Genomic DNA, 144,179 nt, shown 5'->3' on the forward strand with positions numbered 1-144,179 from the left:
TGTAAATTGATCAGATCTAGTATTTTACATCTTGATAAATGAAGTACTCTCTGCAGAGCTCAAAGGATATGTATGATCTAGATCAGGGGTGTCAAACTTGTATGATCTAGATCATTCCTTGTATTATCTAGATCAGGGGTGTCAAACTCATTTGTTATGAGGGCCGGATCTGACCTAAATGAGAGCTGGCTGGGCCAGGCCATGCGTGTCATAAAATGTAATGCCGGAATAAACTTTGTAAAGGACGCACACAAGCACAATTGAAGTTGGTTTTTTAAAAATAAATAAATAAATGAAATATGCTCAAAAGATTGGCACTCTTGCACTATTTTGTTTATTTAACACTTTCTGATAACTGAAAATGGTGGCTTGCTGTACAGGTGCAGCCACACATTAAAACAGGCAACAATAAATGCATTTTTTAAAAAAAATAGCCTATTCTTTGGCACTTGTTTAAACAGTTCTGCTTGGATTGGCAGCACTTTGCTCATGCTTGTGAGGGTTTTTTGGGGGGTGGGCGGAATGGAAACCGACACAGCAGGTATGTGAGTTGTTCCATGCCAGCTGATCAGACCAGGTGATCAGCTCACATCTGGCTATCGAAAAATTTGACTGTCAATTTCATCTAACAGGAAATTTGCAGCATCTCTCATTTTGATGACATATATCCAACCAACCAACCAACCAACATGGACTTTGTGGAGTGGCAGTTTCCGTTGGGTTAAATGTAAAAATAATTTTAAAAATCACTTGCCTTGGAAGCACAGATGCTTCACACAGTACCCCCAATCCTCCACGGTTCAGGGAAAAATGGGGTTCAAACAAATTACAAAAATGATCTGACTCCAATGGTAACAAGTGGGGTGGAATTCTAGCAGGAGCTCCTTTGCCTATTAGGCCACACACCTCTGATGTAGCCAATCCTCCACGAGCTTACAAGGCTAGCTCTTGGAGGATTGGCTGCATCAGGTGTGTGTGATCTAATAGGCAAAGCAGCTCCTGCTAGAATTCCACCCCTAACAAGAGAAATACATTTTACAAAAATAGAAACACATCTGACATGACGTATTCCTGTAGGCACTTACTGTGAACAGATTTACTTCATAAAGATTAACTTGCTACAGCTCCAAGCCCAGGTAAGAGAGAGAAGAAGAGAGGTTCTATATAAGAAGAAACTGAAGGCAAGCAAGGGTCAAAGAGGCTCAACATCTAACCCATTGTGTGTGTGTGTGTGTGGGGGGGAACTGCCAAGTGTACCGGAGCAAGAGAATTCTCCTAACACTTGCCCTACCAGATCTTCTTGCATGCAGAATTTCCTGCTTCCCTTCCTGTTGCAACCAGTGTTCCCTTTAAGCTGAGTTAGTGTGAGCTAGCTCACAGATTTTTGGCTTCTGGCTCACACATTTTTGTCTTAGCTCAGGGAAAATGGCTCCAAAGCAAACTAATTTATGCAGTAGCTCACAACGTTAAGGCCAGTAGCTCCAAACTTTAAAGCCAGTAGCTCACAAAGTAGAATTTTTGCTCACAAGACTCCATGGCTTAGAGAGAACATTGGAAGCCTCCATAAATGTTGTTCCTCAGGGTCAGCAGCCCATAAGGGACAGTATAGAGCAGGGGTGGCTGCAGTGGAAATGACATGAGGAGATGTGGTGAGCCATACAGCCCTTCTCCATATGAATGGAAGCCCCAGGGCAGCAGGGGGTTAAACCCTACACAGCATTGTAAATGAAGAACACCTGGGATGGGAGAGCTGTGTAGATAAGAAGCAGGCAACTTTGGAGAGAGGGCGGTGGCTTCAAGGACAGCTTTGGAAGACGGTAACCGTTTTCCCACACAGCTTACCTCGGGGCGACGTCCCTCTTCACCGCGCAGCGTCTGCTCGGATTTCCCACCATCTGCTCCGCAGAAGCAGGAAGAGCCGCGGCTTTTGCGTCGCTAACGTAAACTGGGTTTTAGCGATTTACATTTGCGACGCAAAAGGCCCGGCACTTCCTGCTTCTGCGGAGCAGACGGTGAGAAATCCGAGCAGACGCTGCGCGGTGAAGAGGGATGTCACTCCGAGGTAAGCTGTGTGGGGAAAAGGTTGGTGGCTTTGGACGCAGAGGGAGAACAGTTTCAAGCACAGAAGACAGCTTGGGAGTGAAGAGGCCTCAGCAAGGGAGGACAAACTTCTAAGCTGTGTGCAAGCCGTAGAGAAACCTTCCACTCCAGCCTGGTTTCCTGGGCAGACTGCTAGCCTTGTGAAGTAGACTTTCCTTTCTCCTTATAAAGCTCACTGGGTGGGTGAGGGATATTTTCATTTGTGAAAGCTGAATAAAGCTGCATTTCTTTGGCCACAATTTATTGCTTGTAGGAATCTCTAGGACCATGGGTAATACAGTGGCCAAACTTGCTTAATGTAAGAGCCACAAAGAATAAACTTCAGGTGTTTGAGAGCCACAAGACATGAACAAATACTCCATGAACCTTATATACTCACTTTTCTCCCTTGGTTCTTGCACTCTCTTTCCGTGCACTAGGTGTCTGGATGACCTCTGTGGTGGAGGAAAAGAGCTTGCAAGTCTGTCTATTTCCCCCTTTCCCCCTGCTTCACTCATGGTGGAAATAGTTGCCTACCTATGGGTCGGCATTCAGAGGCTGACTGAGGTCCCAACGCTATGCACTCTTACTCAAGAGCAATACTCCCTCTAAGCTGTGGAATCTTGTAGGCAAAAAATTCTACTTTGTGAGCTACTAGCGTTAAAGTTGTGAGCTGCTGCATCAATTACTTTGTTCCGCGGCCATTTTTCCTGAGCTAAGACAAAGATGGGTGAGCCAGAGGCTAAAAAAACTGGGAGCAAGCTCCCACTAACTCAGCTGAAAGGGAACACTGCTCAAGAGTAAGCCTCAGCCTCCAGGAGCTGCACAATAAGTGTGAAAGAGCCACATGTGGTTCCCGGGCCACAGTTTGGCCACCCCTGGTATAGAGGCTGAGGGGAAGTGGGTGCTCTGGACTGGAAATGGCCTGCAAACTCTGTGCATTTTGGCTGCTTTTTGTGTGTTCACACTTTCATTTACTAGAATTGCAGCTACTGGGGGATGAGGAAATGATGACTATTCAGGTGAACTGCACTGCTGTTATTTTTATGCATTTATTTTGGAAATGGGAAAGTCTGGCTCCGCCCCAAAGTCTCCTGGCTCCACCCCCGAAGTCTCCTGGCTCCATCCGTAAAGTCCCCAGATATTTTCTGAATTAGACTTGGCAACCCTAAATGTAAACGGCATTCCATCAGAGGGACCATGAGTTTGGCTACATGTCAATACCTTCCATCTTCAAAACAGAGAAACCACAAGTACCTTTCAAGGATTATCATTTCACTGGTTATCTAAGCCTAACGCATCCCCAGCTCACAAGTAGTACTGAAACTCATGAATTAAAGAATTGTTCTACATGTATGACAAAGAAATGTATGTAGTAAAATATTCTCCCCAGGTCTAATTTTTGTCACTCTCTGGTATTTTATTTTGAATCCCAGTTTCAAAAGTTTCCATCATGATTTTTCATTTGTTCGTTTACAATGTATATTCAGGATTCCGGGAGAGAAAATCTTAATAACCTTCTTGTGACTTGGGAAAGAATTTCCCCCCCTGTGCTTTTAATAATTCTTTTCTATGGCAAGTGGTTAAAGAGCATTTTTTGAATTAAAATGCTGAAGTGTCTGCAACGAAAAATGAGTGAAACTTTTCAGGTGATGAAAGATGTTCCATAGCATTCATATTCTCATTCATACTGATTTTTCCAAATCTATCAAAGTGCAAATAGCAAAAATGGAAATAATGGTGTCCCCGTACAAGTCAAGATCAAATCTAGAGTGACTCAAGCAAATGAATAAGCGCTTTCCCCAGCAGACATGTATTGAAAAACACGGAGTTAAAGCTGCATTTGCCTTTTCTAAAAAATAGGGATACATAAAATACGACCGATTAAATATTCAAGGAAGGAATCAAGAGCGCTTGAACTAACTGCTGTACTTGTGAATATCTTTGTTTTATCCAACTGCAAATAGATGGGTTTGTGTTAGCGACTTTTTGATGATAATCTCAACTGCAAGTCAATAAAGCCATATCATCCCCCAACTCTTCCCATCCATCTCTTTTGTTGAACCGATTTTGTTGTTGTTCAGTCGCACAGTTGAGTCCGACTCTTTGTGACCCCATGGACAAAGTCACGCCAGGCCCTCCTGTCTTCCACCATCCTCTGAAGCCTGCTCAAATTCGTGTTAGTTGCATCAGTAACGCTGTCCAGCCATCTCCTCTTTTGCCGTCCCCTTCTTCTTTTGCCTTCTGTCTTTCCCAGCATCAGAGTCTTCTCCAGGGAGTGCTCCCTTCTCATTGGGTGGCCAAAGTATTTGAGCTTCAGTTGAACCGAATTACATGCATCAAAATGGATGCTACCTCTCCCTATTGTGAATATTAGAATGTTCCATGTCTGCTGAAATGGATCTACACCAGGGGTGGCCAACGGTAGCTCTCCAGATGTTTTTTGCCTACAACTCCCATCAGTCCCAGCCATTTGGCCATGCTTGCTGGGGCTGATGGGAGTTGTAGGCAAAAAAAATCTGGAGAGTTGCTATTGGCCACCCCTGATCTACATCTTTAGAGCAGGACGCTGGAAAGCATTCAATGAAGGGTTCCTGACCAATTCCCCCTGTACCTACTGTGCTGTCCAATGAATACAAGAGGTTGAATCCAAACCACTTTTCCACCCTGTCTCCCCCAATTCTCCACCATACTACTGTTGCGTTCCACACAGCTGGCCCCATCCTGTGCACCCCGGCCCCATGACTTTCTGCATACTTTTAGTCAGCAGAAGAGGACCCTAGGGTTGCCAACTTTGGGTTTGGTTATAACTGGAGATTTGAGGTGGAGCATGGGAGGGCGGGCTTTAGAGAGGGGAGGGACCTCAGTAGGGTAGGATGCCATGCAGACCACCTTCCAAGGCAGCCATTTGCTCCCAGAGAAGTGGAATAAATGTTTTTAATAAATAAATGATAATTTTTATTTATTTATTTGATTTCTGATCCGCCCTCCCCACAAGCAGGCTCAGAGCAGGTAAGAAGAAGAAAGAAGCAGAAGACTGCAGATTTATACCCCGCCCTTCTCTCTGAATCAGAGTCTCAGAACGGCTTACAATCTCCTATATCTCCTTCCCCAACAACAGACACCCTGTGAGGTGGGTGGGGCTGAGAGGGCAAGGCACTTCACAATAAGCCCATGGCAATAGCATCAACAATCCCAACATCAGTCAGAGAACAGCAACCATGCAGCGGAGCATTGTCAGGGACTGGTTTCTGACACCTACCTCACAAGGTGTCTGTTCTGGGGAGGGGAAGCGAAAGGAAGAAGAAGAAGAAGACCATAGATTTATACCCCTCCCTTCTCTCTGAATCAGAGTCTCAGAACGGCTTACAATCTCCTTTATCTCCTTCCCCCACAACAGACACCCTGTGAGGTAGGTGGGGCTGAGAGGGCTCTCCCAGAAGCCGCCCTTTCAAGGACAACTCTTGCAAGAGCTATGGCTGACCCAAGACCATTCCAGCAGCTGCAAGGGAAGGAGTGGGGAATCAAACCCGGTTCTCCCAGATAAGAGTCCGTGCACTTAACCACTACACCAAACTGGCTCCCTCCCTCAAGTAGCATAAAAACAATTAGGAAATCACAAGCCTTTTAACAATAAAATTATTTATCAATTAGAATAGATATTAAAATATCTATTAAAATATCAAGATATCAAGAACCTAAACTATTGTATCGCACATAAGACCCTATAGCTGGAAAAGGCAGATCAGATTAGAGTTGCCAAGTCCAATTCAAGAAATATCTGGGGACTTTGAGGGTGGAGATAGGAGACTTTGGGGGTGGAGCTAGGAGACATTAGGGTTGGAACCAGGAGCAAAGTTCTGATATGCATAACTGAACTCCAAAGGGAGTTCTGGCCATTACATTTAAAGGGACTGCCTTCCCTCCATTGGAAATAATGAAGGATGGGGGCACCTTCTTTTGGTGCTCATAGAATTGGACCCCCTGGTCCAATCTTTTTGAAACTGGGAGGGTATTTTGGGGAGAGGCATTGGATGCTATGCTGAAAATTTACTGCCTCTACCTCAAAAGACAGCCTCCCCAGAGCCCCAGATACCTGCAGATCAATTCTCCATTAAACCCTATGAGAATCGGTTTCCATAGGGAATAATAGAGTTTGCAGCAGGCATTTCCCTCTCCTCCCTCCATTTCCTTATGACCCTGAAGCAGGGGGAGGGTCTCCAAAGCGGGGGATCCCCTGCCCCCACCTGGGGATTGGCAACCCTAGATCAGATGTTGACAGTCCTGTGGACAGAGAGTAGAGCCATATTGAGCAGGGAAGTCAGATGGTGTAGTGTCCTCAACCAAAAACCTGGTGGAACAGCTCCGTTTTGAAGGCCCTAGACTCTTGCTCTGTCTTTTGTTAAGGAAGCACATTATAACATGTTTGTTTTGAACTATCCTTGGCTTTTATGTTAATAAACTTTGTTTAGGATCTTGTTGGATTCCTACTTGGGTGGGTGGAGGAGAAACATGAAAAGCCAGGCTACATAGACAAGGATAAAATCTGCAACACAGGCATTCCTGCAAGTATTCTAATGCGGTCGTGAAAACATAAGAGAAGCCATGTTGGATCAGGCCAGTGGCCCATCCAGTCCAACACTCTGTGTCACACAGTGACCAGAACCCAGGTGCCATCAGGAGGTCTACCAACAAGGCCAGAATTCCAGCAGCCCTCCCATTATTGACCTCCAAACACCAAGAATACAGAGTCTCACTGTCCCAGACATCAGAGAAGCCATGTTGGATCAAGCCAGTGGCCCATCCAGTCCAACACTCTGTGTCACACAGTGGCCAGAACCCAGGTGCCATCAGGCGGTCCACCAAAAGGGCCAGAATTCCAAAAGCCCTCCCACTGCAGCCCCTCAAGCATCAAGAATACAGAGCCTCACTCTTCCTGACATAGTGTTCATTGTGGCTAATAGCCACTGATGGACCTCTGCTCGGTCTGTTTATTCATTCCACTCTTGAAGCGTTCTGTGCCTGTAGCTGCCAACACTACATGCAGCAGTGAATTCCATATTTGGGTGAGAAAGCAAATCCTTTTGGAGAAAGTAGAGAAAGAAGTACTTTTCTCCCTTTCTCACAATACAAGAACTCGTGGGCATTCAATGAAATTGCTGAGCAGTCGGGTTAGAACGGATAAAAGGAAGTACTTCTTCACCCAAAGGGTGATTAACATGTGGAATTCACTGCCACAGGAAGTGGTGGTGGCTACAAGCATAGCCAGCTTCAAGAGGGGATTGGATAAAAATATGGAGCAGAGGTCCAGCAGTGGCTATTAGCCAAAGCAAATTATTGGAACTGTCTGGGGCAGTGATGCTCTGTATTCCTGGTGCTTGGGGGGGGGGCAAAGTGGAAGGGCTTCTAGCCCCACTTGTGAACCTCCTGATGGCATTTGGGTTTTATTTGGCCACTGTGGGACACAGAGTGTTGGACTGGATGGGCATGACCCAACATGGCTTCTCTTATGTTCTTTTATCTGTTCCACTGAGAAAGTCCCAAGGAATTCAGTTTACATCTGAGAGCGATTAGTTGCGTTTAAAAAAATGTGTTTCAAAAGGGGTCTGGAGACCAAGTCCTATGAGGAAAGGTTGAAGGAGCTGGGCATGTTTAGCCTGGCGAGGAGGCGGCTGAGAAGTGATATGATCACCATCTTCAAGTACTTGAAGGGCTGTCATCTAGAGGATGGTGTGGAATTGTTTTCTATGGCCCCAGAAGGTGGGACCAGAACCAATGGGTTGAAATTAAATCAAAAGAGCTTCCAGCTCAACATTAGGAAGAACTTCCTGACCGTTAGAGCGATTCCTCAGTGAGACAGGCTTCCTCGGGAGGTGGTGGGCTCTCCTTCCTTGGAGGTTTTTAAACAGAGGCTAGATGGCCATCTGACAGCGATGAAGATCCTGTGAATTTGGGGGGAGGTATTTGTGGGTTTCCTGCATTGTGCAAGGTTTGGACTAGATGACCCTGGAGGTCCCTTCCAGCTTTATGATTCTATGAAAAGTCCTTGCTTATTCTGATAAGTTTTTGTTACATAGAATGGGAAAGTTGGGATGGCTCTGGATGCTGGGAAATCTTATCAATGGCATCCTCATTCCTTACGGCGATCCTCCCTTACAGAAGAAAACCGGGGATTGAAAGGACACTATTGTTGCGAGGGCCAGATATGATTATTGAAAGCTGCCTCGGCCAGCTACTGCTGGGGAGGCCTCGCTTGGTATTTACCCGGGTGCTGTGAAGAGAGAGGTCCTGGTGCTTCGTCCCTGCATTATAGCCGACAGACTGTGTTCGAAACAGAGAGGAAGCTGTAAGCAATCTCAGCATGGGCGTGAGCCAAACTGGCTGAATTATTCATTTGCGAATAAATTAACAGATAAATTTAGCCTCCCCCTTCTCAACACAAAGCATCCAGAAATGGATCCGCGTTCCTAAGAATGGATTGATTTTTCTAAGTATTCACCAGCGACTTGGGTTGCACTGCCGTTGGGATGGGTGGAGAAACGGCTCGTGTGATTCTGCCAGATGTGATGTCTTCATTTGTTAGAACAAAGCAGGAGTCCAGTAGTACCTTTAAGATCAGCAAAGTTTATTCACAATGGAAGCCTTCATACTTCTTCAGACAATGGGATGGGGCACAGTGAGCAGAGCTACGTATAGCTGGTAGGCAGTGGTTTAGAATGGAAAGTGGTACAATGTTAGGATCCAATGGCAAAATTATCCTTTGTACCACTTTGGTGTAGACAGCCAGTTTGGTGTAGTGGTGAAGTGTGCAGACTCTTATCTGGGAGAACCGGGTTTGATTCCGCACTCCTCCACTTGCAGTTGCTGGAATGGCCTCGGGTCAGCCATAGCTCTCGTAGGAGTTGTCCTTGAGAGGACAGCTGCTGTGAGAGCCCTCTCAGCCCCGCCTACCTCACAGGGTGTGTGTTGTAGGGGAGGAAGACAAAGGAGATTGTGAGACTCTGAGATTCGGAGTGGAACCGGGATATAAATCCAATACGTCGTCGTCGTGGTCATCATCATCATCTGTAAAAAAAACAAGCACTCTACAAGAGGTTATATCGACAAAAATACCATGTGCAATATATAATAGTCCATAAAAAGCTGGAAGGAAAAGTTCCCCTTTTGCTGTAAGCCCTATACATCAGTTACCAAAAAAGCTTTCTTCTTAAAGAATTATATAAATACTGATCCAAAGGATGAAAAGGTCGGCAAACAAGCCTTCTTCTTAAAGTCACATTGCAAATAGCAATCCAAAGAAGGAAAAAGTTGGGACCGGTTTAGGTTTTTTTAACCTTCACCAGCCAAAGATTAATTTAGAATCCAATGGCAACATTATCCTTTGTACCACTTTGGATTCTAACTTTGTACCACTTTGCATTCTTAACCACTCATTAGGGTTTGTAGAATCTTTCGGGCTCAAGTGCCGTGTTCTACTGGAGAAAGTTTTTCTTCCAGACGTTTCGTTCTCAGCTGCGGAGAACATCCTCAGTGGCGTTGCAGTCGGAGCAGGCATTCTGACCTTCTTGGCTGCTGTCAGAACGCCTGCTCCGGCTGCAACGCCACTGAGGATGTTCTCCGCAGCTGAGAACGAAACGTCTGGAAGAAAAACTTTCTCCAGTAGAACACGGCACTTGAGCCCGAGAGATTCTACAAACCCTAATGATGATGCCAGCCGTGAAAACCTGAAATCTTTGATTCTTAACCACTGCTTACTGGCTATACGTAGCTCTGCTCACTGTACCCCGTTCCATTGTCTGATGAAGTGTGCATGCATATGAAAACTTACATTCTGAATCAAACTTTGTTGGTCTTAAAGGTGCTACTGGACTCCTACTTTGTTCTGTTGCTTCAGATCAACATGGCTACCTACCTGGACCTATCTTCATTTGTTAGCTTGTGTTGGGATTTATAAGTGACTTAAAGGCCATACCTCACAGGTTTTCTGACACATGAGAGGACCTCAAAGGGCTAGCTGCTGAGATCAGTCAGATCTGGGGATACCACAAGAGTTTGGACCTCCAAATCCAAATCTGCCCTCGCTGCTTCTGGGCACTGAAAGGATGTCATGCATCATTTTTCATTTGCTGTACTGTAGGCCATTTTGAAAGTTCCCCTACATTTCGGGATCAGCTTGTTGGCTGTTACTGGAGGACGTTTTGAGTGGCGGGAGATCTTTGACGTTCCATGACATTTTATTACATGACAGCCAGTGTGATGTAAAGGTTTCTCTATCCAGGAGATCCAGGTTCAAACCCTAACACCAGGGAAACTCACTGAGTGACCTTCAGCCAGTTACTCCTCCCCTTGCACCTGCTGGAATGGCCTTGGGTCAGCCATAGCTCTCGCAGGAGTTGTCCTTGAAAGGGCGGCTGCTGTGAGAGTCCTCTCAGCCCTACCCACCTCACAGGTATATTATCAGCCCCACCCACCTCACAGGTATATTATAGTATACAAGGGCTTAAGAAGGACGTATTTAAGGGGAGGGGGACCTTATAGCATTCTTGACGGCGGGGTGGGGGGAGAAAATAAAAGGACGAATGCAAAGCCTAAGGGACATTTTTATCACTCCTTTGTGTAGTCTTTGCGAATTCCAAAGGCTGCAGCTAACAATGCGGAGCAAGCAAGTGTAACTTGGGAGTTAGAATCCGCCGGAAGTATATTCCTTAATTCAGAGTCCGGAAGACTCATAAATTTCACCGGTGAAGGTTGGATAAATTTGGTTCGTATTTCTTTATAGAGACGACATACAAGCAGAGTATGTTCATTAGCTTCTACTTTACCTGTGCCACACAAACAATGGGCCATGGTCTCTTATCTTCTTTTGAGGATGGAAACCCTATTTTTTTTTTTTGGCAAGTTTAATGCCATTGGTCTGCTCTGAAGTGTTCAGTTCTTGTGAGCCGCTGTTCAGAGGTAACGTTAACATGCCGTGCATCCGTTGCTAACAGCAAGGTCAAACAATCTGAGAGACCAACCCAGGCAGGGGCTGGCATTTTGTTTAATGACTGAGCTTTGTTCTCTTCTTCGTCTTCACTTTTGGAGGCCGCAGCCTCTGCTTGTTTTATGAGCTTTGTACGTTTGGGGCTGAAGCCAAGAATTCCAGGGTGCGCAAGAGCTGTGGCACAAAGAGTCTGGCTTCCCTGTTCTGTTTCAGGAGCTGCGTGTCCGGTAGGCAGGCAGAGAAAGCCTGGAGACAAGAGGAAGCTGAAGTACGACGCTGGCTGAGAGGTAGCTGGAGAGCAGCAGGGAGCACATGGCCGCACCCTTCTGGCATTTGGAGTATTTCAGATATTGGATTTGGATTTATATCCTGCCCTCTACTCTGAATCTCAGTGTCTCAGAGCGGTCACAATCTCCTATACCTCCCCCCCACCCTATTTGCTGTTAGCGACGGATGCACGGCATGTCAACGTTACCTCTGCACAGCGGCTCAAAAGAACTGAACACTTCAGAGCAAACCAATGGCATTAAACTTGCCAAAAAAAAAAAATAGGGTTTTAGCTTGGAGCTTCCCCCCCTCTTTAGCTTGGAGAAACGTCGACTGCGGGGTGACATGATAGAGGTTTACAAGATAATGCATGGGATGGAGAAAGTAGAGAAAGAAGTACTTTTCTCCCTTTCTCACAATACAAGAACTCGTGGGCATTCGATGAAATTGCTGAGCAGACAGGTTAAAACGGATAAAAGGAAGTACTTCTTCACCCAAAGGGTGATTAACATGTGGAATTCACTGCCACAGGAGGTGGTGGCGGCCACAAGTATAGCCACCTTCAAGAGGGGTTTAGATAAAAATATGGAGCACAGGTCCATCAGTGGCTATTAGCCACAGTGTATGTGTGTATATAAAATTTTTTGCCACTGTGTGACACAGAGTGTTGGACTTGATGGGCCGTTGGCCTGATCCAACATGGCTTCTCTTATGTTCTTATGTTCACCCCACAACAGACACCCTGTAAGGTAGGTAGGGCTGAGAGAGCTCTTACAGCAGCTGCCTTTTCAAGGATAACTCCTACAAGAGCTATGGCTGACCCAAGGCCATTCCAGCAGCTGCAAGTGGGGGCGTGAGGAATCAAACCCAGATAAGAGTCCGCGCACTTAACCTCGACACCAAACTGGCTCTTGGAGGATTGACTACATCAGGGGTGTGTGGCCTAATATGCAAAGGAATTCCTGCTACAAAAAAAAAAAAAGCCCTGTACTTCATCTGAGGAAGAAGAAGAAAAAGAAGAAGATGTTGGATTTATATCCTGCCCTATACTCTGAATCTCAGAGGGGTCACAATCTCCTTTACCTCCCCCCCCCCCGCACAACATGTGAGGTAGTTGGGACTGAGAGGGCTCTCACAGCAGCTGCCCTTTCAAGGACAACTCCTGCGAGAGCTATGGCTGACCCAAGGCCATTCCAGCAGCTGCAAGTGGAGGAGTGGGGAATCAAACCCGGTTCTCCCAGACAAGAGAGCTCTGGCTGACCCAAGGCCATTCCAGCAGCTGCAAGCAGAGGAGTGGGGAATCAAACCCGGTTCTCCCAGACAAGAGAGCTCTGGCTGACCCAAGGCCATTCCAGCAGCTGCAAGCAGAGGAGAGGGGAATCAAACCCGGTTCTCCCAGACAAGAGAGCTCTGGCTGACCCAAGGCCATTCCAGCAGCTGCAAGCAGAGGAGTGGGGAATCAAACCCGGTTCTCCCAGACAAGAGAGCTCTGGCTGACCCAAGGCCATTCCAGCAGCTGCAGGCAGAGGAGTGGGGAATCAAACCCAGTTCTCCCAGACAAGAGAGCTCTGGCTGACCCAAGGCCATTCCAGCAGCTGCAAGCAGAGGAGTGGGGAATCAAACCCGGTTCTCCCAGACAAGAGAGCTATGGCTGACCCAAGGCCATTCCAGCAGCTGTAAGTGGAGGAGTGGGGAATCAAAACCAGTTCTCCCAGATAAAAGTCTGCAAACTGAACCACTGTACTGGGTGGGGGGAAGATGGACAAATCAGATGGGGCTGGATCAGATGCACCGTTGGGATCAAATGCTTTGAGGATATTCTCGGGATCGGGTAAACCCAACCTTGAGCCATGCCATTCTTCCCAAAGCAGTGTTTGTGGTTTCATTGGCCGTCGCCGTGAAAGTTGACCTGGCACCGCAAATTCAACACTCTCTTCCCTCCACAGCGTCAAACAGGGAAAAGGCTGTAACGGCACCAATCCTTAGTCAAGCACTAATAAGTTGTTAGGTAAGTAAGTAAGTAAGTAAGCAGAACAGATAACGAAGACATTGGAAAAGGAAACAAACATGTTGCATGTTGAAAGCATGCAGAAGTTTTTATAGGCACCAGTTCTCAGCTTGGTATAAGGCATTTGTTATGAGGGCCGGATCTAGGGTTGCCAAGTCCAATTCAAGAAATATCTGGGGACTTTGGGGGGTGGAGCCAGGACACTTTGGGGGTGGAGCCAGGAGACATTAGGGGTGGAGCCGAGATCAAGGCTGTGACAAGCATAACTGAACTCCAAAGGGAGTTCTGGCCATCACATTTAAAGCGACGGCACACCTTTTCAATGCCTTCCTTCCATAGGAAATAACGAAGGATAGGGGCACCTTCTTTTGGGGCTCATAGAATTGGACCCCCTGGTCCAATCGTTATGAAATTTGGGGGTTATTTTGGGGAGAGGCACTAGATGCAGTACTGAAAATTTGGTGCCTCTACCTCAAAAAAACAGCCCCCCCCCAGAGCCCCAGATATCCGCAAATCAATTCTCCATGATTTTCTATGGGAATAAATCTCCCTAGGGAATAACAGAGTTCCCAGCAGACATTCCCCTCCCCTCCCCCCGCTTTCGTCAGACCCTGAAGCAGGGGGTGGGCCTCCAAACCGGGGGATCCCCTGCCCCCACCTGGGGATTGGCAACCCTAGCCAGCTCTGACATAAATGAGACCTTGTTGGGCTAGGCCAGGTCGGGTTGGGCCAAGCCATGCTAGGCTGGGCCATGTTTGTACCTAGTTAAGATTAGGTAGCAGAGATATAAATTTTATAAAGAACATAGACAAGCCCAAATATACATTTTTAAAAACTTAAATCGTGCTTAAAATGTTAGCACTCATTGGTTTTAAAGATGCTTCCTTTGTACTTCTCCCATGGGATCCAGGGAACGGGGGAAAGGAAACTCTGGCTCCTTCCTTCCTTCCTTCCTTCCTTCCTTCCTTCCTTCCTTCCTTCCTTCCTTCCTTCCTTCCTTCCTTCCTTCCTTCCTTCCTTCCTTCCTTCCTTCCTTCCTTCCTTCCTTCCTTCCTTCCTTCCTTCCTTCCCCAGGGAACCAGGAAGGCAAGGAGCCTCTGCCATTAGAAGGAAGAGAGGCTTGGCTCAGTAGCTCTGCTGTGCAATTGAGAGAGCCTGGTAAAGCAAGCTATTCGTTCACCCTTCCTCCCCAAGGGGGGGAGCTTCAGCCAATGGAGAAAATAGAGGTTTTGCTCTGTAGCTCCTGTGTGATTGAGCAAGCCTTGCAAAGCAGGCTGTTATGCAGAAGGAAGCAAGAGAGAGGGAAAAGGAAGCAGATAGCCAGTTGCTCAGGGGCCTGATAGGAGCCCTCCAGGGGGCCTGATTCAGCCCCCGAACTGCATGTTTGACACCCCTGGTATAAGGCATACAGCACTCTAGCTACCTCAGGCAAACATACATAGTTCTTCAAGACTTGCAAACTCTGGGTTAGGAGATATCTAGAGATTTTGTAGGTGGAGTCCGGGTAGGGCAGGTTTTGGGGAGAGGAAGGACCTCGGTAGGGTATAATACCATAGAGGCCACCTTCCAAATCAGCCATTTGCTCCAAAGGAATTGATCTCTCTAGTGTGGAGAACAGGGGTACTTCTGGGAGATCTCCCAGGCCCACTTGGAGGTTGGCAACCCTTGACCTTCTCTCTGCTAGTTTGCCCCTACAACGACCCTACAAGGCCTGAAGTCACTAAATGAGCCTTATAACTGAGTGGAGATTAGAGCCTGGGACTCCCAGGTCTTGGGCCAGCAGTCTAGCACTAAACGATACCAACTATTCTTGATTTGCTTTCTTCTCCTCCATCTCTGCTTTGTTTTCTCTCTGCTTGCCTTGATTTGCCTTGAAGCCATTGGCTAATCTGCTGTGATCTCACAATGGGCTCTGATGTCACAAAGAAGTCAGTCTTGCAGGTGAGACCTTGGTCTCACTTGCAAGGCTTCTAGGACAAGGTAGGACATGACGTCTCTAAGGATGCTGACTTCTGGCTTAATAGCACTGGAGTGTATTTATGCTATGGACATTCCAGTGGGTTGATGGGTTGAGTGGTTAGTTCTGGAGTTATTACAAGAACCAAGTCCATCCCGTGATGTGATGGTATCGCTTTACTCTGCTCTGGTAAGACCTCACCTGGAGTATCGTGTTCAGTTTTGGGTACCACATTTTTAGAAGGATATAGACAAGCTGGAAGGGGTCCAGAGGAGGATGACGAAGATGGTGAGGGGTCTGGAGACCAAGTTCTATGAGGAAAGGTTGAAGGAGCTGGGCATGTTTAGCCTGGAGAGGAGGTGGCTGGAGGTGATATGATCACCATCTTCAAGTACTTGAAGGGCTGTCATCTAGAGGAGGTAGGACAAGAACCAACAGGTTGAAATTAAATCAAAAGCGTTTCCGGCTCAACATTAGGAAGAACTTTCTGACCGTTAGAGCGGTGCCGCAGTCGAACAGGCTTCCTCGGGAGGTGGTGGGCTCTCCTCCCTTGGAGGTTATTCAACAGAGGCTAGATGGCCATCTGACAGCAATGAAGATCCTGTGAATTTAGGGGGAGGTATTTGTGAGTTTCCTGCATTGTGCAGGGGGTTGGACTAGATTACCCTGGAGGTCCCTTCCAACTCTTTGATTTTATGATTCTAACCAGCACATACCACTTGCTATTTGTCAGATTGAATTAAGCAGGTTTTTTTTGTTCCTGGGGGAATGCAGCAGAATGGAGTTCTGAAACCTCTTCCTAGAAATAAAATTCTCAAAAGATGTTTACAAGTTCATGAGGGTCACCTGGGTGTTTCTCCTTTGTTCCCCCCTTGAGAGTTCCAGTACCTCTTTTTAATTAAAAAAAAAAAGTCCTGGAATTAAGTCATTATTTTAAAAAGTTAATCCTCAGAACCTGATCGCTTCTTGATTAAATTAATTGTTTTTTAAAAAAGAAAAGGTAAAGCACCAGTTGTTTCCGACTCTAGGGTGATGTCGCATCACGATGTTTTCATGGCAGACTTTTTTACGGGGTTGTTTCCCATTGCCTTCCCCAGTCATCTACACTTTCCCCCCCAGCAAGCTGGGGACTCATTTGACTGACCTTGGAAGGATGGAAGGCTGAGTCAACCTCGAGCCGGCTACCTGAACCCAGCTTCCACCGGGGATCGAACTCAGGTCATGAGCAGAGAGTTCAGACTGCAGTACTGCAGCTTTACCACTCTGTGCCATGGGGCTCCTTAAATTAATTGTAATCAGGCCCCAACACGAAGCAAAGGCTTTTGAGGGAAGGAACTAACTCAAGGAAGATGAAGATATTGGATTTATATCCCGCCCTCCACTCCGAAGAGTCTCAGAGCGGCTCACAATCTCCTTTACCTCCCTCCCCCACAACAGACACCTTGTGAGGTAGATGAAGATATTGGATTTATATCCCACCCTCCACTCCGAAGAGTCTCAGAGCGGCTCACAATCTCCTTTACCTTCCTCCCCCCACAACAGACACCCTGTGAGGTAGATGAAGATATTGGATTTATATCCCACCCTCCACTCCGAAGAGTCTCAGAGGGGCTCACAATCTCCTTTCCCTTCCTCCCCCACAACAGACACCCTGTGAGGTAGATGAAGATATTGGATTTATATCCCACCCTCCACTCTGAAGAGTCTCAGAGGGGCTCACAATCTCCTTTCCCTTCCTCCCCCACAACAGACACCCTGTGAGGTGGGTGGGGCTGGAGAGGGCTCTGACAGCAGCTGCCCTTTCAAGGACAACCTCTGCCAGAGCTATGGCTGACCCAAGGCCATTCCAGCAGGTGCAAGTGGAGGAGTGGGGAATCAAACCCGGTTCTCCCAGATAAGAGTCTGCACACTTAACCACTACTCCAAACTGGCTCTCCAGTTTGGTAGACTTGGGTTCTGCTGTTGTAGGCCTGAACATCTGCTCTGATATCTAATTGTAAACTAGGGATCATGTGCCATGTCCCTGGTCTGAATAAGGACACTGCACATTTGAGAACTAGTGGTCCCAAGTCATACGGAATGCATAATTTGCTCCTTTGGTATAGAATTTAAAACAAAGTTGCAGTTACTTGTAACTATGATTCATTGAGCATCTTCTGTGGAGGCACACATGGGGACTGACAGAGTGTGCTGGAAGATGTCCCCGAGGGCCACTCTGGTCAGCCCAGCCTCAGCTAAAGTTCTAATGAAGACAGACTCACAGACAGACAGTTCAACAGTTGTATTAGGGTTAGGCAACAGCAAAGTCAAGTACAGTCCAATAGTCAGTCCACTTACAGTTAGTCCAGCCAGTTCAAAGGTACAGTCATCACAGTCCAAAAGAATAGTCAGTAATACACTCCCTCAATCCGTACATCCATCAATCCATCAGTACTCCACTCCACTCCTCTCATTCTCTCCACTCCACCACAATAGGTAGCAGTGTGGCTACTGCAGTTATACCCCCACCAGCCAATCACATCACTTATTGGTTAATAGGTTGCACATGCTTCTCACATGCTTCCACTTATTACCTGTGTAGCAAGTGCTACATAATCTCACTACAGGCCATGAAGCCTTAAAGCGATGGGTCCTGCCTGCCATCGGAAACGTCTTTACAGTTGAAAGCCTCCAGAGGGCTCTGCGTGCCTGAGGCAAAAACTTGTTCCCACCCAGGGATCACATGCTCCCATGCAGCAATGCCCCCACCCTCAGCACCTCCGGTACCGCCCAAGCCAGAGCTGGCAGTGGGGTAGGAGGGAGGATATGTGTGCCTGCACAGAAGATACTCAATGAGCATTTTGGGGGGAGGATTTGAAGAGAGGCACCAGATGCTATGCTGAAAATGTGGCGCCTCTACTTCAAAAAACAGCTCTCTCCTGAGGCCCAGATACCCATGGATCAATTCTCCATTCTACCCTATGGGGACTAGGGACCCCTAGGGGACAGTGGACATTCAACCCCCCGCCCCCCTTCAGATAACTCTGGAGCAGATGGAGGTCCTCCAAACCAGGGAATTCCCTGTCCCCAACTGGGGATCGGCAACCCTAATATCAATCTTGTTAGATCTTGGAAGTTAAGCAGGGTTGGCTCTGGGCGGTATTTGGATGGGAGACTACCGAGGAAGTCCAGGGCTGGGAAGAGGAGGTAGGTAACAACAACCATCTCTGAACATCTCTTGTCTTGAAAACCCCGAAGGGTCGCCTAAGTCAGCTGTGACTTGACAGCAAAAAACACAATAGAATGATGAAACCAGAATTCAGCTCACAATCCCTCCAATCCCTATATGCCTTGACAAATTCTGGGAAGGGCAGTGGCTCAGTGGAAGAACCTCTGCTTGGTTATGCAGAAGGTCCCTGGAGAGCCAGTTTGTGTAGTGGTTAAGTGCGCGGACTCTTATCTGGGAGAACCAGGTTTGATTCCCCACTCCTCCACTTGCACCTGCTGGAATGGCCTTGGGTCAGCCATAGCTCTCGCAGGAGTTGTCCTTGAAAGGGCAGCTGCTGTGAGAGCTCTCTCAGCCGCACCCACCTCACAGGATGTCTGTTGTGAGGGGAGAAGATATAGATTGCAAGCCGCTCTGAGACTCTGAGTTCAGAGAGAAGGGCAGAGTATAAATCTGCAGTTGTCGTCGTCGTCGTCGTCTTCTTCTTCTTCTTCTTCTTCTTCTTCTTCTTCTTCTTCTTCTTCTTCTTCTTCTTCTTCTTCTTCTTCTTCTTCTTCTTCTTCTTCTTCTTCTTCTTCTTCTTCTTCTTCTTCTTCTTCTTCTTCTTCTATCTTTGGCTAAAAGACCTCAGCTTGAGACCCTGAAGAGCCGCTGCCAGCCTGAGTAGACAAGACTGACCTTGGCCGACCAATGGTCTGGTTCAGTAAAAGGCAATTTCATGTGTGTTTTATTTATTTCTCTCTGTAGCCGGGGTGGGCAGCACCAGGATTGAGCTACGGATCCTGTCTGTGAGCAGGGAGTCATTATCTCATTAAGCAGATTGGCTGTTCATGAGCAGTCGGAGTCCTTTTTGTGTATTCTTACATTCCAGTTTGGTGCAACTGGCCAGATTCTATGCATGATGGTCTCAAAGAGCCCAAAGAGTGTTCTCCCTTCACCCCCAATAGATCCATTCAGGGCTTTTTTGTAGAAGCCCAGCAGGGGCTTCTCCGAGCCTTCCCCAGCCCACCTGCTGCTGCAAGCACACTGGGGAAAGCTGAAGTCATTGGGGAAGAAGTCTGCAGATTTATACCCCGCCCTTTCTGAATCAGAGACTCAAAGCGGCTTACAATCTCCTATACCTTCTCCCCTCACAACAGACACCCTGTGAGGTGGGTGGGGCTAAGAGGACTCTCACAGCAGCTGCCCTTGCAAGGACAAGCTCTGCGAGAGCTATGACTGACCCAAGGCCATTCCAGCAGGTGCCAGTGGAGGAGTGGGGAATCAAACCCGGTTCTCCCAGATAAGAGTCTGCGCACTTAACCACTACACCAAACTGGTGTTTAAAGTTGCCTTCCTCAGCATGCCAGCTGGAGCCCTGACCAGCCCAGGCGGAGCTCTGCTCCTGTGCGTTCCTGCCCCCCAAAAGCCTTGGATTCATTGTCTCTGCATGCTGCTCGACAGCCAGTCAGATGAATAAATTGTGATCTAAGCATTCAGCTAGGGATTATGATTAGTTTTTTGGATTTAAACACCCCCGCCCCCCCCCCACCCCGTTATCAAGACACACACGTACGTTTTTCCACAGCCTTATGGGAAGTGTTATCCCCCAACAATCCACGACCCTTTGGGAGAACAGATTTTTGCCTACTCTGCAGATGGGAAAGAGGCCACAAGACGAAGAAATGGACCTGCTCAAGGAAAAAAACCCTCTCATGGCTACCGCCGCCTAGCTGCAGTTGTTCGGAAGCTGTTCCACTAAGCTGGTAGTGCAGCAAACATTGCAGAGTCTTGACTCATGAGTCATTAAGGTATGCTTGTCTACCAAACATGATCACCGTGAACTTTGCTGTTTCAGAGAGTATAGGTATTGGTTTTGCAGTACAAGAGCTCGATTGGAGTCTAGAAGTCCCTTTCAAAAATCACAGCTCCCTTAGGCAGAAATTTGCAGCATCCCGTGATTAACCCAAGCGTCTGCTTTCAGGCAGCACATGAAACCTTGGTAGAGTTCGCCATAGCCTGGTGTTAGATCCTGTCTTGAAAGACCGTAACCGTAGTTAGCAAAAAAACCCTGTGTTCAGACAATCGCTCTAACCCTAGTTAGTTTAAATAAACTATGGTTTTACATTATGCTTGAACTAAGCCATTGCATGTATGGAGAGCAAGAGTCATGAAATGTGTAGAATGTCAGGCTTGGTTCTAGGACTGCTTTCCCACTAGGCTTACTTTGCTCTCACTCTTCTCTTCACAGTGGGGCTTCGGTCGGATTTCACATAAGCTGCCCTGAGGCTGCAACCCTCTCCGCCTCTTTCGCGCAGCAAACAAGATCCTCTAAAAACCAATTTCTGTTTGCCGCGCGAAAAAGGCGAAGCTCGTTGCAGCCCTGGGCCGGATAGTGTGAAATCCGATGGAAGCCCCACGGAGAACCAAGTGAGAGCGGCATAAGGCGAGTGGGAAATCGGTCTAGATCAAGATGGGACGCCGTGTTAGTCTGCCTGTAGCATCAGAAAAGAGCGGGAGTTCAGCAGCACCTTCAAGATTAACAAAAATTTGTGGCAAGGGATGAGCGTCTGTGAGTCACAGCTCACTTCTTCAGATACTTGGTAGTCTTTTGGGTGCTACTAGACTAAGATCTGGGAGATCCACGTTCATATCTCCACTCATGCCATGGAAGCTCATCGAGTGGGTGACCTTTGGGCCCCCACACTCTCTTGGACTTTAGCTCACAAGGTTGTGGTGAGGATAAAATGGAGGAGAGGAGAATGATAGAAGTAAATATATAAATGTATACTTATTATGTTGTCAAAGGCTTTCACGGCTGGAGTCCATTGGCTGTTGTAGATTCTCCGAGCTATCTTACTCACTTAGAGGATCACAAAATGAGGAAAGCTTTCTCCCTGGCAAGATGCTCGACCCTTCCTTCTGCCGTTGTTGAAGGAAAGTACAAGAAAATTCCATTTGCTCAGAGACTACGACAGAGTGAGTTGCAAGAAATAGAAACAATCAAACATGTGTTTCTAAGATGTCCCTGGTATAGTTTAGCCCATGCTAAATATATTCTCCCTTGAGTTAAGGCTAAGCCAGGGCTGACAGAATCTGCTCAGGGAATCTATCTCCTCTCAGATGCCAATCAGAATATAAAAAAACCAGGTAGCTAAGTTTTGCATTGCTTTGTATTAGAAAGGCATATATTTCTTGATTTTATTGATACTTTTATTAATTTTACTATCCTGTTTCAACCACTGATAGCTTTGCCATTGGATGTTTAAATTTGTCTAATTATTAGGCTTTTTGTTGGCTTGGTGCTGTATAAACTGACTGACTTCTGGGCTGTGTGGCCGTGGTTTTGGCATTGTGAGACCTGACGTTTCGCCAGCAACTGTGACTGGCATCCTCAGAGGTGTAACCCAGAAAGCTGGACTTCTCTCTGTGTCAAATTGAGAAGAAGTCGGTAGGCAGGTAATTCATATCTACTCATGCCAGTCACAGTTGCTGGCGAAATGTCAGGTCTCACAATGCCAAGACCATGGCCACACAGCCTGGAAAATCTACAACAGCCAATGTATTTATTTTGTAGAATTTAGCGGTGACCGCTGTCAGCGGGTATAGGCCAGCAGGCACTGCAGTTATCTCTGATTTTATTTTTTAAGACGTGCCATACAAATTCCTGTCTTCATTTTTTTTTAGTGTTCCTAAGCATGCCACCATTTTAAAAATATATATAAATATTGGAGCAGAGATATTATTAATGCTCTCAAAGAGATTAAAAAATTTCACACCAGACATTAACGGAATTAAGCATACTTATTCAACACACATGGGGCCTTCAGGGGGGAAAATCGTTATTTGATTTAATCATTTTAATTTACATTGGATATGTACAAGAACATTTCGTTCAACCCCACAGATTAGCACGCATGCGCACGCACACAGACGCACACATGAACGAAAGCACAGAGGAGCAGAGGAACTTCCAAAGCACTCTGTGACCAGAAACCAAGGCAAGGCACTCTCCTGTACACCTGGGATATTCCTGAATTGAGCCTACGAAACAAGGCATATATGTACTGCACACAGAGTGAGCACTAAGGAAAAAGACCAGAGTAATCTGCTTTACATTATTTTTTTTTGCTTTTGAGATTTGTCAGTGATCATGCAGCATGAATAAATTTGAGGAATTCAAATAAATATGGGGGGAAATTCCATAGGTTACAAGCAAGAAGATTACATTAACGGATATCTTTGGAAGACTGAAGAATAATGTTGACACGAAATCTAACATGGGTCCAGGAATCTTGCACACGTAAGAAAAGCCATGTTGGATTAGGCCAAAGGCCCATCCAGTCCAATACCTCTGTGTCACAGTGGCTGAAACTCAGGTGCACAAAGCATATTCTTTCAGAGGTATCTTTTTTTGTCGAAGAAAAATGTTTCCACAGAATGACTGATTGATGCCTGAGGAGCCTACCTCATGAACAGCTGGAGAACTCCATTCTCTCATGAAAATTGTCCTCCCCCCGCCTTCCAGGTTTGTGTGCAAGCACACAAAAGCTTATACCCAGAATAAAACTTTTGTTAGTCTTAAAGGTACCACTGGACTCGAAACTTGTTCTGCATTTTAATAGACTGAGAATATGCCATGAAGCCCCATAGAACTTTTAACTCAAATGGGTTAATGGTGGTGCCTTTTGCCGATATGGTCTTTAAATCCTATTGTGTGTGTAGATATAATAATTACAACAATTTCAAATTTAAAAAAAAAATCAAAATATTTTTCCTTGCAGTTCAGGCACAGTTTGCACTTTCTTCTGATATTTAATTACAGTATTATGTTTGCACATGAAGTCAATACTCTGAAAAAGAGCAATATTTTCTTCTCAAATATTATCTGCGAGTAAACTGAAAATATTAACTATAATGATGAGAAGAAGATATTGGATTTATATCCCACCCTCCACTCCGAAGAGTCTCAGAGCGGCTCACAATCTCCCTTTCCTTCCTCCCCCACAACAGACACCCTATGAGGTGGGTGGGGCTGGAGAGGGCTCTCACAGCAGCTGCCCTTTCAAGGACAACCTCTGCCAGAGCTATGGCTGACCCAAGGCCATTTCAGCAGTCTCAGAGCGGCTCACAATCTCCTTTCCCTTCCTCCCCCACAACAGACACCCTGTGAGGTGGGTGGGGCTGGAGAGGGCTCTCACAGCAGCTGCCCTTTCAAGGACAACCTCTGCAAGACCTATGGCTGACCCAAGGCCATTCCAGCAGGTGCAAGTGGAGGAGTGGGGAATCAAACCCGGTTCTCCCAGATAAGAGTCTGCACACTTAACCACTACACCAAACTGGCTCTCAGAACCTTCTTTCCCTGACACTATTAGGAATCTTGATATTTTTTTAAAAAAGCATAGCCTAACAGGACAAATGATAAAATACCATGCATGAGAACCAGATAATTGCTTGAAACTGGGCTCATTCTTTTGTAGCTATTAGGGAGTTCCTTCGGCATCCGTTTGATTGTATAATTTCCATATAAACGGCATGGTGGTTTGTTTCTTGTTCAAGGAAAGATAAAACTTTAGATTCTTGAAAGCTAACAAAAGATACCGGGACTTCAAGGTTGACATTCAAAAAGTTTTTTTTTTCTTAGCAAAATGACCAATGAAATCTTGACTTAATACAGTGCATATAAATTTTTTTTTGTAAAGAACGAAAATATTTAAATATTATTTTAAGTTAGCAAAACATGAGCAAGTTATACTTTTTTTCTTTAATATCAAAGTGCTAGATTGTACTGCCTTAAAAGTCACTGCAAAAGAAACAGTAAAGATAAAAGTTTGCTTGTGAAAGGGCAGGGTTTTTTTTTTTATATACAACTGGTTAATAAAAACACACACATAACCTGTGCGTGCGACAGAGAGAGAGAGACTATCCACACCCACACACCCATTATATAACTGAGTCAAGTGTGAACACGCTATTTCGTCACTCGGTGTAACATGGCTCCAGGAGCTGGCAGTCATTTGCAATAAATACAGGCCAAGCTTTACAATAGATCATGCATACAAATATTTATACAAATTAAGGACACTATGCAACAAATTGTTTCATATTAATATGGCATCAACAGTATAAACATACAAAAAGGGGAGTAACATACACGGAATGTTTAAAATTCAACCCACAAAACCCCCTTTCCTAACATTTACATTCAGACTATTTCCTTTTTTTTTTTTTACAAGCCTGTTCTTCCACATGGTCTTGAATCGGTTTAGTAACCGATTGGCTAAATTCTAAAACCTGACGCTTACCCTGTCCGCTCCAGTCACTTATGCTCTGTTCTTTCCTCCGTCAGCCCACAAGGGGCTCACGGGTGACCCCCCCCCTGCCCACCCCGTTGCAAATCGCTCCTGCCTCTCGCTTTCCACAAATGCTTGTCAGTATGTCATGCTACATTGATCCAAAGTTTGGGAAAAAAAACTTTGTCCTGGAAGTTAGTGCATGTAAAAACCCCCACGTTATTTCCCCTCCCCTCCTCCTCACTTTTATTTCTTTTTGTTTTCATTTTCATATTAAAATAAATTATAGTTAATAAACAAGACTTAGTAAGACAGCACTTTTAAAAAAATTGCACTTGACCACGGGGGGGGGAGGGGCTAACAGCCATTGTCGTTTTGCTATAATCTGATTTTGTACGAAATCATGAACCGACGTTAGAATTTTTTAAAATTTTTTTAAAAAAAGGAGAAACAAGAGAGCGAGAGGACATTTTTAACTTGTGCCAGCATAGAAGTGCCCTTTGTCCGGGAAGTATGCTAAAAGGTATAAACTGTAAAACAGACTACCCTGATGAACAATTTGCAGTTGTTCCTGGTTTCAAAACACACAGCATCTACAATTGTCTATTCACCGCAGAGGATGCAATAGATTTTCAACAGTCCTATTAACATCTTTATTTTTATTTTATTTTTTCCCTGCTGGGGTAGCATCGTTCCAAAGTGCCATATCAGCCGTTAAAAAAACAAACAAACCCAGACTCCAAACAGCACTGGGCTCCCCCCTCCCCCAATGCCCTTCCTCCGGAACTATAAGTCATGTTTTAGGCCTCAATTTGCAAGGAAATGCATTAGAAAAAGTCCACCAATTAGGGCAGGAAATCCTTGGGGGTTTCTTTTCTCCTGTTAAATGGGAGCAGCGCTGTTAGCAAGCCAGTCCCGATCCTTCTGCCTGCTCCAGGAGACAGTCCCCTTCCCCTATGGCCCCCCGAAATCCTCAGAACGGCAGGGTGTCCAGGAACAGCTTGTCGATGATGGAGGGGGGCGGCACCAGATCCTCCAGCTTCAGGTAAAAGATCCGCTGCAGTCCTAACGTGCAGAGCGAGCGCAAGTCAGCCAGCACCCCCAGCACCTTCGACTCGTCGGCAGGTTCAAAAGGTGGCCCTTTGCTCCGGCAGCTGAAGGCTAAGTGGTCTTTCAAGCCACTCATGACCTTGTTGCATAGCTCATGCACTTTCTTTGGTTCTTTTAATCCGTGTCGTTCTGCAAGGCAACAGAGCGGAGGGGGAGAGAGAGACACACACAGTGAGCCACCATATTGTATTATTATTATTATTATTTTATTCATATTCCGCCCATTCCCCTATGGGGGCTCAGGGAGGAGTAGATCAATATAGATAATAATAAAATCACAATAAATTACCATAAAATCACAATACAGTCAGATTACAATAACTAGTTAGTAGTACAGCAGGATGGTACACACGTTTGCAAACGATTTAAGAGTAACTTCCTCTCTGAATATGGAGAGTGCCGGTTTGGTGTAGTGGTTAAGTGTGCGGACTCTTATCTGGGAGAACCGGGTTTGATTCCCCACTCCTCCACTTGCACCTGCTGGAATGGCCTTGGGTCAGCCATAGCTCTGGCAGAGGTTGTCCTTGAAAGGGCAGCTGCTGTGAGAGCCCTCTCCAGCCCCACCCACCTCACAGGGTGTCTGTTGTGGGGGAGGAAGGGAAAGGAGATTGTAAGCCGCTCTGAGACTCTTCGGAGTGGAGGGCGGGATATAAATCCAATATCTTCTTCTTCAATATCTTTGTAGAAAAATAGGTGGTGGAGCTCATCCAGGGATTGTTATGCAGCTGCACCATCTATTCAATGTACGAGGTCGGTGGAGAGGAGGAGGGGGAACCCTCAGAAAGGTTCAGGAGCTGCGCTTCTGTGAGCTCCTGCTGAGTTCAAGGCCTGGTGCTAACAGTGCAATCTTAAGGACACTTTCCACGGAATGAGCCCTTTTGAACAGGCCCGAGTAGGATTTGGAGAAGACCTAATAAGCATCACTCTCTAAAATACTGATCAGCCGTGTAAGACTGGAGTCCAGCAGCGCCCTAAAGACATACGAGATTCCCAGGGTATAAGCTTTTGAGACAAAACTTCCTCTGTTATCAAGCTTATACTCTGGAAATCTTGTTGGTCTTTTTTTTTGGGGGGGGGGGGGTCTGTATTTTATTCAGGGGTCATTTTGTAGAAAAAGAGCCAGCACCCCCACGACCTTCGACTTGTTGGCAGGTTCAAAATGGTGGAGCTCATTAGTGCAACTTACTTACGTAACTCATTTGCACTGGAAGGTGGACTAAATTACATCAGCTCAGCAGCTACCTTAAAATGCTTCTTGAATTATAACTGTCATAATAAAACCTTGACTCCCATCATACTTTTAAAATTGCTTTCTCCTCGGTGGCCACAGTGACATGAGGAAGATTTCCATCTGTCTGCTTTGTACGTTTTGGTAATTTCCCTATTTTTTTGTGGGGAAAAGTATTAGAAAGTTTGTTAAATCTTAAGATTTAAATCAGCAAAATTCACACAGGGGATTTGAACAATGGAGCCCAGAAGCTAGTATTTTTTTTGGGGGGGGGGGGTGGGGGTTGTAAGAAAGAAAGAACACGATAAAATTTAGAGGTTCTGAAGCTCTGCTCCTGTAAACTTCTGTCCAAAATGAGGCCTGATTATTATTTTATTAAGACAAGCTACAATAATGGTTCCAATTGAACAACAATTCTCTTCCATATTATATCCAACAAAGACATTTTTTTTGGTAATGCAGATAACATGTAAATAAAAAGATTTAATTTTATCTACAAAACAGTCCATATGCATTTTGAGTCTTCTTTTTGTCAGACCTTGGCTAGTTCTGTTCTTAGGGAGGGGTTCAGCATAATTCAACAAAAGCAACTCCAGAGAAGGTACAACCATGTGCTCAAAGCCCCCTTTTAACATGTCAGTCACCACCGATCACACACTCTCTCTAAGCTGTGGAGTCTTGTGAGCAAAAATTCTACTTTGTGAGCTACTGGCATTAAAGTTGTGCGCTACTGTATAAATTAGCTTGCTTTAGGGCCGTTTTTCCTGAGCTAAGACAAAAATGCGTGAGCCGGAAGCTAAAAAACTGTGAGCTAGCTCACACGAATTCAGCTTAGAGGAAACACTGGCTGCCACATGCCAATGACTTCCTGTTGGTCTTTAAGGTGCTATTGGGCTCGCATCTTGACTATCCACCTGATAAATTATGTGTGTGTGTGTGTGTGTGTCTTTGTGTGTCTCTGAGAGCTACACAGGCAGGCAGGAGATGTTCAAGGCCAGCTGACCGGGGTCCTTACAGAGCCATTGATGTTCAAGAATCGCTTTTTTCCAAGCAGGGTCCAAAATGGTTATATAACTCCAGGTGAACAGAAAGGAACGCAAGACTATGCAAACGGCATTTATGCAGTTATTCCTGCGCCATTCTTTCATTGGACGATTTGATGACAGAACGGTCACAGAAGGTGTTTTGGAGATTTCCCAGCTTCCCTACCAGTTGTGAATGCTCAATAACTATGGCAACCATTATTTATTCAGTGAATTCAAGTGGAGATCAATATCCACAGCTAGCTCCATCAGCGCTAGGCCTGGAATTCCACTAGGAATTCATAGACACTCTTCGAAGAAACCAAAAGCACCTCAACCGACCTTTGCTATTTTCATTATCTTCTACTTTTTGCGGCTTATTTACCTCTAAGGGGTTGGAGATAAAACTAATCTCAAAGTCAGGCTATTTCGGGCCTGGAAGAACTGATGTGTTAAACAAAGTACCGAAGACTGATATGACGCTGCTCTAATTTTTTTTTCTTCTTTCCGTTTTTAAAGAATCTTTAAATCCCTAAAATAAAGTCTTTATCACATTCCACTTTTACCAACGTTGCAGTCAAAGGGGGAGAGCTTAGCTCCGGGGTATATTACAAACCCCTTCAGGGCAAGTTGGTTGCAAAGACCCAACATACTCCGTCCCCTATGATATATATTCTCACACGTGGAAAGGGCTCCGGTTTGCAAGAACACAAAGGAATCTAGATTTGTTGGTGTGGTGAGTGAAAAGAAGTTTTGCGATAATGAGACGTGTGATCCTAGAGGTGTATTTACAATGCGGACTTAAACCCGTCGTTACTGCTCCCCAGGCAGCCTGTCGTTCTATGAAAAGGAGGAAGGATTAACAGAGAATCTCCTGTCCTATTAACTGAACTACGATCCCCAGGGTTCTTTTGGGAAGCCCATTTAAACTGCCATAAAATTGAGATAATGAGGATGTATCCCTAGGGAAAGAGCCCTGTGGCGCAGAGTGGTAAAGCTGCAGTACTGCAGTTGGTGCCCTCTGCTCACGACCTGAGTTCGATCCCAGCGGAAGCTGGTTCAGGTAGCCAGCTCGAGGTTGACTCAGCCTTCCATCGTTCCGAGGTCGATAAAATGAGTACCCAGCTTGCTGGGGGGGGGGGGGAGCGTAGATGACTAGGGAAGGCAATAGCAAACCACCCTGTAAGAAGTCTGCCGTGAAAACGTTGTGAAAGCAACATCACCCCAGAGTCAAAAACGACTGGTGCTTGCTTGCACAGGGGACTGCCTTTTTTTTATCCCTAGGGAGCAAAACAGTGCAATACAAGTGTCTAAAAAAATCTCTCCCCTTGTGGTTTCTGGAGGATGGATATTATGAATTAAACTGCATGAATGCCTTCTGTCTGTCTGCTGCTACCAGCCTATGACAATCGCTCGGTTTTAGGAAGGGATTTCTGCTAGGTCAGTAGGATGCTGTAAGGTTGCATGCAGAGGAGGGAAGGGGCTTTCTCTGGGAGCTTTTCAAGGGCCCTGACAGGTTTGCAATCATGCCAGGCAAACAGCATGGATTGTTCTTTCTTTTGCAAATTCTGTTGTGTTTTTCAGCCCAAGGAACATTAACATCCAAACTGAGAAGTCAATAAGCCCTCGAAGAATGGGATACACAAAGGTAAATGCAAATGATACACCCCTAGCATTTCCCATAATGCTGCTCTTCCTCCTGTGTCAAAACTTTATCCCTGGTGGGGCTCAATGCCAAAAAAGTACTGTGTATGCCAGAAATTTCGAGAAGACGATATAACAAAGAAAACTTAGGTTGGCATGAAGGTGGTGGAGACCAGATTACGTAACAACATCAGAAGAGCCCTTCTGGATCACATCAGTGGTCCATCTAGTCCAGCATCTAGTCTCACAAAGTGGCCAACCAGTTGGCCTACTGAGGTCCAACAAGAGGGCATAGAGGCCGAAGCCTTCCCCTAATGTTGCCTCCTGGCTCTGGGATTCAGAAGATTAGTACTTCTGAATATGGAGGTTCCCCTCAGTCACCACGTCTAGTAGCCACTGATAGACCTCTCCTTCATGAATCTATCTAAACCATGAAAACCATCTACCTTGAAAACCATCTATGCTGATGGCTATCACTACATCCTAGGCCAGTGAATCCCAAATTTAATCACTTGCTGTGTAAAGAAGTTCTTCATTTTGTCTGTCCTGAATCTCCTCCCCGTCGGCTTCACTGGATGCCCTCAACTTCTCAGATTTTGGGAAAGGGGAGAGAAATTCTGCTTCATCAACTGTCTCCACCATATGCATAATTTTATAAACCTCTATTATGTTGGGTTCTTTTCTGTAGCTACCCTAGATACAGCTAACCTCCGGCAGACATCTTCCTACCGCCAGATAGCAGCTTGGGGTATGTCAAATGGTAGTCCCACCGCCCACTGTTGGTTATCATCTCTAATCCTGATACTCTTTCATCAGGTAAGTTTATTTTCCAAAGGACGTTGATTAAATTTATGGGACCAATGGTCAAAGAGAGAGGAAGTGTTTCTATCCCACGGGAAGCTGGGTACTTCAGCCTCCTGATTTTATGGGCACCAGAGCGTCTAATGAATCAAGTACCAATGAGGCCTGCTACCTATTGCCAATAGCTAGCATAAGTAGCAAGATTCAGCCCAAGTCCAAGAATACTTAAATCCAATGAAATTAAACATGCAGGGTTAAGTAACAGTTTAGCCCAGGCAGTAACAGCAAAGTAGAAGCTTGTTGGGTGTAAATTTTGAATGATTTTTTTTTTAAAAGCAATGACAGTATTATATTTTTGGATCTGGGAGTATTCAGTATTGCAGCTCTTGTTCTCAATTGGGCTGTTACAAGCATTAAAGAATGACATATATTCTATCTGGAATTCAATAAATGTGGTTGGAAACTTTTTTACTCAAATGTCTAATCACAAAATGTATTTTGTAAATGAATTATTTACATGCACCCAGGGCTTTTTTTGTAGCAGGAACTTCTTTGCATATTAGGCCACACACCCCTGATGTAGCCAGTCCTCCTGGAGCTTACAGTAGGCCCCGTACTAAGAGCCCTGTAAGCTCTTGGAGGATTGGCTACATTAGGGGTGTGTGGCCTTCAGTGTTCCCTCTAAGCTGAGTTAGCGTGAGCTAGCTCACGGATTTTTAGCCTCCAGCTCACACATTTTTGTCTTAGCTCAGGAAGGGTGACCCCAGAGCACCATAATTTATGCAGCAGCTCACAACTTTAATGTCAGTAGCTCACAAAGCAGAATTTTTGCTCACAAGACTCTACAGCTTAGAGGGAACATCCTACTATGCAAAGGAGTTCCTGCTACACAAAAAGCCCTGCATACACCATAACTTTGTAAATGAATCATTTATAAAATTATGTGTGAGACAGAAAAGGTAGAGAGAAAGAAGTACTTTTTTCCTTTTCTCACAATTGTGGGTGACTCCATGAAATTAAGGAGCAGTAGGCTTAGAACAGACAAAAGGAAAAAAGGAAGTACTACTACATCCAAAGAGTAATTAACACACGGAATTCTCTGCCACAGTAAGTGGTGGCAGCTACAAGCATAGACAGCTTCAAGAGGGGATTGGATAAACATATGGAGCAGAGGTCCATCAGTGGCTATTAGCCACAAGGTATACTATGTCTGGGTCATGATACTCTGTATCCTTGGTGCTTGGGAGGCCACAATGGGAAATCTTCTAGAGTTCTGGTCCTACCAGTGGACCTCCTGATGACACCTGTTTTTTTGGCCACTGCGTGACATGGAGTGTTGGACTTGGATGGGCACTGGAGTGATCCAATATGGCTTCTCTTAGGTTCTTATACCCAGTATACTATGTCTGGGTCATGTTACTCTGTATCCTTGGTGCTTGGGAGGCCACAATGGGAAAGCTTCTAGAGTTCTGGTCCTACCAGTGGACCTCCTGATGACACCTGTTTTTTTGGCCACTGCGTGACATGGAGTGTTGGACTTGGATGGGCACTGGAGTGATCCAATATGGCTTCTCTTAGGTTCTTATTTTGTAAAATCACAAGCAAGGAAAATTTCCCACCAAATAGGGCTTACCTGTGATCATACTTAGAGCTGATAAGCATGCTAAGGCTGGGATATCAAGGTTGAGGCTCTGTAAATTTAAGGAAAAGTCTTTAATGGAGTCGAGCCACTCCCCAAATCCGCGAAGGCACTGAAGTCTATGAAGCACGAGTCCATTGCAGAAAACAAACTTATCTTCAGCGGTGTCAGACCTTAATTTTTTTTTTTAAAAGAAAGGATGCATGTCATGGATACATATTCAAGTTCATGCACATTGTCTGGTGTTCAATACATAAAAGGTAAGATAGTTCCCTGTGCAAGCACCAGTCGTTTCCGACTCTGGGGTGACGTCGCATCATGACGTTTTCTTGGAAGACTTTTTTATGTGGTGGTTTGCCATTGCCTTCCCCAGTCATCTACACTCCCCCCCTCCAGCAAGCTGGGTACTCATTTTACCGACCTCGGAAGGATGGAAGGCTGAGTCAATCTGGAGCCTGAACCCAGCTTCCACCGGGATCAAACTCAGGTCGTGAGCAGAGAGCTCGGACTGCAGGACTGCAGCTTTACCACTCTACGCCACGAGGCTGCTCGTATGTATGTTCAATATGTTCAGTATGTATGTATGTTGTGTGTATGTTCAATACATACAACAATCTAAATTCAAGGACACTCCATGTGCATGCAACTAAGCTCTTTCATGGGACAACAATCAAGTGAGTGTCTTTATGACTATGGCGTTTGCACAGTTCAAGGTCAGAGAAGACATTTTGTATTTAGGCAAGAGTTTCTTTTGGCGCTCAAAGACACCAACAGAACAATCCTAAATAGAGTTATACCCCTCTATGTACACTAACTAACGTTAATAGAGTTAGAAGGGTACAAGTCTGCTTAACATTGCAGTGGAGAATTAGGACATTTGGTTATAAACACAACACAGGTATAGATAGGCTTGCCAATCCCCAGGTCCCAGCGGGGGTTCTTCCGCTTTCCCAGTCTCCTTCCCGCCCCCAGTCAGCTGGCCGGTGGGGGGAAGCCCCGCCTCCAAAGCCACCATGTGATTTTTTTCCCCCTCCAGAGGCTCCAGTCTCCGATTGGAAAGGCTTCCTCTTGGGATGGGGTGTCTGTGTTACTTGGAAGAAGTTGGCTGCGTAAGTAGAGAGGCCAATCCCTCACTTCAGAGTCGCCAGAAAATCGCTTCACTTCAGAGTCGCCAGATCTCCCTATGTGGAGATCGATTCTCGTAGGGTATAATGGGGAATTGATCTGGAGGTTTCGGGGGCTCTGGGGGAGCTGTTTTTTGAGGTAGAGGCACCAAATTTTCAGTATAGTATCTAGTGCCTCTCCCCAAAGTATCTCCCAAGTTTCAAAATGATTGGACCAGGGGGTCCAATTCTATGAGCCCCAAAAGAAGGTGCCCCTATCCTTCATTATTTCCTATGGAAGGAAGACATTTTAAAAGGTGTGCTGTGATAGCCAGAACTCCCTTGGAGTTCAATTATGCTTGTCACGCCCTTGTTCCTGGCTCCACCTCCAATGTCTCCTGGCTCCACCCCCAAAGTCTCCTGGCTCCACTCCCAAAGTCCCCAGATATTTCTTGAATTGGACTTGGCAACCCTAGGTATAGATCATGGACCTCCACAGGGGATGCAGACCACATATTCGGTTGTGGAAAGTGCCATCAAGTCTCAGCCGACTAATGGAGACCCTGTCGGGTTTTCAAGGCGAGAGACAAACAGAGGTGGTTCACCATTGCCTGCCCCTGTGTAGCAATCCTGAACTTCCCTGGTGGTCTCCCATCTAAGGGCCAACCAGCACCAACCTTGCCTGGCTTTTGAGATCTAATGAGATCAGGCTAACCTGGATAAGGGCCTAGACATATTTAGGGGTACCCAGGGGTAGAATTCTAGCAGGAGCTCCTTTGCATATTACCCCCCTGATGTAGCCAATCCTCCAAGAGCTTACAAAAAAGAGCCTGGTAAGCTCTTGGAGGATTGGCTACATCAGGGGTGTGTGGCCTAATATGCAAAGGAGCTCCTGCTAGAATCGTACCCCTGGGGGTACCCAAAGTTGAGGTTTGCTGACTGAAGGTGGTGATATCCAATGAGATAAAATATTCTGATTTTATACGAACCAGGAATCCAAGGATGTCTAGCAACCTCATTCGACATGTTTATTTGGAAATAAATCCTATTGACATCAGTGGGTTTTCAGCTGGCCTGATCTCATCAGATCTTGGCAGCTACACAGGGTCAGCCCTGGTTATGACTTGGATGGGAGACCACCAAGGAAGTCCACGATTGCTACGCAGAGGCAGCCAATGGCAAACCACCTCCAGACATCTCTTGCCTTGAAAACCCTGAGGAGTTTCCATAGTTTCACTGTGACTTGATGGCTTTTTCCATCCCCAAGCAAGGGGCTGCTGTATACAAACCACAGCAGAATGGGTTATAGACAGACTCATTTCAGAGTGTTCACTCTAAGCTGGGTTATTGTGAGTTAAGTTTTTTAACTTCCAGCTCACACATTTTTTGTCGTAGCTCAGGAAGGATGGCCCCGGAGCAAACTAATTCATGTGGTAGCCAAATCGCTTGCTTGCAACTTTAACGCCAGTAACTCACAAAGTAGAATTTTTGCTCATGAGACTCCACAGCTTAGAGGGAGTACTGGATGGTGGATGACGGGTTCTCAAGAGACAGTGCTCCTTCATGGAAGCAAATCGTTGTCTTCAGAATAGGGTTGCCAAGTCTGACTCAAGAAATATCGGGGGACTTTGGGGTTGGAGCCAGGAGACTCTGAGGGTAGAGCCAGGAACAAGGTTCTGACAAGCACAATTGAATTCCAAAGGGAGTTCTGGCCATCACATTTAAAGGGACCACACACCTTTTAAATGCCTTCCCTCCATTTGGAAATAATGAAGGATAGGGGCACCTTCTTTTGGGGGCTCATAGAATTGGACCACCTGGTCCAGTCTTTCTGAGATTGGGGGGGTGGGTTTGAGGAGAGGCACTGGATGCCATGCTGAAAATCTGTGTCTCTACCTCAAAAAACAGCCATTCTAGAGCCCCAGATACCCATGGATCAATTCTCCATTATACCCTATGGGAACAGATCTCCATAGAGTATAATGGAGTGCCCAGCAGACAGTTCCCTCCCCCCCTACTTTCTGATAACCCTGAAGCGGGGGGAGGTCCTCCAAACCGTGGCATCCCCTGCTCCCACCTGGGGATTGGCAAACCTACTTCAGAAAGCTTAATACGCCATTCTCCTGACAAATAAATTTCAAACTGTTGAGAACTTGGTTATGGTATAGATCCAGGTGGGCAGCCGTGTTGGTCTGAAGCAGCAGAACAAAGTAGGAGTCAAGTTGCACCTTTAAGGCCAACAAAGTTTTATTCAGAATGTAAGCTTTCGTGTGTGCATGCATTCCAGTCCTGCTGATGGACATGGAACAGACAAGGACCATTTTGCGCTTCTGGCCCAGGTCACTTACCCTAACCCACCTCTGAACACTTGAGTGAAAAACTGAAGCACACTGAAAACATGCACACACACACACACACACAAAAGTCATCCTCCAGAAGAAACAGAAGAGAATCATGGCTTTTCGTTTTCCAGGATGATACAGGCTAGCCTGATCTCGTTAGATCTCAGAAGCCAAGCAGGGGTGCTCTGATTACATTAGGATCTTAGGCCTAGTGAGGCCTATGGGCTCCAGAGAAGCCTGTGTGGGAGTAGCTACGGGGCCCGCATTCCCCAGGATCCCTCCTGTCCCTCTGATTGGGTGGGCAGCGGTTTTGGAGGGAAAACTTGCCCAGAGGGGTGGGACCTGGGAAGACAGAACAATTAGGCCTAACTGGAGAGAGAGGCCGTTCTCTCTGGAAAGGCTGAGCTGGAGGCAGGTGGCAGCCAGAGAGGGATTCCTCATCCAAGAAGGGTGAGTTGGTTTGAAATTAGAAGACGGGAACGTCTGGTTAGTCATGTCAGGACTTTGGTTTCTTTACTTTTCCCATATTCACTGTCACACTAAAAGTTTTTACAAACCACTTATTGTTTTGACCACATAATAAACCTGTTTTTCTTATATTCCTTGGACATCTCTTTGGTCCCAGACAGAAGGAGTTTGCAAAGGAGGAAGACGGTTTGGGCGGGTGCTCTGCGCCTTCCCAGACAGATCCTTCCCAGAGTGGTGGCAGCCAGTAGAAGGTCCTCCCTGGTGCCCCTGCTGTGTAACAAATTATTACTAGGATGAGGGACCACCAAGGAAGCCCAGGGTTGCTGCACAGAGGCAGGCAATGTTAGTCTCATGCCTTGGAAAACCTACAGTGTTGCCATAAACTGGCTTCCACTCGATAGCACTGGGTAACCACCTAGGCTTCCCAATCCCTAAGTCCCAGCAGGGGAGTCCTCCATTTTACAGCCTCCGCCCCCAGCCAGCTGGCCGGTGGGGGGAAGCCCTGCCCCTACAGCCACCATGAACCTCTAGATCTCCAGCAGGTTTAGAAACCTGCAAACAGGTCCTGTTTTAAAATGTGTGTGTGCCTTTAAATTTGAGCAGGAAGCCCTTCATGGGGAAGGGTCAGCAGCAGACCCTCATGAGAGCACAGTCCCTCTGTTTTGCTTTCATTTCAGAGCAAGTAAGAGTGTGTGTGTGAGAGTCTGTGAGAGAGAGTGCGAGCAAGTGAGCAGCATAGCCTTTGTAGTTTTCAGAGGAACCAGAGCCAGTAAGAGTGTGTGTGTGTGTCTCTGTTTTGCATTGTTTTCAGAGTCTTTGCATAGCAGCCTGTTTATGGGATGGAGGAAAACTCCACCCCTCTCTCTTTTTATTTGCCAGTGTTAGCCTGAAGAACAGCAGTTCCTGTGAGTAAAGCCCCAGTGAGATCACAAAAATGTGAGCTTGCAAACTGCATTTTGGCGGCTTTTTGCGTGTTCACACTTTCATTTACTAGAATTGCAGCTCTTGGGGGATGAGGAGATGATGACTATTCAGGTGAACTGCACTGCTGTATTTTTATGTATTTATTCGGAAATGGGAAAGTCTGGCTCCGTCCAAAGTCTCCTTGCTCCACCCCCAAGTCTCCTGGCTCCAACTCCAAAGTCCCCAGATATTTTCTGAATTAGACATGGCAACCCTATAACCACTACTAGTTATCTAGGGGAATTTTCCCTTGACTTTTAATTTATTTTAGATCCTAATTAGGCCCCCTTATGATAAGGCCGCCAGTTTCTGGGCCAGAGATTCTGCCTGTCGCCATAGCAAGAAACCAAAGAGACCTGGATCTCCCTAGCTCCTTGGCAACTCTTGTTTTATGGTTGTGTGTGGCCCCCTCTGGTTGATTTCTGAACACTATGAAGTCAGGTTCTCTTATGCAAATGGAACTGTTTCTGAGACTTACCTGATGGACAGTCTCAGTACAAAAAGCTCCAAAAAAGCTGATTCAATGAGTAATGTTTGATCTTCCTTTGGGAGGTCCGTAAATCCTGGGATCTTCTCCGCCCAACTTCTGGAGATGTCAAGGGAGGCCGTGAGAAGATTGTAGAACTGTTGGACATGTTCGGCATCGGTACCTGCAGCAGCCTGCTCCGTAGAACAGTACTGGGAGGGAAGCCATTCCAAAGAGAGGGGGGAAGAATACATTTTAGGGTGGATCAACTTTTTTTTTTTACCCTTGTCTTTGAACCAAGATAGAAATTTCATATAGACTGTAATTGTGAATTGTTTGATCTCCTTTTTAATGTAACTTTTAAAATAATTTTGAACATGTGATTGTTTGCAACTGTTATACTACATTTCCAATGCCATGATAATTATATTTTTATACCACTCTCCCCACTGGGCAGGCTCATAAGAACATAAGAGATGCCATGTTGGATCAGGCCAATGGCCCGTCCAGCCCAACACTCTGTGTCACATAAGAACATAAGAGAAGCCATGTTGGATCAGGCCAATGGCCCATCGAGTCCAACACTCTGTGTCACATAAGAACATAAGAGAAGCCCTGTTGGATCAGGCCAATGGTCCGTCCAGCCCAACACTTTGTGTCACATAAGAACATAAGAGATGCCATGTTTGATCAGGCCAATGGCCCGTCCAGCCCAACACTCTGTGTCACATAAGAACATAAGAGAAGCCATGTTGGATCAGGCCAATGGCCCATCCAGCCCAACACTCTGTGTCACATAAGAACATAAGAGAAGCCATGTTGGATCAAGCCAATGCCCCATCCAGTCCAGCACTCTGTGTCACACAGGGGCCCCTCCCAAGCACCAAGAATACAGAGCATCACTTGCCCCAGACTGAGAGTTCCAACGATAAGCTATGGCTAATAACCACTGATGGACCTCTGCTCCATACGTTTATCCAATCCCCTCTTGAAGCTGACTATGCTTGTAGCCGCCGCCACCCCCTGTGGCAGTGAATCAGGCTCAGAGCAGCATGCAACATTTACAGCAAGAAACATTAAAAACAAACCATCCATTTATGTATACAGATAATATAAAATGTAAAGTTAGTCCCCTGGGCAAGCAGCAGTCATTTCCGACTCTGGGGTGACGTTGCTTTCACAACATTTTCACGGCAGACTTTTTTACGGGGTGGTTTATCACTGCCTTCCCCAGTCATCTACACTTTCCCCCCAGCAAGCTGGGGACTCATTTAACTGACCTCGGAAGGATGGAAGGCTGAGTCAACCTCGAGCCGGCTACCTGAACCCAGCTTCTGCTGGGATCAAACTCAGGTCATGAGCAGAGCTTAGGACTGCAGTACTGCAGCTTTACCACTCTGCGCCACGGGGCTCTTGTGCAAATGATGTACAAGGAAGCACAAAACCTATGAGGCGTCACAGGACAAATCTGACCCCTGATAGTGGGGGTGGGGGGGGGGAAGAGTGAGAAGGCAACTAATTGGCCAAATTACTAATAAAAACTTGCTGTCCTCAACCAACCATATGCTTGGCGGAACATCTCTGCCTTGCAGGCCTGGCGGAACTGCAAGTCCCGCAGAACCCTGATGTCATTCAGCAGAGAGTTCCACCAAGTAGGATCTAGAAAAACATCTTATAAATAAACAGCAGTATAAAGACATACCTTCCCCACACCAAAAATGACATAACTATCTTTGACTGGTGCCCTGCCATCTTTCTGGGGCGTAAGTCCTGCCTCCCTTTGCCCCGGAACCTCTACCCCACATGGAAGGAAGCAACCCTTGGACCTATGTGACCCCAAGACGCCTTTAAGGAGTCATGTGACCCCCTCAGGTGGGACACCAGTAGCCCTCCAGGACTGCAGCCCATTAGAAAGTTGCTCAGTTACCTGCCCTTTTACCTTCATTATTTACTATTGGATTAACATGATTAGGAGCCAGTGTGGCACAGCAGAAAGACACTGATTTCCCACTCACCTTACACCTCTCTCACGTTCCTCTTCTCAGCGGGGCTTCCTTCTGATTTCACACTATCTGCCCCGGGGCTGCAAGTAACGTCAGCGTTTTCGCACAGCAAGCAGAAACCTCTAAAAACCAGTTTCTGTCCGCTGCGCAAAAGCGTCGACAAGACTTGCACCCCCGGGGCAGATAGTGTGAAATCGGACGGAAGCCCCACTAAGAGGAACGTGAGAGCAGCGTAAGGTGAGTGGGAAATCCATCAGAGTGTTTAAATTTGGACTGGCTGCAGCGGAGTTCAAATCCCTGTCCTGCTGCAACGCTTACTGGTTGATCTTGGCTCAGTCACTCTCTTTCATCCTAACCCACCCCACAGATGCTGCTTTGAGCTCTTTGAAAGGAGGGCAGGATATGAAGAACATATGAAGCTGCCTTATACTGAATCAGACCCTTGGTCCATCAAAGTCAGTATTGTCTTCTCAGACTGGCAGCGGATCTCCAGGGTCTCAAGCTGAGGTTCTTCACGCATATTTGCCTGGACCCTTTTTAGTTGGAGATGCTGGGGATTGAACCTGGGACCTTCTGCTTCCCAAGCAGGTGCTCTGCCACTGAGCCACAGCCCCATTCATGGCTCTCCAGGGCCTCAAGCTGAGGTTTTTCACACCTATTTGCCTGGACCCTTTTTTGGAGATGCCGGGGATTGAACCTGGGACCTTCTGCTTACCAAGCAGATGCTCTACCACTGAGCCACCGTCCCTCCCCCTAGAAACGTGGTGACTTTTTCAAAACAAAGCATTTTCTCCATCTTTATAAATCTAACATTTGCGAAAACCAAATATGCGTTTTAGGTCAAAGGTTATGCATACATGCTGCTCACAAGAACAGTGAAGTGAAGTTTAGGCTAACACGCTGCCACAGATGTCAAAGGTCAGGGTGCAAGGATGGATGCGCGACACGGAGCTCTTGCCACAAACACTATTCCTAGTCCAAGTTCTCCCCACTCCCCACTAATACACAGGCTTGGTACAAACAATAACACGAAATCATGGCTTATTTGAACTACAGGGTAGCTTATGAAAGCAGGATTCTGTAGCCTACGGCTGCAGACAACCACCAACCCTGACTTTCCTTTAAAACTTTCCTCCTGCCTGTAGCCTAGAAGGAGAAGAAGAAGATATTGGATTTATATCCCGCCCTCCACTTCGAAGAGTCTCAGAGCGGCTCACAATCTCCTTGACCTTCCTCCCCCACAACAGACACCCTGTGAGGTAGATGAAGATATTGGATTTATATCCCGCCCTCCACTCCGAAGAGTCTCAGAGCGGCTCACAATCTCCTTTCCCTTCCTCCCCCACAACAGACACCCTGTGAGGTAGATGAAGATATTGGATTTATATCCCGCCCTCCACTCTGAAGAGTCTCAGAGCGGCTCACAATCTCCTTTCCCTTCCTCCCCCACAACAGACTCCCTGTGAGGTAGATGAAGATATTGGATTTATATCCCGCCCTCCACTCCGAAGAGTCTCAGAGCGGCTCACAATCTCCTTTCCCTTCCTCCCCCACAACAGACACCCTGTGAGGTAGATGAAGATATTGGATTTATATCCCGCCCTCCACTCCGAAGAGTCTCAGAGCGGCTCACAATCTCCTTTCCCCCCCCCCCCCCCCACAACAGACACCCTGTGAGGTAGATGAAGATATTGTATTTATATCCCGCCCTCCACTCCGAAGAGTCTCAGAGCGGCTCACAATCTCCTTTCCCTTCCTCCCCCACAACAGACACCCTGTGAGGTGGGTGGGGCTGGAGAGGGCTCTCACAGCAGCTGCCCTTTCAAGGACAACCTCTGCCAGGGCTATGGCTGACCCAAGGCCATTCCAGCAGGTGCAAGTGGAGGAGTGGGGAATCAAACCCGGTTCTCCCAGATAAGAGTCCGCGCACTTAGCCACTACACCAAACTGGCTCTCCACCAAAGAGAAAAGCCAGGATTAAACCCGGATTCAGCCAGGACGTCTCCATTCAGACATCGCACGAAGCTGTGATACAATCTAGGGCTGCAATCAGATGGGCATTTTGGCCTGACATAGTCACTGTTCCCTAACATAGGCCTGACATAATCACTGTTCAGACAGGCACAGGTCGCACTCACCCTGCTCTACGATAAGTCCGAGAGAAGAGTAAATAGGCAGCAGGTGATATCCGGTGCTGACAGTTCCCCGCACATGCACCTCATGCTCCCGGGCACCTGAACGCAGGGAAGCACGCACGCGCTCGATTGGCAGTGCGAGCCCACCAATCCATTCCAGGCTCCCCCACCACTCTGCTGTCTGCGATGTGCATATGCGCAGGAGCAAAAGGTATTTAAAAAACACAACCTTAGCCACACTAAGAGGTTGGTACACTGCAATGATGCGAATGCTCCACCTTGGCCCCTGCATGATATACAGGCACCTTGCCTACAGAAGAGCCAGTTTGGTGTAGTGGTTAAGTGCGTGGACTCTTATCTGGGAGAACCGGGTTTGATTCCCCACTCCTCCACTTGCAGCTGCTGGAATGGCCTTGGGTCAGCCATAGCTCTGGCAGAGGTTGTCCTTGAAAGGGCAGCTGCTGTGAGAGCCCTCTCCAGCCCCACCCACCTCACAGGGTGTCTGTTGTGGGGGAGGAAGGTAAAGGAGATTGTAGGCCGCTCTGAGACTCTGTCCTTGAAAGGGCAGCTGTTGTGAGAGTCCTCTCCAGCCCCACCCACCTCACAGGGTGTTTGTTGTGGGGGAGGAAGGTAAAGGAGATTGTGAGCCGCTCTGAGACTCTTCGGAGTGGAGGGCGGGATATAAATCCAATATCTTCTTCTTCTTCTTGCTTTGTGGTGATTGATTGTGCTTCTCTGCTCCAGTTTGAACTGGAGAGTTTCGCCCTGCCTCTGACGTGCCTGGAACTGCCAGACTGACTGCAGACTTGGTTGAACTAACTGTATACTATGAACTTTAAACTAACTTCAAACCGCAGCATCAGACCCTGGGTTGACAAACCCTAATGGACTAATGAAATTGAAGAAGTGTGTGAGCACGTGAATGCTTATACTCTGAATAAAACTTTGCTGGTCGTAAAGGTACCCCTGGACTCAAACTTTGTCCTAATGGACCCTGGTGGGAGGAGCGGCCTGCATTCTGATATAATCACACTGACCACAGTTAGTTTAATGAAACTGCGGTTCTGTGTGATGGCTGAACCAAACTACCAAGTCCCTAGCCCTGTGTTGCGACAATGAGCCGTCATGCCTTTTCCTACCTGACCCAGGAGCAGCTCATGATGCAGAGTGGGGAGGGGGCAATGCACAGAATGTGGTAGAATCACAGGGTTGGAAGGGACCTCTAGGGTCATCTAGTCCAACCCCCTGCACAATGCAGAAAACTCACAAACACCTCCCCCTAAATTCACAGGATCTTCACTGCTGTCAGATGGCCATCTAGCCTCTGTTTAAAAACCTCCAAGGAAGGAGAGCCCACCACCTCCCAAGGAAGCCTGTTCCGCTGAGGAATCGCACTAACGGTCAGGAAGTTCTTCCTAATGTTGAGCCAGAAACTCTTTTAATTTCAACCCACTGGTTCTGGTCCTACCTTCCGGGGCTACAGAAAACAATTCCACACTCTCCTCTATATGACAGCCCTTCAAGTACTTGCAGATGGTGATCCTATCACCTCTCAGCTGCCTCCTCTCCAGGCTAAACAGGCCCAGCTCCTTCTACCTTTCCTCATAGGACTTGGTCTCCAGACCCCTCATCATCTTCGTCACCGTCCTTTGGACCCGTTCCAGCTTGTCTATATCCTTCTTAAAATCTGGTGCCCAAAACTGAACACAAGACTCCAGGTGAGGTCTTACCAGAGCAGAGTAAAGTGGTACCATCACATCATGTGATCGGGACACTATACTACTGTTGTTACAGCCCAAAATTGCATTTGCCTTTTTAAAAAGTCTGTGATCCTACATCAGTGGTCCCCAATCTTTTTGGCACCAGGGACCAGTTTTGTGGAAGACATTTTTTCCAAGGACTGGGAGGAGGCGGGGGGGATGATGGTTTCAGAATAATACACTTGTGCACTTTATTTCTATAAGTTTGCTGTAGAGGTAAAGTGTGCAGACTCTTATTTGGGAGAACCAGGTTTGATTTCCTACTCCTCCACTTGCAGCTGTTGGAACGGGCTTGGGTCAGTCAGAGCTCTCACAGAGCTGTCCTTGAAAGGGCACGTTCTGGGGAGAGCTCTCTCAGCCCCATCCACCTCACAGGGTGTCTGTTGTGGGAGAGGAAGGTTAAGGAGATTATGAGCCACTCTTAGGCTCTGAAATTCAAAGTAGAGGGCAGGATATAAATCCAATGTTTCCTTATTATTATTACATTGTAATATATAATGAAATAATTATACAACTCACAGCGTGGTTGCTAAAAGGCCGCGGACGGGTACCGATCCACGGCCCAGGGGTTGGGGACCCCTGTCCTACATGTTCAGGAGAGAGCAAATTACGGGGACCCCCAGTTTAACAGAAGCTTCCTTTGTGGAACACTCCGCATTCTGCAGTGCTGTCCTGTGCAGAACAAAGCTTGAGCTGGTGGCACCTTTAAAACCAACAGCATTTTTTTCAAGGTATAACCTTACATGTGCATCCACGCGTCTTCATTGATTTCAAGAGGCTTAAAAGGATGTAACTGCACAGGATCTCTCTCTTTTTTTTAAAAAAAGGTAAAGGTGGAAGCACCAGTCGTTTCCGACTCTGGAGTGACGTTGCTTTCACAACGTTTTCACGGCAGACTTTTTACGGGGTGCTTTGCCATTGCCTTCCCCAGTCATCTACACTTTCCCCCCAGCAAGCTGGGTACTCATTTTACCGACCTCGGAAGGATGGAAGGCTGAGTCGACCTCAAGCTGGCTACCTGAACCAGCTTTCGCTGGGATTGAGCAGAGAGCTCTGACTGCACTGTTGCAGCTTTACCACTCTCTTTGTGAGGCATAAATCACAGCTGGCCTGCCCAGAGCAGTGGCAGGAGACAATAATTGGGAGGGGGAGGAGGGCGGAAACCCAGCAATGTCATCTGCACTACTATGTCACTTCCCGGGGAAAATCTGGAAGTGACGTAGGGTAGCTCTAGGAATGGTTGGAAACTCTATGGCAGGGGTGGCCGAACTTGCTTAATGTAAGAGCCACGTAGAATAAACATCAGATGTTTGAGAGCCACAAGACATGAATGCCAGATATTTGAGAGCCGCGAGACCGGGACGGAGGGAGGGAATAGATGCGGGAGGGAGAGGTGGAAAGAAAACCGCTTTAACTTTAAATGCATTCTCCAAGCTCCACACCAGCCAGTGGGGCGGTGGGAGCTTCGAGAGCCACACAATATGTGTGAAAGAGCCACGTGTGGCTCCCGAGCCATAGTTTGGCCACCCCTGCTCTATGATTTTGCCGTATCTTTGCCAGCAATCCCTAGAGCTGCTCTGTGCTACTTTGGGGGTTTCCATGCTGATTATTCCGTTTTCTCAGAGCTTGCTTCAGATGATGAAGAAGAATTGCAGATTTAAACCCCACCCTTCTCTCTGAATCAGAGACTCAGAGCGGCTCACAATCTCCTATATCTTCTCCCCCCACAACAGACACCCTCTGAGGTGGGTGGGGCTGAGAGGGCTCTCCCAGCAGCTGCCCTTTCAAGGACAACTCCTACAAGAGCTATGGCTGCCCCAAGGCCATTCCAGCAGGTGCAAGTGGAGGGGGGGGGGGAATCAAACCCGGTTCTCCCAAAGAAGAGTCCGCGCACTTAACCACTACACCAAACTGGCTCTCCTAAATGGATGCTTATCAGTTTATTTATTTATTTATTCTATAACTTATATCCCGCCCTTCCCACAAAACGGCTCAGGGCGGCTCACAGCAAACAATAAAACAGTAAAACAGAGTTCAGAATTATTACATTTAAAAGTCAAAACATTTAAAAAACCTAAAAAACCTTAAAATGTTAACATTAAATCTATACCGTATGAGTCACAGAAATCTAATAAGCTACATTTATTTCCCAGTCAGGCGTAGGCTAACCGGAAGAGTTCCTCTCCCACAACAGACACCCTGTGGGGTGGATGGGGCTGAGAGAGCTCTCCCCAGAACCTGCCCTTTCAAGGACAACCTTATTTCTCCCTTATTTCTAAACCTTATTTCAAACTCTGCATCAAGCCAAGTCACTGGCTACCCTGCCCCCCCCCCCCCATAGTTTGGGGGGAGGGGTGTTCCTGGGGAAGGGGGCAGTTGATCTGAGCCATGCTGTGGCCACGCTTCAGACAAGATGTGATTATTTCACAAAACATTTACTTTTTAGCTAACGGTCTCGGTTGTAGTCCCACAAACCTCTTTCGCTAGCAGCGATGCTTTCCTTTGTGGCCTCTTGTGGAAGGCTGCTGGCCACTGCTAGCCAAATGGGCCTGCAGGATCTGACCCGCTGGCTCCAGCTTTTGGTATAGGATGGTCTGTCATCCTGGACGGTCTCAGCGTGTTCCCAGCACGGTGTAGTCATTAGCGTGTCAGACTAGGACCTGGGAGACCCGGGTTCGAATTCCCACTCTGCCATGGAAACTTGTTCAGTGACCTTGGGCCAGTCGTGCACTCTCAGCCTATCCTACCTCACAGAGTTGTTGTTCTCAGGATACAGTGGAGGAGAGGCTAATTACGTAAACCCCCTTGGGGAGAAAGCCACTTGGGGGGGGGGGGGGTTGGTGGGATATAATCAAGTCAATTAAAAAGAATAACATTTGGCTTGTGTGTGTTGCCACGCTCATTAACAGAAGTGACTTAGCCTCTCGTGCAGCCTTCATGGCAAAGGCTTATGCAAGTTCCTCGCACCTTTTTTCGCCCCAACTGCTTTTACCCGCACTGGGGAGGAAATTACTGCTAAGCTTTCTGTGGCAGGAGAAAAAGCAACTTGCGAATGCAAATTTTCTGCAAGCAAAAAGCGAGCCTGCCATCTTTAAATTACGTCATGCTAGTTTGAGGAGGTCCTCTTGAATTAGGTATACTCACCCCTCAGCTGTCCCAAACACAATTAAAAAGAGGCAATTTAAAACATAAGGCATCAGAAGAGCCTTGCTGGATCGGGCCCATGGTTCAGCTAGTCCAGCATTTTGTCTCGCGCAGCAGCCAACCAATACCTCTGAAGCAGGGGTCCCAAACCCCCAGGCCATGGACCGGTACCAGTCCGTGGCCTGTTAGCAACTGGGCCATGAGTTGTATCATTATTTCATTATATATTACAATGTAGAAGTTGTAGTAATAATAATAATAATAATAATAATATGACATTGGATTTATATCCTGCCCTCCAATTTGAATTTCAGAGTCTCAAGCGGCTCACAATCTCCTTGACCCTCCTCCCCACAACAGACACCCTGTGAGGTGGGTGGGGCTGAGAGAGCTCTCCCAGAAGTTCCCCTTTCAAGGACAACTCTGCCAGAGCTATGGCTGACCCAAGACCATTCCAGCAGGTACAAGTGGAGGAGTGGGGAATCAAACCCGGCTCTCCCAGATAAGAGTCCACACACTTAACCACTACACCAAACTGGCTCTCCAACACCAAACTGGCTCTCCAGAAAGAAAGAAGAAGAAGATATTGGATTTATATCCTGCCCTCCACTCCGAAGAGTCTCAGAGTGGCTCACAATCTCCTTTACCTTCCTCCCCCACAACAGACAACCTGTGAGGTAGATGAAGATATTGGATTTATATCCCGCCCTCCACTCCGAATCTCAGAGCGGCTCACAATCTCCTTTACCTTCCTCCTTCACAACAGACACCCTGTGAGGTGGGTGGGGCTGGAGAGGGCTCTCACAGCAGCTGCCCTTTCAAGGACAACCTCTGCCAGAGCTATGGCTGACCCAAGGCCATTCCAGCAGCTGCATGTGGAAGAGTGGGGAATCAAACCCGGTTCTACCAGATAAGAGTCCACACACTTAACCACCACCCCAAACTAATAGAAATAAAGCGCACGTATCATCCCGAAACCATCGCACCTGACCCCCCTCCCCGGTCCGTGGAAAAACTGTCTTCCACAAAACCGGTCTCTGGTGCCGAAAAGGTTGGGGACCACGGCCGTGGAGGGCCAACAAAAGAGCATAGAGGCCGAGGCCTTCCCCTGATGTTGCCTCTTGGCTTTGTGATTCAGAGGATTAGTACCTCTGAATGTGGAGGTCTCCCTCAGTCACCACAGCTAGTCATCCTAGCCATTGACAGACTTCTCCTCCATGCATCTTTCCAATTTCCTTATAAGAACATAAGAAGAAAATTCCTTGGGTTGTGTTAATGTTCAGCCCTAGATCTAACTAGCCACTTCACTGGAAAGCGGAGGGGAATGAATTAGCTTTGAACTACCAAACCTGGGACTCAAATTAATAAATAACAATACAATTTTAGTGCAATGGCTGCCAACACCATCAGTCACCGTGAACTGAAATAGGGTCGTTCTTAGCCAGCGGGCAATTAGGGCAGCAGCCTTGGATCCTGTGATGGGGAAGCAGTAATCCTCACCGATGGAAGAACAGGCCCCTCCTGTTGCTATCACTGTTACTTCAGGGTGTGAGCTGCCACCAATGACAAAGATCCGGGCAGCTGGTTCCCAAAAGCAGTGCTTTTGCCCAATCAGAAGGAGATGAAGACTGGGAAGAGCAGCCATGAAGGAGCTAGAAAAGATTCTCAAGTATAAGGATGTGTTGCTAAAGACCAAGATCAAGGTGTAGTGGTTAAGTGTGCGGACTCTTATCTGGGAGAACCGGGTTTGATTCCCCACTCCTCCACTTGCAGCTGCTGGAATGGCCTTGGGTCAGCCATAGCTCTGGCAGAGGTTGTCCTTGAAAGGGCAGCTGCTGTGAGAGCCCTCTCGGCCCCACCCACCTCACAGGGTGTCTGTTGTGGGGGAGGAAGGGAAAGGAGATTGTGAGCCGCTCTGAGACTCTTCGGAGTGGAGGGCGGGATATAAATCCAATATCTTCTTCTTCTTCTATTGCATTCTACCATTACTACATGTGGGTGTGAAAACTGGACAACAAAGAAACTGGATTCATTATGAATGTGGTGTTGGAGGATTGTTACGGACACCATGGACGGCCAAACAGACAAATGAGCTGGTTCTACATCAAAACAACCTGAACTCTCCCTAGAAGCTAAAATGCTCAAACTGGAGCTACTGTACTTTGGTTATATTACGAGAAGATAAAGAGTTACTAGAAAAGACAACAATACTGGGAAAAGTTGGAGGCAGGAGGAAAAGAGGGAGACCCAGCGACAGGTGGATCGACTCAGTAAAGGAAGCCACAAGGGCCCTTAGTTGGCAAGACCCCAACAAGGCTGTGAATGAAAGAATGTTTTGGAGGAGACTGATCTATAGCAGGGGTGGCCAATATGGTTCAGGAGCCACATTTCACACATATTGTGCAGCTCTCGAAACGCCCACCGCCCCACCCACTGACTTGCAAAAGGCATTTTCTCTCTTTCAGTCTCTTCTCCAAGTCAAGCTAGCTGGTGCCTTGGAGAATGCATATATTGTTAAAGTTGCTTTCTTTCCACCTCTCCCTCCCCCATCTATTTTCCTTCCTTCCTTCCTTCGATGTTAAGTCTTGTGGCTCTCGAACATTTGGCGTTTATTCCGTGTGGCTCTTACATTAAGCAAGTTTGGCCACCCCAGTCTATAGGGTCGCCGTAAGTAGGAAGAGACTTGATGACACTTATCACACATACACATGCACTTCACGCACATCTTTTGCCACCCACACTCCTGCCTTCCTCGGGCAAAATGAGAACCATGTAAATGACAGCAAAGGCAGCCACAGAAAAGAAGGACGGAAAGGACAGGCGACATGGCAACTGTGTTGCCTCTCATTGCCTTGAAGCATTTTCAAGTACATGCAGAGTCCCCGAGTGGACACTTGGTCAATGAGACTACCACCCAATCAAGGCAGATAGATCCAGGTGGGCAGCCATGTGGGTCTGAAGAAGCAGAAACAGCAGAACAAACAACGTTTGATTCAGAATGTCAGTTTTCGTGTGCTAGAAGTTTCTTGGATCTTGGGGTCGTGGTAGATAACTCACTGAAAAAGTCAAGACGGTGTGCGATTGCAATAAAAAAGGCCAACGCCATGCTGGGAATTATTAGGAAGGGAACTGAAAACGAATCAGCCAGTATCATAATGCCCCTGTATAAATTGATGGTGCGGTCTCATTTGGAATACAGTGTGCAATTCTGGTCACCGCACCTCAAAAAGGATATTATAGCATTGGAAAAAGTCCAGAAAAGGGCAACTAGAATGATTAAAGGGTTGGAACACTTTCCCTATGAAGAAAGGTTAAAACGCTTCGGGCTTTTTAGCTTGGCGAAGCGTTGACTGCGGGGTGATATGATAGAGGTTTACAAGATTATGCATAGGATGGAGAAAGTAGAGAAATAAGTACTTTTCTCCCTTTCTCACAATACAAGAACTCGTGAGCATTCAATGAAATTGCTTAGCAGTCAGGTTAAAACAGATAGAAGGAAGTACTTCTTCAGCCAAAGGGTGATTAACATGTGGAATTCACTGCCACAGGAGGTGGCAGCGGCTACAAGCATAGCCAGCTTCAAGAGGGGGTTAGATAAAAATATGGAGCAGAGGTCCATCAGTGGCTATTAGCCACAGTGTGTGTGTGTGTGTATATATATATATATACATATATATATTTGGCCACTGTGTGACACAGAGTGTTGGACTGGATGGGCCACTGGCCTGATCCAACATGGCTTCTCTTATGTTCTTATCAAACTTTGTTGGTCTTAAAGGTGTTACGGGACTCCTACTTTGTTCTGCCCAATCAAAGTGTTAGCGGATCAGTCATACTTTGTGGTCATTCATCCGACACTGAAATCTGCATGCATTTGCATATGAATTTCAGCAACTGTTCTGAAGGAGGAAAGGAAGCATGTGCTCTAGCAAAGAACCTCTCTTCTTGTGCGAGAGCCAAGGAGGCATCCATCTTCTAAGATGATCTCCACAAATCAGAATTTTGTAAATACTTGCAAAAAACAAGTACTTATGTAAGCAAACCCCTGCTGCTGATAGCTGAACAAACTGATGCCCAGTCTTCCATGGAGTCTTAATAAAGGAGCAAAATATTTTAACCCGTTACTCTGGGCGATTAATTCAACACTGCCCCCATGCTGACATACCTAACTCAGTTCCCTTTCCTCTGGGGGAATCTTTGACAAAAGCCTTTTTGTCACTCACTGTTAGGAGAGGTGTTTTTCCCCCTGGCTCCTGTTCTCTTGGCAGGTTTTGGCCCTTGCTCTCCCTGCTGATGCAGAGGAAGTGGAGGAAGAAGAAAACGGTGCCATGGAAATAGGACGTGCGGCCATTCTTCCTCTGAAGCAAGCCTTCTGTGTGTGATGCCAGCTAACTTCCAAATACCTTAATATATCTTAAGTTAGAAATATCTCATGATCTACGCAGCCCTCCTTTTGTAGAAAAACAGGTGATGGAACTCATTAGCATATGCCGCCCCCTCCACCAGCCAAAAGCAACTTGACGCAAGAAAGGAGAGCCCCAGGCAAGTGAGGCCTGCTTGGTGGGCTAGAGATCCAGCCAGCCCAAGCAGGCCTCGCTCACCTGGGACTCTCCTTGGCCAGCTGCCCCGAGTCAAAAGGTCAGCAAGCCACCCGCTGCCCAAAATCACATAAGAAGAGGAGAAAGGGTGGCATGGGCTTCTCTAGGGGTTAATGAGGGCTTCTGGGAGCGTGGCAAAGCCCCTGTGGCTGGCTGCCCGGCTGCCCGCTCTCCTAATCCAGGGATTGTTATGCAGCTGCACCTACTATTCAATGGACAAGGCAGGTGGGGAGGAGGAGGGGGGCCTTCAGAAAGGCTCAGGAGCTGTGCTCCGGTGAGCTCCTGCTGAATTAAGGGCCAGGATCTATGCAGGCCTCATTTTCGGCAGGAGCTCTGGAATCTCTAAATTTCAAAGGCAAACCACCCTGTAAAAAGTTTTCTGTGAAAACGTTGTGAGAGCCAGTTTGGTGTAGTGGTTAAGTGTGCAGACTCTTATCTGGGAGAATCGAGTTTGATTCCCCACTCCTCCACTTGCACCTGCTGGAATGGCCTTGGGTCAGCCATAGGTCTGGCAGAGGTTGTCCTTGAAAGGGCAGCTGCTGTGAGAGCCCTCTCCAGCCCCACCCACCTCACAGGGTGCCTGTTGTGGGGGGGCAAGGTAAAGGAGATTGTGAGCCGCTCTGAGACTCTTTGGAGTGGAGGGCAGGATATAAATCCAATATCTTCTTCTTCTTCTTCATCACCCCAGAGTCGGAAACAACTGGTGCTTGCACAGGGGACCTTTCCTTTCCTTTCTTTCTTAACCCCGCCTCAAAAAACTTACTTCCGTAACCATTGTTCAAATCCCCTGTGAGAATTTTGCTGAACTCTTAAGATTTGACAAACTTGTTAATATTTTTCCCCAGAAAAGAAAAAAGGGAAAATAACCAAAACATACACAGCAGACAGGCAGCATTCTTCATCAGGCCATTGTGGCTGCATAGGAGAATGTAATTTAAAAAGTATGATGGGAGTAAGGTTTTACTATGACAATCTAAGAAGCATTTTAGGGTAGATGCTGAGCTGCTATAATTTAGTCCACCTTCCGGTGATGTCGGGGTGCATGTGGCATATGCAAATGAGTTGTGCTAATGAGCTCCGGCACCTCTTTTTCTACAAACTGACCCCTGGATCTACGTATCTGTCTGTGTGCCAGAGTAGCGGCAGAATACGTAAAAGGGTGAGAGTAAAGGCTCAGAATTTGGTCAGAAGAAATGTTTTGATGCGGAACAGTCAATATTCCTGGAGGAAAATGTCCCGTCCCTTGGATGGTGGGATGTGCCATCAAGTCACAGCTGACTTAGGCGACCCTGAAGGTTTTTAAAAGCAAGAGACACTCAGAGGTGGTTCATCATTGCCTACCTCTGCGCAGTGACTCTGGACTTCCCTGGAGATCTTCAATGAAACTGCTGAGCAGTCGGGTTAGAACCAGTGTTCCCTCTAAGCTGAGTTAGCATGAGCTAGCTCACAGAATTTTAGCCTCCAGCTCACGCATTTTCCCCTTAGCTCAGGAAGGAGGACCCCAGAGCACAATAATTTATGCAGCAGCTCACAACTTTAATACCAGTAGCTCACAAGACTCTGCAGCTTAGAGGGAACATTGGTTAGAACTGATAAAAGGAAGTACTTCTTCATCCAAAGGGTGATGAACACATGGAATTCACTGCCACAGGAGGCGCTGGTGGCAACAAGCATAGCCAGCTTCAAGAGGGGATTAGGACCAGACCGAACTGATTAAATTATTGCAACTTTAGCCATCTTATGTATAATTGAAACTGATGTATGATACGATGTAACTGGGATTGATAGAATTTATAGCACCTATTTTTATTTATTTTAATTAATTTATGTAACTGTACCATATTTAAAGTATTGTTTATCTGTTTTAACTAAATCATGGCGCGCCATGTCTGTGAGCCGCCCTGAGCCCGCCTTTTGGCGGGGGAGGGCGGGATATAAGAATAAAATTTGATTTGATTGATTTGATTGGATAAACATGGAGCAGAGGTCCATCAGTGGCTATTAGCCACAGGGTATAGATGGAACTCTCTGTCTGGGGCAAGTGATGCTCTGTATTCTTGGTGCCTGGAGGGGAGGGCAACAGTGGGAGGGCTTCTAGTGTCCTGGCCCCACTGGTGGACCTCCTGATGACACCTGTTCTTTTGGCCACTGTGTGACACAGAGTGTTGGACTGGATGGGCCATTGGCCTTATGTTCTTAAGTTCCCATCCAAGTACCAAACAGGGTCAATCCTGCTCAGCTACCGAGATCTGACGAGACCAGGCTAGGCTGGGATTTCCAGGTCAGGGATCTGTCCCTTTAAGAGAAGCTTAATGTGTGGAAATGGGCAGATCTGCATGGCCGGAAGGTACATAACATCACCTAGCAAATAACATCCCGTTAAGCCTCTATTAAAGAGACAGGGTGCTTTTCTTCTCCAGGCAGTTAGCAACCCTTCCCGACGCCAGTTGGATAGTATTATTGCCTTGGGATAAGACACTGAAAATAAGCAAACTGAAAGTTGATATTACATCATGAACACAGAGATACGTCCCAGAGGGATCGCCAAGTTGCCTCCCGGAAGCCCCGTCTTTACACTAATCCAGGGGTGTCAAACTCATTTGTTATGAGGGATGGATCTGACATAGATGAGACCTTGTCGGGCCAGGCCGGGCCATGTGTGTTCCTACTTAATATTAGGTAGCAGAGATACAAACTTTATAAAGGACCCAGAGAAACACAAAGTTTAAAAAAACAAACAAACTTAAAACATTAGCACTCGTTGGTCTTAAAGATGCTTTCTTTGTATCTCTCCCGTGGGATCCAGAGAACTGGGCAAAGGAAGCTCTGGATCCTTCCTTTCTTTCCCAGGGCATGAGGAGGAGCCTCAGCCAATGGAGAAAACAGAGGCTTTGCTCTGTAGCTCCTGTGCAATTGAGCAAGCCTTGTGAAGCAAGCTGTGATGCAGAAGGAAGCAAGAGAGAGGGAAAAGGGAGCAGACGACAGCCAGTTGCTCGTAGTCTTATAGGAACCCTCCGGGGGCCTCATTCGGCCCCCGGGCTGCATGTTTGACACCCCTGCACTAAAGCTAGAAGGGGTCCTTGCTCCTGGAAGAGGCTAGCACCTTCCGGCCAAGACCTGTCCGGAAGGCAAGTGGAACTTCAGGTTTGCCACAGTACAGGCAATGGAGAAGTGGGAGGGAAGGGAAGCAGAAAGGAATGGAAAGGAAGCATCCACTCTTCTCAGCAGCAGCTTCAGCGGCTTCTCTTGCTCCACGGATACTTTTGCAGGAAAGATGGAACATCTGGATGACAACCTGCCAATGCTGCTTGGATGGGGACTGGGCTTTCTTGGCAGCAGGAACTCCTTTGCATGTTAGGCTACCCCCCACCATGTAGCCAATCCTCCTAGAGCTTAAGCAGGGGTGTCAAACTCATTTGTTTTGAGGGCCGGATCGGACATAAATGAGACCTCGTTGGGCCCGGCCATGTCTAGTTGGCTGAGCCATGTGTGTACCTATTTAAGATTAATTAGCAGAAATATAAACTTTTTAAAGGACACAGACAAACACAACTAATTAAAAAAAATTAAAATAAAACATGCTTAAAACATTCGCACTTGTTGGTCTTAAAGGTGCTTTCTTTGCATTTCTCCCATGAGATCCAGGGAACTGGGCGAAGGAAACTCTGGCTCTTTCCCTCCCTCCCCAGGGAACCAGGAGAGGGAGGAGCCTCAACCAATGGAGCAAATTGAGATTTTGCTCTGCAGCTCCTGTGTGATTGAGCAAGCCTTTCAAAGCAAGCTGAGATGCAGAAGGAAGCAGACAAGAACCAATTGCTTGGGGGTCTGATAGGAGCCCTCGGGGGGCTTCATTTGGCCCCCAGGCTGCATGTTTGACACCCCTGGCTTATAGGCTACTGTAAGCTCTTGGAGGATTGGCTACATCGGAGGGGGGGGGTGTAGTCTAATATGCAAAGGAGTTCCTGCTACAAAAGAAAGCCCTGGATCAGGACCACTAAATAATTCAGCAACCCTTGTAGAAATGGGGGGCAGGGCTTTTTTTGCAGCAGGAGCTCCTTTGCATATTAGGCCACACACCCCTGGTGTAGCCAATCCTCCAAGAGCTTACAGTAGGCCCTGTAAGAAGACCTCTGTAAACTCCAGGAGGATTGGCTCCATCAGGGGTATGTGGCCTAATATGCAAAGGAGTTCCTGCTACAAAAATAGTCCTGGGGGGGGGGAGAAAACCTGCTAAAAATCCTCTGAAATTGATGGTATTAAAGTTGTGAGCTACTGGCCTTAAAGTTGTGAGCTGCTGCATCAATTAGTGTGCTCTGGGGACCTCCTTCCTGAGGTAAGACAAAAAGGTGTGAGCTGGAGGCTAAAAATCTGTGAGCTAGCTCACGCGAACTCAGCTTAGAGGGAACACTGGCTCTGACCTGGATGGCTCACCGCAACATAAGCTGTTAAACAAATTTAGTCCCTACCTCAGAAACGCTGGGGATGGGCTGTGCTCACCCCATCATGCTAACAAGGAAACAAGAGGACCAAACACCACAAGAAGAGACAAGAACTCTAACAGTGAAAGCCCAGGCAAAGGGACTCCACAGGGACTCATTTTGACGGTCTTCCACTGGAGTGACCCTCTACAGGGGTGCAGTACTCATGTGCAACTTGGGCCTAGAAAGAAGCTTGGGGTGCCCTCCTCTGAACACCATATGAACATATGAAGCTGCCTTATACTGAATTGGACCCTCGGTCCATCAAAGTCAGTATTGTCTACTCAGACTGGCAGTGGCTCTCCAGGGTCTCAAGCTGAGGTTTTTCACACCTATTGGCCTGGACCTTTTTTTGGAGATGCCAGGGATTGAACCTGGGACCTTCTGCTTACCAAGCAGATGCTCTACCACTGAGCCACCATCCCTCCCCCCTCTGGATTGGGATCATGGTACAGTCAAGAGTGGGGGGGTTAACTCCTCCCCCTGTTAGGCTTTTTAAAGACCCAGCAGAGAAAAGGATCCAAGCAGATGCTATGCCATCTTCTTTCCCTATCAGGGACTTAAAGCAATCCAAAAGGGCCCTTTTCATGGCACACAGGGTTAACATCTCTCTCCCCACCCCCACCCCCTTACGGCCATGATCTCAAGCCCTAGGTTGCGGACCTCAACAACCTTCGTGTCAGGAGAGCTTTGCCTCTGACATATGATACCACCCATGCCCCTCTGTTTGGGAGTTTATTTCGTAATTTTTTTTTTAAGTACTGATTGTTTTAAAATGAAAATAGGAGTGGCCAGCTTAGTCCTCAAGCAGCTGTGTTAACCACGTTTGATAATCATTCTTAATGAGGCACAAACCTTCTCTTTAGAGCCAGGGATATTTTTGTCCGGGCTAAAGAGAAGAAGGGCGTCCGGTCTAACCATCGCACACAAGAGTTAGAAGACGTTATCTTTGCAAATGTATCGTGTCGTCCTCAAATTAACCAAATCAGCCCGAATTACAAGTGTAGAACAGAGCTGCAGAGGAGAATCCATGAACGAAAGAGAATGCGTCACCTTTCTTCTACCTGCTAAATCTTCCCTGAATACGCCACCCCCCCTAGATACCCCATGGGAGGGGGAAGCAGAGGTTATTAAGAAAGAATCAGCCAGCAAAGGGAAGCTTAAACGCCCCTCACCTCCTGATTCTACATGCAAACATCCCTCTTGCTGCACTGTGTCCCCCACCTAACACCTTATTTGGTCCTAAAGACAGCATTTTTTGCTCCATCCGACAACCCACCTCGCTGAACAAGGTAGAATTCTCCCTGATATCAATCTGGGTTTTGTCCGAATGGAGAATTTTAATGTTTCAGGATCTACTCACATGTCCCTTGCGTGGCTCGCGTCTGTAGAGGAACTGCACCAGCGCAAAAACAGGTGGGAGACCCGAATTAGGCCTGTGCCCTTTAGAAAGTCTCCTCCTAGCGACTGCTTTTTTGAAAGCAGGTGTCTAAATATACAGTTACTATGGGCTCGTAAATTAACACCGGCTCTAAAACACTGAGTATCAAGAGGTCGAAATAACCCAAGCAGGACTTCATGCTCCCTACATGTTGTGTCGCCCCTGGAGAAGATTCTGGGTCAGAATTCTGGTTAGTATGTTTTGACTATGCTAGACTAGGTGTGTAGGAGATTTAGGAAGCCATGGTTCTTCAGAGCAGTTGCTATGGGAGTGGCACACTTGCCTGTAAAACACAAGGAAAGACTTGGCTCTGACTCAGGAAACCTGTATTCATCTAGCACAGCCACAGAATTAGGAAATACCCTGATATAGAAAGCCACTAAGAAACCATTTTTTTTATAGCTGTAGAGTTAATACATTTAATTTCAACGTAACGTTCTATCAAAAGCGCGTGTATATAATCACAGGATCAACCTTTTTTATCTTATAACCCTCCAAAAAATTAGGGTCCATAACACAGTCGATTCATGTGCAAAAATCTTGGCAAAGGAAGTTTCCTGATCCCTCCTTTGGATGTAAAGATCTCCTGATCCCTCCTTTTGGATGTAAAGATCTCCTGATCCCTCCTTTGGACAAGGTTTTGGCACATGAATTGACTGTGTTACGGACCTTAATTTTTTGGAGGGTTGTAAGAGAAAGAGATCGATCCTGTGATCGTATACACTGGCAGGTGATAGAACGTTATGTTGAAATTTAATGTATGAACTCTCTAACTATAAAATGTTGTTTCTTAGCGGTTTTCCATATCAGACTGTTTTCGACATTAAGACCTCCAGTTTGCGCTTCTTTACAGAATTAGGAAAAGCACACCCTATCTCATGCAAGTAAAACGACTGCATTCCTTCCTTGGTTATCTACAACGTCTGCAGATCAGACTGCAACACACCTAAAGCAGTGCTTCTTACCAAAGTTCATAAACTAAGCAAACCTCAAGCGCTGGTCCGCAACATCCAGCAAGCAAACTCGGAACTGTGCCCTATTGCTTCGAATCCAAAATAACTTTTTACCAACCACCTCACTTTTTTGTAGCTTCTCTCTACCCTTTTGCCATTAATATCCTCCATTTTTTGGCAGGACAACGATAACCCAAGAAAGACTTACATTGCCAAGTTACAGTACAGTCTCTTTTTAACAACGTCAGAACCCATTACAATTTTTTTTTTTTAAATCCGGAACACTCTCCATAAAATCTATAGATTTTCATGTTACTATTAAAAGCCTGAGCGCATATGGTATCCTTACTCATTTCCCTGGATACACCACCGTGCAAACCAGTTATTTCCCTTGGCAACATATGTAGGCAGAATTAGGCAGAAATCAACAAACTCCACTCACTGGGACAACAAAACTCCTAACCCAGTGAAATCTAAAATGCTTAATCCTGAATTACGCTGCTCTAAGAACAGTATTCACCAAGAACATTTGCGCACGTTGCATTGGAATGAACAGAACAGGAACGAACAACAACAGGTGAAATAAGTCACGGTAAGTTTATAGATGAAAAAGTGTATCTGATACATTTGCCTGTCCTGAGTTTACTGAGAAATAGCTCCGACTGAGTTTACTTCCACTTAGGGAATATTATTAAGAGAACACCCCCTCTCCTCCGTTTTAATAAATGATATTGTATATTTTGGAATGCAATGCTCCAGAATACAAAACACTTCACCTGCATGTTAAATAAAATGAACATACAAAAAATAGCCCAAACATCGTTCCGATAAAAATGTAAAATATGAGTGGTTTGCAAAGTAAGTAAATAGTTTTTGGAGGGAAGGACATTGGCATCTCTAGCAACATCTCAGCTTCTGTGGACAAATCTGGGCTCCCAAAAGTGCTTAGTGGTTTCAAGAAAGACTGAAAGTCAAACTCCATACACTTCAACATTAACTAACTGGCTTTAATGGGGTTTATTTCTACTTGAGAAAAGCAGAGGACTGCAACCTGATTTGCATGTCTACTCAGAAGTAATTCCCAGTAAAGAAAATTGCAGCATGCAACTGAAATTGCAAAACGCATTTTAAAAAGATGGTGGGATCTGAAAGGGGTTGCCTTCCCGCTGCCACGTTCTCTCCATTACAAAACTCTCCTCGCTGCACTGGCCAACTTCTGGAACGAAATGGAACTGCTGGGCTACAAAAGATGACAGAGCTCCACACCACATCTGGCATGGGCCAACGCAATCTTGGAGCATGAGGGCTAGGCTGACATCACAAGAGAGAAAAATGGACCATTTTCTCCAGCTGCAGCACCTGGGGGTTCCAGGTTGGGAAATTCCTGGAGATTTGGGAGTCCCCAGCAGGATGTCCCACGGAGCCCACCCTCTGCAGCAGCCGTTCTCTACAGGGGAAATTGATCTCTGTAACTCTGGAGACCAAGTATAGCTCCAGGAGATCTCCATGCCCCACCTAGGCAGCTTAAGAAACAAATTAAACAGACAGATCCAAGCGGGCAGCTGTGTTGGTCTGAAGCAGTAGAACAAACTATGAGTCAAGGCGCACCTTTAGGACAAACGACGTTTCATTCAGAACGTCAGCTCAATTTTTTTTTTGCTCAATTTGTTAATCTTACTATTCCATCCTTGGATCTTAAACTTGTACCATTCTGCATTTTAAACCACGGCCTACCAGCTATATGTAGCTCTGCTCACTGTACCTGATTCCTCGTCTGATGAAGTGCGCTTAGAGCACACGAAGCTTATGTTCTGAATAAAACTTGGTTGGTCTTAAAGGTGCAACTGGACTCCAAATTCAATAGACACCAGCCATTAAGAACCACCCCTCGTTACAGCCAGAAATGCGGCACCCACCCAAGGGACTACCTGAAAGCCCGCTGCACTGGGTGGGTGGGGTCTCGGCGATGTTAACCCCAGAAAAGCTTTCGATCCTAGAATTCCACATGTGCAGAAAAATCACCAACACCTACCCTGGAGTAGTCCAGCTCCCTGGGCGCCGAGTCGGATAAAGCTCGCACAAGGGCGTTCAGCATGCTGGCGGGCGGAGACGGTGGGGAAGGCTGGGGAGGTTCCTGCTGTAACGGGCTCTTTGGTTTGGAAGGCAGCCGCCCTCGTCTCCCTTTTAAGCTGTCAGTGCGGACGACTGGTGGAGGAAGGCAAAAAGGAAGAGAGGCCATCAGCCTTCAGAGGCTCCAGTGGCCAGTTCCTACGTGGCCAGTGCTGCAGGGTCACCATCACAACTGGGACTCCCACAAGGCAATAAATAAAGACGTAATAGCCAGGCTCATTCATTTCCAGGGCACACATGAACATTACGAATCCGTGTCTTTCGTGCTTCTCGGCAGCATTGGCTAAAAGCCCGAGTTCCATTATAATGATGTTTTGTTTTTTTCTTCGGCAGAAGCATTCCCTAAATGTTTTGCACGAGCTTTCCACAAGTTAGGCCTGTGCTGTATCTGTATTTTAGACACGTGCGTTGGATCTGCTCAGACAAAACCTACTTGCAATTTGCACATAAATATAATAATGTCTGTATGACAGTGAAATGGAATATTCATGAAGATCCACCAAAAAGCTAAAGTGGGCCATCGTTTACAAGAAATTTGCTGGGAAATTGCAACTGATTCCCTTGGAAATCAAGAGAAATACTCCAGGGGTTAATGTTACCCATAGGAAAGATTCAATAATTAAAATTAATTAACAGTGCAATCCTATAAAGAGTTACACCAGCCTAAGCTAATTGATTTTAACGGGTTTAGACTGACTGGAGTAACTCTATTTGATTGAACTGTAAATGCAGTTAATAATTTGTTTTAACTGTTTTGGTAATTAAAATTATAAATGTGTATATTACCAGACCTTCAGTTTAGTTTCTGAGATAATAAAAGAAGCATACAGTAAGATACAATGCAAGGAAACACGCCCCCCAGGTATTAGTTATGGTCAAATGGAAATATAATTCATATTTTTTTTGTTATTCTCTGTTACAATAAATATCAGGACCAACATACTTTAAAACACATAAAAAAACCGGGCCCCAATAATGAATCAGCTTTAGTTGATGGATCTATGTATTAAAAACAGTTAAAATCTGACAAGCACTAACAAATCACAAACATTATCATTTATCTGTACGATGCCTAAATGTGTGCTTAATGCTTTTTAGAAGAAAGTAAGTAGCAGTATTTAAATTGGTTGGTAGGGTCAGAGTAGGACCTGGACAGACAAGATTACTTGTGATACAACATGCTCCCCCCCAAAAGACAGCATATGCAAAGCCTTCCCTGTAAAAAAGTTTTGTTTCCCAGTCTAATGCTCTTCAGAATCACGTTGTTGTTTGGAATAAAGAGATCCTGCATACACCAGAATGACTGCCACACATAAGAACGAGGACCGGCATTGTGATTTCTAAAAGGCAGCATTTGAATGAAGGAGTCCCCCCCCCCTCCCCACTTTCAAGCCCCAGCCATTTCAGGGAGCGCGAGGTGCAGGCTAATAATAGCCGAGCTCTTTACCTTCTTTCACCATGCCGACGCTGAGACACTTCTGAAATCGGCAGTATTGACATCTGTTTCGACGGCGCTTGTCCACGGGGCAGTTTTTATTAGCCAGGCAAACGTATTTTGCATTTTTCTGAACTGTCCTCTGAAGAAAACAAGAGCGCGAGAGAAGAGTCAGTGCGAGGAAGCTGGCTCCTGACAAGTTGCATTTTAATTACCACGCGAGAAGCGCCACTGCAATTCGAATAATTAGATAAAATTAATTTCCTAACACGCTTGCCTCCAGGAAAAAAAACAATTTTATTAGTGTTAGCGACTGACAATGGGAATCATCGAGGACAGTTCGGAAGCCCCACGCGGGAGACAGCCGCTTCTTCACTGATCAAAATCGTATCTGAAATTACCAGGTCATTGCGTTGTACCTTTGGGGATTAGATTAGCTCGGCTTTTAATATTCCTTTGGGAACAATTTTCAACTCGGTTCATTCCCCTGATTATTGGTGACCTTATTAAAATAAAATCAAAATCCCAAGGATTGATTGTTTAGCTATCATCATTGCTAGGTATCAAAATAAATTGGTTTCACTCGTGGTTAGGATCAGCAAAAAGGAATTTTTTTTAAAAAAAAATGAAGGAAAGCAAACCACCGAGAAGATAATGAAAAACGGCTTTTAAAAAGTGGACATGGAAACAAATGTATACATGTGTGCCTGTCTACACACAAAAATATATGCATACAATATGATGCCAGATAAATGCACAAGGTATTTTTTCAGTCTATGAAAATATCTTGTACACTAATTTTTAATAACCGCAGGGAGGAATCCTAAGCACATCTACTCAGAACTAAGCTTCATTTTAGTCACTGAGGTTCACTCCCAAGAAAGTGGCTCTAAGACCACAGCCACAATCCACAAGGATTCAGAAACAAAGAGGACACAATCCACCACAAGTTATGCTCTTTACATGCCAGTTTGTTGCAATTAAGAATCTGTTCACATAATCCCCACCAAAATCAACTGGATTTAAAACTGCCCAACAACAGAGGAATCAGCTTCAGGTTTCGTTCATTGGAAGGTTCATCGAATGTTCTGAACACGGTTACTTTGGGATTTAACTCACAAAGGCAGATTTGGTAATGATTAGCAAAACAAATGCGGTCATGTGTTGAAACGTCAAAAATCAAAAGCTTCTATGTACAGAAAGGACGTTTGTACAACTAATTTTAAAATGCTGTTATGCATTGAAAAAAAAATATGGAATGTAACATTATACCCTAACCTGAAAACTGCATGTAAGATCTGGGAAACTTTAAAAAAAATATATAATATGGGGCCAGATCCTAGATCTAGAAAACTATAAAAAGATTTTTGGTGGGACGATATAGGCAGGGAATTTGGCCACTGAAATGGTAAACATTGACAAACGAACTGCAATTGTATTACTGCATAACATAAAGATTAAACTAGCGCTAAGAGCTACAGTCAATGCTACTTTTAAAAGCCATGCATAGATCAAGATGGATAGTTGTATTAGTCTGTATGCAGCGGCACAAAAGAGCAAGAATCCAGGAGCACCTTAAAGACTAATAACCCTTGTGTGAGCTTTCCTGACACACCGCTCACCTCTTCAGATACACCTGAAGAGCAGTGACTCATGAAAACTCATCCCTTGCCACAAATTTTGTTAGTCTTTTGCCGTGAACGCATACTAAATGATGCACTTTCAATCCACTTTCAGTGCACTACTTAGTGCATGGGATCACATCCTTTAAGGTGCTTCTCGACTCTGGCTCTTTCCTACTACTGAAGACCCTAGGAAAGCACCCATTTCTTTTATAGCGGGAGCAGAGCTACGGGCACATGTCTTCCGGAAGTCCACTCACGCAAGCCCCACTGAGACAAATGGAAGCATGTGCAGCTCTTGTTCATAGCAACAGGGCATGCGCAGAAGAACTCCTGGAAAACTTTTCTTTCCTCAAAGAAAAATGAGGTGTGTGGACAGTCTGCTAGCAAGAACGAGGTTGAGAGACGGGGGCTGGCCCAAAGGCACCCATCAGCGGGGTCTCCCTGGTCCAATGCTCAGAACAGTGCACTTCGCTGGCACCATTTCCTCTCTCGCTTGTGAACCATAAACGAACCCTGCGCATGTCTCGTGCTCAAAACACTTCCTATAATTTCTTTCAGGAGCTTTTATAACAATGCTACTAAGGCTGATGGGTCATATTGTCCCCACCCAGGAAATGAGGTAGGGAGAAACTCGTGTGCCTAATGCTGCTTATCTATCCTCGAGTGTAGTGGTTAGATCTGTGTTCAAATCCACTCCACCAGAGAAGCTTCCAGAGAGACCTGGGGCTAGCCACATTCTCATAGCCTGAACTACCTTGCAGGGATCGAATGGGGAAGGGAGGAGCGTGTACATTGTCCCTCAGCATCTTGGAGAAACCACAGGATAGAAATGTACTGGGGAGATTGCTTATGGCATCAGTGGGATTTGAACCGGAAATGTCTGCATATGCCTAAGCTATTCTGTTGCTCTAACGCTCTGGCCCCTGCCTAGTGGGACAGCTCCCTATGGAGATCCAGGCCCTGCCTGAGTTACTACCATTTTGTAGGGCCTACCTACAAGATGGAGCTATTCCACCAGGCTTTTGGTTGAGGTAGTGGGTGTCCTATTCCAGCCACTATTCCATCAGTTGGCCTCCCTTGTTGTGACATCATGCTTTACAAACTTATTACGGCGCTGAATTTTATTATTAATACCATCACTTTTTTTGGGCCAAAACATAAGAACATAAGATAAGCCATGTTGGATCAGGCCAATGGCCCATCCAGTCCAACACTCTGTGTCACATAAGAACATAAGAGAAGCCATGTTGGATCAGGCCAGTGGCCCATCCAGTCCAACACTCTGTGTCACATAAGAACATAAGAGAAGCCATGTTGGATCAGGCCAATGGCCCATCCAGCCCAACACTCTGTGTCAGATAAGAGAAGCCATGTTGGATCAGGCCAGTGGCCCATCCAGTGCAACACTCTGTGCCACATAAGAGAATCCATGTTGGATCAGGCCAATGGCCCCTCCAGTCCAACACTCTGTGTCACACAGTGGCAAAAAAATGTATACATACACACACACTGTGGCTAATAGCCACTGATGGACCTCTGCTCCATATTTTTATCTAAACCTGCTGTATCGTGTGAAATGTGCCCTTCCTGCCGATGATGCGCTTTATTTTGCTCTGCTGTTCTATTGCTTTGGTTTTTATTGTATTGTTGGAGGGTTTTATTGTTCAATTTCTGTTGTGATCCGCCCTGAGCCCAGCATGGGAAAGGGCGGGATATAAGCCTACTAAGTAAATAAATGCAACACTGAAGTTAAAAGCAAAAAATAATATATATTTAAAAATAGCACACGGATATACAAAGCACAGGGGTGTAAAAGGCAAAGAGAACGGCAAGCCGTACACAAAACTCAAACGGCAGGGGTGCTCCATTCAAGAAGAGCAGGCCTGTTCATCTGCTGACCCCGGAGACCACTGTGCACCTCAACAATTTTGTGTTTCCAAGGGCTAACACCTTGCTATGCCAGACACAAAACTACTCTGGACAGTGCAGAATGCCAGGTTAGGCAATGCTTCCGGTGACCTGAGCAAATTTACAAAGTTCTAAGCCCCTGCCCTCCAGGAGTTCTCACGTTCGGTCCCGGCTCCCCTTCTCAAACTCCTCTTGACTCAACGTCCTTCCAAAGCCAATCTCTGCTTATCCTTTTCTGTTTATCCACTGAAGTCACAAAGTGGCTGCCCGCGGTGATGAATTTCATGCTTTCTTTCAGAATCAAAATAAGTGACCGACGTTCCCATTTACAGAAAAGGGGAAGAAACATTTACTGATTTATTCCTGGACAGCCAGCGTGGTCTAGTGGTTGAAGTCTCACACCAGGATCTGGGAAACCCAGATTCCAATTCCCACAGAAGCGACCTTGGAGCAGTCACACATACTCAGCCTAAACTACCTCACAGGGTTGTTGTTGAAATGGAGGAGAGGAGAATTATGTAAGCCCCCCTGGGGAGAGAGAAGCAATATAAATAAAGCAAATAAATAAATAAAATAAGATGGTGGCACAGGTTCACCCAGGCCAGACCCAGAACTCCTCTTTCTCGCCTCTTGATCAAGCTATCCTTCCAAAGGAGTCCCTAAATGCATACTAGAACACATGAAGCCGTCTTAAGAGAGAACATAAGAGAAGCCATGTTGGATCAGGCCAATGGCCCATCCAGTCCAACACTCTGTGTCACATAAGAACATAAGAGAAGCCATGTTGGATCAGGCCAATGGCCCATCCAGTCCAACACTCTGTGTCACATAAGAACATAAGAGAAGCCATGTTGGATCAGGCCAAAGGCCCATCCAGTCCAACACTCTGTGTCACATAAGAACATAAGAGAAGCCCTGTTGGATCAGGCCAATGGCCCATCCAGTCCAACACTCTGTGTCACATAAGAACATAAGAGAAGCCCTGTTGGATCAGGCCAATGGCCCATCCAGTCCAACACTCTGTGTCACATAAGAACATAAGGGAGGCCATGTTGGATCAGGCCAATGGCCCATCCAGTCCAACACTCTGTGTCACATAAGAACATAAGAGAAGCCATGTTGGATCAGGCCAATGGCCCATCCAGTCCAACACTCTGTGTCACATAAGAACATAAGAGAAGCCATGTTGGATCAGGCCAATGGCCCATCCAGCCCAACACTCTGTCACATAAGAACATAAGAGAAGCCATGCTGGATCAGGCCAATGGCCCATCCAGCCCAACACTCTGTGTCACATAAGAGAAGCCATGTTGGATCAGGCCAATGGCCCATCCAGTCCAACACTCTGTGCCACATAAGAACATAAGAGAAGCCATGTTGGATCAGGCCAATGGCCCATCCAGTTCAACACTCTGTGTCACATAAGAGAAACTATGGTTCAGGCCAATGGCCCATCCAGTCCAACACTCTGTCACATAAGAGAAGCCATGTTGGATCAAGCCAATGGCCCAACCAGTGCAACACTCTGTGTCACACAGGGGCAAAAAAAAACAAACTAAGTGCCATGAGGAGGTCCACCAGTGGGATCAGGACACTAGAAGCCCTCCCACTGTTGCCCCCCGCCCGGCACCAAGAATACAGAGCATCACTGTCCCAAACAGAGAGTTCTATCTATACCCTGTGGCACTGATGGATCTTCTACTGATGGGCCTTCTACTGAGTCAGACCCTTGGTTCATCGAGGTCAGTCTTGTCTACTCAGCCTGGCAGCAGCTCTCCAAGGACTCAGGCAGAGGTCTTTCACATCACCTTCCGCCTGGGCCTTTTATCTGGAGATGCTGGGGATTGAACCCGGGACCTTCTGTCTGCCAAGCAAACATCCTACCGCTGAGCCACGGCCCCTCCCTTAGAATAGAACAGAGACTGTCTCCAAAGCTGCAAACGTGTCAAAGGGCTTACTGTGTTAGAAAAGAACACTGAGCTGAATAGCTGTACAACGCTGGGGATGTGCGGGCTGATGATGGGAAATTTGGAGGGGGGTAGGCACAAGACAACAGGGCTTCGATCTCTCCCTCCAAGCACGGGTATGCCTGTGCAGGACCAGTTCCAAGTTTTGGCGACTCCTGGCTGGACAGAGTCCGGGAGGCCCCTCCCTCCCTCTGACCACGGCTAATCCCCTTGCTCGTGCCTGTCCCCCCCACCTGTGTGTCTTCCCCCAGCCACCTGAAAGCCTCCCGCTGCCCAGGCTCACACCTCCCTGCATGCCATTCCCCCCCGCTGCTCTGGGCACCGCAGCCACAATCACTGCTGCAGTGGATGTCCTGCTTTCCCTAGCACTAGGCAGCAGGTACCCCCAGAAGCACCGATGGCAGAGAGAGGGCTGGGGAAAGGAGGAGGCAAGGGAGGGTCAGTGGCAGAGGGCCCCATCTGAAACCCTGGGCCCTGGCAACAGCCCCAACCCAACGAATGCTGACACCAGCCCTGCACGTGTCTTCCCCTAGGATTCGGTCCCAGCTTACTGGACTGGGGCTCCAAACTCCCGGGAGAGACAGTGGAACAAGAGGGACAGGCAGGGATGGCTCTAGACTGTCTGGCACCCTAGGCAAGGCTAACTTCTGGTACACCCCCCCCCCGCACTGATAACATCACCAAGTCCCATGGGGGCGCCCAGTTTGGTACCCTCAGAAGGCTGGCACCCTAGACAACCACCTAGTTTGCCCAGTGGCGGGGTCGGCCCTGGGGACAGGTGAGCCCAAGAGAAAGCCTGTAGTTCTTACCTTGAAGAATCCTTTGCAGCCCTCGCAGGTGCGTACCCCGTAGTGCTGGCAGGCTGCGTTGTCCCCGCACACGGCGCAGGTGCCCTCCCCTGAGGAGGAGCTTCTGCTGGGGGGCGAGGGGAGGCCACTGCTGCCGCCGCTGCTCTCGCCCAGGAGACCGGAGGGGGGCGGGTTAAGGCCCAGCGGCGAGAAGGCCAAAGCGGCCGCCCTCTTGGCCAAGGGCAACCCGTAGGGGTGGCTCTCCATCATGGCCTGGCCAGCGGTAGGCCTTTCCGGAGCCATGGGCAGGCTCAAGGCAGAGGTGTCGTAGCACATGTGGCCACCAGCTGGGGGCGTGTGGGGTGGTGAGTGCTTGAAATGGAAGATGGGGAAGCGACCAGGGGCGGTTTTCATGGGGGCGGCGTCCATCAGGTGGCTCGAGGCCATGCAGGTCTGCGCGGGCGGAAGGGGGGGCGGCTCGTCCCAGGGAGCCTGGTGCGGGGGGAAGCCCGGAGTGGTAGGGGTGGAGGGAGGGGACTGCTTGAAGTACATGGACGGGTTGGCCAGTCCCTCATCCGCGGCGGGAGGCAGAGACGGGTGGTAGCCGTGCAGCCGGCTGTCTTCCATCTTGACCAGAGGCCGCTGGCTGGCCGAGGAGGACGGCGAGGAAGAGGAGGACGGCATTTGGTATAGGCAAGAGGGCTTGAGCTCGTAGCTGCCGGAGTAGCCCTCCATGAAAGTGCTGAAGCTGGGCAGAGAGGTGGTGGCCGTGGCGCTGATCTCCCCGCCGCTCAGCTCCATGGTCAGCTTGGCGTAGTCGGGGTTCATGATCTCGGGGCTGTAGTCGGAGCCATAGGCAAAGGTCTGAGCCGCATAACTGGAGCCAGGGGGCGAAGGACTGTACTGGGCTTGGACGCAGGGCATATCTGGAAGGGGGGGAAAAGGGGGTACGTTAGTGAGGGTGGCCGTCCTGGGGTGGTTCGATCCATCAGTCAATTACTCATCATCATCATCATACCTTTTATTGGCATACCCAGCCATAACATGAAAGAAGGACAGACAAGATATACAGTCTAAGATTAAGAACAATGCTAATAAAATTTATAGATCCAAGCGAGCAGCCATGTGGGTCTGAAGCAGTTGAACAAAGCAGGAGTCAAGTTTCACCTTTAAGACCAACCAATTTTTATTTAGAACGTAAGCTTTCGTGTACTCTTAAGCACACTTCATCAGGAATGAAGGAATCCAGCACAGTGAGCAAAGCCATACAGAGCTGAGCAGAGCCATACAGAGCTGGTAGGCAGTGGCCCAGAATGCAACATGGTACAGATTTAAGAACCAATGACAGTGAAGTAAAATTATCTGGTAGGCAATGGTTTAGAATGTAAAATGGTACAATGACAGAATAGTAAAATTAACAAATTGAGGAAACCTTTGATCTGAGTAGCATGAGCATGCGAAAGCCACAAAGCAGTAGTATGTCAAAATGTGAGATTGTCTGTCAATGACAATGGGAGATGGGTTCAATATATGTAATGGGATAAGCAACCAAAGTCCCTGCTTGAGTGTGTCAATACAGCTAAACGAGAAAAACATTGGATAGTGATGTTCTTCTCCACCTAATTTACTTTTTAACATGTAAACATCATTCTATGGCAAACTAGAATGATATTTACATGTTAAAAAGTAGGGACTTTGGTTGCTTATCCCATTACATATATTGAACCCATCTCCCATTGTCATTGACAGACAATCTCACATTTTGACATACTACTGTTTTGTTGCTTTCGCATGCTCATGCTACTCAGATCAAAGGTTTCCTCAATTTGTTAATGTTACTATTCTGTCATTGTACCATTTTACATTCTAAACCACTGCCTATTAGATAATTTTACTTCACTGTCATTGGTTCTTAAATCTGTATCATGTACCATGTTGCATTCTGGGCCTACCAGCTCTGTATGGCTCTGCTCAGCTATGTATGGCTTTGCTCACTGTGCTGGATTCCTCGTCCGAGGAAGTGTGCTTAAGAGCACACGAAAGCTTACGTTCTAAATAAAAACTGATTGGTCTTAAAGGTAAAACTTGACTCCTGCTTTGTTCAATAAAATTTATAGTGAAATATGCCCCGCACAGATTTTAATGGACTTCTCCAGAAATTTACTAACAGTCCTTGTGATTTCTATTTCATTGTCTTTCAGCAGGCGGCGGTAATCAATCCCATTCACTAGGTTACAGGGAAGGAGAAAAAGATTTCCAAACAGTTCTCTCCGGGGATTATAATATAACCGACAGTCCAGCAATATATGTTGGATGGAATCTGGGCTGTTCATCCCACAAGGACAGACTCGCTCACTATATGGGATTTGGAGGAATCGGCCACAAAACAACATTTGAAGGAAAGGCATTCATCCTTGCTAGCATAAATGCTCTCTGTTGCTGGGGGCTTTCTAGATCACAGTTGGCCATTTTTCTGATAAGCTGAGCAAGTCCAGTCAATTAATCAATAGCCCAATTTCAAGGTGAGGGAGAGATAGACTCTGTGTCGGCTTCCAAACAGGACAGAGTCTCTGCCTAGTCAAACATTCTCACGTCAAGTGCAAGCTTTTTACTTGTGATCAATCCCCCATGCTCTCATACAAGGGCGGCCAAATTCGCTTAATGTAAGAGGCATATAGAATGAACATTGGATGCTTGAGAGCTGCAAGACAAGGAAGGAAGGAAGGTAGGTAGAGGAAGGGAGTGAGAGGTAGAAAGAAAGCAACTTTCTGTAAATGCATTCTCCAGGGAGTGAGAGGTAGAAAGAAAGCAACTTTCTGTAAATGCATTCTCCAAACTGCTGGCTGGCTTGGCTTAGAGAAGTCATTGAAAGTAATTTCAAGATTCCAAGCTGGCCAATGGGGCAGCGGGGGTTTCGAGAGCCACACGATATATGTGAAAGAGCCACACGTGGCTCCCGAGCCACAGTTTGGCCACCCCTGCTCTCACAGATTCATTTCCCAGTTCCGCCCATGCCATCCGCCCATGCGGCGGAAGAGACGCATGTGCTCATTTGGACACACGATCTTCTCCATGTGACCGGCATGCACTTTAGGACACTGAAGGGCTTTTTCCGCAGCGAGAGCTGCTCGCATGGAGCCGGCTTTGTGCAATGAATACGAGGGATTGTCACACCCCAGCCAATCTGGAACGGCCAGCAGCTACTTCCAGCAGGACTCTGAATGAGGGTCCCGGGGTGACGGAGGCGTCGTCCCCTACCCCCGGCCACCTCACTTCGATCTGCTGCTTAATCTACAAAAAAGTCATTGAAGCTCAAAGGAGAAGTACAAGAAGAGTTTGTCTCCTCTCTCCCTTTCTACCATTATGAAACCGCAGCTCGACGGGACGAGGGGAGAGAGTCAGGCTCCGGCAGACTGTTACAAAAAAAGAAACTAAAAAGTTGGTTGTCTGCAGTAGACCTCAAAGGGGGAACAGAAAAGCTCCGATCGTCTCCTGGAGGCTAATTCTTCCTACGCTGGATCCGCAGCTCGGGCTTCTGATCAGATTATGTTTTCTTCTCATTCAAGAAAATCGAGCAAGTTTTAACTCCAAGGCTTAATCCAATTAACCGGCCAAAGCAGTAGAGATTTGCTAAAACTGCAGAGGCCAGTTTGAGACCAGGATCATCAAATAAAGAAGCAACAATGTATTAAGATTTTTTTAAAAAAAAATTAGCACCCAATTTATTTTCTCTTCTTTCCTTTGATCACTACAATGGAACCGACTGTTACGAATCATAGAGTTGGAAGGGACCTCCAGGGTCATCTAGTCCAACCCCCTGCACAATGCAGGAAACTCACAAATACCTACCCCTAAATTCACAGGATCTTCATTGCTGTCAGATGGCCATCTAGCCTCTGCTTAAAAACCTCCAAGAAAGGAGAGCCCACCACCTCCCGAGGAAGCCTGTTCCGCTGAGGAATCGCTCTAACGGTCAGGAAGTTCTTCCTAATGTTGAGCTGGAAACGCTTTTGAATTAATTTCAACCCATTGGTTCTGGTCCTACCTTCTGGGGCGATGGAAAACAATTCCACACCATCCTCTAGATGACAGCCTTTCAAGTACTTGCAGATGGTGATCATATCACCTCTCAGTCGCCTCCTCCCCAGGCTAAACATGCACAGATCCTTCAACCTTTCCTCACAGGACTTGGTCTCCAGACCCCTCACCATCTTCGTCGCCCTCCTCTGGACCCGTTCTAGCTTGTCTATATCCTTCTTAAAATGTGGTGCCCAAAACTGAACGCAATACTCCAGAAGAAGATTGAACCCTGCCATTAAAAATCTAAAGATAATAACTTGAGCTTCATTTTCAGGTTCTGCACTATCAATTGATCTTTTACGGAGGGGAGACATTATCACAGAATTGTCAGTGCTATTAAGACTTCTATCTAGAAAATCCAAATTCCCATAAATGCTGTCCAGTACAACTACTCACTGGGGGGAAAACGCTTTACTTCCATCTCTCTTTTTAAAGCAAAATATCTAAATAAATAAATCCAGAGGTCGATCTATAAAACTGGGTTTCACACAATCTTTTAATTCTTTTTAGGATCTGTGGCTATACCAAAATACTGGGATATTTCTAAGAAAGAGCTTTTAGTCCTTTTCCTGTACAGTTACACGAGAGAAAACTGCTTTCTGATCTGTAGTCTTTTAAAATGTTCATTTAAGCAAAATGGTCCAAGCTGGGGGAAAGTTCCCAGTAAAGTCTCTAGACCAGGGGTGGCCAAACTGTGGCTCAGGAGCTACATGTGGCTCTTTCACACACATTGTGTGACTCTCGAAGCCCCCCCTGCCCTGTTAACTGGCTCGAAGAAGGCATTTCTCTTTTAATCACGTCCCCAAAGCCAAGCCAACCAACAGTTTGCAGCATGTATTTAAAGTTAAAGTTGCTTTCTTTCCACCTCCCCCATCTATCCTTCCTTCCTTCCCACAGCTGATGTTTACCTCTTGTGGCTCTCCAGCTTCTTCCTGGCTCTTCCTTTAAGCAAGTTTGACCACCCCTGCTCTAGATGAAAGCCGGACAGCAAGACTGATCCCCGCGGGGCAACTTGGAGGCAGAAAAGCCTCTTTTTGGAAAAGCGCGCCTGTTTCTGAGCCTGGCTAGGCGAGTCCTCCGGGCGCCACGTGGGTTTCGAACCCACGCCCTGGGGCCACCCCCCCACAGGGTCCGGCCCGGGAGCGGCGCGGTTTCCCCCAGGAATTTTCAAATGTCACCGCTTGACCTTTGGAGAAGAGGCGGCTTTTTTTTGCTGGTGACGCAGGAGGAAAAGGGAAGCGGGAGTCCCCCCGGCGGCCCCACCCACGCCCACCCCTCTTCTTCGGCGGAAGGCCCCGCGATTCCGGGAAAGGCCGGCGGGGAGGCGCGCTTTACCTGTTGGATGGCTGGATCGCTGAATGGTGGGGGCGGCCGGGGGGGCGAGCGGCGGCGGCGGCGAGGGGGCCTCGGCGGGGTCGGGGCTCACCAGCAGCGAGGGCTCTTCCGACCTGGGTTCTGCCGAGACACAGAGAGAGGGGCCGGTCGGGAAGGGCGATCCGGAGTCAACCGGCCGCGTTCACACGGCTCCGGGAACAGGTTTCGCGCTTCGAAGTGCCCTAAGCTTTCGGGTTGCCAACTCCGGGAAGCCTTGGGAGGGAGGAGGTTGGGGGAGAGAGCGGCCAGGTCCCCCCCCCACTGCTGTCTGAGAGATGGGGAGGTCAAGTTGCCAGCTCCCGGCGGGGGAGATTTTTTGGGGGGGGTGCCCGGGGTTTGGGGAGCAGAGGGACCTTCAACGCCGGAAGGCACAACTCAGAGCAGCCCACCCCCCGATGCTGCCGGTTTCTCCCACGGCTGGAGATCTTTTGGGATTTGATTTTAATTTGATTGCAGGTGGTCGCCGGTTCCCGCCTGGAGGTTGGCAACCCGACCATCGCCCCCCCCTCCTCCCGCTCCGAGAACCCACCGACCGCTGTCGGTGCCTTCAAACCCCTTCGGATCCGATCCCACCCGAGCCCCTCTCTGGGCGCCTCCGGTTCCCCCCAGCGCTGGACCGGAGGCCTCTGAGTGAGTCGGGTCCCGCCAGGCTGACCCGGTTCTCCTCCTTGCAGGCAGCGGGCTAAGTCACCCCCCCCCGCTCGAGAGCCAGTGCTTCCCACCCCCGACCCCCCACGCGCTGAAGCCCGAAGACCCTGGACAAACTAGGCGACTGCCTAGGGCGTTAGCCTTCTGGGGGCACCGATGTGACTGGGTGACATTATCAGAGCGGGGGGGGGGACAGAAGTTAGCCTTGCCTCGGGAGCCAGACAGTCTAGGGCCGCCCCTGCTCCCAGCGGACCCCCCCCCCCCAGACCTCCGCAGAGCTCTCCTCCCACTGGCCCGGAGCCCCCTCGCCTGGGCGCCCCCCCCCCCGCACCTGCTCTGGGGCTGCGGCGCAGCACGAGCCTGGCCTGGGGAGGAGGATGCCGGAGGCACTCTGTCTACGCTCAGGAACCCCGCCCCCCGCCCCAAGAGGTCGCCCGTGGCGGAGAGAGAGCGAGAGAGAGAGAAAGCAGCCCTTCCCTCCTCTCCGTCGCCCATCCGACTGCCGAGGGCGGGGGGGCGCAGGGGTCAGAGGGTCAGGCACCCCCCCCCCCTGCTCCGGAGCGGCCGGGGAGCGGTTCTCTCTCAATCCAGCCCGGCCTACCTCGCGGGGCTGTCGCGAAGCTCCCCTCTCGGAGACACCGCCAAGAGCGCCCGGGAACGCAACGCCCCGGTTCACTTTGCGCGGCCGGAGCCCCAGAAGTTCAGCCCGCCGGCGGTTGGCTTCTCTTCCCCGGGCGCGCAAAGCCTCTTCGACCCCGGCCCGCGTCTTTCCAAACGCCCCGCCGCCGCTTCCCACGTGCGCGCTCTCCCTCCCTCCCTCCAGCCTTTGTTCGTCTCCTCTACGCCCCCCTCCCCGTCTAACCTTTCGCCCCCAAGCGACTCCCCCGAGCCCCTTTCAGCCGACAGGCAGCGGACAGAGAGCCGCCCCTCCAGGCAGGTTGGCATCCCGCGAGCATCCGTCCATCCAGGGCCGGCCCTAGACTGTCTGGCACCCTGGGCAAGGCTAACTTCTGGTCCCCCCCCCCAATAATGTCCCCGAGTCATCTGGTGGGCGTCCAATTTGGCACTTCCAGAAGCTTGGCGCTCTAGACAACTGCCTAGTTCGCCTAGCAGCAGGGCTAACCCTGTATCCATCCCCAGGACCCGGCAAGCAACGCGGAGCGAGAGCCCTTCAGCCGGCACAGAGCCGCCCCTCCGAGCCAGGCCGGCAGCCCGGCTAGCATCCATCCAGGGCGGGCAACAGACCGTCTGGCACCCTAGACGAGGCTAACTTCTGGTGCCGCCCCCCCCCCCCCCCCCCCAATAATGTCCCCGAGTCATCTGGTGGCGCCCAATCTGGCACCCGAGAAGGCTGGCGCCCTACGCAATTGCCTAGCAGGGCTAACCCCCGATCCATCCCCACGCCCCGGCAAGCGGCGCCGGGCGAGAGCCAGCCCCCCACCCCCCCACCACACACACCAATAATGTCCCCGAGTCATACGGTGGGCCCCCAATTTGGTACCCCCAGAACGTGGGCGCTCTAGACGATCGCCTAGTGGCAGGGCTAACCCCGTCTGCCAGCGAAGCCGGGCGGCCAGCCCCGCTCCGCTCTCCCTTCCCTTCCCTTCCCCGGCCGAGGGGCGCGCACTTGGCGCTCCGCACCGCCTCCAAACTTTGCGCAAGTCTCGGGTCCCCGCGTGGCCGGGCGGCTACCTACTCGGCGGCTGTGGCGGGTCCGTCTTTACGTGCGGCGGGTGGTCCCACGCTTCATGGCCCGCCCGAGGGCAGCGGCAGAGGCGGCAGGCGGGCGCTGTCCCGAGGCGCAGCCCGGCGAGGCTCCGAGAAGGCAGCGGCAGCTGGCGTGCGGGAAGACGCGCCGTCCCGAGGCATGGGCAGAGGGCAGCCGGAGAAGGCAGCGGCAGCGAGAGCAGCCCGCCTCGCCTGCCCCTTCCCGGGCGAGGGCTGGCGCCGAGCGCGGCGCAATGTGCCTTTGTTGATATCCTCGGCTGGCGAGCCCGCGCCCCTGCCCGCCGCCGCTGCTGCTGCTGCTGCCTGCTGCTGTCGCCGGCGAGAGGCTGTGCGGAGCGCGCGCCGCTGCCTCTCCCTCCTCGCGCCGCACGTCATTTATGCGAGAGGAGCCCGAGCGGCCTCTTCAATACAGCCGGCTTGGAATGCGAGACGTCAATCGTGACGCCATGGGAGCCTGACGCCGCCGCCGCCGCCGCTGACCCCCCGCCCCCTGGCCCGCCCCTGGGCCGCCTGGCCTCGCCTCGCGCGCTCGCTCGCTGCCTGCCTGGGAGGGCGTGACACCCGCGCGCGCACGCTCACCCACCCACCCGCCCGCCCAGCCGGCCCTGCTTTTTTTTTTTTCCCTTTGCACCGTGCTTGCACGAGGAAGGAAAGGAGGCAGCCGCGGGAACCCAACTCCGCTTTGCAATGCGGCGCCCGCGGGGCCTTTAGGAAAGGGCAGCCGGAGGAGGAGAGGCGTGGGAAGCGGGTCGAGCCCCCGCTGCCCGACGGCTTGCAAGTTGCTGCCAGGGCTGTAGCCAGCAAATTTGGGGTGGAGGGGCCCAGGAGAGAAATGTTACAGCACCCCCAGGAATAGTGGCCTAGGATCGGCCTAATAATAATAATAATAATAAAAAAATAACATGGTGCTTGTGATTCCTTGCGGACGTGGCACGAGTTCAAAGGGAGCGCCCTACCCCCTACCTGCCGGGCGCACCTGTCTTGTCTGTCGTGGCTTTTCCCGCCTGAGACGTTGGGTCTAGCGACGCGAGCTGGCGGAACGCTCGGCTTTTTGAGTTTTTGCAAAGAATCCTCGGGGGGCCAGCTCGCGACTTCGTGAGTTATTACAAAAGGGGGAAAGGGGACCCTCCCTGAACCAGGATGGGACGCGACGAGGCGGCGGGACAAAGCAAGAATAATGTGCAAGTCGCTCGGGAGGAGAGGCGCTTTTTGCAACCGGCCGGTTGACGGTTCTGCAGCAGCGTGCGACGCTCAAGGCGCGGAGCGAGCCGGGGCATCCGGGAAGGAAGCGGCTGCAGCAGGCATGGACGGTGACGGGAGAGAGTGACCAGAAAGGGGGGGAGGATCGGGACTCGAGACCCCGCACGATCTGCACCGGGCCCCCTTCCCCAGGTCTCCGAGGTGGCACGCTTGAACCAGAAAGTGGGGGGGGGGGAGGTCTGCTTCTTGCATATTTAGTGGCAGGGAGTTCCCCTGAAGCGTGGAAAGGCACCAAACAGACGTCTCTCTAGTCCCCCCTCTCCCATGGGACTCTCACTCCGGGGTAAGTGGTATACTAGGGGTGGCCAAACTTGCTTAAGGTAAGAGCCGCAAACAATAAACGTCAGATGTTTGAGAGCTACCAGACATGAACATCCGATGTTCGAGAGCCGCAAGACTGGAAGGGAGGGAGGAAATAGAAGGGGAGGGGGAAAGAAAGCAACTTCAACTTTAAATGCATTCTCCAAGGTGCAGGCTGGCTTGACTTAGAAAAGAGACAAATGCCTTCTTCAAGCTGGCCGATGGGTTGAGGTGGGGGACTTCGAGAACCAAACAATATGTCTGAAAGAGCCACATGTGGCTCCCGAACCAGTTTGACCACTCCTGGTGTATACACATGGACCAATTTCGCACTAGACCTTTAATACTGGTTTATCTCTGTCCCCAAACGGACATTCTACACTAAAATCATAGAATTTTAGAGTTGGTTTCTGATTCTAGTGCAGAATGCCAGTTTGGGGACGGCTAAAGGTCTAGTGCGAAATTAGTTCATGATCTTCCAAAGTGGGACTTTGTCCCCAGCAAACTTGCCTGGGATCGGGCTACTGTCAGTCTGCCTACACGTGTATGTCTCTGCCACGGGGAGCGGGCGATCTGCTTGCAAGCCACCCTCTCCCTGCTCAAAGGAAGACCTCCCCTAGCCTAGCCCTGCACCCGCGTATCGCACGTCTGGACGGTCGGCTTGGCGCGAACCTGCCTTCCCTATATTTCCATCCCCCCCCCCTTTAACCCGCTTGGTCTCCTCCGACGCCGAGGGAGCCCCCTCCGCCGGACCAATCGGAGCGGGGACGTCACCGCCCGACCCCGCCCCCTCGTGACGCCGCGGCCAATCCGAGCGCGGGACCCCGGCGGGCCGCGTTCCAAAGGGGCGGGGATGAGGGAGGCTTGACGCAAAGGGCCGAGCGCGTGATTGACGCAAGCGGGGCTTTGCTAAATTTAGACCCCCGCGGACCTTTTTTTCTGCTTCCTCTTTTTTTTTTTTTGGTTGCGAGCTGACGGAGGCGCGCGAGGCGGGGCGCGAGGAAGCCCATTGAGGAGCTTGGCGAGGGGAAGGGCGCGCGCAGGGCTGTGCGGGCGGCGCGCGCCAGGAACATATATATATATATATATATTTTTAAAAGAGTTTATTTCGGGCGAGGAGCGCGGCCGGACGAGCCAAATATAGCGCGAGCGGAAACTATTTATAGCGCCGCGCCTCTGCTGCTGCTGCTGCTGCTGTCGGAGGGCGGGCGGCTCTTGCAGCCAGCAAAGGGGCTGGAAGGAAGGGGGGGATGCCTGCAATGCATGCAAAGGCTGGGCTGCAAAAGGGGGCATCGGGGCGGGGTTTCCCCGGGCCGAGGGCGGGTGGAGACGGGCCGGGGCTGCCCCGGGCGAGCCGCCCTTGACGCAATGGAGCGAAGTCGGGGGCGGGTAGACGGGGATCCCCCTGGCGGGGCGGGGACTGGCGGCGGGAGCAGCAGCGGCAGCAGCAGCCTGGCTTGCCCGGTGGGGGCCGCTGCCCTCTCGCGAACGGCCTCCTCGGCCCCGCAACCGGGAAGGGCGAGCCGAGCCGCGGAGGCCGCCGCTGGGATGGGCCGTCGGGGCGAGCCGGGGAGGAAGCGGCGGCGGCGCCTGGTCTCGCGGCTGGCCGGGTTCGATCGCCGCAGCCCCGAGGTGGCTCAGAGAGCGAGGAAAGTGGCCGTGATCGACGGAGTGGCGGGGGGGGGGGCTTTGCGCAAGGGCTGCGCTCCGGAGACGGGATCCGAAGGGGCCCGGGTGGGTGGGTGGGTGCGTTAGTTGCCAATCCCCAGGTGGGGGCAGGGGATCCCCCGGTTTGGAGACCTTCCTTCGGCCTCAGGGTCATCAGAAAGCGGGGGGGGGAGGGAAGGAAATGTCTGCTGGACACTCCATTATTCCCTATGGGGACCGATTCTCATAGGGTATAATGGAGAATTGATCACTGAGTATCTGGGGCTCTGGGGGCCCCGTTGTTTGAAGTAGAGGCACCAAATGTTCAGCGTAGCGTCTGGTGCCTCTCCTCAAAACACCCTCCAAATTTCAAAAGGATTGGAGCAGGGGGTCCAATCCTATGAGCCCCCAAAGAAGGTGTCCCTATCCATTATTTCCAATAGAGGGAAGGCATTTAAAAGGTGTGCGGTCCCTTGAAATGTGTTGGCCAGAACGCCCTTTGGCGTTCAGTTATGCTTGTCACAATCTTGCTCCTGGCTCCACCCCCAAAGTTTCCAGATATTTCATTAATTGGACCTGGCAACTCTAGGGTGGGTTTCAGCGGGGCTCAGAAACGGGCTCATGCAGATTGCAAACGGGGGTGGGGGTGGGGTAGAGTGAAGTCAGACGGCCTTCCCGTCGCTGATTGCAGCGGATTTTTTTAAACTCTCCGGTAACATCATAAGAACCTAAGGAAGAGAGCCCTGCTGGATCCGACCAGCTGTCTGTCATTTATTTTTTTGAAATAAAATTATTTTATGTAGAATATGCTTCTGATACATTAAGGCAATCAAGAGTACTTTAGAAACATCAAAGAACAGAGTTAACCTGGAACAAATTAAAACATACCACAGGTGCGACAAATAACAGATATCATTTTACGATTGATAAATTTGGATAATAGTATAAATGCTTTTACCAAAAACAAAGAAAAAAGAGTTTACATTAGTAACTAACTGATGTACCAAAGCTATAAGTAAAAGTAAGCCGGTGGTCCATCTTAGTCTAGCATCTCATTTCACACAGCAGCCAACCAGTTCCTCTGGACAGCCTACAACAGGTCATAGAGTCCGAGGCCTTCCCCTGATAACGTAAGAAGAGCCCTGCTGGATCAGACCAGTGGTCCATCTAGTCCAGCATCCTGCCTCACACAGCGGCCAACCAGTTCCTCTGGATAGACAACAACAGGGCATAGAATGAGGCCTTCCCCTGATGTTGCTTCCTGGCTCTGGGATTCAGAGTGCCTCTGAATGCAGAGGTTCCCTTCAGTCACCATGGCAAGTAGCCAGTTCTCCAGACAGGGTCTGTTCACACGACACTAAATAATGCATTTTGCAGCTGGATTTTCACTGTAAGAAGAGCAACAATCCAGCTGCAAAACATGTTATTTGGTGTACTGCGAATGCACTCATAGACTGTATCCTCCATCAATCTATCTAATTCCCTCTTAAAACTGTTTATTCCTGTAGCCATTACTACATCCTCTGGCAGCAAATCCCACATTTTAAGCACTCTTAAGTCAAGGGTGTCAAACTCATTTGTTAAAAAGACCGGATCTGATATAAATGAGACCTTGTTGGGCCGGGCCAGGCTGTTGGGCTGGTCCGTGTCTGTACCTATTTAAGATTAGCTAGCAGAGAGATGAACTTTTAAAAGGACACAGATAAACACAACTAAAGATTTTTTTTAAAACAAACCCTTAAAATAAAACATCCTTAAAACATTAGCACTTGTTGGTCTTAAAGGTGCTTTCATTGTATTTCTCCCATGGAATCCAGGGAACTGGACAAAGGAAGCTCTGGCTCTTTCCCTCCCCAGGGGACCAGGAGGGGGAGGAGCCTCAGCCAATGGAGAAAATAGAGACTTTGCTCCTGTGCAAGCTGAGATGCAGAAGCAAGGAAGAGGGAGAAGGAAGCAGACAAGAGCCAGTTGCTCGGGGACCTTATAGGAATCCTCCAGGGGCCTGATTTGACCCCAGGGCCGCATGTTTGACACCCCTGCTCTAAGTATTTCCTTTGCTCCAGGGTGTGCCTTTGAAGACAAAACAGAGGACTTTCTCAGTACATTTTATTCTATGTTGGAAACATCTCCCTGCTTCTGTAGAGCTGGATATAGACATTCCTACTGCCACGCCAAACAGTTTTTGAAGCAAAGAGCAGGAGGCTTGATCCCAGTAGGAAACTCGGGGTTTTTTTTTTGGGGGGGGGGGGGGGGTCACAGGCCAAATTTGCCCACCTCACAGGTCATGGGCTAGAAAAAGAGCCCTACACACTTTTGAACGGACACGTGGTTGATATTCCTTATTTATTTACTTTATACCCTGCCTTTCTCCCCAGCGGAGAGCCAAAATGGTTGGCTTGCACTAGTCATGGTCTACATCTTCCTCAAGGTGCATATTCCTCAAGGTAATAGCATACATTACTCTTTACGCTGATATTCTTTAAATTCCATAATTGATGATTATGGCATCTTGCATAACTTGGAAGTTAATCTACTTGCTATGTTTCCCATCTTTTCTTTTTGATACATAATGCGACTGCTATGTTCTTGTCCAATACGGCTTACAGCTTGTTTATACATGCTTCTTACTTAGCTGTTAAGGTAAGGTAGTCCCCTGTGCAAATACCAGTCATTTTCGACTCTGGAGTGACGTTGCATCACGATGTTTTCACAGCAGACTTTTTTACGGGGTGGTTTGCCATTGCCTTCCCCAGTCTTCTACACTTCCCCCCCAGCAAGCTGGGTCCTCATTTTACCGACCTCAGAAGGATGGAAAGCTGAGTCAACCTGGAGCCGGCTACTTAAACCCAGCTTCCGTTGAGATCAAACTCAGGTCGTGAACAGAGTTTAGGACTGCAGTACTGCAGCTTTACCACTCTGCGCCACGGGGCTCCTACTTAGCTAAAGTCAATATTATTTACTGCACCGCAATATATATATATATAAGTTTATTTCAACCATTACACATACAATACATAACTTTAATCAATCAACACTAAAAAAAATGAAAACCCATTAGAAGTAACGCCACTGCTCTTGAGTAAAATACAAGAATATGGAGAACTGGCTGGATTTTATATAAACAAAGAGAAATCAAAAATTTTATGTAAAAATATGAGAATTGAAAAACAGAAAGAATTACAGAGCTTAACTGTGAAGTTACGACTAAAGTAAAATATCTAGGTGGGGAAATTACCATGAAAAAATTGATTTATATAAAAATAATTATGAAAAGTTATGGCATAAATTGGAAGAAGATATGTTAAAATGGAATAGACTCAATCTGTCGTTATTGGGAAGAATAGCCGCAATAAAAATGAATATTCTACCGAGAATAATGTATTTGTTTCAAACAATTCCGATTGTGAAGGATAATAAACAATTTATTAAATGGCAAAGGAAAATTTCGGAATTTGTGTGGGCTGGGAAGAAACCAAGAATTAAAATGAAAGTATTAACAGATGCTAAAGAAAGAGGTGGATTTCAACTACCAGATTTAAAACTATACCATGAAGCTGTGTGCTTGGTGTGGATAAAAGAATGGATAACTCTGTTAAATAAAAAAAATTTAGCATTAGAAGGACATGGAAACAAATTTGGGTGGCACGCATATATGTATTATGGTAAAAGTAAAATGGACGGCTTTTTCTCTTACCATTATATAAGGAGAAATCTGTTAAATATGTGGGTAAAATACAAAAAATATGGAGATGAGAGAAAGCCATTGTGAATAGTGCCAAAGGAAGTAATAAAAATATATGCTGAAGGTGAAGGAAAGTGGCTATCATATGGTCAAATATTGAAAATTCAAGGTGGTAAAATCGAATAAAGATGGAAGATAAATCGAATAAAGATGGAAGGCCCAGATAGCAGCCACCACCAAGTCTGCATTTTTTCACCTTAGGCGGGCAAGGCAGTTGGCCCCTTTCCTGGAGAACGGCGATCTGGCAACAGTGATCCATGCAACGGTCACCTCAAGGCTGGACTACTGCAATGCCCTCTACATGGGGCTGCCCCTGTGCCGAACCTGGAAGTTACAGCTAGTGCAGAATGCCGCCGCCCGGCTGTTGTTAGGGCTCCCTAGACGGGAGCACATTCAGCCGGGGCTTCGGGGACTGCATTGGCTGCCGATAACATACCGAGTTCGGTACAAGGTGCTGGTTATGACCTTTAAAGCCCTTTTTGGCCTGGGACCTGCCTACCTTAGGGACCGTCTCTCCCCACATGTTCCCCAGAGACTGCTGAGATCGGGGTCTCAGAACTTCCTCATAATCCCTGGGCCAAAGGAGGCCCGTCTGAAAGCGACCAGAGACAGGGCCTTTTCGATTGCAGCCCCCTGTTGGTGGAACCAGCTCCCGGAGGAGGTGAGGGCCCTGCGGAATCTTGAACCGTTCCACAGGGCCTGTAAAACAGCCCTTTTCCGGTTGGCATACAACTGACCGATACCTGGATGCCTGAATATCCAAATGTATGAACATCAGAATATTTGAATACTGGAATACTGAAGAACCGACTTAAGGAAGAGGTAGCATAGTATATTGATTTGTGTTTTATGTATTTTTATGTATTTTACTGTATAAATTATTAATGTATTTTAAACTGATCTACTGTTAGCATTCTGTGTTGTAAGCCACCCTGAGCCCGCTTTGGTGGGGTAGGGCGGGATATAAATCAAACAAAATAAATAAGAACTAAGTAACAAATATGATTGGTTTCAAATTCAACAAATTAAGAACCTGGTGGAAAGCGACATTAAAAGTGAAGGAATAAGAAAAGAGCAAATTGAATTGGAAAAAATTCTGCTTGGAGATAATGAAAAGTTGATTTCAAAACTATATAAATTATTACTGAAATGGTCTACTGAAGATGAAGTAGTAAAATCTCAAATGATAAAATGGGCAATTAATGTTAATAAAGAAATACAGATGGAAACATGGGAATACTTGTGGAAGAACTCTGAAAATTTCGACATGTTATAGTATCAAAGAAAACTGTTATAAAATGATGTACAGGTGGTATATGACTCCTAAAAAGCTAGCAAATATGAACAATAAGATGCCAGATAGGTGTTGGAAATGTAAAAATCATGAAGGTTCTTTCTACCAAATGTGGTGGACTTGTGAAAGAGGAAAACAGTTTTGGCAAATGATTCAACAAGAAATTTCTGGAATCTTGGGATACGAATTTAAGAGAACTCCAGAGACTTTCCTATTGGGATTACAAATGGAGAAAATTTTCCAAAAGAAGATAGAACTGTAATTGGGTACTTGCTTTCAGCTGGTAGGACATTGTATGCGCAGTTATGGAAGCAAGATAAAATACAAGAAAAATGGGACTGGATTGTTAAAGTTATGTCATGGAGTTAAATGGATAAACGTACAAGAATCTTGAAAGCCTATGATTTAGAGGGATTTAAAATGGATTGGGATAAATTCAGAAGATATATAGAAAAAGAATGGAAAGTAAAAGGACTTGGGTGATTTTTGAGAATACCACTTAGGCTTTTAGAAGAAGAAAGAAGATGAACTATAATAACTGGGTGGGATTTTATAAAGTATAAGAAACGTTTTTTTTTATTTCTTTGCAAAATTATATATATATATATATATTCTTTTTTATTATTAAGATTCTTTTAAACTTAAAGATACCTTTTGATATTAGAATTTTAGGCAATTGGCACCGGCGGAAGTCAAGATTCGGGGGGAGGGGAGGAGGGAAAAGCGTAATGTATGGGGCAGGTAGTAAGTGTTTATTAATATTTTATTAGTATTGGATATAATTACCATATATTACCAAATAAAATTGTTTAATCAAAACACTTAAAAAATACAAAAATTGAAGAAACCATAACTGACAACTGAGCTGTCATAGGATCATGAACACAATTCTAAGTACAAATAAGAACCAAATGCCGCCACTGCAGTGTTATTTGCAAAGTTATTTATGTCATGGGTGCTGGGGACCCTGCAGAGGAAGACGAGTCTGCCGAGGAAACTGTACCCCTGCCACCTGCACCAGTACCCCTGCCTCCTGCTGAAGAAGATCCCAGCCCCCCTGCCTCGCCCTCTCGGGTGGCTCGTGTGCGTGACCGCCTCCGTCAGGACCTCAGGGATCGGAGGAGGGCGGCACGCTCACAAGCAAGACGCTCCCTGAGCCCTGAGTTTTGAGAGGATTCTGGCCCTCCTAAGAGCAAGGATGCTTGAGTTGTAACAGGATCCTGGCTGCAATTAGCCCAAATGGGCAACAGCCGGCAGAGGGCTATGTAGCTGTGGGCTTTGGGAGGAGGCTTTGTGGAAGCAACTAGTCATCTCCCTGACCTTCTAGCATCCACTCCAGCTTGACTTTGGTTCCTGACTCCATGACTTTGGCTTTTGACTTCTGGACTCCCTGACCTCGGCTTCTGGACCTCGGACCTGCGATACTTGCACAGCGATTTGGATTTGGCACCTTGGACACTCCTGCTTGCTGGCTACAGACCTCGGACTCCCTCTGGACTTTGCCTGACCCGGCCCCAGCCGTGACAATTTACATCCTTGTTCCTTTGCATCCTTGTTTGGTTTTTGTGTTGGAAAATTCCAAGAAGGTGTTAATTTCCAAAGCAGTTTGCATTATTCTCCTCTCCTCCATTTGATCCTCAGAACAACAACCCTGTGAGGGAGGTTAGGCTGAGACCACGACTGGCCCAAGGTCACCCAGCGGACATTTATTTTAATGATTTGATTTGATTTATATCCCGCCCTCCCCGCTGAAGCAAGCTCATTTATGGCACGAGTGGGGATTGCAGCCTGGGTTTCCCCAGCTTCTGCTCCGGGGCTTGAACTGCTACATCATAACTCTATTCCTGGAAATGGACAGTGAAGCCCCTCTTCCCCCGGCATTTAATAATAATAATAATAATAATAATAATAATAACTTTATTATTATATCCCGCCCTCCCCCACCAAGGGCAGGCTCAGGGCGGCTAACAAGACATGGTATGCATCATGATTACAGTAAAATACAATCATGACTATAAAACAATTAAAATGGATAAAATTACATTCATAAATGAAGTTAACATTAAATAGACAGTTAACCATTATAAATTCTACATTTCGGTGCTATGTTTGCACATTTCTGGTGTTTGCACATTTCTAACTTCAACCCCTGCGCTCCAATAATCTGTGGGGTGGAAGAAGATGGGGCTGGGCAGAGGGAAGGATGCTGGCTCCCTCCCTCCAGGCTCCGTTAATTTAATTTTTTGATTTATACCCCGCCCTATCCCACAAGCGGGTTCAGGGCAGCTTACAACATTAAAAACCTTATGGAAACATTAAACAAACCACATCCAGACTAGACAATATCCAATCCAATCACACCTTTATTGGCATAACGAAAAGAGCTATATGGCGACTTGTCAACCAAACAACAATCAGATATGTCTGTTCAAAGCCTAAAAGGCTGGAAAAGATTAAGATCACAATAAAACCTGCTTAGAATAATTTTTGACAATTTCAGCCAAGAATTTGGCAACAGCTTTTGTGATATCGATCATGTCATTTAGTAGGAAACGGCAATCAATCCTATTTTCTTGAATGTAGGGCAGTAAGGAAAGACTATCTAACAGAACCTTCTGGAGATTAGTATACTAGACGATAACATGATTACAAAATCTGTAAAATTACAGAATTACAGAATTAGCAAAATAGCATCCAACATAACTTAAGCACCTAGATGGTAAGGTGCTGACAAGGTGCTGGGGAAGCGTTAAAGACTTCTTTTTTTGGAATGTTCTAACTGGCACCTGGGATTCTTTCCCTGCCCCCCCCCACTTGATTTAAACCAGGGCTTTTTTTTGTAGCAGGAACTCCTTTGCATATTAGGCCATACCCTGCTGATTTAGCCAATCCTCACAGAGCTTCCAGGGCTCTTCACACAGGGCCTGCTGTAAACTCCAAGAGGATTAGCTACATCGGGGTGTGTGGCCTAATATGCAAAGGAGTTCCTGCTGCAAAAAAGCGCCCTGATTTAAACCCTTTTCTGTGATTTTCACAGAGCAACAGCTTTATGTTCGTATCTGCAGTGAGCTGCCTTGAAGACCTTTGGGTGGAAGGGTCGGGGAGAAATACTGCAAACGAGACAAGGCTTTGGGATGGGAGGCCGGCACAGACAGAGCAAGACGCCTTTCATGAATTCAAATGCTGGAATTCAGGGATGAAAATAAAGTGGTTGAATTGTTGCGATCAGGCAATCATGTCCCATGCTCTGGTGGCGTTCCTTAAAATGTACCCTGTATTTCTGCAGTGCTTATTGTAATCTAAATAATCTAAAGGGCACCCTGATGTGAATAGCCTAGTTGGATTTCAGAAGCTAAGCAGGATTGGCACTGGTCAGTTTTTGGATAAGAGACCACCAGGGAATGCCAGGGTCACGACGCAGAGGTGGGCAGTGGCAAACCACCTCTGAATTTCTCTTGCCCTGAAAACCTGTGAAGGGTCGCCATAAGTTGGCTGCGACTTGAAAGCACTTTCCACCACTACCAATCTGCCATGACCGTGGAAGGACTTTCCAAAAACACATCTTCGCAGCGCTCCCTGGGCAGGAACTTGACGAGGGGTGGCAAAGCTGTGGCTCTTTCACACATATTGTGTGACCCTCAAAGCCTCCATTTCCCGGTGTTAAAAGCCCATTTACTTTTCATGATACATTTTTTGCCATGATTGAAGGAGGCATTTGTCTCTTTAAATCAGTTCTCCAAGCCAGCCAGCAGCTTGGAGAATGCATTTAAAGTTAAAGTTGCTTTCTTTCCACCTTTCCTTCCCTCCTCCCATCCCCACCTTTCTTCTTTCCTGCCATCCCCACCTGCCATCCCCACCTCCTTCCCTCCCTCCCTCCCTCCCTCCCTCCCTCCCTCCCTCCCTTCCTTCCTTCCTTCCTTCCTTCCTTCCTTCCTTCCTTCCTTCCTTCCTTCCTTCCTTCCTTCCCTCAAACACTCATGTTTTGTGGCTCTCAAACATCTGACATTTATTCTATGCAGCTCTCACATTACGCAAGTTTGACCACCCCTGATCTTGACTATGCCCAACCTGCTTTCATTGTCTATGGATAGGCTCCTTGCACTGCCGTACTGGTTGGCTACCAAGCATCAAGGGAATCATGGCAAAAAATATATCATTAAAAGTAAATGGGCTTTTAACACCGGAGTTAAATAGATGCAGACAGGGAAATAGCCAAATAGATGCAGATGGGGATGGTGGTGGTTTAGAAAGAAAGAAAGAAAGAAAGAAAGAAAGAAAGAAAGAAAGAAAGAAAGAAAGAAAGAAAGAAAGAAAGGAAGGAAGGAAGGAAGGAAGGAAGGAAGGAAGGAAGGAAGGAAGAAAGAAAGAAAGAAAGAAAGAAAGAAAGAAAGAAAGAAAGAAAGAAAGAAAGAAAGAAAGAAAGAGAGAAATTAGCCAACTCTGTCCTGTGAACTCCGGAGGTGTGGCAAGATCCGAGTGCAGTCGAAGGAGAGAGCGCACACCTGGCACCTGCCGCCCTTCAGAACTTCCCCATCACGACAGCCCTTCTGTGTACTGCCAAGTAGTTTTAAATAAGTGGCGTAATTTATTATTAAGTATTTTACGTGGTATGAAAAGCTGTCGTTTGAGAAGAGCCTTCATTTACCTTGAAGGAAAAATTATATTACGAATTATATATTTAGGGTTTTTTTCTTTTGGGGGAGAAGGTTTTCGTCAAGACACAGTTGACTTATGATAACCGCATAGGGTTTTCAGAGCATCTATTGATTATTTATTTCTGCGAATGGCTCGGGGTGGCAGGAGACACTCAGAGATGGTCTGCCATTGCCTGCCTCTGCATCGTGATTCTGGTATTTCTTGGAAGTCTCCCATCGATATATATATATAAAAGACTGCCAGGAAAAACTTCAAATTGGCGTCACTTCTGGGAGACATCATTGTGTCACGTGTGTGCTTTGCATGTGCGCAGAAATCCCACGCTCTGGGAGGAAGGGGACTTGGCAACCCTAATTGATTGTGAGATTTCTTGTAACGAATGTCAATAAATCAAAACAGCCTACTCAAGACTGCTACAGCACAGACACGGTCTCCAGACTTTGATGCAATAATTCAGAGCAAGAGATGTCAGTTATCAGAAACTGTTAAATAAAATATTGCAAGACTGTTAATCTTTTAAGTATAGACTATGCTTAAAATAAAAATAAAATTTCAAAAAGATCTTTAATTGTGTTTGCCTGGGTCCTTTATAAAGTTTATATCTCCGCTCCCAGGCATTATATTTGATGACCCACATGGCCCAGCCCAACAAGGTCTCATTTAGGTCAGATCCGACTCTCATAACAAATGAGTTTGACACCCCTGTCATATTCTTTTCAACCACTATCATGTTCTCATGATTGTCTGGTGCTGGATGCTTAATTATGCCTTGCTGAACAGAGGCAGGGCTCGGTCAAGAGGGTCTGTTCTTCCAAGCAAGGCACGCCCGTCATCTCTGGGGCCTTGGCAGCGTGGTGTAGACCTGGCTGAGGGTGGCGTGGACCCAGGAGGTGACGCCTCTCACCTCTTGTGCTGCCAGCGGGTGAGCTCCCGCCTGAGTCTCTCCTGAGGAGCGATACCTTCCTCATGGGGTTGCTCCAAGTGGTCGTTTCAGTGAATCGGATGGAGAACTGGCCAGGCAGGAGGGTGTATCCAGTCTAGCTTGATCTCAGAATCTTGCTGAAGACGGAACAGGAGGAGATTGGATTTATACCCCACCCTTCACTACCCAAAGGAATCTCAGAGCAGTTTGCAATCTGCTTTCCCTCCCCCTCCCCACAACAGACACCCTGTGAGCAGTATTCCCTCTTAGCTGAGTTAGTGTGAGCTAGCTCACAGTTTCTTAGCCTCCGGCTCACATATTTTTGCCTTCGCTCGGGAAGGATGGCCCCAGACCACACCAATAAATGCAGTAGCTCACAAAGTGGGATGTTTGCTCACACGACCCTGTAGCTTAGAGGGAACGTTGCCTGTGAGGTAGCTGGGGCTGAGAGAGCTCTTTCGAGAACAGCTCTGAGAGAACTTGTGACTGGCCCAAGGTCACATCAGCAGCTGCCATGTGGAGGAGTGCAGAATCAACCCTGGTTCTCCCAGATTAGAGCCCGCACTCTTAACCACGACACAAATAGGCTCTCTGGATCTTGGCAGCTAAGCGGAGACAGCCCTGGTTAGTGCTTGAATGGGAGACCGCCAGGGAAGTCCAGGGTTGCCATATAGAAGCAGGCCATGGTCAACCGCCTCTGAACATCTCTTGCTTTGTAAACCCTACTGGGCGCTTTTGAACCAATAGGGGACGTGTGGGCATGTGTGATATCTTTTGGAACCCAGCATCGAATCAAGATTTTATCCAGTTATAAAGACTGGGAGCAGGAATACAACCGTAACAATGTATATTTGAATATTCGAGGCCTGTGACCAGAACTACTAGAGAATCACAAAGTCATTGTATTGCTGTATATGGTAATGGTTAGGAAAGAGAGAGAGACGAGGGTTCAGATGTTCACTTCCCCATGGTCACCCAGTGAGTTCTGTGGCAGAGATGTTCCCTCTCTGAGAGGGCCTACTGTAAGCTCCAGGAGGATTGGCTACATCAGAGAGGTGTGGCCTAATATGCAAAGGAGTTCCTGCTACAACCCCCCATCCCCGCCTCTCTCCCTATCCTATCAAATAGGATTGTAATACTATAATAGAGCGGAGGATAACCATAGGTACTGCCTCCGGAGAGAGTGTGGAATAAAAATGGAACAGATAGGGTATCTGTGTTTCAATTTCGGTTGTCAAACCATCGATTCCTCTTCTTCTCCTTTTCCCTCTTTTAAAGGGCGGGTTTCTCTTTTGTTTCTCTTTGTAGAGAGATCAGGGCTCTCTTTTCACAGCATCAGCCCTTTCCGTTGTTTTCTGTGGCGCATAGCAGGAGAAAGAGGGGAGGACGTTGCCCACCTCTGAGAAGCTACAGAACCATCCTTTGTGCTCCTCTGCTCTTCAAACTTCCCCTTGATCAAAGCAGAATTCATAAAAAGCTGACTCAGAATTCCTAAAAGGGGGTGGGGTGGGGTGGGGTGGGGGACAGTTTCTGGATGGCAAGAGAATTTCCCGTGAATGTCTGTGTGTAAAGTGCCCTTAAGTACTTTTCTCCCTTTCTCACAATATGAGAACTTGTGGACATTCAATGAAATTGCTGAGCGGCCAAGTTAGAACAGATAAAAGGAAGTCCGATACTTCTTCACCCAAAGGGTGATTGACACATGGAATTCACTGCCACAGGAGGTGGTGGTGGCTACAAGCATAGCCAGCTTCAAGTGGGGAATGGATAAGCATATGGAGCAGAGGTCCATCAGTGGCTGTTAGCCACAGCTTATTGTTGGAACTCTCCGGGGCAGTGATGCTCTGTATTCTTGGTACTTGGGGGGCACAGTGGGAGGGCTTCTAGCCCCACTGGTGGACCTCCTGATGGCACCTGGTTTTTATGGGTTAGGGTTATGGCCACTGTGTGACACTGGATGTTGGACTGGGTGGGCCATTGGCCTGAGCCAACATGGCTTCTCTTATGTTCTTAAGTGGCAGCTGACTCATGGTGATTCTGCAGGGTTTTCAAGCCAAGAGACATTCAGAGGTGGTGTGCTATTGCCTGCCTCAGCGTAACAACCCTAGGGTTCCTTGGAGGTCTCAATTCCAAACAGTAGCCAAGGATGACCCTGATTAACTTCTGAGGTCTGCTTAGATCAGGTGAGCCAAATTTCTTTCAATGAGTCAAATTTTGTCTCTGTATCGTGATTTTCCCCGCAGGGCTCCAGATTCGAGTTCAGCCTCACAAACGTGAATCTGGATCCGCACAGGAGGGCAGACCAGCTGGGAGGCGGGTGCTGTGGGAGAGCAACTCTTCCTCCTCCTCCACTTTTTCCTATGGAAATTTGGTTTTCCTTGCATATCTTTGCATATAACATGCAGTTTAGTTCGTCGTTATTTTAAATGGAATCAGAGTCCTGAGCTACACACGCAAACAAAGTGGAGGGGTGAGTTAAAAAGTATTTTTAGCTTTGAGATATGCCCACAATGTTATAAATAGAATTCAATCAAATAATTCCTACTACAAGTTAGTTGAAGTTGAATTGATTCATATCCATCCATCCATCCATCCATCTATCTATCTATCTATCTATCTATCTATCTATCTATCTATCTATCTATCTATCTATCTATCTATCTATCTATCTATCTATCTATCTATCTATCTATCTATCTATCTATCTATCTATCTATCTATCTATCTATCTATCTATCTATCTATCTATCCATCCATCCATCCATCCATCCATCCATCCATCCATCCATCCATCCATGGCTTTTTTTTGAGCAGGAACGCACAGGAATGGAGTTCCAGCTGGCTTGGCATAAGGGGTGTGGCATAATATGCAAATGAGTTCCTACTGGGCTGTTTCTACAAAGAAACCCTTTGTGGAATAATGGGGTGACACCAGGGGGTGTGCCTTAATATGCAAATGAGTTACTACTGGGCTTTTTCTACCAAAAAAGCTGTCTGTCTGTCTGTCTGTCTATCTCTTTGCCACATGCTTTACAATCAGATACACCAAGGCCTACCAAACAGAACTTGTAAATGTCAGGGCTATCCTCTGCCCTCAGTCCCCTTAGAAATGTAGTTTTATGAGGGGTCTAAGACCATTTCTCAGCACGTCAAAATGTGGGTTAATCGCTTGAACCCTGTAATTATTGCGGTACCCAGAATCCTTTGGAATCGGTTGCAGCTGTCAATTGATAGTATCAAAATCATGGCTCTTGGTCATAACATTCAGAGTCCAACCACGCTTTATGTGAAAATACATATGGAGAAGTGGCAAGGACACACAAGGGCACGTACATGAAGCCTGCAGGCTTACAGGTGCTGCCTGGTCATGTTTTATTAAGTGAGTGGTCTGAGATGATTGGCTTCTGATCCAAGACAAGCAAAGGACCTGCATGACTCATGGCCACTCTTTCTAGTTTCTTGTTCGCATTGGTTGGCACTTTCTCTCCTCCCTGGTTCCCTCTTTCTTTCTTAGTCAACATTCTGCTTGCTTTCTCTTCCTCCCTGAAATACAGTGAGTTCAGCCAGATCTGAATCAACCAAGAACACTTTATTACAAGAAGAAACAGTTACAAACAGCACAGGCACTTCAGTCATTGCATACACTCTGGCCATGGTTAACCACACCCCTCTAGCAGGCGACAGTTACTCCTATTGGCACACTCCAGAATCCTTCATTTGCATCTCTTTGTTACAAGTTGTTGCATGCCTAGCATCGATTGGCCAGTTCTTCCAGGCTCCTGGTTTGCAAGGAGTGCCTGTCTCAGACTCAGGCAACAAGAACCCAGTGAGATGTAATACATAACACTCCCTTCCCCCAGACCATTGCTCTCCCCTCATTGCTGCTTTCTTTTTTCATTTCCTCCAAAAGAGAGAGGGAAAGAACATGGTGATGGGGGGGGGGGGGGAAATAAAGTTCTTTCTCCTGCACAATCACTTTTTCTTCTTTCCAAGAAAGACAGAGAAAGAGAGAGAGAGTGGCTTGGTGGGGGGAGAGAGAACTTTTCGTTCCCCATTTCCTCTTTCTCACTCCTCCCCAGGACTTTTTTGTAGCAGGAACTCCTTTGCATATTAGTCTACACATCCCTGTAAGAAGAGCCCTGTAAGCTCTTGGAGGATTGGCTACATAAGAGGGGTGTGGCCGAATATGCAAAGGAGTTCCTGCTACAAAAAAGCCCTGCTCCTCCCAGTCACAGTTTATTTCCACCCCTCCATTGCCACTTTCCTTCTTTCTGTTATGCTGAAGTTGTCTATGTTTAGGGCTGCTATGCCCCTCGGGCCGGTGGGGGGAACCCCCCTCCCCCGATCGCACCAGCGATGGTATGCACTGGCCACTCTAGGCATTTCCAAGGAAAACTCTATGATTTCCCTGGATGTTCTAGCAATTTGGGAGGGAAAACTCTATGGTACAATAGGCACCATAGAGTTTTCCCTCCCCAAATGCTAGAGTGTCTGGGAAAAACATAGAATTTTCCTTGAAATGCCTAGAGCAGCCGGCGTGCGACGTTGCTGGCTCAATGATGTCACTCGCGGGTGATGTCATTCCGCTGGAGGCTGAAGGGAGGACTTGGCAACTCTATGTTCCACCTTTATCATGCCTCATTTGCTAGACCACCTCAAAATGCAGACCACCTGATCTGTACACTTTGTGAGATTTTGGGTATCATTATCTAAGGGCAGGTTAAGCCTTCCCAATTAAAAAATGGTTTGGGGATTTCTCTCCCCCTGGCTCCCGCTATATAGTGCTTCACAGTACGGATAAAAAAGCTGCACACTGGAGCCGAGTTCAGAATTAAATCTCAGGCTCTAATTGGTGTTATCAATGGGAACTTGTTGTGTATGTGAAATAAATTATGGATATAACACCATCCAAGCCGTCCTAAATTAATTCTGATCTGTGGTTTTAATCGTACTGGTGTTTTATTGTTGGTTTTATTGCGTTGGAATCTGCCCTGTGCCCTCATGGGAAAGAGCGGAATATAAATTTACAGAAATAAATGAACGAACGAACGAACGAATGAATGGTGTTCCTGCCTGGCTCATTGGAGCCTGAAGGACTAAACTTGGGGACTCGGAAACAGTGGGCAGGAGGATCCAAATCCTTGCTGCCCTGCTCCAATCATGGCCCCCCTGCTGGTTTGAATGATCCAGTAACGTGCTTGTGTGGGAACCCTGAGTTGTATATAGTTGGCCCCATTGGCCCAGTTCTCCAGTCTTCGAGTGCAGCCCTATACTTTGCTGTACTGAAATAAAGAGCTAGGATCACTTCCACCTCGTCTCTTCCTTGCGTTGAACCCACTATATTATAGAACGAATGGCTTTTTCTCCGGATACTTGGTGTACCAGTTATTTCTCTGGCTTTTGGAACGTGATGCTTGGCAGGGCGTGGAGAAACAAACCCTCTTGGCTCTCCGCACAACTGGCCACGCATGAACCGCTGGCCAAGATAGGAAAGCAGAGAGGTGGAAGTTATTAGCTGTGAGTTCGAACTGGGGTGCAACCTCGGTGGTGATCCTAATTGGAAGTATTGTCTGGCTTACGCGGCTTTTGTAGTATTACCCTTGGAACTTCTCATAATTAAGAAGTCCAGAGTGCAAACTAGGTGGTTGCCTAGGGTGCCTGAAGGAGGGGGTGCCAAATTGTGCCGGCGGGGGGGCGGGCGGCGGACATGAAGCAGGCTGGCACTGATCACTGTAAGAGTTTGATAAATCTTGGTAACACCTTGCACTTCAAAGGCTGGAACACAATCTTTAAGCACTAATCCATCTGTGCAACTGGAAGAAAAAGAAAAACGATAACACAATGAGTGACTTGTTAGACTTTTAGGGGGAAATGCTTCCAATTTAGGAACCGACCGTGTCATCCTAAAGAGAATTCTACCCTGGTGAATAAAGGAAATAATAAGAAAGGGCACAAAATTTGTGAGAGTGCTGTTAACTAATCAAAGGTTTTAATTAGTAAAGACAGACAGGACTTTTCTGACCGGCGCAGGGCTTTTTTTGAGCAGGAATGCAGTTCCAGCGAGCTTGGGGTGTGTGGCCTAATATGCAAATGAGTTCCTGCTGGGCTTTTCCTACAAAAAAAGCACTGTGCGAAACAATGGTGATATCAGGGTGTGTGGCCAAATATGCAAATGAAGTCCTGTTGGACTGAATGAGGAGGGTGGATTGAATACTAACAAAATAGTTGTACTAAAAACATTTTTGTCATCTGAGATTAACCTGTACCAGGGGTGGCCAAACTGTGGCTTGGGAGTCACATGTGGCTCTTGCACACATGTTGTGCGGCTCTTCAAGCCCCCACTGCCCAGTCAGCTGGCTTGGAGAATGCATTTCTCTCTTTAAATCACTTCTGCAAGCCAAGCCAGCTGGTAACTTGGAGAATGTGTTTAAAGTTAAAGTTGCTTTCCTTCCACCTCTTCCTCCCCCCATCTATTTGCCTTCCTTTCTCCCTCCCTTCCTTCATGTCTTGTGGCTCCCAAACATCTGATTTTTATTCTGTGTGGCTCTTATGTTGAGCAAGTTTGGCCACCCCTGACATACTGTGGCAGGGAGATTTTGGTTGCTGATCACAAGGCAGCTAGGCAGTCACTAATCAGATTAAGCCGGACCACGTGAATGCAACTCTTGGATGTAGGCTGTGAAATATTTCTAGCAGTTAAACACCTGTAAAGGGTACCAGTGAGTTAGTTATTAGTGTCCACCTCCTGTCATTCATCTTCAGTAAAAAAATAACAGAAATTGGACTAAGGGGCAAAGAGCAAGTAAAAGAACAGGTAAAACCAGATTTGCTTATCAGTCTTATGAGCAGAGGCTACAGCATCTTGGCGTTTGTGGCTAACTTCAAGCTAAGAAAAGGCTATTGAACCTGGTCAATGTACCTCCATGGCGCAGAATGGTAAAGTTGAAGTACTGCAGTACAAGCTCTCTGCTCATGACCTGAGTTCAATCCCAGTGGAAGTTGGGTTCAGGTACCCGGCTCAAGGTCAACTCAGACTTCCAACCTTCCGAGGTCGGTAAAATGAGGACCCAGCTTGCTGGGGGGAAAATGTAGATGACTGGGGAAGGCAATGGCAAACCATCCCGTAAAAAGTCTGCCACAAAAACGTGATGTGACGTCACCCCAGAGTCGGAAACGACTGGTGCTTGCACAGGGGACTACCTTTTTAATGTATCTGAAGAAACTGGGCAATGGTGAGAGAGCTTTTAGACAGGAACAGAAAATATTGTGTAAAAAAGTAATAGTTAGAAATTGGAGAGAACTGTGACTTTTAAAAAAAGGTTACTTGCAGTGGGAGCAGCACTAGAAAGTAATTCCCATTTTATTTACTAGAGCATAATCCTGAGAAGGTGTTTTAGGGATTACAGCGACTGCCATCCTAAACAGAATTGCACAATCCCCTTTCAAGTGCATTGATTTAAATGGACTTTGAGGGGTGTTTCTGTTCAGGATCTCACAGTTAAAAGATGTAATGGAAGGTGGGAATCTTCATAATTTCAAAACTGGATACCGTTAGGAAGAATATTATTAGAAGCAGGCCTTGAATTCAGCAGGAGCTCACAGGAGCACAGCTCTTGAACCTTTCTGAGGGTTCCCCCTCTTCCTCCCCACCTACCTTGTCCATTGAATAGTAGGTGCAGCTGCAGAACAATTCCTGGATTAGGAGAGCCAGCCAGCCACCAGCAGCCCTCATTAACCCCTGGAGAAGCCCATGCCACCTTTTCTCCAATTCTTATGTGATTTTGGGCGGTGGATGGTTTGCTGGCCTTTTAACTGGAGGGGGGGGGGTAGCCCAGGAGAACCCCAGGTGAGCAAAGCCTGCTTGGGCTTCACTCGCCCGGGGTGCTCCTTTCTTGCATTGAGTTGCTTTTGGCTGGGGGGAGTGGCATATGCTAATGAGCTATGCTAATGAGCACCACCTATTTTTCTACAAACCCCTATCCTTCATTTTTTCCTATGGAGGGAAGGCATTTAAAAGGTGTGTGGTCCCTTTTATATGTGATGGCCAGAACTCCCTTCGGAGTTCAATTATGCTCCCTTGCTTCTGGCTCCACCCCCAAAGTCACCAGAGATTTCTTGAATTGGAAGTGGCAACCCTATTTGCGAAGGAGGAATGGCTGCTCGAGGCCACTGCAGAAATCCAGCCTCGCCTAATGCTGCAGTGCAACAAGGCGCAGCCCCTTCCCCTGCCCAGAAGAGCGCAAGCAGCAGGTGTCAGGTGCGCGCAGAGACCAAATACAGAAAAGGATGCTGGGAAAGCGAGTCTCCTCGCCCGCCGGGCCAATGGGAGACCGCTGCGGCATCAGAGCCACCTTTAAGCGACCTGGTAACCATGACAACCGATCCCCCCCTCCCCAAACCAGGAGCGCTTCCACTTGATTGAAGGGGAGGGGGCGGGCTTTGCAGACGCTTCCGCGGCACGTGACCTCGCGACGCCCGGACCCGTTTCTTCCCCTCCATGAGGGCAGAAGGGAACGCTTGGCAACCCTCAGGCCCCGCCCCCGCCCCTTTCCTTGGTTGGTTAAAAATAGCGCCCCCGCCGTGCGTGTCTCACGTTCCCATTGCGTCCGCTTGACGCGAGGCGGCGGCGCGCGCTCCGTGACGCAAGCGCGTCTCCGGCCAAGCTATAAATAGGGCTTCCGGCGGCGGTGGCGGTTGGCTCGTCTGGTTGAGTGGGCTGGTGTGGCGGGGTCGGCCCTCGAGGCTGCTGGCGGCGCCGTTGACCCCGCGGGGAGAGAGAGGGAGTGCGGGGGACCTCTCTGCGGCTGGTTTCCACTCGGCCTGGTCGCCGCGTCGGTCGTCATGGTGACTGGGTGGGGGGTGAGGGCGGTGATGTCACCAAGACGGGGGGGGGGGGGCAGCGGCGGCCTTGCCTCCCCTCCCGCCTGGAGCCAGACGGCAAGGCCTTTCCCGCTCAGGTTTTATCTCTCCACCGCCTGGTTCCACGTAGGGTTGCCAAGTCCAATTCAAGAAATATCTGGGGACTTTGGGGATGGAGCCAGGAGACTTTGGGGGGTGGAGCCAGGAGACTTTGGGGTGGAGCCAGGAGACATTGGGGGTGGAGCCAGGAGACATTGGGGCACAGCCAGGAGCACGGGTGTGACAAGCAGAATTGAACTCCAAGAGAGTTCTGGCCATCACATTTAAAGGGACACCACACCTTTTAAAATGCCTTCCTTCCATAGAAAATAATAATGGGGCTCACAGAATTAGACCCCCTGGTCCAAGCCTTTTGAATCTTGGTAAGTTTTTTGAGGAGAGGCACTAGATGCTGTACTGAAAATTTGGCGCATCTAGCTCAAAAAACAGCCCCCCCCCCCAGAGCCCCAGATACCTGCGGATCAATTCCTCATCATTCCCTATGTGAATAGTTCATGGAGGTGCCAGCTGGCTGGGGGAGGGGGGGAGCCTGTAAAACTGGGGGATCCCCTGCTCGGACCTGGGGATTGGGAAGCCTAGTTCCACAGCTGCTCCCCCCCCCCCCCCGTTAAAAGTGATTTAAATGCAGCCAATTGAACCTCATTGAAAGAATCATTTATTGCTGTTCTGGTCTTTGACTGAAATGTTGATTGAATCATAGAATCATAGAGTTGGAAGGGCCCTCCAGGGTCATCTAGTCCAACCCCCTGCACAATGCAGGAACTTCACAAATGCCTCCGCCTAAGTTCACAGGATCAGCATTGCCATCCAGCCTCTGTTTAAAAACCTCTAAGGAAGGAGAGCCCACCACTTCGCGAGGAAGCCCGTTCCACTGAGGAACCCCTCTTACCGTTTCTCAAAAGTTTTATTGGTTTCAGAAAGAGTAAGGGGAATAGAAAGCACAATACATTTTGATCTGCATAAAAATACTTTCAAAAAATACAAGCTTACATCTACAATAATGGTCAGGAAGTTCTTCCTAATGTGGAGCAGGAAACTCTACAAAACGATCCCTGATCATCAACATCTGCAGCTCTGGAAATGAGCAAGAGTCCACTAGCACCTTAAAGGCCAACAAAATTTGTGTCGGGATAAGCTTTTGTGAACCACTGCTCATAAGAGCATAAGAGAAGCCATGTTGGATCAGGCCAATGGCCCATCCAGTCCAACACTCTGTGTCACACAGTGGCCAAAAAACCCAGGTGCCACCAGGAGGTCTATCAGTGGGGTCAGGACACTAGAAGCCCTCCCACTGTGCCTTCCCAAGTACCAAGAATACAGAGCATCACTTGCCCCAGACAGAGAGTTCCATCAATAACGTGGCTAATAACCACCAATGTACCTCTGCTCCCTATGTTTATCTAATCCACTCTTGAAGCTGTCTATGCTTGTAGCCTCCACCACCTCCTGTGGCAGTGAATTCCACATGTTAAATCACTTTTTGGGTGAAGAAGGACTTTCTTTTACCTGTTCTAACCCGACGGCTCAGCAATTTCATTGAATGTCCACGAGTTCTTGTATTGTGCTCACCTCTTCAGAATTTTCTTAGCCTTTTCGGTGCTACTGGACTCTTAACCCTAGGCATTAACCCTATAATGGCAAGGCACTTGACACTCTTGCTCTTTGCTGCTACAGACAAACATGGCTACCCATCTCAATTTGTTGGTCCAAAAATCTAAAAAGCCGAGAACACAATCCACGGTACTTTTTATTAGGACCAGTCCAATGGGGCACCTCCTTCTGACTTGGATAGCCAGATCTTGGAAGCTAAGTGGGCTTGGCCTTTTGTGCTATATGGATGGGAGACCTTCAAGGGTTGTGATGCGGCAGCAGGTGACGGCAAACCAGCTCCTGGTTTTGTGCAAACGATGCACAACTGAATTATCCAAGATAGGTTTTCTACATAGAAATTAGGGGGAGGGACGGTGGCTCAGTGGTAGAGCATCTGCTTGGGAAGCAGAAGGTCCCAGGTTCAATCCCCGGCATCTCAAAAAAAAAAAAGGGTCCAGGCAAATAGGTGTGAAAAACCTCAGCTTGAGACCCTGGAGAGCCGCTGCCAGTCTGAAAAGACAGTACTGACTTTGATGGACCAAGGGTCTGATTCAGTAGAAGGCAGCTTCATATGTGTTACATACCACTATGTATACAGGGGTGTCAAACTCATTTGTTATGAGGGCCGGATCTTACATAGATGAGACCCTGTTGGGCCAGGCCATGTCAGGTTGGACCGGGCCATGTGTGTACCTATTTAAGATTAGGTAGCAGAGATATAAACTTTGTAAAGGGCACAGACAAACACAATTATGTTTAAAAATACTTAAAACATGCTTAAATCGTTAGTACTCATTGGTCTTAAAGGTGTTTTCTTTGTATTTCTCCCATGGGATCCAGGGAACTGGGCAAAGGAAGCTCTGGCTCTTTCCTTCCTTCCCCAGGGAACTGGAATGGAGAGGAGCCTCAGCCAATAGAAGGAAGAGAGGCTTGGCTCAGTCGCTCTGCTGTGCAGTTGAGAGCCTGGAAAAACAAGTTCTGCCCCCCCCCCCCTCTTCAGCCAATGGAGAAAATAGAGGTTTTGCTCTGTAGCTCCTGTGCAATTGAGCAAGCCTTGCAAAGCAAGCTGAGATGCAGAAGGAAGCAAGAGAGAGGGAGAAGGAAGCAGATGACAGCCAGTTGCTTGGGGGGTTGATAGAAGCCCTCCAGGGGCCTGATTCGGCCCCTGGATTACATGTTTGACACCCCTGTGTGCTGCAAGTAGGATCCTAATATGTTTTTGCATTTTTTCTATGTGTTTTGTGCCTCAAATCTGTTTTTTAGATTTCTGATTGGTTCCAGGCTCCTACAGTCCTAATCATATTTCATTGTTTATTGATTGTTCCATCTTGTTGATTGTGTCGACTCACTGTGTCATCCACCTTGGGAGCCAGTGAGAAAGGCGAACTATAAATAAAACAAATAACGGAATAACAGAAATAGGAATTGTGCCCTGAGTGCTATTCTCTGTCTTGCTTTCGTAACAGCACTACGAGGAAGGCCTGTGTTATTAATCCCATATTGAAGTGGGCGGATGCCAGGCCGTATACCGAGTTCATGGAAGAGAAGAGATTTGCATGTAAGATTTCCTGTTTCTGAATTTAGTGGCGTAGCTTAAGCGCAATGTTAGTTGCTAGGGAGCCACTCCTATGTCTTGAAAGATTTAACATGTGAGGATGAATATGTGCAAGGAGGTCTGAAGCAGAAACGGGCAATGTGCGACTCCAGGAACTTCTTGTCACTGCTCTGACAAGGTATGACAACGACCTGCAGAGACACATTTCTGTGCCGGATCATAACATGGAAGGTGGCATCTAGTCTGCCACCTTACTTACCAAAACATCACCTTGGCAACTTGTGCCGCTGTTGTGGAGCAGGTGACGATGTAACATGTCTTATATGGACACACAACTAGTATTTGTTTAATAATTCCCTTTGGTCGCCCCAGTCGCATCTAGCAGAGGGGCAGGAGCAGTGCCTCGGTTTAACTTGGTGCACAGTCACAAAAAGAGCCTCGTGGCGCAAAGTGGTAAAGCTGCAGTGCTGCAGTCCAAAGTTCTGCTCGCGACCTGAGTTCGATCCCGGCGGAAACTGGGGCTCACTCCCAGGAAAGTGCTTTTAGGATTGGACTGTTTGTTAATTTTTGTCAGCATTCGAGCAGTTAATCGGTAGACCAGAACTCGACATCTGATTTGGGATCCTAGAACGGGGGTGGCCAAACTGGGAGCCATATGTGGCGCTTTCACCTGTATTGTGTGGCTCTCAAAGCCCACCCCCCACCCCCTTGGCTGGCTTGGAGAAGGGATTTGTCTCTTTAAATCACTTCGCCAAGCCAGCCAGTTAAAGTTGCTTTTGTTCTATCTCTCCCTCCGGGCCTGCCTGCTTTCAAACATCTGATGTTCATGTCTTGTGGCTCTCGAACATCTGCCATTGATGTGGCTCTTACGTTAAGCAGTTTTGGCCACCCCTGTCCTAGAAGTACATTTCAGCATCTTGCCTCCTAACAGAATCTGTGTCTAGCCTCTGTCTGCAACTGTTTCTCTTTGCAGCATGCTGGTATGTCATATCGCAGTAAGCGTTATCAGAGTTAGGTTGCCTGCCTATATTCATTGGGGGGCTTCATCTTCCTGCCTCCAACCTCAGTCTCCCCACTGCAAACCTGCTTTTGAAACTCCCCTGAGCAGAAAATGTAGATTTTGGTACACTGCATTCAGGAGGCAGCTGGGGGAAGACTCCGCCGGGATCTCATAAACTACTGGCTCAGTTCTCTGGTCTTGGTCTGTTTGACAAAATCTCTCTTGGATTAAGATGCTGTTTTGGGTCTCGTTGCTTTTGCTGTGGTGAGCCTCTGCTTAACAGAAGACAAGCACAGCTTCTCTGAGAGTTCTGAGCTGATGAATGGAGGCAATTCCCTGGAGAGATTTTCAGTCTTCCCTAACAACTAAGCTGCCTTTCCTTTGAGAAAGGACCACTCCAGTTCCTCAGTTGCTTTCTCTTGAAAGGATGTTTGGCTCTGCCTCTAGTGCTTTGCTGGAGCGCATGCATGGGTGCTCAATTCGTTCCCAGAAGCACCAAAGAAAGGGTGAAATGAACTGCTACTGGATTTGTCTGTAGCAAATGTTTTTTGGCAAATCTTCCTCAGCGTGCTGGTACTGAAAAGGGTTCTCTGATGGAAGCCACAGTTGAAAGGTCATGGCTTTGCTTTGGCCGCTTAATCCACCAGTTTGGTGTAGTGGTTAAGTGTGTGGACTCTTATCTGGGAGAACCGAGTTTGATTCCCCACTCTTCCACTTGCAGCCTTGGGTTAGCCATAGCTCTCGCAGGAGTTGTCCTTGAAAGGGCAGCTTCAGGGAGAGCTCTCTCAGCCCCACCCACCTCACAGGATGCCTGTTGTGGGGGGGAAAGATATAGAAGATTGTGAGCCATTCTGAGTCTCTGATTCAGAGAGAAGTGCGGGGTATAAATCTGTAGCCTTCTTCTTCTTCTCTGCTCTAATACCAGCTTCTCAATATCATCTTTTCTGCTCTTTTGTGGAAACATGCTGCGAAGATAATGGGCAAGAAAAGGAATCTCCCCATTGTCCAAAAGATTTTTTGTACATGAGGTTTTCATTTTCGATCTGCTCTGCAGATTCCAGACTCGTTTCACAACAGAAGTGAGACTCAAGGTTATGTGGGGTGAGTTCAAGGCGCTTTGCTTCCCCACGGCTGCAGTCACACATGCTAAATAATGCCGTTTCAATCCACTTTCAGTGCAGTTTTAAACTGGATTTTGCCAGTTCACACAAGTCAAATACAGTTGGAAAGTGCATTGAAAGTGGATTGAAACTGCATTATTTAGCATGTGTGATCACAGCCAAAATGGCTTTTAACGCACAACCTGGGAAGTTCATCATAGGTCTTCCAAGCAGGTGAGAAGCTGTGTTGATCTGAAGCAACAGAACAAAGTTTGAGTCCAAGTTTGTTCTTAGTCTTACAGTGTTGTGGAACATGTTGGGTACAACTTTTCAGTCTCATACTACCTGCACATGATCCTAAAGTTGTGTCCCCACAACCAGGGTGACTTTACAACCATAAGAACATAAGAGAAGCCATGTTGGATCAGGCCAATGGCCCATCCAGTCCAACACTCTGTCACTTAAGAACATAAGAGAAGCCATGTTGGATCAGGCCAGTGGCCCATCCAGTCCAACACTCTGTGTCACAGAAGAACATAAGAGAAGCCCTGTTGGATCAGGCCAGTGGCCCATCCAGTCCAACACTCTGTGTCACATAAGAACATAAGAGAAGCCCTGTTGGATCAGGCCAATGGCCCATCCAGTCCAACACTCTGTGTCACATAAGAGAAACCATGTTGGATCAGGCCAGTGGCCCATCCAGTCCAACACTCTGTGTCACAGAAGAACATAAGAGAAGCCCTGTTGGATCAGGCCAATGGCCCATCCAGTCCAACACTCTGTGTCACATAAGAACATAAGAGAAGCCCTGTTGGATCAGGCCAATGGCCCATCCAGTCCAACACTCTGTGTCACATAAGAGAAGCCATGTTGGATCAGGCCAATGGCCCATCCAGTCCAACACTCTGTGTCACTTAAGAACATAAGAGAAGCCATGTTGGATCAGGCCAGTGGCCCATCCAGTCCAACACTCTGTGTCACAGAACATAAGAGAAGCCATGTTGGATCAGGCCAATGGCCCATCCAGTCCAACACTCTGTCACTTAAGAACATAAGAGAAGCCCTGTTGGATCAGGCCAATGGCCCATCCAGTCCAACACTCTGTGTCACACAGTGGCTAAAAAACCCCAGTTGCCATCAGGAGGTCCACCAATGGGGTCAGGACACTAGAAGCCCTCCCACTGTTGCCCCTCCCAAGCACCAAGAATACAGAGCATCACTGACCATTTATCTACAAAACGACTCCTGGAGACATCTGTTTCCCAGTGGCTCCTCCATGCAGACACAAAGATGATGCCTCTGAGGTCTTCTGAAGAATGCCCTGTTCCAGTGAGATAGAGAAGAACCGTAAAGGACTCTTTGCTTTGGGGAGGGAACGGACTTGATGCTGGGGGTCAAAGCCCTATGTCACTGTTGCGTCTCAAAATATTTTCTTCCCACGAAATGTGTGGGTTGCCACACTCGATGCATTATTTCAACCAGGGTACCTGAAAGGAAGGGAGGGATGATGGCCTGGTACAGCCCAATCTTGTCAGATCATGGAAGCTAAGCAGGGTCACTATTTGGATGGGAGACCGGCAAGGAAGTCTCTGCAGAAGAAGGCAATGGCCAGCCACCTCTGCTTTATCGCATGCCTTGAAAACCCCTTGCTGGAGTCGCCATAAGTTGGCTGAGACTCGACATCCGTACCTGAAACTAAGCTTAGTCCATTTCTTTGCAGAGTTACAGTTTTGTGCATCAGACTTAGAATCACAGAATCATAGAGTTGGAAAGGACCTCCAGGGTCATCTAGGCCCCCGAGCAACTAACTGTCATCTGCTTCCTTCTCCCTCTCTCTTGCTTCCTTCTGCATCACAGCTTGCTTTGTGAGACTTGCTCAGTTGCACAGCAGCTACAGAGCAAAACCTCTGTTTTCTCCATTGGCTGAGGCTCCTCCCTTGGGGAGGAAGGGGGGGAGGGATAGCTTGCTTTGCCAGGCTTTGTCGATCACACAGCAGAGCTACTGAGCCAAGCCACTTTCCCTTCTATTGGCGGAGGCTCCTCCCCCACCTGGTCCCCTGAGGAAAGAGCCAGAACTTCCTTTGCGCAGTTCCCTGGATTGCAGGTGAGAGATGCGAAGCAAGCCCCTGTAAGAACAATGAGTGCTAATGTTTTAGGCATGTTTTATTTTAAGGTTTTAAAATGATCTTTAATTGTGTTTGTCTGTGTCCTTTATAAAGTTTATATCTCTGCTACCTGGCATTACATTTTATGACAGACACGGCCCGGCCCGATAAGGTCTCATTTATGTCAGATCTGGCCCTCGTAACAAATGAGTTTGACACCTCTAACATTTCAGATGCTACGCAAAGAGCTGACCTTTCTCTCTCGCGACTTGCGCTTTATGGAACCGCTTTCCTACAGCTGCCCTCCACATGCCACCGCTTTTTATGCCTTTTGCAGCCTAATGGAAGCCTTCCTTTAAGACAGGCCTTCCCCTTTTGTCCTCAGCAGTTTGTTTTGCACGGTCTCTTGCTATCCTACGTAATCTTCAAAGGTTCGGTTGTTGATATATTCAGGACATTTGCAAAATGGAAAAAAAGAAACTGGTTGCGCCTCAAGACAATTATAGTAATGCTAATACGAGGCTGTCACGCACATGTGTGTGTGTGTGTTTTTTTGAAGGAGCACAAATGTTTTGCGGTTGAGGCACACCCGGTACAAGAGCCTCATGAAACCGTTTCACAATGTGCAGAACCGATGAGTTGTCCACAGCCACAGATGTCTGTCAGGGAAACGAAGTGGGCGGGAGGTACACGGTGGCATCCTGAAAGAGCGCCCTCCCTTGGCCTTTTGTCTCCATTCTGAACTTTTGGGACTGCCTATTCCTATTCCAGTAGTAATGTATGGCTGTGAGAGTTGGACCATAAGGAAGGCCGAGCGCAGAAGAATAGATGCTTTCGAGCTGTGGTGCTGGAGAAGAATCTTGAGAGTCCCTTGGACTGCAAGAAGATCCCATCAGTCAGTCCTAAGAGAAATCAACCCTGACTGTTCCCTGAAAGGTTAGATGCTGAAGCTGAAGCTCAAATACTTTGGCCGCCAAATGAGAAAGGAGCACTCCCTGGAGAAGACCCTGATGCTGGGAAAGACAGAAGGCAAAAGAAGAAAGGGATGGCAGAAGAGGAGATGGCTAGACAGCATTACTGCTGCAACTAACACAAATTTGAGCAGACTTCGGAGGATGGTGGAAGACAGGAGGGCCTGGTGTGACTTTGTCTACGGGGTCGCAAAGGGTCGGACTCGACTGTGCAACTGAACTACAAAAATTCCTAGGCTGGCTTTTTGTTCCACTGGCGTTGCTTATTTATTAAAAAAAAAAATGAACTCTGTGCCTGCTAGTTAGGATTTTAATAAAGAATGACACCGGCAAGCTGTTTGTGCTGCGGAAGGAGCACTGTCGAAATCCACGGCTGCTGATTAATGTTTAAAGCATCTCTGGCATGTTGCGTCTCTCCCCGCCCCCCATCCCCGCCCCCGTTCCTGCAGTCTGCTCCTTGAAAGCATTTGGGGTTGCATTTGGTTTTCATTACGCACTCTTCTGCTATTGATTTGGTATTGTCCGGGACCGACTCGAGTGATGAGTGGAAAGAAGCAAATAAACAGCTATATATGCAGCCATGAGCTTGACAATCAGAGCCAAGCTATTTGGCTTTGCAGAGCCAGTTTGGCGTAGTGGTTAAGTGCGCGGACTCTTATCTGGGAGAACTGGGTTCGATTCCCCTCTCCTCCACTTGCAGCTGCTGGAATGGCCTTGGGTCAGCCATAGCTCTCTCAGGAGTTGTCCTTGAAAGGGCAGCTGCTGTGAGAGCCCTCTCAGCCTCACCCACCTCACAGGGTGTCTGTCGTGTGGGGCGGGGAGAAGATATAGGAGATTGTAAGCCGCTCTGAGTCTCTGATTCAAAGAGAAGGGCAGGGTATAAATCTGCAGTTCTTCTGTTTATAAGGAGTTCTGTTGAGGCATTGTGTGTCTTTCAGCACTGTCATCAGGTGGGAAAAAGCTGAGGCCACTTTGCACATACCTCTTGGCAGAAAGAATCCCCGGGGAATTCTTGACCTGAGGCAAGACAAACCTATCTGTACAGCGTCGGATGGTAATGAACTTCACCGGAGTCACTGTGGTTCATTATGCCGACGGAACCGTTTTAGTCACGCCCGGGCGTCCCTTTATCCAGCCCAGAGTTGATTTTTGTAAGGAACGAATGCAATTGATAAACAGAAGCCGGTGCATGATAGAGTCGCTTTGGAAAAAGTTCTACACGTCAGGAAAAGGAAGAATCTCATTATTTTAGATCTTAGATCTCTGGGAAGAAATTCCACCTTAGCATGCATGCTTTCCCTTGGCTTTATTAAAGCACTACCAACATGCTTGCTCTCATTATGTGTGTAGAGTTGGCGTGGTAAGACAGCCTGCATATTTTAGGAACTCCTGTGATTTGTACCCAACCTCACGGATCCTTTGGATCTCCTCATAGGGCCCTTGTGAATGAGCAATGCGTATTTCCCCCCGTCATGCTCAAGTGGTACAGCTTTATTTTTGCTCATACAGGTGAATGATAGCGGGGCCCCATTGGATAAAGCAGGGGTGTGAACTCATTTCTTACGAGGGCCGGATCTGGCATAAATGAGACCTCGTTGGGCTGGACCATGCGGGTCATAAAATGTAATGCCAGGAAGCAGAGATATAAACTTTATAAAGGATACAGACAAACCCAAATATGTATATTTTAAAAAAAACTTAAAACATGATTTAAACATTAGCACTCAAAGGCGCTTTCTTTGTATCTCTCCCTTGGGATCCAGGGAACTGGACAAAGGAAGCTCTGGCCCTCTTCTTCCTTCCCCAAGGGGCCAGAAGGGGGAGGAGCCTCAGCCAATAGAAGGAAAAGAAGCTTGGCTCAGTAGCTCTGCTGTGCAATAGAGAGAGCCTGGCCAAGCAAGCTATCCCTCCCCCCTCCTCCCAAAGGGAGAAGCCTCAGCCAATGGAGAAAAGAAAAGGTTTTGCTCTGTAGCGCCTGTGTGATTGAGCAAGCCTGGCCAAGCAAGCTGTGATGCAGAAGAAAACGAGAGGGAGAAGGAAGCAGATGATAGCCAGTTGCTCAGGGGCCTGATAGGAGTCCTCTGGGGGCCTGATTTGATCGCAGGGCTGCATGTTTGACACCCCTGGAGTAGAGGTTAAACCTGCTCCTCTGTCACTAATCACATAGTGTGGATTTTCATTGCTGTGTAGTCTTGTCCTCCATACGAGGCACCTGGAGAGATGCCTGCTGCTAGCCTTCTCCTTCAACAATGCTGCCGTTTGATGGAATCCTGGGAATGAAAACAAGGGAACCCAGACCCACCCGGGGCCCTATTTTTGGACCTGCAAGTGCAGGGAGGAGAGCCCATTCCATGTAGGGCAGGATATAAATCGACTAAATGAAATGAAACCCATGGGTCTTCTGGCTGCCAAGGCTGGGCAGTTTTTGGGAGGGCCTTTGTGGCTGCATGCACCCTTGACGACCATGTTTCCTGATCTGGCCAATCGGATGAGGTCTGGCATGGCCAGGGGTGGGGCCTGGGTAAACCATGGTAAATGAATCTTCCTTCTGGTCTGCTTGGCCAGGTTAAAAAAGGCCCTGCTGGGCTGCCTGACTTAGAGTAGGTGTAGTTGAAAACCGTCTCCTTTCCTTTCCTTTCCTTTCCTTTCCTTTCCTTTCCTTTCCTTTCCTTTCCTTTCCTTTCCTTTCCTTTCCTTTCCTTTCCTTTCCTTTCCTTTCCTTTCCTTTCCTTTCCTTTCCTTTCCTTTCCTTTCCTTTCCTTTCCTTTCCTTTCCTTCTTTCCTTTCCATAATATAGTGGGTTCTATACATGGATGAGGCAAGGTTGTGGTGATAACAGGCTCTTTATTAGGTCCAGCATGGTAAGTGGCTGCACTTACAAGACTGAAGAGCTGGCCAATGGGGCCTAAACTGTATACAACTCCGGGTTTCCGCGGAAGTACGTTATTGGATCATTCAAACCGGGGCCTGTGATTGGTGCAGGGCAGCAGGTGTTTGGATCCTGCTGCCCATTGTTCCCAGTTCCCCCTGTTTGTATGGCTCTAATGAGCCTAGCAGGACACCCACTTCAGTTCACATACATACATAAGTCCACATACATCACACTTCCCTTCCCTTCTTGCTTTCCTTTTCCTTTTCCCTTTCCCTTCCCCTTCCCTTTCCCCTCCCCTTCCCCTTCCCTCTTTTGCCATCACGGGATAAATGCAGAGTTCTGCTTTGGGCATCCTTAGCAGCAGCATTTGTAACGTTCTGGTGCCAGGGAGAGCCCAGGAGGAGGTGCTAACCATGGTCTGGGGAAATAGAGGGGGGGGGGGGGCAGGGGGAGAGAAAGAGATCAGCGGTAGGCTGAGCAGGTTTTCTGCGGCAGAGATGTGGCTTCAAGTAGCAAGGCAGATTCAGGACCTGGGATAGTTCACAGGGTTGCAGGAATCTGCCTGCAATCCATAAGACAGACAGGTCCTTGAGAGGTACAGGAAAGCCTCACTGCTGGCCGAGGTGTAAGGAACCGGAGAGGGGCCCTGTGTGCTGGGGCTTAGAGCTGTACATGCTGTGTTGCTTCAGCCGACGCCTCTCTCTTCACCTATGGGCTCCTCAGAAGATTGAACTGGGGGTGGGTGGGGGAAGGATGAACCAATTCAGGTTGTGGACAAGAAAGGTCAGATCCAGAGCAATGGATCCGTAGGCATCACTCTTCTTCATAAGAGAAGAAGCGCATCTTCCATCAGTGGGCAGTTGCCTCCATGAGAAGGATGGTAACTCTGGATCCAACCTTATTATATGAACATATGAAGCTGCCTTATACTGAATCAGACCCTCAGTCCATCAAAGTTGGTATTGTCTGCTCAGATTGGCAGCGGCTCTCCAGGGTCTCAAGCTGAGGTTTTTCGCACCTATTTGCCTGGACCCTTTTTAGTTGGAGATGCCAGGAATTGAATCTGGGACCTATGCGGACTCTTAACTGGGAGAACTGGGTTTGATCCCCCCTCCTCCACTTGCAACTGTTGGAATGGCCTTGGGTCAGCTGTAGTTCTCGCAGAGCTGTCCTTGAAAGGGCAGCTTTTGTCAGAGCTCTCTCAGCCCCACCCACCTCACCGGGTGTCTGTTGTGGGGGAAGAAGATATAGGCAGGGGTCATTTTGTAGAAAACTAGGTGGTGGAGCTCATCCAGGGATTGCTGTGCAGCTGCACCTACTATTCAATGGACAAGGAGGTAGAACTCTCAGAAGGAGGAAGTAGAACTCTCAAAAAGGTTCAGGAGCTGTGCTCCTGTGAGCTCCCACTGAATCCGAAGCCTGGATATAGGAGATTGTGAGCTGTTATGAAATTTGGAGTGGAGGGCAGGATATAAATCCAATATCATCATCATCATCATCATCATCATCATCATCATCATCATCATCATTTTCTCCTCCTCCTCCTTCTCCCTCCTTGGGGAGGGATGGTGGCTCAGTGGTAGGGCATCTGCTTGGGAAGCAGAAGGTTCCAGGTTCAATCCCTGGCATCTCCAAAAAAGGGTCCAGGCAAATAGGTGTGAAAAACCTCAGCTTGAGACCCTGAGAGCCGCTGCCAGTCTGAGAAGACAAGACTGACTTTGATGGACCAAAGGTCTGATTCAGTATAAGGCAGCTTCATATGTTCATATGTTCTCCTCCTCCTCCTCTTCCTTGGCTTGGCCCTGCTAAATGTCAGTCCTGACTTGGGATGATGGTGGAAGAGGTCAAGCACTCCCCTGCGGAGTCCAAAATTATCTGGCCTGAGGTTAGGAGTAGCTGAAGAGCAGGGAGCCCTTTGCACACAAGCTGAACTGCAGCCCGCCAGACCACATTGCCTGCTCTTCAAAAGCTGGGGTTCCATACAGGTAGTGAGTTCCCAGCACGTCCAGACAATCACAGGTGCTGCTTTCCCCGCCCTTGTTTGTCATCAACATCGTCATGGGTAAATCTCGCACCAGGGGCTTGGTTGTTTGTTTGTTTTTTGGCCGCTTGGGCTGTTCTTGGCTGTGAGGTACGACCTTGTTTGCAAGAGAGTCAGCACGGCTTTTCCTTACTGATGGAACTTGATTCACAACTTCCAACGTACAATAAAACCCTCACTTGCCAGACAACCGTGCGGCTCCTTTGATGAATCTGCTGGAATAAAATAGGAAGATAATTAGGGTTTAGCAAGATGCAGATGAAGAGCGGAAGCATCTAGGAAACATCTGGTGAAATCGTGAGAACATGGAGGGGAAAAATGCTGGGAAAAGACCTGCCCAACAGCAGGGCTTTTTTTGGAGCATGAGCTCCTTTGCATATTAGGCCGCGCCCCCTGATGTAGCCAATCCTCCTGGAGCTTACAGTAGGCCCTGCACTAAGAGCCCTGGAAGCTCTTGGAGGATTGGCTGCACCAGGTGGGTGTAGCCTAATATGCAAAAGAGGTCCTGCTACAAAAAAGCCCTGTCCAACAGTGAGGGGAAAACAGTGTCTCAGCAGAAGATAAGAAGAAGATATTGGATTTATACCCCGCCCTCCACTCGAAGAGTCTCAGAGCGGCTCACAATCTCCTTTACCTTCCTCCCCCACAACAGACACCCTGTGAGGTGGGTGGGCTGGAGAGGGCTCTCACAGCAGCTGCCCTTTCAAGGACAACCTCTGCCAGAGCTATGGCTGACCAAGGCCATTCCAGCAGGTGCAAGTGGAGGAGTGGGGAATCAAACCCGGTTCTCCCAGATAAGAGTCCACACACTTAACCACCACACCAAACTGGCTCTCCAGCAGTGTCTCAGGGCATTCTGCTACCCCATGCAACCTATCTGGCAAACACCTATTGTTAAAGGCACACAAAGCATTTACACAGGAGCTACTAACTATAGTTGTACAGAAGAAGAAGACGAAGAAACAGATGATGACGACGTTGGATTTATATTCCACCCTCCACTCTGAATCTCAGAGTCTCAGAGCGGCTGACAATCTCTTTTATCTTCCTCCCCCACCACAGACACCCTGTGAGGTGGGTGGGGCTGAGAGAGCTCTCACAGCAGCTGCCCTTTCAAGGACAACTGCAAGAGCTATGGCTGACCCAAGGCCATTCCAGCAGCTGCAAGTCAGCAGCTGCAAGTGGAGGAGTGGGGAATCAAACCCGTTTCTCCCAGATAAGAGTCTGTGCACTTAACCACTGCACCAAACTGGCTCTCTCACGGGGTGGCACATGAGCCAAAAAGTTGCTTGCCTCTTAATTTGCAGATAAATATTTTAAGAAGGTAAAACAGATTTGGTGACTTTTTCCAATATTTAATTTATGGGAAAAGACAAATGGTGCTAAGTTGGTAAAAAAACAACCAACAGTTCACTTCTAGAAATGTAAAGGCCTGAACTACCCTACCCTAGGGAGCCAGTTTGGGGTAGTGGTTAAGTGTGCGGACTCTTATCTGGGAGAACCGGGTTTGATTCCCCACTCCTCCACTTGCGCCTGCTGGCATAGCCTTGGGTCAGCCAGAGCTTTCATAGTTATCCTTGAAAGGGCAGTTGCTGTGGGAGCCCTCTCCAGCCCCATCCACCTCACAGGGTGTCTGTTGGGGGGGGGGGAGGGAAAGGAGATTGTGAGCCGCTCTGAGACTCTTCGGAGTGGAGGGCGGGATATAAATCCAATATCTTCATCTACCTAACAGGGTGTCTGTTGTGGGGGAGGAAGGGAAAGGAGACTGTGAGCCGCTCTGAGACTCTTCGGAGTGGAGGGCGGGATATAAATCCAATATCTTCATCTACCTCACAGGGTGTCTGTTGTGGGGGAGGAAGGTAAAGGAGATTGTGAGCCGCTCTGAGACTCTTCGGAGTGGAGGGCGGGATATAAACCCAATATCTTCATCTACCTCACAGGGTGTCTGTTGTGGGGGAGGAAGGTAAAGGAGATTGTGAGCCGCTCTGAGACTCTTCGGAGTGGAGGGCGGGATATAAATCCAATATCTTCATCTACCTAACAGGGTGTCTGTTGTGGGGGAGGGAGATAAAGGAGATTATGAGCCGCTCTGAGACTCTTGAGTGGAGGGCGGAATATAAATCCAACGTCGTCTTCTTCTACCCCCTACCCACCCACCCCAAAACATTGGGGGATTTTGTTTGGTTTTTTCAATGCAAAAAATTGCAAAATCGTGAGGGGGGGGGAGCGGGGAGTCACTGGGGAAAAAACCTCACATGAAATATTTTTCTCTCAAATAAATGAAATGATTTATAAGACAAGGTTTCAATCAATCAAAATGTATGGCACAGGAGAGTGAAGAGTTTGTTTAGGTTTTTTCTGCTGAACGTTCTGGGGAACACTTAACTCTGAAATATTTCTTTTCGTTTGGAATAGGTGAAATGCTTTCCACGGCTGTTTTACTTACTCAAAATGTACAGCTGGGGGGGAGGGGGACCCTGAAGTTTGTTTTTAGTTCCTCTCTTAGAAAAACTGGGAAATTGGGCAAAGTGCAGGAAAAGCTCCTACGAAGTGGATTTTTTTCCCCTTATGAAATGAATATAGCAGTAGCTTGGGGTGCAGCAGTATGCAGCTAGGCGTGTGCAGTAGGAAAAACAATCTAGGTTTCGTTTTTTTTTAAAATCCAGATTTCAGAGAGAGCATCATTATCAGTCGTCCAGTTTCTATGGGCCCCAAATACTGGTTTGGTTCTGGATTCAGTTTTTTTGGGAGGGGATTCTGAAATTATTCAGGTCCATTATTCCCTATGGGGAATCTTTCCTGAAAGATGTAGGGGCTTTTGGAGACCATAACTGCAGCAGAGTTAATGCTGCCTATCTGCTAAAGACCCTCCCCCCCAAAAAAACCCAACAACATTTCAAGTGAATTAAAGGCCCCTGAACAAAGTGTCTCCAGCTGCTCTCTATTTGTTTCTTATAGGTGAAAAAAATCCACACTTTCCCCAAAGCAAAGCTTAGTCAAACACGCAAGAGCAAGCAACCACTGGCCAAAGACCTCCCAATACAAACAGTGGCAGAGTATCTGCTTCGCATGCCAAAGGTCTCAGGTTCAGTCCCTGGCATCTCCAGGTAAAGAGCCAGCTTGGCATAGTGCAGAGATGTTAAACTCATTTTGTTATAAGGGCCAAATCTGACATAGATGAGACTTTGTCGGGACGGGCCATGTTGGGCTGGGCCATGTGTCTATTTATTTAAGATTAGGTAGCAGCGATCTAAACTTTATAAAGGACACAGACAAACACAATGGTTTTTTAAAAAAACCTTAAAAACATTAGCACTCTTAAAGGTGCTTGCTTTGCATCTCCCCTGTGCGATCCAGGGAACTGGGCAAAGGAAGCTCCGGCTCTTTCCTTCCTTCCAGAGGGGACCAGGAAGGGGAGAAGCCTCAACCAACAGAAGGAAAAGAGGCTTGCCTCAGTAGCTCTGCTGTATAGTTCAGAGAGCCTGGCAAAGCAAGCTATTTCTCCCCCCTTCCTCCCCAAGGGAGGAGCCTCAGCCAATGGAGAAAACAGAGGCTTTGCTCTGTAGCTCCTGTGTGATTGAGCAAGCTTGGCAAAGCAAGCTGTGATGCAGAAGGAAGCAAAGAGAGAGGGAGAAGGGAGCAGATGACAGCCAGTTGCTCAGGGGCCTGATAGGAGCCCTCCGGGGGCCTGATTCGGCCCCTGGGCTGCATGTTTGACACCCCTGGTAGTGGTTAAGTGTGCAGACTCTTATCTGGGAGGACTGGGTTTGATTCCGCACTCCTCCACTTGCACCTGCTGGAATGGCCTTGGATCAGCCATAGCTATCGCAGGAGTTGTCCTTGAAAGGGCAGCTGCTGTGAGAGCCCTCTCAGCCCCACCCACCTCACAGGGTGTCTGTGGTGGGGGAAGAAGGTAAAGGAGATTGTGAGCTGCCCTGAGACTCTGATTCAGAGAAAAGGGCAGGGTATAAATGTACGGTCGTCTTCTTCTTAAAAGCACCAGGTGGTAAGTAATGGGAAGGAACTCCATAAAACCCTGGAGAGCCACTGCCAGTCTGAGTAGACAATATTGCCACTGATTGACTGAAAAAATAAGGATGGATCTCCTAGTTCCTCCTAGTGAAAAAGGTGTGTGTGAGGAGTTGTCTTTGGCAATGAAGAAGACAAGAAGGCTATGTTGAGAATCGTGCTCAAATGGGACCTATAGTACAGCGAGCAACTGAAGAAGACTGCAGAAGAAGAAGAAGAAGTGCAGACACTTAACCACTACACCGGAGTGATGTTGAGTGAGAAAGCTGGCTGGATCTAACCCATGGTCTTATTTTGATGTTGCCACGGAGGGAATTGCTGTCTTAATAACTACTGGCAATAAGCTGAATTGCTTAAAATATAACAGATTTTGAATATAACGGATTTGGTGATGGTGGATACCCTGAGGTGAGACTATATAAAGTGATAGGTTTATGGAGTAAATTGATATTAAGTGCTATTGGCATAATGTCTAAGCGGTGGAAACGATTTTGTGCATTTATATTTACGTTATAATAAAAAATCTAATGAAATGCAAGAGGCTGTGACAAGGTATTACTTGTTCACTGGGTCAGCTTCTGTGGACTCCGGCGTGGCTGTTTGGCGTATAGAAGAAGCCACAGTCTTTCCTGGCTCGCAACGAGGGTATCAGACATGTGCGGGTTGTGTTCACTAGTTACAATTTTCGTTAGTTTGTTATAAATTTTGGCATGTGTAAAGTGCTTCCAAGTCATAACTGATTTCTGGTGACCCCAGCAAGGGCCTTTGAAGGCAAGTGAGAAGCAGAGGTGGTTGGCCATTGCCTTTCTCTGCAGAGTCTTCCTTGGTGGTCTCCCATCCAAGACTTCTGGTGACCCCAGGAAGGGGCCTTTCAAGGCAAGTGAGAAGCAGAGGTGGTTGGCCATTGCCTTCCTCTGCAGAGTCTTCCTTGGTGGTCTCCCATCCAAGACTTTTGGTGACCCCAGGAAGGGGCCTTTCAAGGCAAGTGAGAAGCAGAGGTGGTTGGCCATTGCCTTCCTCTGAAGAGTCTTCTTTGGTGGTTTCCCATCCAAGACTTCTGGTGACCCCAGGAAGGGGCCTTTGAAGGCAAGTGAGAAGCAGAGGTGGTTGGCTATTGCCTTTCTCTGCAGAGTCTGCCTTGGTGGTCTCCCATCCAAGACTTTTGGTGACCCCAGGAAGGGGCCTATGAAGGCAAGTGAGAAGCAGAGGTGGTTGGCTATTGCCTTTCTCTGCAGAGTCCTCCTTGGTAGTCTCCCATCTAAGACCTGACTCCAGCAAGGGACTTTCAGGGTAAGTGAGAAGCAGAGGTGGATGGCCATTGCCTTTCTCTGCAGAGTCTTCCTTGGTGGTCTCCCATCGGAGAACCGATCCCAGCAAGTGAGAAGCAGAGGTAGGTGGCCGTTGCCTTCCTCTTCAGAGTCTTCCTTGGTGGTCTCCCATCAAAGAACCGACCCCAGTAAAAGGCTTTCAAGGCAAGCAGAGGTGGATGGCCATTACCTTCCTCTGCAGTTTTCCTTGGTGGTCCCCCATCTAAAACTGACCCCAGCAAGTGAGAAGCAGAGGTGGTTGGCCATTGCCTTCCTCTTCAGAGTCTTCCTTGGTGGTCTCCCATCGGAGAACCGATCCCAGCAAGTGAGAAGCAGAGGTAGGTGGCCGTTGCCTTCCTCTTCAGAGTCTTCCTTGGTGGTCTCCCATCTAAGAACTGACCCCAGCAAGAGGCTTTCAAGGCAAGCAGAGGTGGATGGCCATTACCTTCCTCTGCAGTTTTCCTTGGTGGTCCCCCATCTAAAACTGACCCCAGCAAGTGAGAAGCAGAGGTGGTTGGCCATTGCCTTCCTCTGCAGAGTCTTCTTTGGGGGGCTTACTTCCAAACTCTGACCCTGCTTACCTTTCAAGGTCTGACAAGATTGGACCAGGGCTCATTTTGTAGCAGGAGCTCCTTTGCATCTTACGCCATGCCCCCTGATGTAGCCAATCCTCCAAGAGCTTACAGGGCTCTTAGTACAGGGCCTACTGTAAGCTCTTAGAGGATTGGCTACATCAGGGAGGTGTGGCCTAATATGCAAAGGAGCCCCTGCTACAAAAGGACCCCCGGATTGGACTATTCTATGATGCCTTCTGTCCAAGTTTTAGCTGTATACTTAACAAAGCTTAGGCATAGAACTAAAGCCGTAATGAGTGAAATGGCCCCAGAAACATGAGTTAAACAGAATTCTTTGTCAAGGCTGAAGCCTCCCGTCATGCTCTTTGAGTGTACGAATGAATCATCCGTCAAAAGGCCTGCTTTGTGGATTCCCCCTTCCCCCCATTAGTAATGTGATTCTCTCCATCTTATTCATAGCACTCTTCCCTCCCTGTGCTGTCCGCTATCCAAACAAGTGCAGGAATGAAGAACAGCTGGCCGGGGATGAAGTGAGATTTGCTGGCCTCCGATAATTTAGTGGCTCAGCTAGGATTTTGAGCCAGTGGCTGGATTTCGGCGAGAATGGAATAGATTGGCTGGTATTGTTAGTACGGGTGGATTGAGGGTTCCTTCTACTGCACGGCAACCGATTTAGGTCAGCAGGACATGCTTCCTGTCGGGCGGCAGCAGGGCGATAAGGGAAACTTCTGGGCCAACAGTGACACGGCGAACAGCACACTGCGGCATGGAACTGATTCTGTGGCAAGGGGATCTTTCCTAATTGCAGACATGGCTTTTCCTCAGTGGAGTAACAGAGATTTTGAGAAGATAGGTCTCAGGGGTTAAGTTTTACTCAGTCTATCTCTTGGAACTGGAGATTGTCCCTCCAAAGTAAGGCATTTCTTCTCTATGTACGAGGGTGCCCTGTTGTTGGCCCTCCAGAGGAACTGGTAGGCCGTTGTGTGAGACAGAAAGCTGGACTAGATGGACCACTGGTCTGATCCAGCAGGGCTGTTCTGATGTTCTTAAGAAGCCGTGGTCTCTATGCCCTGTCGGTGGCCTGTTTAACCTGGAGAGGAGGCGGCTGAGAGGCGATATCACCATCTTCAAGTACTTGAAGGGCTGTCCTATAGAGGATGGTGTGGAATTGTTTTCTGTGGTCCCAGAAGGCAGGACCAGAACCAACGGGTTGAAATTAAATCAAAAGAGTTTCCAGCTCAACATCAGAAAGAACTTCCTGACTGTTAGAGCGATTCCTCAGTGGAACAGGCTTCCTTGGGAGGTGGTGGGCTCTCCTTCCTTGGAGGTTTTTAAACAGAGGCTAGATGGCCATCTGACAGCAATGAGGATCCTGTGAATTTAGGGGGAGGTATTTGTGGGTTTCCTGCATTGTGCAGGGGGTTGGACTAGATGACCCTGGAGGTCCCTTCCAACTCTATGATTCTATGTTCCAGAGGAACTGGTTGGCCACTGTGTGAGGCAGGATGATGGACTTGATCACGGATGGCCAAACTGTGGCTCGGGAGCCACATGTGGCTCTTCCACACATATTGTATGGCTCTCAAAACCCCCACTGCCCCGTCAGCCAGCATGGAGAAGGTATTTGTCTCTTTAAGTAACTTTTCCAAGCAATGGCAGCCGGCAGCTTGGAGAATGCGTTTAAAGTTAAAGTTGCTATCTTTCCACCTCTCACTCCCACCTCCCCAACTATTTCTTTTCTTTCCACCCTTTTTTCCTTTCTTGCAGCTCTCAGACACGTGATGTTCATGTCTCGCGGCTTTCAAGCACCTGACATTTCTTCTGTGTGGCTCTTACGTTAAGCGAGTTTGGCCACTCCTGGACCAGATGAACCACCGGTCTGATCAAGCAGGCCTCTTATCGATGTTCTTCTATTAATTCCTGGAAATTTGGGGCTGAAGTCTGGGGTGGGGAGGACTCTCAGCAGGGTATAAAGTTGTAGAGTCCACCCAAAGCAGGTATATATTCCAGGGGGGTTGATCTCTATCATCTGGAGATCAGCTGTGTTTGTTTTTAAAAAGCTTGCACAAATTCTGATAACATATTTTTGACTTCACCTGTTTTAAGAAGATTTGTTTTATCACCACTCCTTTTTAATTCTTGGTTGTGTCTTGACCTTGATGCTTTTACTTTATTTTCCCCATCTTTTACTGTATTGTTATTTTCAGCGTTGGAAGTGGCCCCATGGCGCAGAGTGGTAAAGCAGCTGTACTGTGGTCTGAACTCTCTGCTCACGACTTGAGTTCGATTCCGGATGCTGGATTCAGGTAGCTGGCCCGAGGTTGACTCAGCCTTCCATCCTTCCGAGGTCGGTAAAAGGAGTATCCAGCTTGCTGGGGGGGGGGGGGGGAAGTGTAAAAGACTGGGGAAGGCAATGGCAAACCACCCCGTAAAAAGTCTGCCATGAAAACATTGCGAAAGCAACGTCACCCCAGAGACGGAAACGACTGGTGCTTGCACAAGGGACCTTTCCTTTCCTTTTTCCTTATTTTCGGTGTTAGTCCCCTTGGGTATCTTATTATAGAGCAATGAGATATAAGTATATGTTGTGTCTTGAGCAAAAGCTATCATACCACATGGCGATCGCTACAGAAGGCGACCCCCGGGTCCCCGGATGTAGCTCGCCCGACGCCCCGCCCACCAAGATCTGTGGTGGGAAGTTTGACTGACCAGGATTGGACTGGTCAGACGAGGGGGCAGTTCCGGGTAGTGTATATAAGTGGAGCCCGGCCCGTGTGTTCCCTCTCTCGTGATGTGCTACTGAATAAACCATGTTGCCTTCAAACCGTCTCGGTTCTCAGTACATTACAGTATATGTACAAATAAACACATTTTACAAATTTTTGTCACCCATACACATATGTTGGGAATCATGCTGGAATACACACACACCCGCACACAATCTTTTTGGCACTGGGGATCGGCACCAGGGCCGGCAGGGTGGGGGCAGCGAATTCAGGCCCGCCTCTCTGCGGCGCCACACAGCCTCTCCACCCTGCCCCCTGGTGCCGTGTAGCCTCACTGCCCCACCCCCTTGTGGCGCTGCACAGTGCCCCACCCCGCTCCCCTTGTGGCACCTCCTCCACCCTCTGTTTTTACAATTTTAAGGCCGGGGAAAGGGCAATGAAGCGCCGCTTTCCCCAGCTCTTTAAAGACCGACCTCCCTACCAATCAACCGATCGGTGGGGAAAACCTCAGCGATGGCGGCGGGCAACCCGCTGAAGAAGCGGTACTGCCCTTGCCTCCTCCCCACTTCCTTTCTGGGCATAGGAAGGAAGTGGGGGAGGAGGCAAGGGTGGCACCACTTCTCTAGCAGGTTGCCTGCCACCACTGCAGCGGTTTTCCCCGCCAATCAGCTGATCGGTGTGTGTGTGGGGGGTCAGCCTTTAAAGAGTCGGGGAAGGTGGCACTTCACTGCCCCTTCCTCAGCCTTAAAAGTGTAATAAATGAGGGAGGAGGAGGTGCCGTGAGGGGTGGGGCGGGGCGGCCAGGCTGCGTGGCCTGTTTGCTAACAGGCTGTGGATCGGTACCAGTCCGGGGGTTGGGGACCCCTGCTTTATAGGACTAACAGCAGCTTGGAAAGAGGGGTTGATTGTTGTTGTTGTTCAGTCGCACAGTCGAGTCCGATTCTTTACGACCCCATGGACCAAGTCACTCCAGGCCCTCCTATCTTACACCGTTCTCCAAAGTTCACTCAAATTCATGTTAGTTACATCAGTAACGCTGTCCAGCCATCTCATCTTTTGCTGTCCCCTTCTTTTGCCTTCTGTCTTACCCAGCATCAGGGTCTTCTCCATGGAGTGCTCCCTTCTCATTGGGTGGCCAAAGTATTCGAGCTTCAGATTCAGCACCTGACTTTCCAGGGAACAATCTGGGTTGATTTCCCTTAGGACCGACTGATTACGGTTATGATTAGGAAAATAAATTGTTAGGAAGTAATGAAAAAATCCCTTTCCCGGGTCCTGTCACAATTGTTGCTCGTCCATTGCTTTCACGTTTGTTTGTTTTAAAAGTCAGGAGATCCCATAATAGATCCCACACATAATGTTTGATAGGGAAGGCTGCCAGAGCCCAGAGGGTTGAAAAAAATCAGAGAACCACAACAAAGGTTAATAGCAATCAAAAAATAACTGTGGAAAATCACGAAAAACAATAAATACAATTTCTAATATTTTAAACAGAATTCAGAAAGCAGCAGCCAAAACAATTTCATGGAAAATTTAGTAATTCTGTAAAACACTAATCTTTACAGCATCTATAATATCATATTCATAACAATACAATTGATAGCACTACTCATAAATTACAGTAAGCCCTTCATTAAAGTCCTAAAGTACGTCATTGCTTCAGAAGGCTTTCAAAGATTTAGAAGAAAGCAGTAGACAAGTGCACCTTTAAGACCAACTAAGTTTTATTCAGAATGTAAGCTTTCATATGCTCTTAAGCAGACTTCATCAGACAAATGGGAATGGACGCAGCAGTTCTTAATATAAGTGCGCAGTGTGGAATCATGGGGATGTTTTTAGCAGATTAAAAGAATCACAAATAGGATCTGTGTTTGTTAGTGTTAGGACAAAGCAGGGCTGAAAAAACACTAGTGATAAAAAGCAGACGGCTGTCGTAGGGGTGCCATAACTCTAGGTAACATTCTGGCTTTGTGAGTTTAAATAGAGGGCATGTTTACTCAAGAGATTATCCCCCATTTGGGCATGTCAATACAAAAGCAAAAACAAACCCCCCAAATATTCTGATACACTGTTCTAAAAGAGAAATAATACAAGTTAGCCCTTAGAAAAACAGGGTGCCTTAAAGTATAGTGGAAGGTGGGTTAGTATATGTAATGAGACAAACAGCCCACATCCCTCATTTGAGCAGGTCAACACACAAAAAAACATTATTCTGATACACTGTTCTAAAAGAGAAACACATTGGAACACTGTGGATGCACAGCTATACTCAGTGAGAGTTGGTTTAGCATCTGTAATGAGATAAAAAACCAAAACGATCCTGCCGCTCCTCTCGCGGTGGATTAAAGCGCTCGTGCGCTCCAGCAGTCCTGTGGCCAATATTGATCTTAAATGTTGATAGATGTCTCAGTAAGAATTTTAATCCAGCCACAATCAAGGCTTCAGTTCTTGGAAAAACAAACCAGTGGGTGTGGGGATAACCTCTGACGGGGAGAGTCCAGAGGGTGGCTGGAGTTCTCCCAAAAGGACAACTGGTCTCCAGATAACAGATCCATTCCCCAAAAAGGAGATGTGTCTGGAATGGGGACTCTGTGGCATTGTACCCTGTTGAAGTCCCCCCTTCCCCCAAACCCCACTTTCCCTAGGTGCCACACCAAAAATCTCCAGGAACTTCCCAACCCAGAGTTGGCAACGGTATTGATGGGGCCCTCAGCTGTTGGTCACGAAGCATTCAGTTAATGAGTATATGAATGGGTCCCAAACATAGCAAATTCCACTTTGGAAAGCTTTTAGCGCATAACAATTACATGAACTGATACTAGTGAATAAAACACTATCAGGTTTGATATCAGGTTACAAGAAAATGAAGACGTTCTTTCTTTAGTGTTGTGGAGAAGTCAGGTTAAAATTCACCCATGCAGTGACCTGCAGTCCCATGGCCTTTTGCTGTGAACCTTCCATGGGTTCACCGGAGCACACACAGGTTCATAAGAACACTTTGGCTCCAGGTCTGTCTGTCTGTCGGTCTCTCTCTCTCTCTCTTCTTTCCTTCCTTCCTCTGATATGTAATTCACCACGACACTTAAAACCTTCTTGCCTTTAGGAAACCTTTCTGGCAAGGGAAATAGCTAAAAGCATCGCATAAAGAGTGTCAACTGGCTGCAGGGGCAGTGTGGAATTTCTGTGTCATGCTGATAAGGAACAATTTCGGGATTTCGCATCTCTGGTTTTATGGGGACCGTAGGCATATTCAAGGGCATGTATCTGCATCATCTGTGCACTTGGGGGTGGCGGAATGGGCTCACCTTCACAAACATGTTATATAACAAGCCCAGATATTATAGGGGCTTATAGTTTGGAATTTTGTATGGTACTGGTAAAGAATAGGAAAGCTTCAAGGTTAAACATCTTTAGGTCCTTTTCGTTTCAAGGGAGAAAGTACTTAATCTGTCGGTCTTCAGTGTTGAATGGAAGCTGGTTCAAATGCTACGCTTATAAAAGAGTGTTTTGCAAACGTGGGCAAGACAGACAGGTGGTGCCAAGAGAGAGTCGCCCAGCTCCAGGTGGCATGTGGAGATCTTCCGCTAATTACAATTGATCTCCAGGCAAACAAGGTCAGTTCCTCTGGAGGAAATGGCTGCTTTGGAGGGTGGACTCTGTGGCATTGTACACTGCTGAGGCCCCTCCCCAAACTCCACCCTCCTGAGGCTCACCCCCAACCTTCAGTATTTCCCAACTTATTGTTAGATATTTCTGTGTTGTAACCAATGTTCCCTCTAAGCTGCAGAGTCTTGTGAGCCAAAATTCTTGTGGCATTAAAGATGTGAGCTACTGGCATGAATGCTCTGAGCTACTGCATAAATTAGTGTGCTCCGGGGGGGGGGGGGAGGGGTCATCCTTCTGAGCTAAGACAAAAAATATGTGAGCTGGAAGGCTAAAAACCTGTGAGCTAGCTCACGCTAACTCAGCTTAGAGGCAATACTGGTTGTAACGCTCTGTTGGCCTCCTGAGGAACTGGTAGACCATTGTTGTAACCTGCCCTGAGCCTGGGAACGATGGTATAGAAATCAAAGAAATAAACAAACTCAGAGCGGGCAATCCTATGCCAGGGCCAATTCTTGGCATCTTCATTGAAAAAGATAAGGTTATGTGAAAGACCTCAGCTTGAGACGCTGGGCAGCCACTGCAGGTCTGAGTACACAATACTGACCTGGACAGACCATGATGATGATGTCCTATTAGAAAACTTGTCCTGACTTGGATGGCCCAGACGAGCCCAGTCTTGCCGGATCTTGGGAGCTAAAAATCAAATTAGCAAAATCTGTTTTCTAAGATGCTACACCAGGGGTGTCAAACATGCAGTTTGGGGGCTGAATCAGGCCCCCGGAGGATTCTTATCAGGCCCCCAAGCAACTGGCTGTCATCTGCTTCCTTCTCCCTCTCTCTTGCTTCTTTCTGCATCACAGTTTGCCTTTGCCAGGCTTGCTGGATTGCACAGGAGCTACAGAGCAAAACCTCTATTTTCTCCATTGGCTGAGGCTCCTCCCTCAGGGAGGAATAGCTCTCTCTCAATTGCACGGCAGAGCTACTGAGAATGGGAGAAATACAAAGCAAGTACCTTTAAGACCAATGAGTGCTAATGTTTTAAGCATGTTTTAAGTTTTTTAAATATATATATTGGTTTGTCTGTGTTTCTTATAAAATTTATATCTCTGGTACCTAATCTTAAATAGGTACACACATGGCCCGGCCCAATCAGACATGGCCTGGCCCAACAACGTCTCTTTTATGTCAGATCCGGCCCTCATAACAAATGAGTTCGACGCCCCTGTGCTACACAATGTAAATTATAAAGTCTTATATTATTGTAACATCATATTACTTAAACAACATAAATTCTAATATGATAAATATCAGACTGAATGCAAGTTCCCAAATCCAAACCCCCACAACATATAGACTTGGATTCCCCCAAAAGAAAATAACATTTGAATGCTAACAGTCCAAAGGAACTTCAAAGAACAACTCTTTGAAGAGGACAATCTGTTGTTTCCTATAGACTTTCAAGAAGTAGAAATGGTGTTTCCAAAGAAGATAGGCACAAAATTCAGTCAGTTTCAGAAGGGAATAATATAGGGCTAAATATTTTGCCGTACTACGCAACTTTCGGATTAAGTACACGTTTCAAGAACAGACCCCTTCTTCAGGATACTTCTGAGGAAAACTTTCTTCTATATCAAAGTTCTTGCGGGGTGGAATTCTAGCAGGAGCTCCTTTGCATATTAAGCCACACACCCGATGTAGCCAATCCTCCTGGAGCTTACAGTAGGCCCTGTACTAAGAGCCCTGTAAGCTCCTGGAGGATTGGCTACACCAGGCGTGTGTGGCCTAATATGCAAATTTCCTGCTAGAATTCCACCTCTGGTGAGGTCCCGATTGTGAAATTCAAACCGGCTCAGCTCAGAAAATTCAAATCCTGCCATAGAAGCTTGTCTGTTTCTTCTCCTGATTGTGGTGGGGAAGTGTTTACACAAACACCTGAAGCTGCCCCATAGAGAATCAAATTGTTGGTCTATCAAGGTCAGCATCGTCTACTCAGACTGGCAGCTGCTCTGGAGGGTCTCAGGCAGAGGTCTTGCACACCACCTCCTATCTGATCCTTTTCAGTCGGGATGTCCAAGACTGAACTTGGGACTTTCTCCATGTCAACCGGATGCTCTGCTATTGAGCCACAAGCCCCAGATAGGTTTGCCAAGTCCATTCAAGAAATATCTGGGAACTCTGGGGATGGAGCCAGGAGACATTGGGGGTGGAGCCAGGAGCAAGGGTGTGACAAGCATAATTGAACTTCAAGGGAGTTCTGGCCATCACATATAAAAGGGACTGCACACCTTTTAAATGCCTTCCTTCCATAGGAAATAATGGGGCACCTTCTTTTTTGGGCTCAGAGAATTGGACCCCCTGGTCCAATATTTTTGAAACTTGGGAGGCATTTTGAGGAGAGGCAGTGGACACTATGCTGAAAATTTGGTGCCTCTGCCTCAAAATACAGCCCCCCCCCGAGCACCAAATACCCGTGGATCAATTCTCCATTATTTCCTATGAGAATAAGTCTCCATCGGGAATAATAGTGTTCCCAGCAGACCTTTCCCTCCCCTCCCTTTCTGATTACCCTGAAGCAGGCAGTGGGCCTCCAAGCCAGAGGACCTCCTGCCCTCACCTGGCGATTGGCAACCCTAGACCCAGAGTGCTTCCAAAGTTGTATGAAGTAATCCCTCAACAATTTTCACCCTCTGATAGTATGAGAATATACATGGATCAGACCATACTTATACCGAATCAGACCGCTGGGTCCATCAAGGTCTATATTGTCTATTCAAATTGGCAGTGGCTCTCCAGGGTCTCAAGCAGAAATCCTTCACATCACCTAATACTTGATCCTTTAAACCGGAGATGCCGGGGATTGAACCTGAGACCTTCTGCATGCCAAGCAGATGCTCTGCCACTGAACCACATCCTCTCCATTCCTAGTCGAGCAAATTCTACTGAAGCTGTGGCTGAACTCTGGAAGAAAACTGCATATTCCTCAAGTTCTCTTGGGATCCTGTGCTCTTTTTGAGTTTCGTCCTATCAAAATATACATCTGGAGGCAGACCAACATCTATTGTCTGCATTACTTGCAATTTCAGTCTTATAATAAAACACTTGTATAGAATATTATCCTCTCGCAAGTTCTTGCAGCTCCAGTCTGTCTGAGCCTATCACATTGCTCCTTGCATAAACAAAAATGTTTTCCTATTTCCTGTGAAAGTTGTTCTTCTAACCCAGCCCTTCTATGAAGTCTGCGTCAAGCAACGGCACGTTTCTGATCTGCTGCGTCACAAAGAGCCATTCTGTCTGCTGGGAACAATCACTGGGAAGGCGATTTTTCGGTTGTAAAATGGAAAGCCCAAGTTGGGTGGAATAACAATCTTTAGAAAAGTGATAAGCATCGAAGAATGCATCTTCCTACGATTACAGAATGATATATAATATTGAGACAGGTAGTTGTTAAAATGCTTGTAGGAAAGACGCAGCTTGCTTTCCGTTTGGAGATACCTCCGAAGACAGGTATTTTGGGAACAGCTTTTAAAAAGTAATAAACACGCTTGCTGCCATAGAAACCCCAAAGTAGTATCTACCGTTTGTACTGAAAGAGAGAGCTACCTTTCGGTACAATTTGGATTTTTCGGGGAGAAAAAGGAATAGATCTTCAACAACTGAACCAAGGCTGCCTGTAATATTTTTGATGGTAGAATTTTTGATGGTACTACTGTCTTAGCAGTAGTATGTGCAAAAAGGATCTAGGGGTCTTAGTGGACCATATGCTGAACATGAGTCTACAGTGTGGATGTGGTGGCTAAAAAGGCAAATGCAATTTTGGGCAGTATCAACAGAAGTATAGTGTCCAGATCACGTGAAGTGATGGTATCGCTTTACTCTGCTCTGGTAAGGCCTCACCTAGAGTATTGTGTTCAGTTTTGGGCACCACATTTTAAGAAGGATATAGACAAGCAGGAATGTGTCCAGAGGAGGGCGATGAAGAATGTGAGGGGTCTGGAGACCAAGTCCTACGAAGAAAGGTTGAAGGAGCTGGGCATGTTTAGCCTGGAGAAGAGGCAGCTGAGAGGTGATGTGATCACCATTTTCAAGTACTTGAAGGGCTGTCATATAGAGGAGGGTGTGGAATTGTTTTCTGTGGCCTCAGAAGGTAGGATCAGAACCAATGGGTTGAAATTAAAACAAAAGAGTTTCTATCTCAACATTAGGAAGAACTTCCTGACTGTTAGAGCGGTTCCTTGGTGGAACAGGCTTCCTCGGGAGGTGGTGGGCTCTCCTTCCTTGGAGGTTTTTAACCAGAGGCCAGATGGCCATCTGACGACAATGAAGATCCTGTGAATTTAGGGGGAAGTGTTTGTGAGTTTCCTGCATTGTGCAGGGGGTTGGATTAGATGACCCTGGAGGTCCCTTCCAACTCTACGATTCTATAAAACAACAGACCTCAGTATGGACAGAAGAGTGCAACATCAGCAGAGGGCTGAACCACCATCAGTCACACCAGCACAGACAGGATTTCCAGATCCTTTCCCTTCATCTCAAACACAAGGTGTTTTATTGGAGCCAGTTACTGCTGAGAATACTTGGGGTTTGGTTCGCACGCTTAGCAAATATTCGTCAGCGTCAAGTCGCGATGAGCATAGGATTGCCAGCTCTGGGTGCGAAGTACCTGGAGATTTTGGGAGCGGAGCCTGAGGAGGGCAGAGTTTGGAGAGGGGAGGGACTTCAACGGGGCATAATGCCATAGAATCCACCTTCCAAAGCAGCCATTTCCTCCAGGGAAACGTCTCTCGGTTGCCTGGAGATCAGTTGCGATAGCAGGGGCTTGCCAGATGTTACCTGGAGGTTCAGTGGGCAGAACTTTCCTGTCACCTAAAATGCAGTATTTCCCCCCCAAGCCTTTCGCACATTCATCCGTGAGTCAAATTTGCAGTAATTGAGTGCAATCAAATAGTCTGTGTCCTTCACACCCAAGTGTGGGAAAATCAGGTGGTGTCTTATATAGGAGAACCAGAACAGGGTTGCCATCTTGTAACCTGGTAAATGAAGGGCAGTGCATCCTCTTGCTGTATTAATGGGGAAAGTAGGTGGCATGTCAGGATGCTTCTTGGGACATATGAGCATATGAACCTGCCTTCTACTGAATCAGACCCTGGGTCCATCAAGTCAGTATTGTCTACTCCGTGGGGCTTTGGTCGGATTTCACACTATCTGCCCCGGGGCTGCAACTAGCTCTGCCTCTTTCACGCAGCAAACAAGAGCCTCTAAAAACCAGTTTCTGTTTGCTGCAGAAAAAGGCGAAGCTAGTTGCAGCCCCGGGGCAGATAGAGTGAAATCGGACCAAAGCCCTGCGGAGAAAAGGAGTGTGAGAGCGGCATAAGGCTAGTGAGAAATCGGTCCCTGTATTTTCAGTTTGGGTACATTTGGATGCTTGCTCCTAAGTACAAGTTTTTGTTTAAAATGCAGATAGTTTCAGAGGGTAGCCGTGTTCGCTACATTAGGACCACTAGATTCAAGTCCAGTAGCACTTTAGAGACCAACAAGATTTTCAGGGGATCAGCTTTGGAGAGGCCGAGCTCCCCGTCCCAGATTTGACGATAGGAGCTGGGACTCTTGAAAGCTTCTAACCCCCAAATAGGGCAGCCAGTGGGGGATGGAGGATGGGCTTACCAGGAGCAGGGGGTTTCATTCCCCGTTTCAGTGATGTGCCCACATGACTTCCAACATGACCTGGAATCGATGTAGGCACATTGAGGTGACGCTCTGGTTTGGGGGCTAAAACTCTATGGTGGAACTCTATGGTCGACTGCGGGGTGACATGATAGAGGTTTACAAGATAATGCATGGAATGGAGAAAGTAGAGAAAGAAGTACTTTTCTCCCTTTCTCACAATACAAGAACTCGTGGGCATTCGATGAAATTGCTGAGCAGACAGGTTAAAACGGATAAAAGGAAGTACTTCTTCACCCAAAGGGTGATTAACATGTGGAATTCACTGCCACAGGAGGTGGTGGCAGCCACAAGTATAGCCACCTTCAAGAGGGGTTTAGATAAAAATATGGAGCACAGGTCCATCAGTGGCTATTAGCCACAGTGTATGTGTGTATATAACATTTTTTGCCACTGTGTGACACAGAGGGTTGGACTTGATGGGCCGTTGGCCTGATCCAACATGGCTTCTCTTATGTTCTTATGAATTAGCTTGTATCATAGAGTTTTTGTCCAAAAACCAGAGCGTTGCCCCCATGCCCTTGGTGTGCCTACTTCACTTCTGGGTCATGTCGGGGTAATGTAGACATGTCGCTGAAATATTGGGTGTTCCTCCCTATTTTGGAGGGTATGTTCCCCCCCACCCCTGGCCTACTGATCGGTGGCATCCCTACCCCCAAATCTTGTTAGTTTCTAAGGTGCTACCTGACTCCAACCTATTTGTTTAAAATGCAGTGGCCCTACTGTGGCTTTTTTTTTTTGGTGGGGACACCCCTTGGTCGGCTTCTAGACACAGCTGGGTGCGAATCAAATGGCTCAGTTTTCCTCTCTCGCGCTCTCTTTATCCCCCTCTATCAATTCTAGCTATCCACACAGCCGCACAATCCGTTTAGCTATCTGTTCCCCTCCCCCCTCCCCAATCTCTGTGCTCTAAACAAATGCAATAGCAGAACAGTGAGTCACAGGAAATGATTCAGCTGACTTTTAAAAACCTTAAATACATGTTTTATGTGAGAATATTTATATAAATGGTTCGACAGTTATGGTTCTTTTTGCAAATAAAATATTGCAGCTTTATTGATGCCGGGGCCTTCCCTACTAGTATGTGATACATAGCTGTTAAGCTATAAAGACCGCACAAAAATAATTTATTATCCCCTGTCTATTTGTTATACTCTGTTTAGAACTTTCATTAGAAAGAAACCGAGTTTTTAGAAACAGGCTGATTTTCTAAAATGGATTATACATTTTTCTTATACGGGCATACGTTTTGGAGAAGGTTGTTCCGTCTTCTAGGGACTGAGTGCATGAAGAAGAAGATTGGATTTATATCCACCCTATACTCTGAATCTCAGAGTGGTCACAATCTCCTTTACCTCCCCCCTCCCACAACAGACACCCTGTGAGGTAGGTGGGGCTGAGAGACTCTCACAGAAGCTGCCCTTTCAAGGACAACTACAAGAGCTATGGCTGACCCAAGGCCATGCTAGCAGCTGCAAGTGGAGGAATGGGGAATCAAACCTGGTTCTCCCAGATAAGAGTCTACACACTTAACCACTACACCAAACATTAGTCTGCCATATACAGAACCAGACCATGCTTCCATCAAGCCCAATCTTGACGACTTGGACTGGCAGTGGCTGTCCAGGGTTGCAAGCAAAGGTTTTCCACATTCACATCACCTACTACCAGGAAGTGCCAGGGATTGGACGTTCTGTTGGCCAAGCAGATACTTTACCACTGACACACCTCCTCCAATTCTAGGGATCTTCCCAGAGCTTCTTAAGAAGCTTCAAGAGGGGATTGGATCAACATATGGAGCAATGGTCCATCACTGGCTGTTAGCCACAGGGTATCAATGGAATTCTCTGTCTGGGGAAGTGATGCTCTGTATTCTTGGTGCTTGGGAGGGGCAACAGTGAGAGAACTTCTAATGTCCTGGCTCCACTGATGGCACCTGGTTTTTTTTAGCCACTGTGTGAAACACTGTGTGGGCCATTGGCCTGATCCAACATGACTTTTGTTATGTTCTTATGACTTGGGCAGTGATGCTCTGTATTCTTGGTGTTTGGTGGGGGGGACAGTGAGAGAACTTCTAATGTCCTGGCTCCACTGATGGCACCTGGTTTTTTTAGCCACTGTGTGAAACACTGTGTGGGCCATTGGCCTGATCCAACATGACTTTTGTTATGTTCTTATGACTTGGGCAGTGATGCTCTGTATTCTTGGTGTTTGGTGGGGGGGACAGTGAGAGAACTTCTAGTGTTCTGGCCCCACCGATGGACCTCCTGATGGCATCTGGGGTTTTTTGGCCACTGTGTGAAACAGAGTATGGACTGGATGGGCCATTGGCCTGATCCAACAAGGCTTCTCTTATGTTCTTATGACAGGGGCAGAGATGCTCTGTATTCTTGGTGCTGAGGGGGGCAACAGTGAGAGAGCTTCTAGTGTCCTGGCCCCACTGATGGACCTCCTGATGTTTTTTTTTTGGGCCACTCTGTGACACAGAGTGTTGGACTGGATGGGCCATTGGCCTGATCCAACATGGCTTCTCTTATGTTCTTAAGGGTTTTTGCCCAGTCTGCTGATAAGAAGATTCCTTCAGTAGCTGATCCCAGAGATCATAAGGACAGAAAGTGTGAATATAGTATGTGTTTTAAAATGTGTCCCCTCCCTTTTGCTGTTAAGTCACAGCTGACGTGATATTCCTGTAGGGTTTTCAAGGCAAGAATCATGCAGAGGTGATTCATCATTGTCTGCTTTTGCTTAGCGACACTGGACTTCTCTGGGGATCTTCCATCCAAGGATGAACCAATTTTGCTTAGCTTCTGAGATCTGATGAGATCTCGCTAGCCTGGGCTATTATAGCCCCCCAAGATGGGCAATTAAAGCCCTCAAATAAAAAAATCCCCAATAGTCAAGCCACGCTGAAGATTTACTCACAGTGACCACACGAAACACAGTTAACTAAAATGAATTGTAGCCGTATAGGCAGCGATGCACCCCATCTTTAAGTGACAGATGCCTGCTGAAACAGCCAAGCTTTCCCCTAGAAAGAGGAGGTAGCGGTTGTCACCCTGAAATGGCCATGACCAACCACAAAATGTCGGGAAGCTCCAAGCCAACCATCCCGTATGGTTGCCAGCTCCAGGTTGGGAAAGTCCTGGATGTTTGAGGGTGGAGCCTGGGAAAGTGAGCTTCGGGGACGGGAGAGACCTCAGTCGGATACAATGCCATGGAATCCACACTCCAAACCAGCCATTTTCACCAGGTGAACTGATCTCTGTCATTTGGAGATGAAATCCCAGGAGATTTCCAGGCTCCACCTGCAGTCCGGGAGCCCTGTTTCTGTCATGGGGTATCTGTTTCCAAATTGGTGCTCCCTGCAGACGCAAAGAAGGTGCTCCCTATGGTCTTTGGAAGCCTGTCGTACTCCAGTGAATGGGAGAAAAGTCAGGACTGGCTCTTTACTTCTTGGATTGAGACACTTTGGGGAAGAAGGAGATGGGCCCCATGAAGCACATCAATGGGTGTCACGTTGAGGATCGTTAGCCTAAAGTGTGTTTCTGTTCCACCCTGGGGAAGGAGAAGGGATTCCATCGTGCAATTGTGACTCCTTCGGTAGCTTTTAGCATTTCAGTTAACAGCGCCGACTTAGTTCCTAACAGCCAGCCTGCTGTCTTTTTATTATCAGCAGCCTCGTTTTAAAATCTTTCCGGGGGACAGAAATTGTACCGTTTGAACTGGCTGGTAAGAATGTCTTTTTTTCAAGCCATGTGAGAATGAGCTGAAATAGTTAATCGGAGGGGGTAACTTTAAATTGTACATCTGTGAATGAGAGCATCGTTTATGGATTTATGAATTATGTTTTGTCGTTGCTGCTCACCCGAAGGGTCTTGTGGCAATTGGCAACATTAAAACCGATAAGGTAACATGAGAAATTAAGGATTATTAAGGAGTCATGCAGTCATAGAAGATCCAAAATTCAGGTGCAGAAAGGATTCTATCTGCAAAGTTCAGCTCCAAAGGATGATTTCCCATATTCACCAATACCAACACAGCACCATGGCTGTGCTATCATTACTCAGTATAGCAGTTTGTTAAAAAGATAGTGTGGTCTCACTCGTGTGCCCTCACTGGGGCAATTTACTCATGAGTTGCCGAACTTCCAATAACCCAGGGAAACCAAAGGTTCAAGTTTACCCTTTACTATGCAAATGACCTCTGAAAAGCTTGTCCAACAAACGGAGGGTCTGAGCTGCTTTCACAGCTACTGGGAGCAGCCATGTTGTTCTGCCTGCTCACCCCACCCCCATTCAGCCTTAAAGACACAGACACACCATCCAAAAAGGCAGCCTTTGCAAGCTTTCTCCTAGCATTCTGAAGGGGAAAGGCACATGGTAGCTGTGGGGGTGGAGCTTCCCCCCGCTGGCCAGTTGACTGGGGGCGGGAAGGAGCCCGGGAAAGTGGGAGACCCCCTGCTAGGCCTTGGGGATTGGCAAGCCCCGATAAGCAATCATATTTCCCATCCCCCTCACTCGTCAATGGATCCTTTTTATCATATATTTTTTCAAATGGAGCCAAGTGTAATAAAATGGAGCTACGTTCACTGGTGAAAAGTTACTTTTTCAAATGAATGATGTAATTTGGGAATAAAATGTTATTTTTAGATTGAATAGGTGGTTTGTTTTCAACCATTTTTAAAAATTATCTACTTCCACTTAAAAAAAAACCCCTGCACACACAACGTGGTTGTTTCAAAAGGCCTAAGTATATCCTCGTCTTAATCTTAGATACGGTAATTACATTTTCTCAATTTGTAAGCTCTTAAGCTGCAGTCGGGATCTTACAATAGGCACAAGTGAGCTAAAAATACACCCCCGGGCAGTTACATATTTAACTGGCTAATAGCAGGCAACACAGAGAAACAGGAGCCAAATATGAAAACAGGAAGTTAGCTCTCCAAGCTGCTTTTTTCTGATAGGTAAGATTTCTTAAAAACCTCTGCTAAAATAATAATCCCTGTCAAGGTTTAAATAAAAGCAGAGTCGCTGGCTATTGTTTTTCGCTTCACGTAGATGAAAAGCGATGACTGCATTATATTAAGAAAGGCTTAAGCATGTCCACGGAACGGAGGCTATATTTAGTGTTTTTGTTTGTGATAGCAAAGGCTTTGGCTTTCTCTTCTGTTTGGACTCGATCTCTCGAAAGTGCTGATAGCCCGGCTGTCAGGGCACAGGGGTGACTGGAGAAGTTCTCCCATTCACAGTGTCACTTCAGCTGTGGAATAGCCAGGAGGCCTTAGGCTAAAGCGGGGGTGGCCAAACTTGCTTAGCGGAAGAGCCACATAGAATAAATGTCAGATGTTTGAGAGTCGCAAGACTTGAACGTCAAATGTTTGAGAGCCACAAGGAAGGAAGGGAAGGTGGAAAGAAAGCAAATAGATGGGGGAGGGAGGAAGAGGTGGAAAGAAAGCAACTTTAACTATAAATGCACTCTCCAAATGCACTATCAGCTGGCTTGAATTGGAGAAGTGATTTAAAGAGACAAATGCCTTCTTCAAGCCGGCCAATGGGGCAATGGGGGCTTCAAGAGCCACACAATATGTATGAAGGAGCCACATGTAGCTCCTGAGCCAATTTTGGCCACCCCTGGTCTAAAGTAAGGGTCTCCAACATTTTTGAGCCTGCAGACACCTTTGTAATTGTGACGCAGGCTTGGGGGGGGGGCGTGTCTTACCTTTCTTCCAACTGGGGACTTCCATCAGGGCCATTCCTGGATGTTCCCACACATGTGCAAGGCACACGCCATGACGTTGCCTAGAAATAATGTCAGCACACTGGGCACATCATGCCTGGATGCTCTAGCATTTTGGCCCAAAACTCTATGGTTACCATAGAGTTACCATAGAGTTTTGGGCCAAAATGCTAGAGTGCCCATATGCAATGATTGTGATTGCTCTGAGACTCTGAGATTCAGAGTACAGGGCGGGATATAAATCCAATATCATCATCATCATCATCATCATCATCATCATCATCATCATCATCATCATCATCATCATCATCATCTTCTTCTTCTTCTTCTTCTTCTTCTTCTTCTTCTTCTCCTTCTCCTTCTTCTTCTTCTTCTTCTTCTTCCTCCTCCTCCTCCCCCTCCTTCTCATCTTCTTCTGTTGGAATTCTGCTGAGACCATTTATACTATGCTGCCTTCCCTCCCCCAAAACTGGATTACAATGTGAATAAGCCTTCGAAAATATCCACAAACCCAGCACTTTGTTTAACTGGTTTTGTTTGAACCTCGAGAGTATCCAATTTTATTCATCAATGGTTTGGTGTAGTGGTTAAGTGCGCGGACTCTTATCTGGGAGAACCGGGTTTGATTCCCCACTCCTCCACTTGCACCTGCTGGAATGGCTTTGGGTCAGCCATAGCTCTCGCAGAGTTATCCTTGAATGGGAAGCTTCTGGGAGAGCTCTCTCAGCCCCACCTACCTCACAGGTTGTCTGTTGTGGGGGGAGAAGATATAGGAGATTGTAAGCCGTCCTGAGTCTCTGATTCAGAGAGAAGGGCGGGGTATAAATCTGCAGTCTTCTTTTTCTTCTAAGTTTCTAGCTCTTGTGGGGGTAAGAAAAGATCTTGAAACCTAAGAAAGCCCTAACCTGGATGACCCAGGCATAGAATGTTCTCGTCAGATCTCGGAAGTTAAGCGGGGTCGGCCATGGTCAGTATTTGGAAGAAGAGCTTTTTTTGTAGCAAGAGCTCCTTTGCATATTAGGCCACACACCCCTGATGTAGCCAATCCTCCAAGAGCTTACAGGGCTCTTAGTACAAGGCCTACTGCAAGCTCCAGGCGGATTGGCTACATCAAGAGGGTGTGGCCTAATATGCAAAGGAGCTCCTGCTACAAAAAAAGCCCTGGATGGGAGCAGTGTTCCCTCTAAGCCGAGTTAGCGTGAGGTAGCTCACAGATTTTTAGCCTCCGGCTCACACATTTTTTGTCTTAGCTCAGGAAGGATGATCCAAGAGCACATTAATTCATGCCGTAGCTCACAACTTTAATGCCAGTAGCTCACAAAGTAAAATTTTTGCTCAAGACTCTGCAGCTTAGAGGGAACATTGGATGGGAGACCGCCGAGGAATACCAGAGTCATAACACAGAGGCAGGCAACGGCAAACCACCTCTGAACGTCTCTTGCCTTGAGTTGCTATAAGTTAGCTGTGGCTTGACGGCAAAAAAGAAGTCAGAAAAGAAAAAAGAGTTCAAGTCAGGGCTTTTTTTTTGAGCAGGAACGCGCTGAAACACATTGGCTCGGTGTCAGTGGGTGTGACCTAATATACAAATAAGTTTGTGCTGGGCTTTTTCTACAAAAAATCCCTGTGTGAAATAATGGTGTTGTCAGGGGGTGTGGTCTAATATGCAGATGAGTTCCTGCCGGCCTTTTCCTACAAAACGAGCCCTGGTTCTAGTTCTCCAGGGCAAGACAACTACCGACCAATGACTCTGCGTCTGCTTCATCCCTAGACCATCCATTCCCTGGCTCTTTGCCTGGGCTCCAAGTGCCCCCCCACGGCGTTCCAACTTTCTGTTATTTACGCTGCAAAAAAAAAAAAAATGCACTTGCAATCAAAACAAATGACTCAAAGTCAGTAAATAAATATAGAACTGACTAATCAGAAACACGCTTCAGCCAAAGAGTCCAGGGCAGCCCCGTGGGGTTATCATTCCCTTTCATCTTCCCAACAGCCTCATGGTGCCGGGTGGCTAAAGAGAACAGAAGAAGAGGAAGAAAAAGAGGAGGAGGAGGGATTTATTTATACTCCGCCCTTCATGACTCGGAGTCTCAGAGCAGCTTACAATCTCCTTCCCTTCCTCTCCACAGACACCCTGTGAGCAGTGTTCCCTCTAAGCTGAGTTAGCATGAGCTGACTCACAGATTTTTAGCCTCCAGCTCACACCGTTTTGCCTTTGCTCAGGAAAAATGGTCCCAGTGCACAATCATTTATGCAGGAGCTCGCAACTTTAATGCCAGTAGCTCACAAAGTAGAATTTTTGCTCACGAGACTGCAGCTTAGAGGGAACATTGCCTGTGAGGTGGGTGGGGCTGAGAGGTTGGCTCTTGAGAGAACTGTGACTGACCCAAGGTCACCCAGCCGGCTTCATGTGGAGGAGGAATGGGGAATCAAGCCCAGTTCTTCAGTTTAGAGTTCACCGCTCTTAACCACTACACCAAACTGTGTCCCAAGTAGGGCTGCCAAGGCCCCAGTCCGGGTGGGGATTCCCCTGCCTGGGAGGTTCCACATTGGGCCAGTGGGGGAAACCTCCCCCTATATCGCTGCCGTGATGACGTTAGCTGAAAGTTACATCATCGTGCTGCCAATGTCCCCACACAGCCGCTGTAGGCATTTCCGGGAAAACTCTATGGTACAATAGGTACCATCGAGTTTCCCCTCCCAAATGGCTAAAGCATCCGGGAAAACTATAGAGTTTTCCCGGAAAGGGCTAGAGCGGCCATGCGGGGGATGTTGCTGGTGCGATGACGTCACTTCCAGATGACGTCATTGTGTTGTGCGCATGCAAAACGCAGTGGACTTGGCAACCCTAGTCCCAAGGGCTATGATCAGACTGGCAGTTTGGCCCAATGTAGTTGTTTTTCTCGAATGGGTTAAATGGGCTCGGTCAGATAGCCACATCTGGCAGCCACCTCATTGTAAGATGGCTTGGAGATGGAATAAATAGACCAAGGGTGTCAAACATGCAGCCCAGGGACCGAATCAGGCCGCCAGAGGGCTTTTATCAGGTCCTCAAGCAACTGGCTGTCATCTGCTTCCTTCCCCCTCTCTTTTGCTTCCTTCCGCATAACAGATTGCTTTGCAAGGCTTCCTCAATTGAACAGGAGCTACAGAGCAAAACCAGGATACAGGATGACCCTGACAGGCTGGAAAACTGGGCTAAAATCAATAAAATGAATTTTAACAGGGATAAATGTAAAGTTCTGCATTTAGGTAGGAAAAATCCAATGCATGGTTATGGGATGGGGGAGACTTTTCTTAGCAGTAGTATGTGCGAAAAGGATCTAGGGGTCTTAGTGGATCATACACTGAACATGAGTCAACAGTGTGATGCGGTGGCTAAAAAGGCAAATGCAATTTTGGGCTGTATCAACAGAAGTATAGTGTCCAGATCACGTGATGTGATGGTATCGCTTTACTCTGCTCTGGTAAGACCTCACCTGGAGTATTGTGTTCAGTTTGGGACACCACATTTTAAGAAGGATATAGACAATCTGGAACGGGTCCAGAGGAGGGCGACAAAGATGGTGAGGGGTCTGGAGACCAAGTCCTATGAGGAAAGGTTGAAGGAGCTGGGGATGTTTAGCCTGGAGAGGAGGCGTCTGAGAGGTGATATGATCACCATCTTCAAGTACTTGAAGGGCTGTTATATAGAGGATGGTGTGGAATTGTTTTCTGTGGCCCTGGAAGGTAGGACCAGAACCAATGGGTTGAAATTAAATCCAAAGAGTTTCTGGCTCAACATTAGGAAGAACTTCCTGACGGTTAGAGCGGTTCTTCAGTGGAACAGGCTTCCTCGGGAGGTGGTGGGCTCTCTTTCCTTGGAGGTTTTTCAACAGAGGCTAGATGGCCATCTGACAGCAATGAAGATCCTGTAAATTTAGGGGGAGGTGTCTGTGAGTTTCCTGCATTGTGCAGGGGGTTGAACTAGATGACCCTAGAGGCCCCTTCCAACTCTGTGATTCTATGATTCTCCATTGGTTGAGTCTCTTCCCATGGGGAGTAAAGGGGGAGGGAGAGCTTGCTTTGACAGGCTCTCTCAATCGTACAGCAGAGCTACTGAGCTAAGGTTCTCTTCCTTCTGTTGCTGAGGCTCCTCCCCCTGGTCCCCTGGGGAAGGGAGGAACGAGCCAGAGCTTCTTTTGCCCAGTTCTCTGGATCCCAAGGGAAAGACATAAAGAAAATACCTTTAAGACCAATGAGCGCTAATGTTTTAAGCATGTTTTATTTTAATTTTTTTAAAAAAATCTTTGTGTCCTTTATGAAGTTTTTGTCTCTGCTATCTGGCATTGCGTATTATGACATACATCTCATTTATGACAGATCCGGCCCTCATAACACATGATTTGACACCCCGGGGCCGCAATAAGTCTGCCGCTAGTTGATGGCAAAATATGAATTAAATATTTCTAGACTCCTCTTGTGAAAGGTTCCGCACTGGAGAGAAACTAGTACAAATCAACAGGATCTGTGGGAGAGAGGCTGTGTTAAAAACCTGGCAAACGGCAACCAAAATTCATTTTAAAACAGGAACAGTTTGCCTCAAAAATCTCAGACCCCAGCACTGGGGTTACAGAGATTTCACCCCCAAAGCATAACCATTTTTAGCCACCCCACATTTTGAAATTAAGCGACAGAGTAGCGCCATTTGTCTCTAAAGCAGAAAGCGGATGTGTTTTACATTTCTTTGAACAAGAAATTCCTGACACAGTCTGTGAAACCGAGAGTGAACCCTGGGATGAGACAGATTCCCCGAGGGAAGACTTGTTGTGTCTGACCGGGTTAGTTCCACTGTGTTAGCTTTAAAATGTGATTTTTTTTTAACCTGGTTTTGTAGGCCCGTTTTGAAGGATATTTTTAACCCCGTTGTTGCTAGACAGATTTGGATCCCACCACCCCTCCCCTCTTTTAGCAAATCTGATTAAACGAGGGGGGAAATTGTAATAAATTGAGACAATCGATATCTATGAACCTAATAAAAAAACCCAGTCAGCTTTGGAGACTTTGGTTTGGTCGCCTCCAGCATCTGAAGCTATGGATTGGTGGCAACCTGAGAAAGGGCCTTTGCTGTTTTGGCCCCAAAACTCTGGAACTCTTTCCCCAGGAGAGACAAATGTCTCCCCCTATTGGCGACTCTTGCTAGTAGGTGGAGACTCCCTGATCAGGTGGAAAGGCAGTGGATCCCGATCAGGTGGAAAGGCGGCATTAAAGGTTTTAAATAGTAACAATGACAAATAATACAACAGTAATAAAAATGAGCCCATTTGGGAAGGGCAGGATAGAAATGTAAAGTAATAAAATCCAATCAAATATAAACGGAGGGTGGCCAAACTGTGGCCCAGAAGTTCCGTGCGGCTCTTTCACACATATCGTGTGGCTCTCAAAGCCCCCACCACCCCGTCGGCCAGCTTGGAGAAGGCATTTGTCTCTTTAAATCACTTCTCCAAGCCAAGCCAGCCGGCCTTTTTGTTAGGGAGGTTGTGAATACCGTACAGTTCCTGGGCTTAAAACTGTCATTGAGATAGTCAAAACCACATGAAGTCAAGTGCCGTGGTCCTCTGTTATAATCCCTTGGCTTCATACTAATGGATTGAGCAGCATACATGTGTCCCCCATTCCCCGCCACATGCAGTATCTGCAGGGTCAGCCCTAGGCTGTCTGGCATCCTAGACACGGCTAACTTCTGCCCCCACCCCCGATAACATCACCGAGTCATATGGGGAGCACCCGATTTGGCACCCTCAGAAGGCCGGCACTCTAGGCAATCGTCTAGTGGCAGGGCTAGCCCTGAGTTTCTCCACTGGGCATCCTTAAATCTATACACAGAATGTTAACCCAGCCCTTTAGAGTTTGAGCCGGGACTGGTATGCAGACATAGTGGGTGGCAGGCTCCCTCCTTCTACTCTGCTGACCTCCCTAGAAAGAGCTCTCTCTCTCTCTCTCTCCCTGTTCGCTATGGACATTGACATGAGCAGCTTTTCATTTCTGGGGCATGCAGTCATACAGTCCCACCAGCGAGGGCTTGTTCACAAACTGCTGAAAGCGTCAAGTTTCGCTCAGCCGAGAGATGGTGGCACGCTGCACCGCGACCTTCCAATGCACAGCGATCCTGCAACATCACACAGGAAATCCCACCCCCCATTTGCAGAGATGACATAGGTCTGCCCTGCAAGCAGCCACACCAGGCCTTGAATTCAGCAGGAGCTCAAAGAAGTGCAGCTCCTGAACCTTTCTGAGGGTTCCCCCTCTTCCTCCCCACCTAGGGTTGCCAAGTCCAATTCCAGAAATATCTGGGGACTTTGGGGTGGAGCCAGGAGACTTTGGGGGTGGAGCTAGGAGCAAGGGTGTGACAAGCACAATTGAACTCCAAAGGGAGTTCTGTCCATCACAATTAAAGGGACCTCACAACTTTTTAAATGCCTTCCTTCCCTCCACCCTCCCCTCCTCTGATTTCACCTCAGAGGCGGAGCGGGCGATGCCGCTGCGCAGCTGCCGCCTCTTCTCCGCTTCACCGTAGCTGCTCCTCCGAGATGGGCTCAGGCTGAACCCATCTCGGTGGAGCAGCTAAGGTGAAGCGGAGAAAAGGCGGCAGCGCAGTGGCGTCGCCCGCTCCGCCTCTGAGGTGAAATCAGAGAAGGGGAGGGTGGAGGCAGGCCAGAGGGTGGCGAGCCGCGAGTCCGGGTCCTAGAAGGACCCAGATTCGCGGCTCGCCACGCTCCTGGCCTGCCTCCACCCTCCCCTTCTCTGATTTTACCTCAGAGGCGGAGCGGAGTGGGCAACGCCGCTGCGCAGCTGCCGCCTCTTCTCCGCTTCACCTTAGCTGCTCCTCCAAGATGGGCTCAGCCTGAGCCCATCTTGGAGGAGCAGCTACGGTGAGCGGAGAAGAGGCGGCAGCTGCGCAGCGGCGTCGCCCGCTCCGAGATGGGGTGGCTCGCCACGCTCCTTGGCGCCATTTCCCTCCCCCTCCCCCCGCTTCTGTTTTTTTGGGGAGCGGGGGAAGAGGCTGGAAATCCTGGGGTCCCCCGCCAGGGTGGGAGGGTTGGGAAGCCTATCCCCACCTATCTTGTCCATTGAATAGTAGGTGCAGCTGCATAACAATCCCTGGATTAGGAGAGCGGACTGCCAGTCAGCCATCAAGGGCTTTGCCATGCCCCCAGCAGCCCTCATTAACCCTTGGAGAAGCCCTATGCCACCCTTTCTCCACTTCTTATGTGGTTTTGGGTGGCAGGTGGCTTACTGGCCTTTTGACTGGGGGGGGGGCAGCCCAGGAGAGCCCCAGGCGAGCGAGGCCTGCTTGGGCTGGCTGGATCTCTAGCCAGCCCAAGCAGGCCTTGCTCACCTGGGGCTCTCCTTTCTTGCATCGGTTTGCTTTTGGCTGGAGGTGGGGAGCAGGTGGTAATCAGAAAGCGGAGGGGGGGGGAAGGGAAATGTCTGCTGGACACTTCATTATTCCTTATGACGAATTCCCATAGGGTATAATGGAGAATTGATCTGGGGGTATCTGGGGCTCTGGGGGCTGGTTTTTGAAGAAGAGGCACCAAAGTTTCAGTATACCATCTAGTGCCTCTCCTCAAAACGCCCCCGCAATTTTCAAAAGGAGTGGACCAGGGGGTTTAATTTTATGAGCCCCAAAAGAAGATGCCCCTATCCTTTTATTTCCAATGGAGGGAAGGCATTTAAAAGGTGTGCGGTCCCTTTAAATGTGATGGCCAGAACTCCCTTTGGAGTTCAGTCATGCTTGTCACAACCTTGCTCCTGGCCCCACCCCCAAACTCTCCTAGCTCCACCTCCAAAGTCTCCAGATATTTCTTGAATTGGACCTGGCAACCCTTTGCAGAAGAGCCCTTTGTCTGTTGACGCTGCAACTCCAGCTTCGGTATAGGAGATCAGATTGAGAGAGAGAGAGAAACGCAGCAGGCTTGTGTCTTTGGCTGTCAGTGCGGTGGTGTGCTTCTGCAGCGACAGATGCTCTGGCCGGCATTCGGGAGCTGTGAAGTGGGGGGCCAACAAGGCTGTGGAAGCAGGCCACGCTTTGATGGCAACATGCCACGGAGCAGCGATGGCTGGTGGGCCCCTTGGCTCTGGAGGGGTTTCACCACGTCGCTTTGTGTCTTAGCATCAACTGTGGCTCTCCCTTGCTCGTTTTGGTGGGTGGTCTTTGGGAAGGCCCAAGTCAGTACAACCTTTGTGTAAACACCTCTTCTGTTTATCCAAAGGCCTGATTATTCAAACGTGTCTGTAGTTTCCTACGCAAACTGTATATATGAGAGGGTACTGTATTTACTATAATAAGAAATTATTTGGTTTTCCTCCCCTTCAGGTTATTTACTCGAGGACAATCAAAGGGCTCGTATGAAATTGTGCAAAGATTCTGAAGAACGTCGTTTGCAGACGTTCACTTCCTGTTTCTTTGTACAGGCGAGGAATTTCAGAACGATTATACCCATCCATGTTTCAGTGCCCAGTGAAGAAATTCGGAGGATCACAGTGCTGTGTACTTTACAGTCTTAACCCTGAAATAAATTTAAAACGACAACAAACCTCGGATGACACAAGAGTTATTTTATCCATGTACATAGGTGTTCTCCTGATACTATACGGCAGTGTCCTTGCTGACCAAATTTTGAGGAACCCATGCATTTATTCCCACAATGCTACAAGGTGGTGTAGACTAGAGCAGGGGTGGCCAAACTTGCTTAATGTAAGAGCTACATAGA

The 144,179-nt window shown here is 47.6% G+C and overlaps 1 protein-coding gene across 1 annotated transcript; it reads right to left on the reverse strand.

Moving 5' to 3' along the window:
- Positions 1 to 24,092: 24,092 nt before the first annotated feature.
- Positions 24,093 to 73,413, reverse strand: NR4A3 (nuclear receptor subfamily 4 group A member 3). The gene is made up of 7 exons (XM_060247800.1): positions 73,338 to 73,413; positions 67,944 to 68,848; positions 61,647 to 61,776; positions 60,102 to 60,274; positions 37,570 to 37,769; positions 32,210 to 32,388; positions 24,093 to 26,010 (listed from the first exon to the last, which is right to left on the reverse strand). The coding sequence occupies exons 2-7, from the start codon at positions 68,844 to 68,846 to the stop codon at positions 25,745 to 25,747; spliced, it is 1,851 nt and encodes a 616-aa protein (XP_060103783.1). The 5' UTR covers positions 68,847 to 68,848; positions 73,338 to 73,413; the 3' UTR covers positions 24,093 to 25,744.
- Positions 73,414 to 144,179: the final 70,766 nt, after the last annotated feature.

Source organism: Heteronotia binoei, chromosome 10 (assembly GCF_032191835.1).
Source record: "Heteronotia binoei isolate CCM8104 ecotype False Entrance Well chromosome 10, APGP_CSIRO_Hbin_v1, whole genome shotgun sequence".
Classification (NCBI taxonomy): Eukaryota; Metazoa; Chordata; class Lepidosauria; order Squamata; family Gekkonidae; genus Heteronotia; species Heteronotia binoei.

Coding starts and splice junctions, on each gene's coding strand:
- NR4A3 (XM_060247800.1), bottom strand. CDS start 68,846: ATGCCCTGCGTCCAAGCCCAGTACAGTCCTTCGCCCCCTGGCTCCAGT. Junction 60,275..61,646: donor CGTCGGCATGGTGAAAGAAG/GTAAAGAGCTCG, acceptor TTCCTCCACCAG/TCGTCCGCACTGACAGCTTA. Junction 32,389..37,569: donor GTACTGAGACTGTCCATCAG/GTAAGTCTCAGA, acceptor AAAAAAATTAAG/GTCTGACACCGCTGAAGATA.